Source organism: Narcine bancroftii, chromosome 4 (genome assembly GCF_036971445.1).
Source record: "Narcine bancroftii isolate sNarBan1 chromosome 4, sNarBan1.hap1, whole genome shotgun sequence".
Lineage (NCBI taxonomy): Eukaryota > Metazoa > Chordata > Chondrichthyes > Torpediniformes > Narcinidae > Narcine > Narcine bancroftii.
Genome location: NC_091472.1, coordinates 87,932,144 through 88,076,322, shown reverse-complemented (window position 1 = coordinate 88,076,322; position 144,179 = coordinate 87,932,144). Strand labels below are relative to the sequence as shown.

Below are 144,179 nucleotides of genomic sequence, written 5' to 3'. Positions count from 1 at the left end.
TTAATCCGTTTTAATATAGGCACATAATTTAATTGATATAATGATTGATAATTAGTATCCATAGACACACCTAAATATTTAATTTTACTTGTCCACCTTAATTTTGTAATAGTTTTAAATTCAGAATAATCTCCCACTCCAACTGGTAAAATTTCACTTTTATCCCAATGAACTTTATATACCGATAATTCTCCAAATTTCAACAAACACTCTTGCAATTGTTTCAATGATCGTTCCAGTTCCGTCAAGTATACCAACACATCGTCTGCAAATAAGTTAATTTTATATTCTTCATTCTTAATTCTCATCCCTCTAATTTCTTCATTTTGTCTAATAGCCTGAGCTAATGGGTCAATAGCCAATGCAAATAGGGCTGGTGATAATGGGCAGCCCTGCTGAGTTGAATGAGTCAGTTTAAATGGTAAAGAAATCTGTCCATTTGTCACCACCCTAGCAATCGGGTTTGTATATAAAGCCTTAACCCAACCAATAAAAAAAGGGCTGAATTTAAATTTCTCTAACACTTTAAATAAAAAATCCCACTCAACCCTATCAAAAACTTTTTCTGCATCTAATGCATCTAATGGTTAGGTTGCTTTCAGTATGCGTTGACCTAAGTTATTAATCAAAATCTATTGTCTGATGCATTTCTATTCTTAATAAAACCTTTTTGATCAATAAGTACCAATTTGGGTAAATATTTAGCAAGTCTATTAGCTAATACTTTCACTATAATTTTATAATCTACATTTAATAAAGAAATAGGTCTATATGAAGACACTTTTAATGCATCTCTATCTTTTTTTGGAATACCAGTTATTAAAGCACTTGAACATGATTCTGGTAACTTATGATCTTCAGTAACTTGATTCAATATTTCTCCAAAAACATGAGAGAAATCATCATAAAAATGTTTATAAAATTCCACAGGGAATCCATCATCCCCTGGGGACTTTCCATTAGGCATTTCCTGAATAGCTTCCTTAATTTCAAAATCCGAAAATGGAGATTCCAATTCCTGAACATCATTCCTATCTAATACTGGTAACTTTAATTTAGATAAGTAAAAGTCAATAGAACCATTATCCTGCTTCCCCTCAGAAGTATATAATTTTAGATAAAATGAATAAAACTGGTCGTTAATTTCCTGAGGTTTATAAGTAACTTTTGAATTCTTCTTAACAGCATTAATAGTCTGAGATGCCTGTTCGGCTTTCAATTGCCAAGCAAGTACATTATGAGCTCTTTCCCCCAACTCATAATAACATTGTTTAGATCGATTAATTAAGTGCTCAAACTGATAAGTTTGTAAAGTATTATAACGTAATTTCAACCTTGCTAATGCGGGATTTTTATCTTCTGTTACACCTTTCTGAAAATATTTCTCTAATTCAGCAATCTGATTTTCTAACTCTAAACTTTCTGCCATATATTGTTTCTTAACTTTCGTAGAATAACTAATAATCTGCTCCCTCAAATAAGCTTTTAAAGCATCCCATATTACAAAATGACCATCCAAAGAATTAACATTCTCGGTCAAAATTAAAGAGATATGCTCTTTAACAAAAGTAACAAACTCTGGTTTTTTCAATAACATTGCATCTAAATGAACTTTCACAAGAAAAAAAGTAATAATGAATGACCTGATATAACTCTACTTTTATATTCAGCTCATAATACTCTACCTTGTAAATGTGCTGATACCAAAAATAAATCAATTCTAGAAAACAAATCATGTCGTGAAGAGTAAAAAGAAAAATCTTTCTCTGTAGGATTAACTTTTCTCCAAATATCCATCAAATTTAAATCTTTCATTAATGCATTAATTTGTGTTGCCATCTTTGATTTCCTTATACTTTTTGGATTTCTGTCCAATAAAGGGTCCAGAACACAATTAAAATCACCACCAACTAAGACATTTTCATTAACTTGAGTTAACAGTAAAAAAGCTTCTGAAATAAACCACTCATTTTCTATATTAGGGGCATAAAGATTCAGCAAAGTCCAAGATTCAGCGAAAACTTTACAGTTCACTCTTAATACTCTGCCAGCATACCCCTCTGAAGATTCCAATTCAAATGGTAAATTTTTATGAATCAAAATCGCTACACCTATTGCTTTAGAATTAAAAGAAGAAGAAAAAAGATGACCAACCCAATCTCTTTTACATTTCAAATGTTCTTTTTCAGTCAGATGTGTTTCTTGTAAAATTGCAATATCAATTTTCATTTTTTTAATATAAGCCAATATTCTCTTTCTCTTAATTGGATTATTTAATCCCTGAACATTAAAAGTTGCAAAATTCAATTTAGACATCTTTTTAACTACTAATATATTTACACACTATAAAATAATGCTACGCTCTATAATTCTTCAAACAAAAGGGAAAGAAACCCACCCCTCAAAAAAAATTAAAAAAATCACAGAAACACAAAAAAATCCACCCAAAGGTAGTAATACCCTAAAAATCTGGGTGTGGTAAACCCACTAGCAGCAGATGACTATTAAACTTTTCAGAGTCATCCACCACACCTCCCCCCCCCCAGCCAGATACATATTTATTATTTAATTAAACACAATCAAATATAGTCCATATATTCCAAACCCAACGACTGCTCCGGATCTTCAACATCAAGAAGACTTTGCATCAACTCTTCTTTCTTTCCTTTCTTTCCATACTTTCCATTCTTTCCATACCCATTTCCATTTCCATTTACCCTCCTCTTAGGAGACAATGGGGGAGAATGCCCATTTCTTCACAGTTCTGGCAAAGAATTAGCAAAAACCAAAGCATCATGATCATTCTCAAAGAATTGAGATTGAAAATTTCCATAAAAAACCTTCAAAATTGCAGGATAAAGAAAAGCAAACTTGAAGCCTTTTCACCACAAAACATCTTTAGCCGTATTAAATTCTTGTCGTCTTCTAATAACCTCTTGGCTCAAATCAGCATTAAAAAAACACTCTGTTATTTTGAACCATTAATGGAGACTGACTCTGCCGTGCTTTTTGTACCACCATACGTAGAATCATTTCTCTGTCTTGGTATTTTAAACAACGAACCAAGACTGCCCTTGGTGTTTGTCCTGGAAGTGGTTTTCTACTCAGAGCTCTATGAGCCCGATCCAATTCCAAGCCTTCAGGAAAAAGCTTTTTACCCAGCACCTCTGGGATCCAATGCTTAAAATTTTTTATAGGATCGGAACCTTCAATGTCTTCTGGAAGACCAACTATTTTCACATTATTCCTTCGGCTTTGATTTTCCAATGAATCAATCTTCTTCAATAAGTCTCCCCAATCTACAAAAGAACCTTCCACTTTTTCCATTTTTTCTCTATTATGTTCCACCTGATTTTGACACTCAGAAAAGGCTGTTTCAATTTTCTTAAAATTATCTTACACAGTATCGACTGATTTTATACATCTATTAATATTACTCTTAACTACAGTCATTTCCTGTTTCATAGTTGACATTTCATCACACAAGGTATTCATTTTTATTTTCATCTCCATAAATCCTTGATTCATCTAAGTTGATATTTGTTTTGACATATTGTCCATTTGACAAGCCATCCCTTCCAAAACAGTGAACACTGAATCCATTCCAGATTCCACCTCCATTTTTTGAGGTCTACCCCCTTTAACTGCAGGCTCCTCCTCCTAGACAAATTCCAATAAGGTAAGTTCCTCTTCTTCCTCAGTCATCGTAAATCCTTTAGCTGAACGGCTGTGGGTCTGGACACCCGACACCAGCACTCCGACCTCTTCGGGATGTCGGCATTCAGGCTCCCCCACAGCCCATACTTTGTTCAGCAATTCTCGGACCCGGGATGCCCCACGCAAGCCTGGCAAAGCTGCCATACGCGCAGGAGCATCCTCTGATGCTACACTGCGCATCCCCAGGGCACCCAGCAAGGTCGCGGGTTCATGGGTCCCCTTGTCGGCCATGCCGCCCACGCACACAGCTTCACGTGAATGCGGGTCGGCAACAGCCGAACTCACCAAAGTGTTGGCGTCATCTTGCAGAAGCAGGATTGGCGCCAAGGTCAAACTCGAATGGGCTGGAGTCCTCTGAGGCTTGGAGGCTCCCAACGACGATTCCGTGGATTCAACTATGCAAGTAGGCCTCAGTTCTTCCGCACTTTTGTATGGTAATTATTTCTGAAGTTGAGGTTTAGATTTTTTCACATTAGTTGCCATAATAAATCCCTCTTATTTAAACAACTGTAAATATTGTTTTTAACCACTTTTATGCTTTTTAAAAACCGGGTATTTAGTAACCAGCTGGGGAAAGGTGGAATACACATCTTTCTTCTACACTATCTTGCCACGCCCCCTCCCTCTGAACACCTTTGAGGATAAAGAATACTTTGATGTTCTCCTTGACTGCTTCCCACCCAGTTTCACAGAGAAGGGTTTCACAATTCTCCAACCAGCATACTCCTTCTTTAGTTCCTCTATGTTCTCTGGGGTCAGCTACTTCACATTCAGCTTCCATATTCCCCTTCCTACCTTATGGTCTTCCTGTAGGTGACAGGAGGAATGAAGGAGGCAGTGGTCAGAGAACACTGGTGTAATGTTGATAGTTCTGACCATGACAGCCTTCAACACGAAGACAAAGTCTATCCAGAACCGGGTTGAGCCATCTGATCCCAACCAGATGCTCTCCACCTGCAAGGTTGATGAAGACATTACACAGCTGTGCCTCCTTTACCATCACCATCGGAAGTCTGGAGGAGCTGTCCAGTCTGCTATTGGCACTGTCATCTCTGGGAGTTTCCCAGAGGGAAGTTGAGGATGGTGGGAGAACTATCCCATTTGGAATGTAGGAGGTGCCAGCCAAGTCATAGAATGTTACAGTACAGGCACTTTAGCCCACAATGTTGAGTCTACCATTGGGGCCTTATCAAATGCCTTACTAAATACATATACATCACATCTACCACCCTACCTTTATCAATTTCATTTATTGCTTCCTCAATTAGGCTTGTAAGGGATTTCTTTCCCATCACAAAGCCATGTTGACTATCCCTGAGAAGACTATATTTCTCAAAATACTTGTACATCCTGTCCTTAAGAGTCCTCTCCAATAGGTGCCAAAAATTGGCATAAGACTCACTGGTTTATTTCCAGGATTCTTTGTATTACATTTTTTAAACAAGGGGACAACATATGCCATTTTCCAATCCTCTGGCACCTCCCCTATGGCCAGGGAGGACACAAAGATCATTGACAAAGCCCTGGCAATTTCTTTCTTCACTTGCTGTTGTAACCTGGGGTGCATCTTGCCTGATCCTGGGGATTTAGCAATCCTAATGTTTTTAAGAAGATCCAACACTACCTCTTTCTTAACCTCAACTTGCTCCAGCACATAAGCCTGTTCTATATTGACCTCACATTGACCAAGCCCCCTCTCTCTAGTGAACACTGAAGCAAGGTATTTATTTAGGACTTCCCCAACTCCTCTGTGTCCATATTGTCTCCTTTTAATTCAGCGGCCCTTCCTTCATTCTTGTCATCCTTCTGTTCTTCACGCATGCTTAGAACATCTTGGGGTTCTTATGACTTTGCTCCCCTAAGTCCTTCCTTAATTTCCTTCCTAACTACCACTTAATTCTCATAAGCTCTTCCTTTTGCTTTCTAAACCTGTATGCTTCCTTCTTCCTCTTAACTACTTGTCTCCCCTCTTTTGTCAACCATGATTCCCTGATCCTATTATCTTTTCCCTGCCTCATTGGGAAAAACCTAAACATAACTCTGTACAAGTGGTTCCTTAACATCTTCCACATTACTTTTGTGGTTTTCCCTGACAAAATCTGTTCCAAATTTATTCTCCGCAGTTCCTGCCTCATCTCATCATAATTAGCCCTTCCCCAATTAAACCTTCCTGCAAGGATATTAGTCCCTCTCCAGTTCAAAAGCAAACGAAATCCACTGGCACAGTTCCCACCTTCCCTGGAAGAGAGCCCAATGATTCAGAAATCGGAAGCCCTCCCTCCTACCCCATCTCTTTAGCCACTTATTTAAGTTGCATTATCCTTCCATTTCTAAGCTCATTAGCATGTGACACGGGTAGCATTCCTGAGGTCACAATCATAGAGGTCTTATCCTTAAATTTAGCGCCTAACTCTGTGAACTCTCTTTGCAGTACCTCGTCATCCTTCCAACCCATGCCATTGGTCCCTACATGGACCACTACATCTGGCTGCTCACCCTCCTTCTTAAGAAGTCAGTCTGACTTCTTGCACGTCAAGGTTTAAGGGAGACATGAAGTCATTGAGGGTGAACATAACTTTCATATGAATTACAAAGCTATTGAATGGCTTGACATAGTTCAGGAACCATGTGCCTTATTTCTATATCCCAATGGTTAGTTGTCGTAATTAGCCAATCATGTTGCAGGACAATTTTTATTGAAGTCTCAATGTTCTTTTCATCAATAAGCATATTATGAGATACTGGTTATAAAGGCATACAAATAAGTATGTGCTTTCAAGAATTAATGGATGAGAATTGACACGTATTGCTGGTAACAGAGAGGCAGAACTGTCCATACAAAAGGATTAGCACTCTATATGTTTGCCTTTGGCTACACCAACTAAATGTTATAGTATTCACAATGCCTGCTGCAAGTCTCAGATAAGCATTGCTCAGCAACATGGCTAGTAAAGACAATTCCCAGATATTTGGCAAAATACTGCTAGAATCTAGAGAACTAAAGGCTGTAATATTGACTGGCACTTCCTGATTGCTAGAGGGATTTTCTTCTTTGGCTTGGCTTCGCGGACAAGATTTATGGAGGGGGTAAAAAGTCCACGTCAGCTGCAGGCTCGTTTGTGGCTGACAAGTCCGATGCGGGACAGGCAGACACGATTGCAGCGGTTGCAGGGGAAAATTGGTTGGTTGGGGTTGCTAGAGGGATAGATGTGATTGAATTGGTCAGGCGTGATCAAGAATGATTCCAGCTGACGAGAGGAGAGGCCATACTGAATCTAATACTGGCTAATGAACCTGGTCATGTGGCGGACCTCTCAGTGGGGAGCATTTTTGTGAGAGTGACCACAACTCCTGAGCTTTAGCATAACTATGGAAAAGGATAAAAGCAGACAAAATGGAAAAGTGTTTAATTAGTGAAGGGCTAATTATGATGGGATGAGACAGGAACTAGAGACAGAAAGTTGGAAACAAATGTTCAAGGGTGAAAGTATAGAACTAATGTGGAGGAAGTTTAGGGACCACTTGTGCGAGATCAGGATAGGTTTGTCCCACTGGGACAGGTAAGATGGTAGGAAAAGGGAAGCATAGTTGATGAAACAGGAGAGGCAGCTAGTGAAGAGGAAGAAGGAAGCAAACATTAGATACAGGAAGCAGGAAACAGGAAGGGTTGAGAAGTATACGTTAGCCAGGAAGAGCTTAGGAGAGCCCAAAGGGGGCATAAGAAGGCCTTAGTATGTTGGATTAAGGAGAACCCCAAGGCATTTTATGATAATGTGAAGAACAGAAAAGTGATGATAATGAAGGTGGGGCCACTAAAGGATAAAGGAGGCAACATGTGCCTGGGAGCAGAGGAGATTGGGGAGGTCCTAATGAATACTTTGCTCCAGTATTCACAAGAAAAAAGGACCGTGATCACGATGAGGTCAGGATAGGACAGATTTGTGTCTGGACAATGTGGATATTAAGGAAGAGGAAGCGTTGAATCTTCTTAAAAACATCAGGATTAATAAGTCCTCGGGCTGGATGTGATATATCCCAGGTTGCTGTGGGAGGTGAGGGAAGAGATAGCTGGAGCAGTAGCTATGTTCTTTGAGTCCTCTTCGGCTTCAGGGAAGTGCAGGATGATTGGAGATTGGCATTAAAAAAATTAGATATACAGCATGCTCACAGGTCATTTTGGCCCACAAGTCTTTGCCCCCCAATTTACACCTAATTAACCTACATACCCTGGTATATTTCAAATGGTGGGAGGGAACTGGAGCCCCTGGGGAAAACCCATACAGACAGGAAGAGAACATACAAACTCTTTGCAGATAGTGCGGGATTTGAACCTCAGTCCCAATCACTGGCACTATAAAGGCATTGCATTAACTGCTACACCAACCATGCTGCCATGTAGTCCCTTTGTTTAAAAAAGGTAATAGGGAGAATCTGGGAAATTACAGACCAGTGAGTCTTAGGTCAGTGGTGTGCAAACTATTGGAGAGGATTCTTAAGGATAGGATCTTATGAGCATTTGGAGAAGGACAATCTACTCAAAGATAGTCAGCATGGCTTTGTGAAGGAAAGGTTGTGCCTCACGAGCCTAATTACATTTTTTTTTGATGAGGTAACAAAAGAAATTGATATGAGTCGGGTGGTAGATGTGGTCTATATGGATTTTACTAAGGCTTTTGACAAGGTCTCCCATGAGAGACTATATCAGAACGTCATGAGGCATGGGATCCATGGAACCTTGGCTGTGTGGATAAAAAATTGGCTTGCAGGTAGAAAGCAGAGAGTAGTAGTGGAAGTATTCTGCCTGGAGGTCAGTGACTAGTGGAGTACCACAGAGATCTATTCTGGGACCCCTGCTCTTTGAGATTTTTATAGATGTCTTGGATGAAGAGGCAAAAGGATGGGTCAATAAGTTTGCAGATGATATGAAGGTTGCAGGAGTTGAGGATGGAGTTGAAGTTTGTTTAAGGTTACAAAAGGATATAGACAAGTTGCAGAGTTGAGTGGAAAAGTGGCAGATGGAGTTCAATCCAGATAAATGTGAGGTGATGCATTTTGATAAATGTGAGGCTGAGTACATGGTTAATGGTCAGTTACTTAAGAGTGTGGATGAAGAGAGGGGTCTTGGGCTCCAAATCCATACATCCCTCGAGGTCGCCACACAGGTTGATATGCTAGTTAAGAAGGCCTATCGGATGTTGAACTTCATTAATAGGGGGATTAACTTCAAGAGTAGAGAGGTCACGTTGCAATTCTATAAATCCCTGGTAAGACCACTCTTAGAGAATTGTGTTCAGTTCTAGTCACCTCATTATAGGAAAGATATGGAAGCTACCTGGATTGGAAAATAAGTCATGAGGCAAGGTTAGCAGACTGGGACTTTTCTCTTTGGAGCCTAGAAGGATGGGAAGAGACTTTATAGAGGTCTGCAAGATTATGAGAGTCATAGATAGGGTGGACAGCCAGCACCTTTTTCCCAGGGCATAAATAGCAAACACCAGAGGACATATGTACAAAGTGGAGAGAGGGATGTTTAGGGGAGACCAGAGATAAGTTTTTTAAAAAGAGAGAGTTGTGGGTGCCTGGAATGCCTTGCCAGGGATGATGGTGTAGGCTGAAACATTAGGGGCATTTAAGAGACAGGCACATGGACAAAAGAAAAATAGAGGGTTAAAGGGCCTGTACTGTGCGGTAGTGTTCTATGTTCTAGCTGCATTGTTTGGAAAGTCAGCATTCCTTTTCTCCAAACACTCTGGATATGTGTCCTCAGTGTGGTTTATTCTACTCAGCAATCACAGCTATTCTAAAGTTAGTAAAATCTCCCTGTTGTAACCATTGCAGATCACTAGGTGTCTATGGCTGTCTCATTAAATATATTTAAAATACAGATACGTCATTTTTGCACAGTGGAAGAATTAAATGTTATGGATTAATATTATTTCCCCAGGATGGAATAGTCCAGAAGAAGAGGTAAAGCTACACCCAGGACATCAGACATCCCATTTACATAAAAATTGGTTGCTGAATCTTTAACCCTTTTGTAAAATCACAGAAGGGCTCAGGTCCGAAACGTTGGTTAAATATCAAGATCTCCTATGGACACTGCAAGCCCTGCTGCGTTCCTCCAGCATTTCCGTGTTTTTAGTACAATCACAACATGTTTCACTTCTTTGACCCTTTAGACCTCAAAGGCTGAGCTACTGGGAGTCCACTGATTTTTGAAGCCAACTTTTGATGCTTTTGATTTGTTCAGTGAGAGGCACATTACAGGTCACAGATGGATACTTGGACAGAACTATGCGATGGATGCAAAGTGCCCAACAAACTGATAGGCCCACTCAAGTTTCAAGTTTATTATCATCTGATTGTATCATCTGATTCTCCATATCCAATCGGACGAAGCAGTATTTATCTGGTCCTCGGTGTACACACACACACACACACACACACACACACACACACACACACACTCACACACACACACACACACACACACACACACTCACACACACACACACACACACACACACACACACACACACACACACACACACACACACACACATTGTGTAGATAAAAATATAAAATAGATATGTGTGTATATATATATTTTTTTTCAGAATAATTTACTAGGCATCAAGATACTGTTTATCAATCTCTCAGCCTGTGGGAAGAAGCTAGTTCCCAGCCTGGCAATCCTGATTTTGCAATTCCTCACCCTATTTATGAAGAAAAATAACCTTGGGAGTTATGTCCAAATGAGAACACAGTTGATATATGGCACCAGAGTCAGAAAGTATAGAAAATTGATGAAGGAGCCTAGAAAAATATGGGGGTGAAGTCTGTAATGAAATTTCTTTGAGTGTATGCTGATACATTTTGTGTGGGATAGTGCAGCTTGTAATACTCTGTCCCACGGAAATCCACTGTTTGCTATCCTCTGCATTCTGATTCATAGCCAGTTACATTAAAAACATCAAAAACTTCATCAGAGTGCTGAGAGGATTTTTATTTCTGTGATTTTTGGATGTTTTTGGAATTGCAGTCATTCACTGCTCTTGCCTTAGCTCTTTCTATTGCCTAATGTCTCCGTGCCACCACCTGACCTCCTGGCATATCAGATTCAATTTGCAGATCCAACAAGGTACTGATCCCCTCACACTCTGCCGATTCTGACCTACTGGTTATTTTCATTAGAAATTGGATCATGAGTTGGCCACCTAGCCTGTCGAGCCTTCTCTGTCATTTAATAAGATCACAGCTGATCAGGCTGTGGACTCAGCTCCACCTAGCTGATTTTTCTCCATAACCCTTAATTCTCCCACTGTGCAAAAACGACCTGTCTGTGTTTTAAATACATTTAATGAGGCCGCCTTTGCTGCTTCCTTTGGCAGAGAATTCCATAGATTCACTACTTTCTGGGAGAAGAAGTTCCTTCTCATCTGTCTTAAATCTACTCTCCAAAATCTTATGGCTATGTCCCATGATTCTAGTATCATCTTCTGATGGAAACAATCTACCTGCTTCAACCTTATCTATTCCTATCATAATTTAGTATGTTTTCATAAGACCCCCACTGTATCCTTCTGAACTCCAATGAGAATAATCCCAGGCTACTCAATCTCTCCTCATGGGCTCACCCTTCATTTTCAGAATCTCCTCAAACACCTTACAAAGTATAGCCGCTGGTGAGCCTTCATGATTGCATCAACATAGAGGCTCCAGGACAGATTATCGGAGATGTTGACACCCAAGAATTTGAAGTTCTTGACCCTCTCCACTACTGAGACCTCGATGGGGACTGTGTCGTGTTCTCCTGACTTCCTCCTGAAATCCACAACCATCTCCTTGGTTTTGCTAATGTTGAGTGCAAGGTTGTTGGCATGTCATCACTCAACGAGCTCATCTAGGTTCCCCTTCCAAAGAATCAGCATAAGATGGGTTGAATGGCCTCTTTGAGTTGAGAGGCATAGATAGGGTGGACAGCCAGCACTTTTTTTTTCCCAGGGCAAGAGCAGCAAACACCAGAGGATATCTGTACAAGATAAGGGGATTAAAATTATGTGGAGACATCAGGGCTGTTTATTATGCAGCGAGCAGGGGTGCCTGGAATTCATTTCCAAGGGTGGTGGTGGAGGCTGGTACAATAGGAGCATCTGCAAGATTCTTATCTTGTACAGATATCCTCTGCTGCCACTGTAGTTGAAGTAAAAACACAATGCAGGAGAAACTCAGCTGGTCAAACAGTGTCCTTTATGTGCTTCAGGTTTAGGCACCTGCTAAAATTTGTTCATATCTTAATGAAGGACTCAAGCCTGAAACGTTGATTATGTATCTTTATCTTTGCTACCTAAAGCGCACTCTTTGACCAGCTGGGTTTCTCCAGCATTGTGTTTTTACTTTAAAAGAATCTTAGACAGGCACATGGATGTAAGAAAAATAGAGGGTTATGTGTAGGGAAGGTTTAGTTTGTTGAGTAGATTTAAAAATAGAGGATAGCACAACATCATGGGCTGAAGGGCCTGTACTGTACTGCAATGTTCTTTGTTTTGGCACTGTGATTTGATGATTCACCAAACAGTCAATCCAGGAAAAAAATATTCATGTGGGTGAATTGGCAGTTTATCATCTGTTTCTGCTTTATTGATTGGCCGGTTTTAGTGTCAGTCACACTTCACTGTTGGATGTGGTTAGACTTAGTCTGTCATATTCACAAAACACAAGAAACAATTGATGAGTGTCTTTGATGTTAAAGGAACTGTTTCAATCACTGAACGTTTATTGAAATGTTTTAGTTACTCAGTGACTAACATATGAAGCCAGTGGATCATATTGCTAGTGTGCTGTTTGCCTGCCTTTGAATGGACCCATGATTAGTACAATTTGCAATGAATACTCATAATAGGTTAATTTCCCAAAATATTGTTTCCTTTTGAAAAAAATTTGCAAGATGTGACATCACTGACAATTATTTATGCTTTGCGATCGTTGCCACATTTATCATCTGCTCCACATTTTGCTCAAGGTTAAAGACAGATGTGAATAAGTGGGCAAAAAAAAGCAAGACTGAGCAAGGTGGTGGCATGGGAATAGCTACTGCATTGTCAGATCCAGCTCCAAAAGAGTCATTAAGTTTGAAAATGACACAACAGTAGTTGGCCTCATCAACAATGAGTCGCACTAAAGAGAAGAGGTGGAACATCTCATGCTATGGAGCGAGAATAACAACCTGAGGTGGATGAGACAAAGGAGATAATTGTGGATTTCAGGAGGACTACCCTCCACTACACATCAATAACTCTGTTGTGGAGAGAGCAGAGAGCACCAAGTTCCTGGAGTCCACTTAAGTAGTGAACTATTCTGGACACACATCTCACTTGTCAGGAAGGTACAACAGTGACTGTACTTCCTGAGAAGGCTGAAGTAGGTAAGGCTACTGGTCGCCATCCTGTCGTCTTTCTACAGGAGCTCTATTGAGAGCATCCTGGCCGGCTACATCACAGTGTGGTACGGTTGCTGTAGAGCAGGGATGTCAAACTCAAATTCACGGAGGGCCAAAATTAAAAACTTGGACTAAGTCGAGGGCCGAACTAAATATTTATTGAAAATTTTCAACAACATCTGCATGTTTTCTCTTCTTTCAACAAATGTAATGTTAAACTTTTTCTTATTAAAATAAATGTTTAATAATAGTTTTGGATAAACTCTTTCATTGTCATTGTCATTGGCCCATTTCCTTTAGCATCTGAAACCGTGCACATGACGAGTCAATGAGGGATGATTAAAGCAGTGGTCTTCAAACTTTTTTTTCCCACCCACAGACCACCTTAAGCAATCCCTTACTAATCACAGAGCACCAATGGCACAGGGACGTGAGTGGAAAGAAAAAGGTTGAGAACTGTTGTATTGTGGTAACTCCACATCTGATTAGGTTAATTGTTAGGCAAGTGGTCAGAGAAGGACACCCCCCCCACCCCAAGAAAGGCTTAAATCACAGGAACAAAATAAGCTTCCGTCTCACTGCTCCCAATCTTACACACAGTCCTGATGTGGAATGTGGGGTCGCAGCTCCACATTCACCCGAGTTCAGGTGCTGTCTGTGTGCAGTTTGTACGCTCTCCCCTTGTCTTGGACCAACAGGTCGGTCGCCTGACGAAGGCACCCGAACCCCCCGTTGAAACGCCGGCGTCCGGGGCGGTGGAGGAATTGGCTGAGAAGAGCGCGTTGCTCCCACCCCCCTCCCATGGTTGGAGAGGGATTAAACTGCGATCTCACGGTGCCGGGCTCGTCTCCAACAAAAGGAGCGGGAGGCAGTGTCCGCTGCGCACGGAGCGAGGGGGAAGGCATCGCCAACGAGACGTTCGGTCCGGCGTCGCCGCTGAAGCGCAGACCCAGCGAGGATGGTCCCCAACTCCAGCCGCGTCTGTGTGTCCAGGAGCCGGGCGGGCTGAGTGCGGCACTCCGATCCCCGGGATTTGGGACTCTGAGATCCCTCCACACCTCCGGCGTCTTCATTTTCACCTTCAGTGTGCATGCGCTATACTGGCGCGGCGGCCAGTGGGCCAACTCTAATATATATTTAATATGATCTTGCGGGCCAAATATAATTATATCGCAGGCCAAATTTGGCCCGCGGGCCAGAGTTTGACATGTGTGCTGTAGAGCATTGGATTGGAGGTCAATCCACAGGGCCATGATAGTGGCAGAGAGGATCACTAGGATCTCCCACCCCTACATTCCGCGCCCCCCCCCCCCCATCGACGTGATCTACCAGAATTGTTTTCTGAAGAGGGCTCACAAAATCGTTATGGACCCCTACCGCCCCACACATAGCATCTTCCAGCCATTTCATCGGGAAAGAAATACAGACGTATCAGAGCTAAAACCACCAGGCTGAGAAACAGCTTCTTCCCATGGGCTGAATGACAATCCCTCCAAGAATCCACAATTATTTAACAATATTTATTTATTTTTATATTCTGTATAATATTGCATAAAAATTGCTTGTAAATATACATGCTGTGTCTCTATATGTGTTTGCATGTTTTTACCCTGAGGAATGACGTTTCATCCAGTTCTACTTTACAATCGTCTATCTTCTTCAATAAATCTTTCTTCTGAATCTCCCATCCAATGAAAAAATCTTCCACTTTCTCTATTTTTTGTTTATTACATTCTACTTAGTCCTTACAAACTTGAAAGGCACCTTCCATTTTCTTAAAATTATCTTGAACTGTGTCCACCAAATTCAAACATTTATTGACATTACCTTTAACAGCAAAAATGTCCTTTTTAAGAGAAGAAACTTCATCAGAAATATTATTCATTTTTTTCAGTTATATTCATAAATCCATGTTCCATCTGAGTAGATATTTGCATTGACATATTGCCCATTTGATGTGCCATTGATTCCAAAACAGTAAAAACAGATTCAAAGTTAGTGTCCTGTCCTTGAGGCCTACGTTGTTTCTCTTCAACAACAATCAACGATTCTTCTTCCAATTCTTTTAATTCAGCCTTAGATTTAACCTTGCTTCTAGTCTGGACCCCTACAGGTCTAGACCCAATTTGTTCAGAACGCCATTGACCCTCAGCGACAGCCCAGACCTTTTCCAGTAACTCCCGGATCTGCGACGCACCGCGCATGCCCAGCAACACAGAGGTCCACGCATGCACATCTTCTGACATCCTGCCCTGAATCTCCGCACCTCCGGGACCCGCAGCAGCGCTGTGCATCAGGACCGTTGTGGATTCCAGTGATTCTGCAGCGCTCCCGACATATGAAGAAAAAATTGGTAGCCCGGTGCCATCTTGTGGTGGCGCCGGGGTAATACTCAGCCAGGCTGGAGTCCTTTGCTTGAATGGCCATCCAGTCGACTCCGAGGATTCCATTTGATAAGTAGGGCCTCACTTCTTCTAAACTTTTAAAGTGAAGTTTCTTCTGAATCTGTGTCTTTAAACATTCAGATAACTTCAAAACAAACTTTTAAAACTTTTCCAAGTATTTAAATTCAGGTATTTTTTAGTCCAACTGGGGAACACTTTTTCCTCCTTCACCATCAGGTCACACCCCTGTATTTTACAATCGTATAATAATAATAAACTGAACTGAACTGGGTAACAGGGACAATTTGCAAAGCACAAGTAGGACCAAGAGTAGGTCACTCAGACTCTTTATTATGATCAGCCCATGGTTCAACACTTCTTCTGTGCTAGCTCCAGATAGCCCGCAATTCCCCAAATTAAAAAAAAAGCCCTTCCTCCTCTTTAAATACTCCCAGTGATATATTCTCTAATCCCCACAAACCTCCTGGGTAAAGAATTCCAGACATTTATCAGCCTTTGTGAAAAGAAGTTTTTAAGCATTCAGTTTTAGTACCTCTTGTAGCTATGTCCCCTTGTTTCAGAATTTACTTGTGTTTGAAACATATTGACATATACCCTGCCAACCCATTCACAGTTTTCAGAGTACATACATGACATCATGCACAACCATGAGATTCATTTTTTTCTGCGGGTGAGGCAGAATTACCACTTATTGGTAGTACAAAAATACTGTACACAATGTATGCAATAAAGACTTATAAACAGATAATGAATGTAAACAAATTGTGCAATACTGAGAGAATGAAAAAAATCAATGAAATGCATAATTAAGAGTCCTTAAATGAGTCCCTGATTGAATTTATCGTTGAGGAGTCTAATGGTGGAGGGGTAGCAGCTGTTCCCGAACCTGGTGGTGTGAATCATGTGGCACCTAGACCTCTTTCCTGATGGCAGCAGGGAGAACAGAGTGTGTGCTGGGTGGTGTGGATCCTTGATGATTGTTCATGTTCTTCGATGATATTTTGATGATATCCCTGTAGATATTCTCACTCGTGGGGAGGATTTTGCCTGTGGTATCCTGGGCTGTATCCACTACCTTTTGGAAGGCTTAATGCTCAGGGATATTGGTATCCCCTACCAGTCCATGATGCACACTCTCCACCACACCTCTGTAGAAATTTGCCAGGGTTTCTGGTGTCATATCAAACCTCCGCAAACTCCTGAGGAAGTAGAGGCGCTGACGTGCTTTCTTAATGATGTCATTAGTGTATTGGGTCCAGGAAAGATCCTCTGACATAGTGACTCCCAGGAACTTCAATTTGCTCACCCTCTTCACCTCTGATTCCCCCATTGATCACTAGATTGTATACCTCTGGATTTCCCGTCCTGAAATCAACAATCAGCTCCTCAGTTTTGGTGACATTGAGTCCAAGGTGGTTGTTGTTTCATTCAGCCAAGTTTTCAATCTCCATTCTGTTTACTGACTCATCCCCTTCCATTATACAACCCACTACTCTGGTATCATCAGCAAGTTTGTAGAAGGTCTTATTGTCAAACCGAGCCACACAGTCATAGGTGTCAAGTGAGTAGAGTAGGGGGCTAAGAACGCAGCTCTGTGCTGCTCCAATACTGATGGAGATTATAGAGGAAATGTTCTTACCAATTCTCACTGATTGTGGTCAAGAGGGGTGGAAATCCATGATCCAATTACACAGTGGGGGTTTTGAATGAATAAGGACACCCATCCTCAGGTCATTGACTTTAGGAAACAGAGGGATGCACATGTACCTGTATATATATTAACAATGCTGAGGTGGAGTGCTTCCAGTGTTAGGAATATCACCTACCTGATCATCCTGATCTGACCCTGTCTATATTACAATCGAGAATCCAAACCGATGATCCTGCTTCCTCAGAAGCCTGAAGAGATTCAGCATGCCACTGAGGCCTCTTTTCAATTTTCACAGAGGCACATAGAAAGTATTCTGCATGATACATCAGAACTCGACATGGCAACTACTCTTGCCCCACTGCCTTGGGGAAGATGTAAACATATGAAAGGACCCCTCCCACCCTGGGTCACTCTCTCTTTTCCTTCTTCCATTGGGCAGAACCTACAAGAGTTTAAAAACAGAAACCTCCAGATTTAAGTACTATTTTTTTTCCTGCTGTCACCAGACTTAAATGGACCTCACCGATAAACAACGATGCCCTTCCACTTTTTAACTGTACTTTTTTTACACGCTGCACTTTATCTTTGTAACACTATATTCTGCACTCTTTGACTTACCATAACACTATTCCCTGCACTTTTGTATATTTATTTGTTTATTTGCTCTACCTGCTACATGAATTGACTTGAATGGATAGCACACAAAACACCACTGTATTTTGGTGCATGTAACATTGAACAATTCTAATCATTTTTCAAAATGCCAAAGTTGCTAATGGATTGGTGCAGAGCCAACAACCTGTATCTGCACATTAATAAAACAAAAGAGATGGTTGACAACTTCAGGACCACACTCTGCTGATCATTGACGGCTCATCCATTGAGGTCGTAAAGAGTATCAAGTTTCTTTGAGTGTACTTAGTGGAGAATCTTACCTGCTCCCCTAACACCAGCTCCAAGGCCAAGAAAGCCCAGCAGTGCCTCTACTTTCTGCAAACCCTGAGGAAAGTTCATCCCTTACCCTCCATCCTCACTACATTCTACAAAGGATATATTGAGAGCATTCTGGGCAACTGCATCACTGTCTGGTTTGGAAGCTGTACCACCTTGGACTGCAAGACCCTGCAGAGGATAGTGAAGTCAGTGGAAAATATTATTGGGGGCTTTCTTCCTACCATGAAGGATATCTACTACACTCAATGCAAGTGAAAGGTAATAAATGTTGTGAAGGACTCCCCACACCCCTCATGTAAACTGTTCTCCCTTCTGCCATCTGGTAGGAGGTACTGTAGCACCTGGGCCCTTACGTCTAGTTTGAGCAACAACTTTATCCCCCAAGCCATCAGGCTCCTGAATTCCCAGAATATTCATGGATGGTGTACCGTGGACTTTTACCATATATGTCTTAATATTTTAATATTTCAATGTGTTTAACTTCTATTCTAACTTATATTTATGTAAATATGCTCTGTGGTCTTTTCATCCCAAAGCTTAGTCTGGTAAACAAACTGTAATGAGCATATGTTACTCTTGTTGAACCTACATTTCTTCCCTTTCTGCTCATTGCAACTCATGGTAGATGGTACATACAGATTGTTGTTATTGTAGGTTAGTTATCCTAGGAATGAATGACATATAAAACTCCCTCAAGGCAGTGTTCGAATTCCAACCATCTTTTGCAGCTTCATCAGTGATCTTGACAATCACAAATTACTGGCCTGGGGAATCTGAAATAAAAACTGAAAAGGCTGGAAACACTCAACACATCAGGCAGAGAGAGAGAAAAAAACAGGGCTAATGTTTCAGGTTGATGGAGGCATTTCCTTTTGGTGGAGTGGTTGATGACTGGAGGTCATAGACACAAAGTAAAGGTAAAGTTTCCATTATTGTTACATACGTGAAATTCTTTAACTCTTGTCTCCCATAAGGCAGACATAGAGTAATCACCTTTGTCCAGCATCCCTTCCAGAAACCTATAGCACCTAGGAAGTCTCCCCTCCAAGTACTGACCAGTCCTGTTCCTGCTTAGCTTCCAAGATCAGACAATCCCAGGGATATTCAGGCTATTAGGTGCTGTTGGGGAATTGGAATGGGGAAAGGAATTTAGATGAGATGATGAGAATTTATTGTTGTACAGGCAGTGCCTGGGTTACAAACGTCTGATTACGGACAACTCGTACTTATGAATGGACTATGCATTGCTTCCGGTGCATGAGCTCGAGTAAGGAGAATGCTGTCAGCCATTTTAAATCAGATCACGTTGCCATTAACACTATGTTCAGTGTGTCTAATTCAAGAAATTGACTCCAGTAGTTTTTTATGCATTTTCAGGTAAAATATATACTATATACTAAGACAAACATTTGACTAAATGATACGAAATAAGAACCATATGTACTTGTTCTGACTTACCTACAAATTCAACTTAAAGACAGACTTAGGAACGGATTGCGTTCATAACCTGAGGATGGCCTGTACACATATAGTCGGTGCAGTGTACAGATCCATTAAAATTCTTACTGGTTGTAGCCACATGAATACATAAGATACACCAACCACAATAATATATGTTAAATTACCTCAATATGCCAAAACAGACAAAGATAATAAATATAAAAGAATAGATAAATACATATTCATTGTTAGTGAAAAAAAGTGACATTTCAATAGTTTAAACTGATCCTTTGATGTACCACAGCAGTTATGATCAGGGTAGCACAGAAATTTTCAAGAGCACTGGTGATGAATCCAGAGGTGCCAGACGTTTGGCTTCTGTACCTTCTGCCGAAAGATAGCAATAAGAAGAGATTGTGACCAGGGTGATGGGGGTCCTTTATGATGTAGGTTCACTTCCTGACACAGTATCTCACATAGATGTCTTCACTTGAAGGGAGTTTGGTGCCTGTGATGGATTTGGCTGGGTTAGCCACCTTCTGCAGCCTTCTATGTTCCTGAGCCCTTGAGTTAATAAAACCAGTCCGTGGTGTCAGCATATCTTGGACAGTATAGACATTTTATGGAGCATTTGACGACATACCAAATATCCCCAGACTTCTTACAAAATAAAGGCGTTGGTGTGCCTTCACTGGTTGGCTCAATGTGCTGGCTCCAGGAGAGGTCCTCTAATATGCGAATGCCCAGGAACATGAAGATATTACCCCATTCCACTGCTGTCCTGTCAATGAAGGCAGATGAGTATTGTCTCAGCCTCCTCTTCCTGAAGTCCATAGTAACTCCTTGGTCTTGAAGGCAAGTTTGTAGTTCTGGCACTGCATGACCAGATTCTTAATCTCTATCTAATTAAAAGTGACCTGAGGAAAAATCTTTTTTTGCATTGTGCATTTGGAATCTGGAATACTTTACCTGCAGATGTAGTGGAGATAGGTTCAATTGTGACGCACAAGAGAAAAATGGTTGAGCATGTGGTGTAAAGCTCGGAGACAGAGCTGGGTGGTGGGACTAACGAGTTGCTCTGGTGGAGAGTCGTCCCAGACAAAGAGTCAAAAGGGCTAGGACCATTCTCCCTTTCATCAGACCCAGAAAATGGTGAAAACAAATGGTAGAGAGGGTGGTGGAGGGTAGGTGAGGAATGATCCTCTGAGAATTTCAGACAAAGCCAAGGGTTTCTCTGCCATCGACACTGCCTGCTGAGTGAAGCTATATTCCACATGGAGATATAGGCTTCTATTTGCTATAGAACAAAGTCATGTCCATTCTGCTCAACTGTCCTGCACTGGAGAGGAGGCTCTGGAACAGTCACCTTTATTCAGGAACCTGTGGGAGGGGCCACAGGTAAAGTCAGCCAATGGGTGCGCCCAAACAGTTAAATATATACATAGAGTGGTTTACCATATTCACCCCTTGTTTTTTTTAAGAGTCCAGAGAGGTGAAATGGTGATGCTACAGGTATAAATTAAGTCTATCAGGTGGTCTGGTTTTACGCTGTGATTGTTGTAATACCAGCTGTGATTGCAGTGCAGTGGCACGGTCCTGGACAGTCTGGGGCACCTATCTGTAAATGTCAATGTTGGACTGGTGGGTAGGTAGCAACGAGTCTGGCGTACACTCTGTTGGGGGTGAGGTAATGTGCCATGGCCCTGGTGCATCATGGGTGGTGAGGGGCAAGGGGGTTATGGAGCGATCAATGGAGGTCTCCAGAGCCCCTGAGGGTGCCAGATCTCTTATGGTGACAATGTCCTCATGCCTTTCAGAGTATGCCACATAGACGAATTGGGGGTGGACCTTTCAATCAGAGGGTCGGACATGGCTCCTCACATGCTTGTGGAGTAGGACAGCTGTGGAAACATCAACCGCGCCAGTAGCGTGGTCCCTGTTGTAGATTTCCTGGGAAAGGAAAACATATATTCATGTGATGTGGCATTCGTGGCCATACACAGAAGGGACCTGATGGAATGGAGCGCCTCTGGGAGACCGCTTGCCAGTGGAGGACTGGAAGGCCTTTAGACCATAGGGCTGGAAGGACGGCTTTCCAGACTATGGCATTCTCCTTTTTCACCTGCCCGTTCCCCTGGGAGTTGTAGCTGGTGCTCCTGCTCATGGCAATGCCTCTGGCCAGCAGGGACTGGTGTAGCTCATCACTCATAAAAGAGGATCCCCAGCAACTATGAATATAGCTGGGGAAGCCGAACTGCACAGGGCATTGATGGCTATGGCAGCTGTCATGTCAAACCAGGGGATAGCAATTGGAAAACAGGAGTACTCATCAATAACATTGAGGAAGTCCACATTGCAGTCCGTGGAGGGCAGGGGTCCTTTGAAGTCAACACATCGGCATTCAAAGGGTGGATGGCCTTTATCAACTGCGCTCCAACTGGCCAGTAGAAGTGTGGTTTGCACTCCGCACAGACCAGGCAATTTTTGTTCATTGACCTAATTTCTTCAATGGAGTATGGCAGGTTGCAGCTTTGACGAAGTGGAAGAACCTGGTAAGAGATCATTGTGAAGGGCATATGTGGTCAGTCTGTGTGCTGGCACAGGTCCTGTGGGATAGGGCATCAGGTGGCTCTTTGAGTTTCCTGGACCAGTACAGGATATCGTAATTATAGGTTGACAGTTCGATTCTCCACCTCAGTATCTTGATTTTACCCCACTGCTGATTATTGAACAAGAAACAGGCCATTGGTCAGTTAGCAGGGTGACTCATTTACTAGCCAGGTAGTGTCTCCAGTGCAGCACTGCCTTGACAATGCCTTGGGCCTCCTTATCGACAGAGGAGTGTTGAATTTTGGGGCCCTGGAGGGTATGGGAAAAGAAAGTAATGGGTCTGCCCACCTGGTTAAGGGTAGCAGCCAGAGTGAAATCTGATGCATCACTTTCCACCTGGAACGGGATGGATTCCTCCACCGCGTGCATTGTGGCCTTGGCAATATCTGCCTTGATGCGCTGAAAGCAGCTCAGGCCTCTGGTGTCAGAGGGAAAGAGGTGGATTTCACAATGGGGTGGGTCTTGTCTGCATAGTTAGGGACTCTCTGGGTATAGTAAAAGAAAAAGCCCAGGCACTTTTTCAGGCCCTTAAGGCTTTGGGGGAAGGAAAGTTCCAGGAGTGGGTGCATGCGGTCAGGGTCTGGACCAATGACTCCATTCTCAACAACACAGCCAAGTATGGCAACGCGGGTTGTGCAAAATACGCACTTGGCCTTATTGTATGTGAGGTTGAGGATCTTGGCTGTTTGGAGGAATTTTTGAAGGTTGGCATCATCATGGGCTCAGATGGTGACATTATTGAGATACGGGAATGTGGCCTGCAGCTCGTACTAATCCACCATGCGGTCCATTTCCTACTGGAAGACCAAGACTCCATTGGTGACACTGGTAGAGGTGGCCATCCGCCTCAAACCCAATGTATTGACTGTCCTCTGGATGGATAGGGAGCTGATGATGTGCAGATTTCAAGGTAATGTAGAGAAGATCCAATACTGTGCAATTTGGTTCACCATATCGGATATACGGGGGAGGGGGTAAGCGCTTAGTTGTGTGTACCTATTAATAGTCTGACTGTAGTTTTGACCATCCTGTTCTTCTCCCCATTCCTCACTACCACCACATGCTCAATGATCCCCACATTTAGTAGCCACTGCACCTCCGCCTGAATAAAGGCCCTATCTAGGGCACTGTATCTCCAACTTTGGGGGGGGGGGGGTCGACAGGTTTATAGTCGTGGGTGAGATTGGCGAACAATGGTGGAGGGGTGATTTTGAGCATGGAGAGTCCACAGATCATGCACAATGAGTGACTGGGTTGCTGGTTGTGTGCGATGTGGTGGGAGGGACTGGAGTGCAGCACTGATTTGAGAACTGCTAGTTACAGACAGTGAGGGGCAGATGGGGCCCGTCGAACTCCATCATTGTGCTTTTAAGGTGATATTAAAAATCAAGTTCCAGTATCACGGCAGTGCAGAGCTGTGGCATCACCAAAAGTTTAAAGTCTTTAAGTCTGCTCCCCGCATGGTCAGAGTCACTACACAGTAGTCACAGACATTCGCCGAATGTGGTTTTTGGCCTTACCACAAGGGAGCAGCGTGTGGATTGGCACCATGTCGAGATGAATGAAGCTCTCCATGCTCCCACTATCGAACAGGCAACTTTTCACATGGCCGTTTACCTGAATGTCCATCATTGACCTGATGCAGGCTGTTCTGGTTGAGAGTGATGGAGGCCAGTGTCTGTGGTGGTACACCACCGGCCTACTGCAGGGGGAAACACCTGTACCTGCAGGAGTGTACCGCTGGCCTACTGCAGGGGGCAACCTCTGTACCTGCAGGAGTGTAAGGGGACAGGACAACACCTGGCCGGCTGTCAATCAGTCGGCCTGAAGGGATCAAGCCCCACCCGGTTGGGTGTCAATCACCCTATGTGATATAAGCCTGCGCCAGCCTCCCGAAACTCACTCAGAGTTACTACAGCTACAGCCAGCCTGGCTCTGTGGAAGTCTTTCTGGATTAAAGCCTGTTGTACAGTCTTTACCTTGTGTGTGTCTGATTCTGGCTAACAACGCACCACAATTTAATTCACAAAATTTTCCCACGGCTGCCATGGAAAAATCCTGAGCGTGGCGAGCCTCAAAGTGGACCCTCACCACCCGGAAGCCCAGACACGCTTCGTGATCTGGCAGCACGTGGTCAAGGCAATCATCGAGGCACACGAAGGTGGCATCCTGGACTCAGATCAGAAAAGGTTGGTCCTACTCCGGTGAAAGCTGGGTCCCCACGCCTTCCAGGCAACCAAAGGCTGCTCTATGTACAAGAATGCAATGGAAAGTCTCGAGAACTTGTACATACCACCTATGAATGCAGTCTGTGCAAGGTACCTCTTCAACATCCAAGCCCAGCAACCCGGGGAGACGGCTGAGTCTTAACTGGGACACATGCGAAAGTTGGGCCAACTGTGTCTGACTGAACCCGGGGCAGGTGCAGAGGAGGTCGAGAGGCTGATCTGGGCACCTTCGTCCGAGGGCTACGCTCGAGGGCCATCAGGCAGAAGCTGCTGGGACAATATCTACACCCTAACCAAGACAGTGGAGATGGTCCAAACCCTGGAAGCGACAGACCTGCAGATCGAAGCCTTCGATTCCAGGTTCCCCCAGGCTCCCTAAGGGCCCTCTCATGCTCCAGCTGCAGCCCCAGACCGAGCTGGTGAGGAAAACATCACTGCGGCAGGCGCTCTGCACCCCTTTGTGAGTCAGACCGATGATCGTGCCAAAACTGCCCGGCTAGGAACCAGTACTGTTCCCGATGTGGCAAGAAAGGCCTCTTCACTAAAGTGTGCATCTCAAAACCTGCCGGCAGCTCAGTGGCCCTCTATGACCCCCCCCACCCCACCCCGGGAACCCCTCCACGTGCACATGCCAGGTGGCACCATTGTCCCCCCTATGACTTTCGTCTGCCCCGACTCGACAGTGCAACATCTGGCCCCCCCAGCGACTGTCGCAGTGTATTCCCCGAGCATGTGGACCAGCCCTGCCCTCACCAGCGCCGCTTGCCGAGAACTACAGCGATGCCACTTCTGGCCCATGGCATGATGTCACTTCTGGCTGACGTAATGACCGTCACTGCCGCCAGCCGCGATGACAGCATTTTCCCGGCGCAAAGAACATGGCTGGGGAAGGATGCCAGCCTCGCAACAGGCCCCCACGTGCTGCCGCCATCTTGGGCCAGGCAGCGGCCGACACGGAGGGCCCCCGATGACATTGAGAACGACGTGGTCAAAACAGGCAGTGACCAGGCCGCCCTACCGACACTCCCCATGCCTCCGGGTGCAAATGGCTGCTGCACGCCGCACCCCACAACCGTCGTCAACGTGGTCAACATGGGCGATGACCAGGCTGCTCTACCGACACTCCCCATGCCTCCGGATGCCATCGGCTACAGCACGCCGCACCCCACGACCGATGTCAATGTGGTCAACACGGGCGATGACCAGGCCGCCCTATCGACGCTCCCCATGCCTCCGGTCGCCATAAATCGGTGCGCACAACTGGAGAGTGACGACTCCGACACCGAGACGGTCCTGGCTGCCACCACGCTGACCACGGACATCCCTCATGAACTCAGGCGCTCAATGATGGATGTACAAGTCAATGAGCAAGTAACTGTTCGACAGGGGCAGCACCGAGAGCTTCATTCACCCGAGCGTGGCCCACTCCCTGAGATTAAAAGTCCACCCCACCACCTGCTCGATCGCCCTCGCCACCAAGGATAAGACTGTTGGTATCCTCTGGTGCTGCTCAGCCGATATAACTGTGGGAGGGGAGACTTACACAGGGTTCAGGCTCTTGGTCATGCCCAAACTCTACACCCCAGTCCTTCTGGGCCTAGATTTCCAGTGCCACCTGCAGAGTGTCACCCTTGCCTTCGGGGGGCCCCAACCTCCACTCACATTACACAGCATGCCAACCTACCCGCCCCGGCCAACCTGCAGCCTTTCCATACTGCGCATCACCCCACCGGCGCTCTTCCCAAATCTTGCGCTAGGCCTCAAGCTGATCGCCACCAGAAGTAGGCACAATTGCGCTGCAGACAGAGACTTCATCAAGGTGGAGGTGCAGCGACTCCTGGTGGAAGGTGTCATAGAGCCCAGTAACAGCCCTTGGAGATCCCAAGTCCTGGTGGTCAAAGGGGGATGGTCGTGGATTACAGCCAGACCATTAACCGGTACAAACCCAACTAGATGTCTACCCTCTGCCGAGGATCGTCGACATGGTCAATGAGATAGCCCACTACCAGGTTTTCTCCAAGGTTGACCTGAAGTCGGAGTATCACCAAATCCTCATCCACCCGAAGGACAACCCCTACACTGCCTTTGAGGTGGACGGGCGCCTGTACCAGTTCCTCCGAGTTCCCTTTGGGGTCACGAACAGGGTCTCCATCTTCCAGCGGGAGATGGATCGCATGGTAGACCGGCACAAGCTGAAGGCGACCTTCCCATATCTGGATAACGTCACTACCTGCAGCTGTGACCAGCAGGACCACGATGCTAACCTGGAAAAATTCCTCCAGACGGCCGTGGAGCTGAACCTCACTTACATCAAGGAGAAGTGTGTGTTCAGCACCACCCGCCTCGCCATCCTGGGGTACATTGTGGCCCATGGAGTCATCGGCCCAGATCCGGAAAGGATGTGCCCATTAATGGAGTTACCCCACCCCCCACCACGCTAAAGGTCCTCCACAGGTGCCTTGGCCTTTTCTCTTATTACTCGCAGTGGGTCCCTCGCTTCTTGGACAAGGTCCGCCCACTGATTCAAGCTACAACTTTTCCCCTCCCACCCAAGGCGCAGGCAGTTTTCATCCCCATCAGGCAAGACATCGCGGATGCCATGATGCAGGCCGTGGATGAGGACTCCCCCTTCCAGGTGGAGAGTGATGCTTCCAAGGTAGCCCTCGCCACTACCCTCAACCAAGAGGGGTCCCCTGTCGCTTTCTTCTCCAGGACCCTCCATGGCTCCGAGCTAAGGCATTCTGCTATTGAAAAGGAGGCCCAGGCAATTGAGGAAGCGGTCCGCCACTGGCACCACTACCTGGCCGGCAGCAGATTCACCCTCCTCACGGACCAGCGGGCCATGGCATTCATGTTTAACACTACCCACAAAAGCAAGATCAAGAATGACAAGATCCTGCGCTGGAGAGTCGAGCTGGCAACCTACAGCTACAACATCCAGTATTGCCCCAGGAAGTTTAATGACTCCCTCGATGCCCTCTCTCGCACCTGCGCGTCTATGCACGATGACAGGCTGCAGGCATTGCATGAGTCCCTCTGCCATCCAGGTGTCACCAGGTTGTACCACTTCATTAAGTCCCAGAACCTGCCGTATACTATCAGGGACAGACCGAGGCCTGCCGGGTCTGCGCAGAGTGTAAACCCCATTTTTTCTGCCTGCCCCAGGCCCATATTGTAAAGGCTACTCAGCCTTTCGAGCATCTCGGCATGGACTTCATAGGGCCCCTGCCTTCCACGAACCGAAACGTATACTTCCTCACGCTAGTGGACGAGTACTCATGCTTCCATTTCTATATCCCTTGCCCAGACACCTCCACAGCCACCGTCATCAGGGCCCTGGGGCAAATCTTCACCATGTTCGGCTATCCCGCCTTCATCCACAGCGACCGGGGGGGCCTAGTTTCATGTGACGAGCTGCGCCAGAACCTGACGGCGAGGGGCATCGCGACCAGTCGCACAACAAGCTATAACCCGAGAGCCAATGGGCAAGTGGAACTACTTGGTTTGGCTGGGAGTCAGAGGAGGAGCTTGGAGAGAGTCGGGCTATGAATCAGAGGAGGAGGAGCTTGCTGAAAGTGAGTCAGAGGAGGAGGAGCTTGCTGAAAGTGAGTCGGAGGAGGAGGAGGAGCTTGCTGAAAGTGAGTCAGAGGAGGAGGAGCTTGCAGAAAGTGAGTCGGAGGAGGAGGAGCTTGCTGAAAGTGAGTCAGAGGAGGAGGAGCTTGCTGAAAGTGAGTCAGAGGAGGAGGAGCTTGCTGAAAGTGAGTCGGAGGAGGAGGAGGAGCTTGCTGAAAGTGAGTCAGAGGAGGAGGAGCTTGCTGAAAGTGAGTCAGAGGAGGAGGAGCTTGCTGAAAGTGAGTCAGAGGAGGAGGAGCTTGCTGAAAGTGAGTCAGAGGAGGAGGAGCTTGCTGAAAGTGAGTCGGAGGAGGAGGAGCTTACTGAAAGTGAGTCAGAGGAGGAGGAGCTTGCTGAAAGTGAGTCAGAGGAGGAGGAGCTTGCTGAAAGTGAGTCAGAGGAGGAGAAGCTTGCTGAAAGTGAGTCGGAGGAGGAGGAGCTTGCTGAAAGTGAGTCGGAGGAGGAGGAGCTTGCTGAAAGTGAGTCGGAGGAGGAGGAGCTTGCTGAAAGTGAGTCGGAGGAGGAGCTTGCTGAAAGTGAGGAGAAGGTAAGCTATTAAAGTCGGGGGCTTACCGGGGCTTGGGCCTACTTGGTTCAGCTGGGAGTCGGAGGAGGAGCTTGGAGAGAGTCGGGCTGTGAATCAGAGGAGGAGGAGCTTGCTGAAAGTGACAGGGTTAATTGGTCAAAGGGCCAATAAAAGGAGTGAAAGGGGAGGGAGCAGCCAGTGAGGAGTGGCTCAGTGAGTGAGTGGAGCAGTGAAGGAGTGAGACTTCCTGGCTTTGGCTTATCAGGCTTCGGCGAAAGCAGGCAAGGAGCAAAGGTAAGCTGAGTTATTTGCCTTCGTATTCAGAGTCATGCCAATAGGGTTAGTGCTCTGTACTGGGTGTCAGATGTGGGAACAATGGGAGACCTGCACCCTCCCAAATGGTCATATCTGCACCAGGTGTACCGAGAAGCAGTTACTAAGGGAGCGAATTAGGGATATGGAGTTGCAGAATGATGACCTGTGGCTTGTAAGGGAGAGTGAGGAGTTAATCGACTCAACTTTCAGGCCGATAAATACTCCAGAACCCATGTCAGGTAAGTGGGAAACTGTCAGTGGGGGGGGGAAGAAAAAAGCGAGAAAAATGGAGAGCACACCAGTGACTATCCCACTCAGCAACAGTTATGTTATGTTGGATTCTGTTGAGGGAGATGACCGGACAGAAAATGGCCACGGGCACCAGGTCAATGGCAATGAGCCTGGCAGAGTGGTGCAAAAGAAAAGGAAAAGGAGAAATGCAGTACGTATTGGGGACTCCATTGTCAGGGGTACAGACAGGAGGTTCTGTGAGCCAGATAAGTATACCCGCATGGTGTGCTGCCTTCCTGGTGCAAGGGTACGAGATATCACAAATCGGGTCCAAAATATTCTGAGAGGAGAGGGAGAGCAGCCTGATATCTTGGTACATGTGGGTACAAATGACAGTGACAAGAAAAGGGAGGTGGTAATGAAAAGGGATTACAGTGAGCTGGGACGAAAGCTGAAAGACAGGAACGCTAGGGTGGTGATCTCGGGATTACTACCTGTTCCAAATGCAAGTGATGAAAAGAATGTAAGGATAAGGAAAATGAACGTGTGGCTGAGGTGCTGGTGTACAAGGCAAGGATTTGGCTTCTTGGATCATTGGGATCTCTTTTGGGGAAGGCATGATCTTTACAAGAGGGACGGGTTGCACCTAAATCCAAAAGGTGTCAACATTTTGGCAAGTATGTTTGGTACAGCAGTGGGGCAAGGTTTAAACTAATTTGGCAGGGGTATGGGAACCAGAGTGATAGGGAAAAGGGTAGGGAAGATAAAGTAATGGCCAGGAAAAGTAAAATAGGAAAAGTAATGTTGGGAGGAGAAAGTAAAAAATCAGATGGTGCAGTGAGTTTTCAGGTCAATGATAGTGTTAAGAAAATTACAAAGAAAAATAGTGGGCAGAAAAATCAAAAGAAAAGGTTACAGAAGTCACTAGATATTAAAAGGACAAAGAGCATAAGGGCACATTATCTGAATGCCCGCAGTATTAGAAATAAGTATTAGAGAACTTGAGGCGCAAATCGGTACCCATGCCTATGAATTGGTAGCCATCACGGAAACATGGCTACAAGGTGACCCTAAATGGGAATTAAACTTTCAAGGGTATCAGGTGGTGCAAAGAGATAGACAGGATGGTAAGGGAGGTGGAGTTGCACTCTTAATCAAAGATGAGCTCCAGGCAGTAGTGAGGAATGATATAAGATCTAAAGAGCATAATGTTGAGTCCATTTGGGTAGAGATAAAGAATAACAAAGGGAAAAAATTATTGGTGGGTGTTATCTATCGCCCACCAAATAACAATAGTTTAGTGGCACAGGAAATAAATAGAGAGATATGTGAGGCATGTAATAATGATACAGCAGTAGTCATGGGGGACTTTAACTTCCACATAGATTGGGAAAATCAAGTTGGTCGTGGGAGACTGGAAGAGGACTTCATAGAATGTATCCGCGAAAGCTTTCTTGAGCAGCATGTTATGGAACCCACAAGAGAAAATGCTCTCCTGGATCTAGTGTTGTGCAATGAGATAGGTAGAGTAAATGATGTAATAGTCAGAGACCATCTGGGAAATAGCGATCATAGTATGATTGAATTTCTCATTCAGATGGAAGGGGAAATAGTTAGATCTAAAACTAATATATTATGCTTAAACAGGGGACTACCATAGGATGAAGGAGGAATTGGGCAGAGTGGACTGGGAGTACAGACTAATTGATGAAACAACAATTGAGGAACAGTGGAAGATTTTCAAAGAAATATTTTGTAATGCTCAACAAAAATATATTCCGGTCAGGAAAAAGGGCAGCAAAAGAGGGAAAAATCAACCGTGGTTAACAAAGGAAATAAAGGAGAGTATAAAATTGAAGGCGCAGGTGTACAAAGCTGCAAAGAGCAGTGAGTTACTAGAAGATTGGGAAAACTTTAAGAGACGACAAGGGGTTACAAAGCGGGTAATAAGAAATGGGAAAAAGGATTATGAAAGTAAATTGGCACAAAATATAAAAACAGAAAGCAAAAAATTTTATAAATATATAAAACGGAAGAGGATGGCCAGAGTTAACATAGGACCCTTGGAGGATGAGAAAGGAAAACTGGTAGCAAAAAATGAGGAAATGGCCGAGGCATTAAACAAATATTTTGTGTCAGTCTTCACGGTGGAAGACACGTCCAGCATGCCCAAGTGCAGAGTTAAGGCAGCGAATGTTGGGGAGGGCCTTGATAAAATAGTTGTTACAAAGGAAGTAGTGATGGAGAAACTAATGGGACTAAAGCCATCAAATCACCTGATCCTGATGATATGCATCCAAGGGTTCTGATGGAAATGGCAGAAGTTATAGTTGATGCATTGGTGGTCATATACCAAAATTCCTTGGATTCTGGGCAGGTCCCGGCAGACTGGAAGACAGCAAATGTTACGCCACTTTTTAAGAAGGGATGTAGGCAGAAGACTGGAAATTATCGGCCAATTAGCTTGACGTCTGTAGTTGGAAAAATGCTTGAAGCCATCATTAAAGATGAAATAGTGAAACTTTTGGAACATAAGGGTTCAATCAGGCAGACGCAGCATGGTTTTAGAAAGGGAAGATCTTGTTTGACAAACTTGTTAGGATTCTTTGAGGATATAATGGGTGTGGTGGATAGAGGAGAACAGGTTGATGTTGTATATTTGGATTTCCAGAAAGTGTTTGATAAGGTGCTGCACAAGAGACTTCTCAGTAAGTTACAGGAAAGTGGAGTCCGGGGAATTATATTGGCCTGGATTGAAAATTGGTTGTCTGACAGGAGGCAGAGAGTCAGGATAAATGGGAGTTTTTCAGGTTGGCAGTGAGTGGTAAGTGGGGTGCCACAGAGGTCATTGTTAGGCCCACAACTGTTCATCATTTACATTGATGACTTGGAGGAGGGGACAAAATGTGGTGTAGCCAAGTTTGCGGATGACACTAAATTGAGTGGAAGAGCAAATTGTAATGAGGATGTGGAGAGTCTGCAGAGGGATATAGTTAAGCTGGATGAGTGGGCAAAGGTCTGGCAGATGGAGTACAATGTTAGTAAGTGTGAGGTTATCCACTTTGGCAAGAAAAATAAAAGAGCTGAATATTATTTAAAGGGTGAAAAACTACAGCATGCTGTTGTGCAGAGGGACTTGGGAGTGCTTGTGCATGAATCGCAAAAAGTTAGGTTGCAGGTGCAGCAGGTTATTAAGAAGGCAAATGGAATGTTGGCCTTCATCGCTAGAGGAATTGAATTCAGGAGTAGGTAGGTAATGTTGCAACTGTATAAGGTACTGGTGAGACTGCACCTGGAGTACTGTGTCCAGTTCTGGTCTCCATATTTGAGGAAGGATATGCTGGCTTTGGAGATGGTCCAGAAGAAGTTTGTTAGGTTGATCCCTGGGATGAAGGGGTTGACTTATGATGAAAGATTAAATCATCTAGGATTGTATTCGCTCGAGTTCAGAAGAATGAGAGGAGATCTTGTAGAAACATATAGGATTATAAAGGGTATGGATAGGATAGATGTAGGAAGGTTTTTTGAGCTGACCGGGGAAACTAAAATGAGAGGACACATGCTCATGATTCGGGGGAATAGATTTAGGACAGAGATAAGGAAAAATAGTTTTTCCCAGAGAGTAGTGAATGTTTGGAATTCTCTTACCAGGGAAGTGGTTGAGGCTGCCTCATTAAACATATTTAAAATTCGGTTAGATAAATTTTTACATGATAGAGGAATTAGGGGATATGGGGAGAAGGCAGGTAGGTGGAGTTAGGTCATAAATTAGATCAGCCATGATCGTATTGAATGGCGGAGCAGGCTCGATGGGCCATTTTTGGCCTACGCCTATTCCTACTTCCTATGAAAACGGGGTGGTCTGGAAGGCAGTCCTCCTGGCTCTCAGGTCAAAAGGGTGGGCCATTGAGTACTGGCAGGACGCCCTGCTCGAGGTGCCCCATGCCGTTCGGTCGCTGCTGTGCACGGCTACCAACGAGACCCCTCACGAATGTCTGTTCTCATTCCCCAGGAAGTCCGTGACTAGAACATCCCTCTCAGCATGGCTCACGTTCACAGGACCGGTGTTCCTGCGTAAGCACGTACGGACACACAAGGCCAAAGCCCTGGTTGAGCAGGTCTTCCTCCTATATGCAAACCACAACTACGCCTATGTTAGGTTCAGCAGTGGCAGGGAGGACACCGTCTCAACCAGGGACCTGGCACCATCAGGAGCACCCACCACACCATGCCATCATCCAGCCCAGGATGACGCTGACTGGGCATACATTCCCATCCCCAGGCAGCTATGGGGCATGCAGGACCTCCTTGACCACCAGAGGCCTGCTTCAGCCCTGGGAAACTAACCTGCCCCCTCACCCATCCAATTCGACCCTCATACGTCGATCCCGGCCCCCCTGGCCACCCCTCCGCACGGCACCTCACCAGTAACACAGACACCTGCTGTCAGCCCCCCCCCCACTTCCTCTCTGACCAATGATCAGGAGCCAGTCCTACAACGGTCACAGAGACCCCGTCAGCCACCAGACCGTCTCAACCTGTAAATATTGTATGTGTATAGTGGGTATGATTCTTTGTAACTGCCCCCCTGGGACAATTTCAAAGAAGGGGGTGAATGTGATTGTACACCACCGGCCTACTGCAGGGGGCAACACCTGTACCTGCAGGAATGTACCGTCGGCCTACTGCAGGGGGCAACCTCTGTACCTGCAGGAGTGTAAGGGGACAGGACAACACCTGGCCGGCTGTCAATCAGTTGGCTTGAAGGGATCAAGCCCCACCCAGTCGGATGTCAATCACCCTCCGAGATATAAGCCTGCACTGGCCTCCCGAAGCTCACTCAGAGTTACTGCAGCTACAGCCAGCCTGGCTCTGTGGAAGTCTTTGTGGATTAAAGCCTGTTGTATAGTCTTTACATTGTGTGTGTCTGATTCTGGCTAACTGCGCACCACAGTGTCAGAGTGCTGCTTGTTGCTGCGGCGGAGAGGTCGTGTGCTGATTCGGAAGATGCTGGTGTCCAAAATGGCGGCCCTCACAGCCTGCACGTGGCACTGCTGAGACCCAAAGATGGTGCCCAAGATGGCAGCCCAATTACTTGCTTGTGGCACTGCTAGGAAGGGGTTTGAAACTACACACCTTAGCATAGTCTCCTTTTTTCCTGCAGCTGGAGCGGACCGTGCCTTTTGCTGGGCAGCATTTCATCGGGTGCTTGCAAAAGTAACTCTTTGGGTCCTCGCAGTGTACAGTGGCGATAGTTGGGTCGTTGACTGCACGTGGCCATGGTGTTTGAAGGCATTCATGAGATACTGCTGGCATGGTCAAATCGTTAATGGGGCGAGGGGGTGACAGCATTTCCAAAGATGGTGTTGCGCAGGGCAACATTGTTGGTTGAGTAGGCCTCCATATTCTGAAGGGCCATTTCCAGCGTACCTGCCCGCTGGACTGCTTTCTGCAGGCTAAGCTCACCTTTCTCCAATAGTCTTTGGCAGATGTAATTCGCCCTGATAGGCATCTTTTATCAGGTCCATGTACTCCGCAGCCATCACAGCCTTACATTCACAAGTCCTTCTGAGAGTTCACAGGGCCTGGAGGTACTCAGCATTTGACTCCCTAGGTCACTGTTTTCGGGTCTCCAGGAGGTGCCTGGTGTCGACTTCGTCAATCTTTCATAGGTACTGGCCCTTTAGAATGTCCATGGGCTCCTGATATGATTTGGCCTCCCTGATCATTGAGTGCCAACTTGGGAGAGCAGTACCTGTAATTTATTGGTCTCTGACCACACAGTGGCTGAAGGTGCCTGCAGAAATCCCTCAAAACAGCGTAACCAGAGTTCGAATTTGGTTGATGCCTCAGGTAATTGAGGGTCGATTTCCAGCTTCTCTGGCTACAGGATCTGCTCCCTTATAAGCTTAAAGCTCATGAAATTGATGTATCATCAATGACTCCAAAAGAGTGAAGTTGAACAAACTGATAGGCTTTGATTTGCTATCAAATAAAGGCACGTCCATCCTGCTCGACTGTCCTGCACTGGGGAGGGGGCTGTGGAACAATCACCTTTATTCAGGAGCCAGTGGGTGTGTCCAAACAGATAACTATATACATTCAGTGGTTTACCACAAAGTAATAAGGAGAAATGAACAGGGCTTGGTTATCAAATGATACAAATTTCAAGTGTTTGGAATTCGAAGGAGAAATGAAATGTGGAGAAGTAATTTCACATGCCAAGTTTTATGATTGAAAATTCTCTCTGGGAAAAGATGCTGGAGGCAGATTCAATAATAGCATAAAAGCAAATTAAATAAATAATTCAAGGGGTAAATATTGCAAAGCTGTGGGAAAGGGGCTACGGAGTCAGAATATTAGCACTGATACAGAGACGTGATGCACTCAATGTCTATCAATGCCTCACTCTTTTTATTCCATGCCAAGAGGGATATGTCTCTAACCTCTGTAAAACAGGGGTACTTTATTTCAATCTTTATCTTGTTAATCCTTAGAAGTGCATTTTGCTTAAATCATGACCTAGTTAGGATTGAAGAGGATACTGTATCTGGATCCTCATCTACTTATCACCAAAGAGAATACTTTGCTTGAATCTTGAAATCGAAGTGAGTACTTTATTTAAATCTTCATCAAATTAATATCGATAAGAAGACTGGTACTAAACCAGTCTGGCTTCTGTTACAAGGGCTATCTTATCTAATCATAACTAATTAATATTGAAGAGTATTTTATTTTAATCTTTATTTTGTTAATTTCAAAGAGGAAATCTATACTTGCATTTGCTTCAAGGTTCTAGTGGAAACTATATTATGTATTTATAATAAGATGATACTAAAAATAGTATTCCATTTGAAGCTTTATTTATTAATATTGAAGAAGATTTCTTCACAATGTCTCCTGGTCTCTATCAATTATGCAGTAACTTGTTTGAATATAACTAATATCTTGGAGGATATTTCACTTGAACTTTAATTTAAATATTATTTTAGGAGGGATATTTTAAATTATTTTGTATTATTAGTGTAGAAGAGACATGCTTTTTTGAATGGAGTGTGGGATGCCTTTGACGTTGCTGTTAATAGCTACAAGGCATCTATTCCTGTCGCAATAATGGCAACACTTCAATTCCAATGTTCCTTTTTCAATTTTTAATTAAAAAAAAATGGCTCCCACCACTAGTGCATGCTCTTTATTTGTTGCCACATTTGGAGCACCTACCGCTTTTAGTTAATATGTTGAATCAACTTTGGTTGATTCAAACCACTCAGAATAAAACAATGCCTAATTTTATTTTAGCTAAGCAATCGTGTGATTGAAGTGCACATATATGTAAACTCCCCATTTTCAAACAAATAAATTTCCTGTGGGGGGGAAAAAAACTCGATTCAAATACAACATTAAATGATAGGAAAAGCAATTAAATTTTACTGAAATATTAGTCGGCTCTTATTCAGTTATCTGTTTTGATATTTTCTTGAGCAACAACCTGCTGGAGGAACTCAACAGATCAAATGGCATCAGAGGGTGAAAAAGAATAGTCGAAGTTTCAGGTCAGACCCTACCTCAAAACAGCTTAATCAAGTGAAGGGTTCCTATGAGCATGCTTTTCGACCCATTGAGTTCCTACAGCAGATTGTTTACAGAATCTGCAGTCACCTGTCACCAGTGTTTACTACTTTGTTTGCAACACAATCCTGAAAGATCTCCAGGCTCAGCAGAATCTTGTTTCAGCCTTTACTGCGGAATCAAGTCCACACAGCGTTAATGCTGGAGCTCATAATTCAGATATTGGAAGAGACCCTCTATGTTCTATTTTCTGATGTTCAAATTAGTTTTTGATGTGCATTTGTCTTCAGTTAGGACATGTTTCATAGGGTTTTTAATATCACAACAGATCCCACAGAAGTCTAGGAGCAAACATCATCCATATCCCAAGTCAAGTTGAAAACCTGACAACATGAGCCAGGCAGCAGATTGGGGTGTGAAGGGGTGCTTGGTGATCTGGTGCTGAAGAGGTCACCAAGTCACAACAGGCTACAAAGATCGGAGCCGTTCCCAGGAGTACATGGCTCAAGAACCAGGAGGCTCAGACTGAGCACTTTGGGGGAAAGCATTTACCCCCCCCCCCCACCCCCTCCTGAGCATCTATGATCTGGAATTGGATTAGACGCAGGAGAGAATAGTTTGCAGGATTGTGGGGTACAAGCAGGAGATTGAAGGGATTGCTTGACTGGGTGCCAGCATAGACTCGATGGACCAAATGGCTTTAGCCAATGTGTGATCCAATTATTTTTTTTCTCAATCTTCGAAACAGAATTAGCCTGTGTTCAATTTTACCAGTCCTCTTTCTTCCATGGCTTTGATTTGAATGGATCATTATTGAACTGGCAGCCTCACTTGCGGGTAAAAGAATTTCATTTCTTATCTCCAATCTCTGCATCAAAGACTCCCTTCACTTAAATCACTGCCACTCTCATCACTTTTAAGAATCAATCCCTCTTTATGAAAATAATTTGTAAGATGCCTCAGACGTGACACACATAATAATGATCATCAATATCCTCTCCAAGAAAGATAGATTTAAATAAAAACACAGAAATGCTGGAGGAACTCGGCTAGTCTTTCAGTGTCCATAGGAGACAAAGATCCATTGCCAGTGTTTCAGGCCTGAGCCTTTCATCAAGGAATAATATTTAAACCCAGCCATGATTGGCAGTATTGAAGGGTTGATGAGTACATTTATAAATAAATGCAGGGTGTTAACAAATGCAGTCGGAAGGCTGATTTCTTATATTACAGGAATGTTTCTCATGGCCACCATACTGTTCTTGTACTATAATACAAATAAAATGGTCCACGACTTCCTGTATTCTCGAGGTCATGGCCCACGGGGCGGAGCCAATGCAAGATTATCAGACCAATTGGAGAGCGACCACCACGGAGGCATGAATCGTGATGGCAGCGCGGAGCCCAGTTTCTCCTGACTGTGCCGTCGCATGGTCTTTCCCAGCCTGCCATGGCATGAGGGAAAGAAAGACTGGGGGAAAGGAGCTGGGCGGGGGGGGGAAGAGGTGTCCCACTTCTCATACACTTCCTGGAAATTAACATTTGACGATTAGAGGAAGGGTCACAATAAGTGAAGATGTAAATTAACCACCTTTGCTCTCACTCCACACCTGCTCTTAAAAAAAATAAAAATAAAAAAAAGTTTAAAAAAAAAACCCAAATAATATTAGCTTTCTCTGGAAAGTTTACAAGTAACTAAGATCCTAAATTAAATCATGGGACCACAGATCCTAAATTAAATCATGGGACCAACATTCCCTTCTATGTACTCCAAACTGCACACTGATGCTAATGACCTCACACCCTCAACATGAAGCTGACACTTGGGATGTATGTACAATGCTAGAGAACATGAATAAGTTTATGGTTATATCCTATCCAATTAATTTATGCTTATAATGCATTGACTGCAAGTGTAGAAGACGAATAAATCCTATGGCAATGATCAACATATGTTCAGGAAACGTGGATTAGAATAGTAGCCAGAGCAAGATTAACCATCAGCTACAATAACATCACAGACCCATTCAATATATGGAGATGTGTTTATTTTTAAATATTTCTTAGAGGCCATAAATCTACAAATTGTGATACTGATTTGCCCATCATAATAAATGACTTTGGGCTTTAGTTCCCATGGTTCTTGTGGAGTGTTCAGTCTTTGTTGAGAATTCTTCTTCCTGTCCTTGATGGACATGAGTTGCAATGTTCCTGTACTCATCATGAAATGTGTTTGATGGACACCTTTCACAATGCGCATGCCCTGCCTAAAATGGCTTAATAGATAATAGCCATGGTTCCTCTCTATCTTTTGTAAATATTCCTTCCTCATGAAAAAAAAGCATATAAAAAAGGTTCAATTTAAGTAATGAAGCAAATTCCTATCCAGAAACAGTTAGAAGATATATATACAGCAATTTTGCCAATGACACTATTTACATACATATGTATACAAATGGGAAATTCCAGTGTGGAAGTTAATTAATAGACATCTAATTTTACATGCAAACAAAACTTAAACCATTGTTTCAGGGCATTCATTAATTGTAAAATTTGAACGAAAAGACATTTGGCATTTTTTTCACCTTCTGCATGCTTGACTTTCAGAAGTGAGAGCAGTGGCTTAATTCACCTGTTGGAGTTGCACTTCTATCAGGTTTTACCTTCCCTCACTTCTTGAGGGTAAGTTGTCTTTCCCGCCTTTGTCCGGATTTCACACTTGGTGGATGGTTATCTGCGTACATCTGGAAATGGAGGTTCATTCTGACCCATCAACAGAGCCAGCACTGGGAGCCACCCCTCCCGTGCCCTGGGGGAAGAGCAAATGAGCATGAATGCACTTTGAGGAACTCGAGAGATTGCAATGTCGAACTTTTGTTGTAAATCAACCACTTTAATGCAAATCAGTGCAGTGAGGCTTTGTAAAGAAGAAGCTGCCATTTTCTTCAGCCAATAATGAGCTGCTGGAGGAACTCAGAGGGCTGGGCAGCTGAAATGTCCTGTCTTTTCCAACATTCTCTTGACTGCTAGCTCAACGTTCCCAGGAAAGCATGAATGGGCAAGGCATTAAATCAGCTGGATGTGAGTGGTGTCCCACCAGAGGCAGTTATTACTCAACATATTTAGATGTTGGGACTGAAAGTCACCCATCCTACTGTTCTGATGGTGTGACATTTGGTTGAATTCTGAAGGGTCAAGTGCATGCATCAAACAAGAGAGGTCCTAATGGATTAAGCAAGCAAGGATGTGACAAATGGGTTTCAGCAAAGGCCAAATGTGAGGCCTGAGAGGTAGGCGAAGAAGAGCATTTTTTAATTGGAGGCTGAGGAGTCCATGCACATTGGCAGGTCCAGAAAATCATCAAAAAGTCCGATGGAATGCTATCCATATTTCCAGGGAACTAGGGGATAGAAGTGATTTGTATTGTATTTCTTATAAAAAGAATACCAAAGATTAAAAGGGAGAGAAGTGATGTCCAACCAAAGCAGATCACTTTATACCACAGCAGAAGTACCATGAGAAGCTGTTGCAGTGCAGAGAAAGTTTATGAGAAAGATTCCTGAATTCAATGTGAGGTTATACCTCCAGGAATTTACTTGAGGGTCAATGTTTGAAGGAACTATTTTCATGGTTTAGGGACCTGAAAGACCCTGAAATGTGGAGCCTTGTCCTTCAGGTACAAATGTTGAAAACTATTAATTTTCATGGTAGATTTTGTTTTCAATCAAAGATGTGAAGAACTGAAGAGTTATGGAGCTGGGATTGGGCAGGAGGATGGTCAAAGGTCATCTGTGACCTCACTGACAGTGGAACAGACCTAAGGGTCTCAGTGCTCTCTCGTCTTCACTCATGGCTGGAACCTCAAACCCCACAAATGTATATGTCATGCTCCAGATGAACTGCAACCTCAGGAGTCTCTCAAGAGAGAAGATTCGGTTAACAAAGAAATAATTTCCTGACTTCATCCAATGCCAATTCAAAAATGATTTGCATTGACATGAAGAAAAATGGATTTGAAAGTCACTAATTGGATTCATTCAATGATCAGCTGCTTTAGATGAAGGTTAAGTGGGAGACTGCCAGAGGACTTTGGGCCAAAGAAAACAACTCCCTGATGAGTTTCCTGGGAATCCATAAATTCCTGACATTTTCCAAGTACGTCTGCGACGTCACCATCCGACTTACCATTAGTCTGATGCAGACATTTATGGACTGACAGGCCAACTGGCCCCAACCAGTCCCTATGTAGGTAGGGACCCATTGAATTGTGTCTACATGAGACATGAAACCACGAAAAGGAGACGTGGACATACCCCTCCATAAATCTTCGTCCGCGAAGCCAAGCCAAAGAAAGAAAAAGTGGGGGATGTCATGTTTGGGCACTCAAGGTCATCTGCCTCTTCAGAAACATACTCTCCTAATTTCTTCTGAAGACCATGCCTATTCTATGAGGTCAGGTGAGGCTTGGGCCTGTAGGTGGCAGTTCAATTCCATGGACTTGGCAGTTCTGCCTGTCTTGAAGGCATCACTTGGTACATGTTCCAATCAATAAGAGTTGAATCCCCTCATGCTGTTCTCAGACCGCAGGCCAGTGGCTGCAGAGTCCATCTGGATTTTGGTGATCGCAGAGAATCGGCAGTATTCTGTTACGTGTTCCAATGGAAGAGGTTCCTTAAGGATGGGAAACATCTCTTTTGACCATTGTGGTTGGTGGATTTTCATCATGGGGTGGGGGTGGGAGTTTGGAATCTGAAGCCCACGTGTGTGTTGTTAATAAGTGTGGGAGTCCACTGACACAGGCAGTGGCAGACAGGAGGGGTTTCTTTGCCCACAACCCAACTGGTGGTCAGTTTCAGACTGACATTAACAATGTGAACTGGCCATGAGGCAGTCAATAATAAGAGAGAAGGGAAAAGTAGGTTCAATGATGAGAAGCAAAAGGAAAAAAAAACAGATCCTGAAAAACCAAAATAAAAACAGCAAATGCTGGAAATACTCAGCAGTTCAGACAGCGGGTGTGGAGAGAGAAATTAGCTTAACAGTTCTGTTCCAATGGAATGTCATGGACTTTGAATGTGGAGGTGGAGTTTCTCTCCACAGTAAGCAATGAGCTGCTGGAGAAAGTCAGGAGGATAGGCAGCATCCATTGGGTAGAAATGGCCAGTCAGTCGACATTCCAGGTCAGAGTCTTTTATCGAGACTCGATAATCGTTAATTGACCTTCTTTGGCCATGGATGCTGCCCAACCCGATGAGTTCCTCCAACAGCTCATTGTTTGCTGATGGTTCCAGCTTCTGCACACTTTGTGTTTATGTCTCTACACTTGTTGATTAGTCAGCATTTTCTGCTTCTATTTAAGTGGCATTAAGTGGCTGCGTAGTGAGTTGGTTCCAGAGTTACAGTAATAGCTGTGAATGCTGTGGCGGGATCATTTGATTCTCTTCTATTATCTTGCAGTTGCTACCGAGCGGACATCGGAGACATAACCCTTATCCTTCCGTTGGTGAGATGATTGAGCAGTTAGTGCCCGTGCCAGGCCTCCAAGACGTGGGCAGGGGATGGGCTCAGCCCCTGGTGAGGAAAGCATTCTCCTCTCTGATGTGACTAATCATGATGATGAACACTGATGAGGCTTTGTTTGGAATCGGTTGTTCCATCTGCCATGTTGGCCCACCTGACTTTGCACCAATAATGGTGCATTCTTCCCCCACTGTCACCCACCTCCCCAATCTGCTGATACATTGGAGAGCTTTGCCGGACAGAGTCCTACACGTGGTTGTTCTTGGACAGGTAGGCAATCAGCGCCACAGCCACTCCCACGTAGATTCCAGTCCCGATGGTGATGGAGAGCACAGCCAGGAAGAGGGCCCGCCTGGAACTGGAGCTTGCATGGTGATAGTCACCCTTTGCCACCCCCTTGTTGGTCTGTGGACAACCAAGAGAGAAGAGAACAAATGAGTCGATGAAAGACTTCTAATGAGAAAGCTGCCTCTCCTGAGCTGTCCCTTGGAGGTGAACTGTGAGTGATGGGATTCTTCAACTGACCTCATCATGCTGGTAAAAGATGAACTGTTTTATCTGCACTTTTTGCTAAATCATGCACTTTATCCACATATCACCATATCCTGCACTTTTTGCCTCACTGTAAGACAGTGACAGGTGAAAATACAGGGAGCAGAAGGACCTGGAATACATATTAGCAGAGATATTTAGTTTTATGTGGCATCATGTTTAACATAGACATTGTGGGCCTAAGAGCCTGTTCTGCTGTAATAATCTATGGTCTATTCCCTGCGCTTTGTTTATTTATTGTTCTACCGGCTGTACTTAAGTATGGGTTGACTTGCCTGGATAGCATGCAAAACCAAGCTCTTCACAGTATCCCGGTTAATGTGGTAATAAATAATTCAATTTAGTTCAGTCAACAGGGGTTCCTTGCTTTGATTCAGAAAAGTGACATCTCCAAAGACTTGTCCTCTTGTTGACACAGAGCACAGGACATGGAACCACATGTACATCTGCCTGCTGGGGGAACATCAGGAGGTGGGGAACGGCAGAAAATGGGGGAATGTCAGGAGCTTGGGAATTTCAAGAAATTGGGGAATGTCGGGAAATGTGAAAATAGGATCTGGAGAATGACGGGAGTAGAGAAACCCCATGAGATGGGGTATATCAGGAACTGGGGAATGTCATATGCTGGGGAACACTGGGAACTGGTGAATGTTGGGAGCTGGGGAACACTGGGAGTTATGGGAATGTTGAGAATTAGGGAATGTTTGGAATTGGGGGAATCATTGGGAGTTGTGGAATGTTGAGAGTTGGGGTCATTGGAGTTAAGATCGATGGGAGAGGATCGTTGGTGGAGGATTATTGGGAGTTGGGATTGTTGGGAGTTGAGGGATCATTGGGAGTTGGGGAATTGTTGTGAGTTGGAGAATCGTTGGGAGTTGGGGGAACTATGGGTGTTGGGGGAAGGGTGGGAATTGGGGAATGGCAGGAGTTGGGGGAATGGTGGGGAGCTGGGGAACATTGGCAATTAGAAGAATGGCAAGAGCTGCCAAACCAGAAAGGCTTTGATTGCTGGCAACAAAATATAAAAATGGACAGGATGTGCTATCAGCTGGAGGTGACTATGATTCAAAGGAGAAAAACATAGTTCATGATCTTGAACTCTGCCAGTCTCGGCTTGGATTCAGTCTCCCATGACTCTCTGTGGCCGAGGCAACTTCGCACAGATTCTTTCTGGAATCTGCAGCAGCTGATGGGATGGTTGGTCTGATGGGGCAGTAGGCTCTTGGGTTAAAATGAGCTAGCTATATCACTGGCTCAGAGCAAATGATTTCACAATTTAGTTTATCATTTACTTGATTTGAGAAAATTGAGGATCTCATACTTCTGTTTTTCTGTGCAGGGAGATATTTCATTTCTTTGCAATTTTCTTTTGGGTCTACCAAAGGTACAAGGTGCTCCAGTTTCAAAGTCCAGAGCACCATTCCAAGGACTTCTAAAAAGCCCCTCATCCACGTGTCACTGGCAACTTTTCAGGCTACGCAAGGCTTCTCAATGGGAGTTGTAAGGCTCGTGGCCTGAGACATTCATTCTCCAAACAGGTAGGAACCCTCAAGGTCTGTTCACAAATGTACTATTCTTCATGGAGACTGGATGAGCTGTTGACAAGCTCTCCTGAAGATTTGCAGCATTGCCCCTCCCCTCTCCTCCCCTCCCTCCCTCCTTCCCTCCCCCCACTGCTTGATTTCCTCCCTCTCCCTTTGTTGGTCCCTCTCCCTCTCCCACTCCCTTCCTTCCTCTCTCTTTCTCTTTCCCTCTCTCTCTCAGCCCCATCCCCACCCTTGTCCCCGTCCCTCCTCTGCCACTTCCTGTCCCCTTTCACTTCCTCTCCTTATGTCACTCCAGCCCTCCTTCTCCGCCCTTGACCATTCCCTCACTTCCCACAGCCCCACATCATACTCCCACCCCCATGACAAGCAGGAGGTGAATTTCTTCCCTTCACAGAAGCTGAAATAGATCAAACATCTGGCAACACCAAACGTGTCCCGTGACCCCCATACTATCTCACTGACCTTCCTTACGCCAGGAATTTGATGAATTCATATGCAAGGCAGGTGGAGAAAGCCTGCATGAATAATTAAATCCTGCTGTCCCACATGTTAGCAGCCAGGAGGAAACTCTTACGTCCTGCAAACATTTCGAACAAGCGGGTACCTTGAAAACTTAAAGAGTTGCCGATGGACGCATGATCTTTCAAACCTGCTCTGCTATTCCCACTGAGGTCTCAATTTCCTATTTCTATCTTGTAGGAACAAAGTTTTTTTCAACCTTTCTGTCCCTCACAAGAGTTCTACTTTCTGATTTATCGCACAAATGACAAGCATCCCTTAAACTAACTGTTTAATGCAGGTACAAGGGGAGAGAGAAGTAGAGGCTCATTCCATTTCCATATCAAATAAGGGTTTTGAGAAGCTGGAGAGACTTAGCAGGCCAGGCAGCATCCACGGAGAGAAACAGACAGTCATTGTTTGAGTGGGAACCATTTATTGAATTCCTCCAGATTTTCATTGCTTGGTGAAGATTCCAGCATCCAGTCCTTGCAGTTCTCAGAAGTGAACAATTTGTAGCGGGCCGGGTCAACCCCGCACACAATGGGCTGAATCGCCATAGCAAACAGCCAGCACAGCAGGGCACAGGGCACAGGGGCTCCCCCCCCCCCCAAACCATGCAGAAGTTCCAGGCTGCAGGAGTGCGTTCCCAGGGGAATGGCCAGGCCTCACAGCAGCATTATGACATCATTCCCATGAGCCTGTTGCCTCCCCTAAAAAGGAACACGTGTGGTTCCTGGCTTGGTGTGGACAGCATTTATTTCACCAGCTCTGCCTTTAGCAGTGCTACAAATTCCTAATAATTGAAAATTTAAAAAAAGCAGATTGTTAGAAAAAAAAGTGAACGTTTCAGGCTGAAGAGGTTGTGACAAAGAGTCACTGACCTGAACAGTTAACTGCTTCCCTTTCCACAGAGGCTGCGTGACCTGCTGAGTGTTTCCAGCATTTTTGGTTTTCTCTTCAGGACCTCTTAGAGCAGGGGTGTCAAACTCAAATTCACGGAGGACCAAAATTAAAAACTTGGACTAAGTCGAGGGCCGAACTAAATATTTATTGAAAATTTTCAACAACATCTGCATGTTTTCTCTTCTTTCAACATATGTAATGTTAAACTTTAGGATATAACTTTAGGAGGATAATGTTACAGGTCAGGAGTAGGCAGCTCAAGTTCACCCTTTGCTTGACCTGAGGGAAACATATTTGGTCCCTGTGGAGATGTAGTCAGCATTCACAGGCTGTGTCGATTTTGGCCTGCATCAGGACTCAGTATTTCCTGCTCACTCCTCAGGCTCTAGGCCTCTATTCACCCTCGACCCACCATCCCTCTACCTGACCAGTCCTTTACCCAACCTCTACTCACCCCTCACTCCACTCGATCTGCCTCTACCCACCCCATCCTATACACGCCCCTCTACTGCCTCTCCCCTCAACCTGTTCCTCCCTCTACCCGTCTCTCACCATCTAATCACCCCTCCCCTACTCGCCCTGCCCCTCCCCTTTTACCTCTTCCCTATCCACCCCTCCTTCTACTCATCCCTCCCTCTAACTGCCCCTCGCACCACCATAACTTCCCCTGCCCATTACTCCTCATCTACACCCTCTGCCCACCCCTGCTTACCCACCCACTCAGGCCCAGCGCGCTGCCGATCAGCCTTTGCGGACAGCCACCATCTCTCTCTTCACGTGCAGGGCCGAACCAGCCGTCCCTGGGGTTCGCGCGGGTGCAAGCGCTGAAGGCCGTGGCGACCGGGAGAAGTGCGCTCGCGCTGTGGAAGGGCCATCTGGTGCCAGTCGCGCGGGGCTCGCGCTGCCCGGGGGCCGTACGCAGCCTGCCATGTCCATCGCGCCGACAGGAAATCACAGGCGCTCGCCAATCCACCGCACCGCTCGACAGGTGGGAGAAGTGACTGGTTGTGCGGGGAGCCTTCCAACTGGCTTGCCGGCTGATGACATCGACAGACTTCTCGTGTTACAATTTCTCGTGTTACAATGGGGAAGGATGTGCAATGAAGGGGGAGGATGGTGGGGGTGACATTACCAAAAAACAGCATCGGCTCTCGCTGCAGGGCGGGCCACCTCTAATACATTTTTGAAATGATCTTGCGGGCCAAATATAATTATATCGGGCCAGAGTTTGACATGTGTGTCTTAGAGGATTGAAATGGCCAGGAAGATTGCAATTCTTCAGAATCAGAATTTATTGTGATGAACAAGTCGTGAAATTTGGTGTGTTGGAGCAGCATCATGGTGCAAACATTTATATTATAAACCATCTTAAAACGTTACTATAAAAAATAAAATTGCGCAAAAAGTAAGGCAGTGTCTTTGGTTCACTGATTATTCAGGAATCTGATGGCAGCGGGAGAGAGAAGCTGTCCTTGTGCCGTTGAGTGCTCGTCTTTAGGCTCCTGTACTTTTTTCCCGATGGTAGCAGAGTGAAGAGGACATGATCTGAGTGGTGGGGGTCTTTGAAGATAGAGGCTGCTTTTTTAAGACACCACTTCGTGTAGATGTCCTCAATGGAGTGAAGTCTGGTGCCTGTGAAGTCACAGGTCGAGTTAACAACCCTCTGGCGCTTATTCTTGTCCTGACAGTTGCCGCCTCCATACCAGACAGTGATGCAACCAGCCAAAATGCTCTTCACGTACACCTGTAGAAGTTTATGAGAATCTTTGGTGACATACCGAATCTCCTCAAATACTTCACAAAGTATAGGCACTGGCGAGACTTCTTTGTGATTTTATCGTGATTGATTCTTAGGGGTCTTGCTTCATGTTTCATTTGAATGTTTCATCTAGGAGGGGAGACTAGGACTAGTGGCCATTGTTTAAAATTAAGTGGTCGCCCATCTAAGACAATTTTTTCCCTCTTAATGGGCATAGAATTATACAGCACAAACAACTCCTTACGACCCACCTTGAACATGTTAACAATGATGCCTATCTATCTAACTCCATTTGGTCTCATTAGATTGTACCCCTCCAAACTGTCCCCATTCAAGTACCTGTCCAAATGCATTGTGCTACATCTGCCTACACCACATCCTCCTGCAGCTCATTCCAGATATTCACCATCATCTGTACAGAAAAAAACTTACTCTTCAAATCTCCTTTCAATTTGTCCATGAACCCATGATTCTGGACTCCACTGCCCTGGGGAAAGAGATTCTGACGACTTATCCTATCTATGCCCCTCAGAATGTTGCAAACTTCTGTAAACTGCAGGCACATAGTTCTTTAAAGATGGTGACATAAGCAGACAGAGTAATGAAGAGACAGCTTGGGACTCTTGCTTTCATTGGTCAGGGCATTGAATACAAGTGATGGAATGCCATGTTGAAGCTATACAAGATTTTGGTGAGGCTATACTTAGAATATTGTGTGTAGTTTTGGTTGCCTTGTTATAGGAACGATACTCAAGTTGGAAAGGGTTTCAAAGGGGATTACAAGGTTGTTGTCTCAATGGCTATTAAATAATGAGGATCACTGATAATGTGAATAATAACAGTCTGTTACGTAGAGTGGGAGAATCTAAGACAAGAGAGAATAATTATAAGGTGAAGTGAGTGGGATTTTTAAGGGATGTTAGTGGACAGTTGAGGGTGGTGGTATATGGGACAAGCAGCTAGCCAAAGTGATGGAGGCAAGTACATTAGCTTCCTATAAAAAACATGGATAATTACATGTATAGGAGGGGCTTTGAGTGACATGGGCCTAATGTGGAACAAAAGCAGGAGGGCACATTGTTTGGCACAAAGAAGCTTGCCCTGCAGTACTGTTTGCATGCTGAAGGACTCAAAAGTCACTTCTTAGCTTCCTTTGTTCCAGTGAAAATAAACCCACTCTCCTTATAACTACAGCCCTCCATTCCCAATGAATCTATCTCTTCTGCACACTCTCTTGTTGCTACCACATCCTTCCTGTGGTGTGGTGACCAGATCTGTACAGAATATTTTCAGTGTTTCGGACCAGTGCTTTGTACAGCCGCAACATGATGCCCTGACTCTTATTCTCAATTCCTTGGCCTCTGGAGTCAAGCACACCAAAAGGCTTTTTACCAGCTTACTCGCCTGCTCAAAGGGTGGTGGAAGCAGAGACAGAATATTTTTAAGGAAGAATGAGATAGATATTTGATAAGTAAGGGAGTAAAAGATTATCACAGGTAGCCAGGAATGCAGAGCTGAGGTTACAACCAGATCTCATTAAAGTAGTGTCTGGATTTTGCTTATACCTTGATGAAGATCTCAGGCCCAATACATTGGTTAATCATCTTTGCTACATAAAGAACACTGCTTGATCTGCTGAGTTTCTCCAGCACTTTTGTGTTTTGAACTACAATCACAGCATCTGCAGGCTTTCTTGTTTACCCCTTAGGGACAAATGGCTTACTCCTGCTTCTAATTTGAAAGGTTTGTATCCCTGTAAGACCATAAAGCCCATTTTGAAGCCAGTTCAGTCACTGAAAATGATCCATCAATCAATCTTTCACTGATTTATATTTTGCAGAGAAATTTGATACATCTTTGAGACATGCAAGCCAATGCAGACATTGGAATCTGAAGCCAAATGCAATCTGCTAGAGGAACTCAGTGGATTGAGCAGTGCCAGTGGGAGAAAAAGAAAGGTCAACATTATGGGCTGAACCCTTCATCAAGACTGAGAGTCCAGAGGCTGTAGTGGAGGCCTCAGAGGACAGACTAAAGAAAACAATGAAAGACTTGTTGATGGAAATGGGAGAAATCAGGAAAGCCATGGGGGAATTATGTGCAGTGGAAAGGGTGGAAGGTAGTATAGAAAGATTAGAAAACAATAGAGATTGCTGGGCAAAGGACTGAGAAAAGATATGGAAAACACTAGACATACTAGAAAACTTCAATAGAAGAAATAATATAAAAATTGTAGGAGTAAAGGAGGGGGTTGAAGGGAAACAGCTGGTGGCATTTTTCAGGGAATAGATCCCTGAGATAATGGGAAAAGAAAGAGTGGGGTGGGGGGAGCTCCAAATATAAAGGGCCCATTGGTCTCTCTTCCCAAAGCCAGGTCTGGGACAGAGGCCTCGCTCTGTCTTGTTTTAACACCTGAAGTAGCAGGATATGGAATGAATTTTACACGTGGCAGCTGTGGGTGCGAGAGAGAGAGAGAGGTGGCCCAGTAGAGTTCAAATGGAGTAAAGTCCTCTGAGGGAGAGAGATTATTCCTTCTCTTTGAAATAACAATTCTTACACCAGAATTGATTTGTTTCTGGCCTCGGCCCAGTTAGAGGGTAGGATTGTGGAAACAGAGTACACAGCAAGGTTATTAGCAGATCATTTACCTTTGACTTTAACTCTTGTCATGCCAGACAAACAAGCTACAGCATACAGGTGGTGCCTTAACCCCTTGCTATTAAGAAAACCAGAATTTTGTAGTTACATTAGAGCTCAAATAGAAATATACTGTACTTCTACTGTTGACAAATTTCCGATATGGGATTACATTTAAAGCCTACTTAAGAGGTTAAATAATTGAATATACTAAAGGCATTAAGAAAAAATATAAGGGAGGTTAATGAATTGCAACAAGAGATAACTCAATTGGAAAAGGACTACCAAAAAATCAGGCTCTGAGGAAAAATATAGAATGTTAACAAATAAAAAGTTCAAGTACAACACAATGCAAACATACAAGATGGAAAAGCAATATTAAGATCTAAGCGAAGCTACTACGAGCTGGGGGAAAGAGCCCATAAGGTACTGTCTTGGCAGTTGAGGGCAGAGGAAACCACAAGGAAAATTAATGTGATTCAAAAAGAGACAGGATTTCATACAAACTGAAGGAAATAAACAAAACATTTAGGCAGTTTTACATGCAATTGTATAAATCTGAGGTAACAGGTGACTGAAAAAATGGAGGAATTTTTGTCTAATTTGGAATTAACAAATTTAGAGCCCAAGGAGCAGGGAGGATTGGGCAATCCCTTCTCCAAGGAAGAAATAATAAAAGCATTGAGCTTGCTAGAAACTAATACATCTCCTGAAATTTACAGAGTTCAAGGACCTTTTGATGCCACTGTTGTTGGACGTGGTGGAACAGGCGGCTGAGACCCACATTCTCCTGGAAATCTTCTTGATGGCAATAATTATGATGATCCCCAAAAAGGATAAGGATCCATCAAAACCGTCTTCTTATAAAGCAATATCACTTTTGAATAAGGACTATAAAATAATAGCCAAAGCTCTGGCAAACAGATTTGCTTGATTTTACCAAAGTTAACAAACCCAGATCAGGTAGGGTTCATGCAGAAAAGACAAGTGGCAGACAGTATAAGTAGACAAATTAATATAATACTTTTTGGCGCAGTCAAGGGTGGATCCAAGCACAACCGTGGCCTTAGATGCACAAAAAGCCTTTGATAGGCTGGAGTGGGACTTCTTCATTAAAGTGCTAGAAAAATTTGGGCTGGGACAATCGTTCATAATACCATATTATACCATAAATCCAGGGCCAAAGTTGGTACTAATAGGCAAATATCTCCAGCCTTCCCACTGACCAGATCTAATAGACAGGGTTGTCTGCTGTCCTCGGCTCTATTCATATTAGCTATTGAACCTCTGGCAAAAGCCATTTGCCAGGATCGAGGTATTAAAGGATTTCGAATGGGTGAGGAAGAAAATAAAATTAACTTATTTGCAGATGATGTTTTGATATATTTGACAGAACCAACAGGGTCATTGGCCAGGCTACAGACTATATTGGAAGATTACGGTAAAATCTCAAGAAACAAAATCAATGATAAGAATGAAATAATGCCACTTACAAAAGGGGGGTGAGTTCAAGTGTCCACAAAAGAAGATTAAGTATCTAGGGATAAGGGTGGGCAATAACCTACAAAATTTAAATGAATTGTATAATCTCCCTCTGCCTGGAAAGATCAAGGAGGATTTGCATAGATGGATAAATCTGCCTATAACATTGGTGGGCAGGGTTAGCTGCATTAAAATGAATGTGATGCTAAGGCTACAATAACTTTTTCAATCTTTGCTTGTGCCATTGCCCCAGAGTTTCTTTAAGACTCTCAATGGACATGTTAGGTAGTTTCTTTGGAGGGGTAAGGTGGCTAGAGTCTCCATGGAGAAATTGACTTGGGATTATAGTCTGGGAAGAATGAGACTCCAAAAAATATTATTGGGCAGCCCAATTGAGGTTTATCGCCTCGCCCTTTGAGGGGACAGCATACTGTCTTGGACACAAATTGGTCTACACATGGTTAGGGAGAACTAGCAGGAGAGAATATATATAAATGGGATACTAAATTAATAATGGGAAAAATGGACAACCCCATATTAAAACATATAATTCCAATATGGCTAAAGATAAATCAGATTATTGGGTTTAAAGTGGGGTTGCCCTCAAAAACACCCCTAACCCAGAATAAATTGATATCTATGACCATGGGTAACAAGATCCTGGACGCCTGGTGCCAGAAGGGGATTAGAGTATCGTGGCCTGTTATGAGAGGGGGGAGCTCATGTCATTTGAGCAATTAAAAAATAAATTTGATCTGTCAAATAGGACCTTCTTTTGCTACCTTCAATTAAGATCTTTTTTGAGGGGCAGTTTAGGCCCATTTATGGGCCTGCCATTGTGTAGTGACACCGAGGCTCTAATTCGATAGGGGATCACACACAGATTCATTTCTGCTAAGTATGTTCTGTTCCAAAATGAGGGCCCGAAACAGGATCTCCATGAATCAAGGCAAAGATGGGAGTCAGATTTAGAAACAACAATCCAGGAGCAGCACTGGTTAACTTGTGTTTGGACAGCATGGCAGTCTATATATGGACTGGTGCAATTTAGTTTCCTGCATCAGTTATAGCTCACGCCACAAAATTTGCATAAGGTAAAGTCAGAAATTTCAGAATTCTGCTTTAGATGCATCTGAAGACAGGAACCTTTGTATGTTCAACCTGGCAATGCACTAAGATGAGACCTTTTCGGGTAAAACTAGAAGGCAGATCTGAAGAAAATTACAGGGGGGGAATATCCACAGGACCCAGCATTGTTCCTGTTGAGGGATATTATGGACGTGAATCTGAGACTGTCCAAATACCAAATTCAATTTTTAAAAGTTTCCTTGGCAGTGACCAGGAAATATATAGTGATTACCTGGAAATATGACTCCCATCTGAGCACCGCATGATGGAACATGGAGATGCAGAGCTATATTCCCTTGGAGACAATCACCTATAATCTGTGGAGGAAGTACCACATGTTCATTGAGGAGTGGCAACCACACTTGTAGTACCTGGGAACGTGGGTGTGATTAACCCTCCCAATGGCTTTGCTTAAAAGGAACAGTGGACAGTCGGCTCACACTAGCCCTCAAATGTCAAGATTGAGGAAATAACTTTGAGGCCCGGTTAGCACCACCCCTTCAAATATTATTTCTGTCTCTTTTTGTTTTGTTGTTTTAATGTATCTGTATTGTTATTTTCAGTAATTAATGTAGGTTTGTTTTTGTTAATTTGGGGTGGGAGGGAGGATGGTAGGTGGGGGGAGGGAAGAAGGAGGAAAAAGAAGAAGGTACAAAGTGCTCTGTAAAAGGGGAAGATTGATCTCCTATATTGTTCATAAAGCATGAGTTGAAAATAAAAAATAAAATGTTCAAAAATAAAGATTAGGTGACAATAGTGGTATCATGAGAGGCCAGATGGAATTGCGGTGGGGGGGGGGGGGGGGGCAGGGGAAAGCACCGAAAGGGAAATTCGGGTGCAAGAGGAAGGATCCAAAGAGAGATGGGGATGGAAAAGGGGGAGGGGTGAATGGTGGTGGGTGGGAAAGGGGACAGAAATGGAGGAAGAGGAAGGAAAAGAGAAAGAGGGAGACTGGAAGTAATTCAGAAGGTTGACAGTGGTTTCAACAATCTTGCCCTTTCATCTTGCCGGATGCCCTTAGGATGTTCATCTCTAATGGACTACAAGGTACCTCAGTTTTACAATTTTTCAACTCTTCAGAGCCCTGCCATTGATAGGTAAAATATGGAAGGATTCTTAGCAACCATGTTGGTTACTAAGCAATAGATATGTAAAAATAATTCAACAGATAATGAAGGAGTGTAAATTTAGATGATTGTAGTCTTTTCCAAGGCCTTTGCTTTGTCATGCTGATTAAGAAATTTGTCGCAGACATATTTTATGCACGGAATTCTTTTGAATTACATTGCCAATTAAGTCTACAAGATAAATGATACAAATCTACAAAATAAAATTACCTCATGAATATCCACCATCTTCAACTAATGGCAACTGGGGATCGTTGGGAGCGCTCTTGTCTCCAACTGAGGAGATGGGTTCAGGAATCAACCCAGGGAGCTGAGTACAAGAGATTTTTAAATCAAAATCCCCCAGCTTTTGCATGAGGGTACAGAGAGTTGCTGTTCAGAGAATCATCATCCCTTGATCTGCCTAAGCTTCTATCTCCACTTCCTTTTTAATGGGCAGTGACCAGATCCAGTTACCACATGCAAATCCAAAAAAAAACTGTTAGAAATCTGAAAGAAGGACAGAGAATGCTGGATCACTCTTAGAAGGCAGGCAGCATTGGTGGAAAGAGAAACTGGGTTAATGATTTAGGTTGAATGTCCTTCTGATGAAAGTTTTATGATTAGCAATGTTGCCTGTGCTTTTCTCTCTCCACCAATGGTGCCTGACCCATTGAAAGTTTCCAACTTTTTCTGCTTCAAATATTGGTGACATTATGTCTGTGGGAGCTGCATGAGTGTTTTAATGTTGACTAAGCATGCCTTCGAATCTTATACTCTACATGTTATACTCTATACTCTATACTCTACATGTTATAATCTTATACTCTACAAGTCTTGCATTTCAAACTGCACCTCAGCCTGTTTATATGATGTTTGAAGGTATTGCTTCTTATTTGGATGTTATTACTGGACAAAATCTTGTGCTTTATTATTGCTCTGTTAGATCATAGATAGCAGGGTAGAGAATGGGGAGCCAGTGATACAATTGATCATCAATTTCATAAGACCTTCGATAAGGTACCACAAGAGGGGCATTCAATAGGATGGGACTGAGAATGGATAATAGTTCAGAAACCAGAGAGTAGGGGGGCGTGGCAAGATGGCGTAGAGACTAGACGTATAATTCCTGACCTCTCTGGTCAGACTTTTAAGTACCCGTTTTTTAACCCTTTATTTTTAATTTTAACATTTTAATTTTAATTTGATATTTTGGTGAGCCATTATGGCTGCTAATGTAAAAAAAACTAAGTCTCAGTTGCAAAAGAAAATACAGTTTCGAAGTGCAGAAGAATTGGGGCCTAAACAACTTGAAACAGCCTCGGATCCATTTTCAGCGATCCCCAAGCTTCAACAATTGCTGGTGGGGACAAAAGTTAAGGTAACAGCTACTCACCATTTTCAAGATGGCACTGGTTCGACCCATTCTGCGGAGGAAGTAATGCGCTCCCGAGAAGTCAGGCATGGAGGCTTGTTACAAAGAACACCTCCGTTGGAAGAGATGGGAGCGCAGAGGAAGAGGACTGTGATGGTAGACACGCAATCTATAGCGACTGTGGGCTTGGGTAGCGCCATTAATTACGGAGAACTCTGTAATTTTATGAAAAAATGGTCTGCGGGGGTCGGCAGCAATGACCCCACTGAGGAAGTCGAGGGATCATCGTTGGGTGTCCAAACTCGCAGTAAAACAACTAGAATGCCACCTTTTGAAGAACAATTAGAAGAGGACTTACCTTACTCTACCACTGAACAGGAAATGGAAGAAGAACTGGAAGAAAGTGAGTTACAACTTATGGAATCGGATCCTGCATTTCAAACTGCACCTCAGCCTGTTTATATGATGTTTGAAGGTATTGCTTCTTATTTGGATGTTATTACTGGTCAATTGAACCAGCTGGTTCAAATGAATACTGATATAAGTTCAGACCTAACTGTGGTTAAGGCAGAAGCTAAAGAAAATTGGGAAAACTTTAAAAAATTTGAAGCTTCCTTTTCTGAATGGAAACAACAGGTACAATCCAATACAGAAACAATAATAAAGGTGGAAAAATCAGTTAAAGATTTAGGAGCCCGGGAAAAAGAGTTAACAAAAAAAAATAGACTATTTGGAAAATCAAAGCAGAAGAAATAATGTGAAAATTGTGGGTTTGCCAGAAGGTATAGAGGGTCAAGATTCTGTCAAATTTTTAAAAAATTGGATTCCCCAGGTGTTGGGGGAAGAGTCTTTTCCTGATGAATTGGTATTGGAAAGAGCACATAGAGCTTTAAGAAGAACACCCCTACCTGGTCAACCTCCAAGAGTTGTGATAGTTCATTGTTTGAACTGTTTGGACAGAGAGACAATTCTTCGACTTGCAGTTCAAAATGCAAGACAAAGGCAAGCTCCAGTGATGGTTCAGAATAGTAGAGTTTTCTTTGAGAGTAAGCATGAAGCAATGGTTTTTGCTAATTTGTTACCAGATGTCAGAGGACAAAGAAGAAGTCCACCATTATCTCCTAAAAGAAAATCTGATGGACTTGAAAATGGGAAAAATGGCAGAAGTGGAAAGCGCTTACCTACTCTTGAAATGAGTTCACCATCTGGACTGGAATCTCAAGGCTGATTTTTTTTGTAATATGTTAATATTTTTGATTGGCTGGCTGGGGAGGAGGGGATTGCACTAACTTCTTTGTTAGTCATCAGTCACTAGTGGGTGTGATAGTATAGATCTATCACCAATGTACATAGTGTATATAGTTACTGTATCTAGACTGTGCTTACAGCAATTGGCTGAGAGCTAAGCCACGCCTATTGTCTGGGCCTTAAAGGGTTGTGTTCCTAGCCAGGTCGGATCATTCCGGACTGGTCGGCCACCTGTGAAGAGCTCCTGTCTTTTGCTAATAAAAGCCTTGGTTTGGATCAACAAGTCTTTGGTTCTTTCGACGAGCTCTACAATTTTATTAGCAAAAAGAATGTTTTTTGAAAGGGATGGAGCGTTTAACTCGGCCAGAAAAACTTGATATCGACCCACAGTCAGCTACAGCCTTCAAAGCCTTTAACTTCTGGCTGCTGAACTTTGAAAACTTCCTGAGATTCATTGAGGTGGAGGAGGATAACCAGCGTCTAACAGCATTGCTGTCTATGGTGTCCTTGAGAGTCTACGAGAACATCCAGGATGAGACCACTTACACCGCAGCCATAAAGGTACTGAAAGAACTGTATAATCATCCGGTGAACAGAGTTCATGCCCGGCTCGTGCTTGCTTCGAGGAAGCAACAGCCCGGCAAGTTCAGCAGGGCATATTTATAAGTATTAAAGGCATTGGGCAAGGACTGAAACTGTGTGGACAAAACTGCTGCCGAGATCACAAACGATCTCGTCCGGGATGCCTATGTGGCCGGGCTCTGATCGAACGAAGTGAGGCTGCGCTTGCTCGAGCAAGGGATAGAAAAACTAGAGGACGTGGCCCGAATTGCAATCACAATGGAGGATGCAGCCTTAAAGTCCACCGAGTTCTCTAAGGACTGGACCCCACGTTCTGATGTGAGTAGAGTGCCCTTCTACCCTACCACTGATGGCCTGTCGGCTGCTGCTACCCTGCCCCCTGCGAACCCAAAATGTTATTTCTGCGGGAGGGACAAACACAGCAGGTCCCAGTGCCCAGCAAGAAAAGCCAGGTGCCAGAAGTGCCTTAAAAAGGGCCACTTTGCTGCAGTCTGTAGGTCTAAAATGGCCACCAGCAAACACAGTGCCTCGTGTGAAGCCCAACCGCCACTATCCCATTCAAACTCTTCTTCCCCAGAGCTCTTGTCCAATGAGAGCGAGAGCTCCCCTGCACGGCAACGCCTGACGTCACGGAGACGCCGAACCCGGAAGGGGCAGCCCACCCTCGCAACCATGCTGTTGGCCCGCCTCTCGCCCCCGTGCGGAACACTCGACGCTACCGCCGCTGCTGCCGCCGCCACAGACATCCCCGGGACCGACGCTACCGCCGCTGCTGCCGCCGCCACAGACACCCCCGGGGCCGACGCTACTGCCGCTGCTGCCACCGCCACAGACACCCACGGGGCCGATGCTACCGCTGCTGCTACCGCTGCCACAGCCACCCCTGCGGCCAACCAGGTACTCACCCTAGCGTCCATCGCTGACGACCGCCAGGGCCTGACCGCCGCGACCAACGACCTACCCACCGCCAATCGCGAGCAACTATAAACCCCACTACTTACCATTCACCCGCCGACGCCGCCACAACAGCACTTCCGGGAGGTCCTCCAACCTGATCCTCGAGCGTTGACTACGTCATCCGGTTGCGTGACGTCATCCCGTTGCGTGACGTCATCGTGCAAAACTCCCCTGTCAACTGCTTCAATAACACTAAACCAGCAATGCTCTCATCCCCTCACCAGAGCAATGGAACTGATTAAAGTGCATGGACACTACACCAATTGCTTATTTGACTCTGGGTCAACTGACAGTTTTATCCAGCCAGATCTGGCCCTCCGTTGGGGACTTGACATTATCCCCACTACCCAGAGGATCTCATTAGCGACGAGGTCGCACTCGACTGGGATAAAGGGGTATTGCATCGCCACGCTGGAAGTACAGGGCGTAACGGTCACTCACTTCAAATTATTCATCCTTCCCCAATTGTGCGCCCCAGTGTTGCTGGGATTAGACTTCCAGTGTCACTTTGGGGGACCCCACGCCCCCCTCTCGGTCTGCCATCGCCCCACCCCCGAAGCACCTGAGCAACCCGCCCCCGTGCCCCGGGGCCAATCCTGCAGCCTTTCCACACTCCGGATTGCCCCGCCAGCACTCTTCGCAAACCTCACCCCTGGCTGGAAGCCTGTGGCCACCAAAAGTCGGCAATATAGTTACGAAAACAGGCAATTCATTAGGAGTGAGGGGCGTAGATTGCTGGATGAGGGCATCATCGAACCCAGTTCAAGCCCCTGGAGAGCCCAGGTGGTGGTTGTCAAGAACGGGGAAAAACTAGTGGTCAGACTATAGTCAGACCATTAACCGCTTCACGCTCCTGGATGCGTACCCCCTGCCACGCATCACGGATGTGGTGAACCAGATCGCCCAATACCGCATTTTCTCCACCATTGACCTACGTTCGGCCTACCACCAGCTCCCGGTCCGCTGCGAGGACCGACCATTCACGGCTTTTGAAGCGAATGGGCGGCGATATCAATTTCTCAGGGTACCATTCGGGGTCACGAATGGTGTCGCGGCCTTCCAACGGGAAATGGACAGGATGGTGGACTAGAACGGGCTAACTGCTACCTTCCCATATCTGGACAATATCACCATCTGCGGCCACGACACGCAGGGCCACGACGCCAACCTAGACAAATTTCTTCAAACTGCCCGTTGGCTGAACCTGACTTACAACTTGGACAAGTGTGTCTTCCGGACCACACGACTTGCTATTCTAGGTTGCGTGGTGGAGAACGGGATAGTCATTCCAGATCCTGACCGCATGCGTCCCCTAATGGACTTAACCACCCCCCCATACCCAGAAAGCTCTCAAACGCTGCCTGGGCCTTTTCTTGTATTACGCCCAATGGGTTCCACACTACGCCGACAAGGCACGTCCTCTTATCAAGACCACCTCCTTTCCCCTCTCGACCGAAACCACAGCGGCTTTTGATCGAATCAAATCTGACATCGCTGCTGCGACGCTGCACGCGATCGATGAGTCTGTCCTGTTTCAAGTCGAGAGCGATGCATCCGACTTCGCCCTGGCAGCCACCTTGAACCAGGCCGGTCGGCCTGTAGCCTTCTTCTCCAGAACCCTCCAGGGTCCAGAGAGTAGACACTCCTCGATCAAGGAGGCCCAGGCCATAGTTGAAGCGGTGCGTCGTTGGAGACATTACCTCGCTGGGAGGCACTTTACACTGTTGACTGATCAACGCGCGGTCTCCTTCATGTTTAGCAACACCCAGCGTGGTAAGATAAAAAATGACAAAATTGCCAGATGGAGAATCGAACTCTCCACCTTTAACTATGACATCCTGTACCGGCCTGGTAAGCTCAACGACCCGCCTGACGCGCTCTCCAGGGGGATGTGCGCCAGCATACAGATGGACAGACTACAGAAACTCCATGAGGCGCTCTGTCATCCAGGGGTCACTAGGTTTGCCCACTTTGTCAAGGCGCGCAACCTACCCTACACAGTCGAGGAGATCCGCTCCATGACCCGAGCCTGTTCGGTGTGTGCTGAATGCAAGCCCCACTTCTTCCGTCCGGATAACTCCCATGTTATCAAAGCCACCCGCCCCTTCGAGCGTCTTAGCGTAGACTTTAAGGGGCCCCTACCGTCGACCAACCGTAATACCTACATCCCTACGGCCATCGACGAGTACTCCCGCTTCCCGTTCGCTGTGCCCTGCCCAGACACCACTGCCACCTCAGTGATACAGGCCCTTCACAGTATTTTCACCATTTTCGGATACCCCAATTCCATCCACAGTGACAGGGTGTCCTCATTCATGAGCGCGGAGCTTCAACGGTACCTTCTGGAGTGTGGTATTGCTTCAAGCAGGACCACGAGCTATAACCCACGCGGTAACGGCCAGGTCGAGAGGGAGAATGCCACCATATGGAGAGCAGTTACACTGGTTCTCCAGTCTAAAGGTCTCCCCACCTCTCACTGGCAGGAGGTTCTCACTAGTGCCTTATACTCCATCCACTCCCTCTTATGTACTGCAACAAATGCCACCCCCCATGAAAGGATGTTCCTCTTCCCGAGGAAATCCGAATCAGGAACCACTCTACCGGCATGGCTCACCGTCCCTGGCCCTGTCCTTTTGCGACGCCATATCCGGCACTCAAAGAATGACCCCTTGGTCGACCGAGTGACTCTACTCCACGCGAACCCACATTACGCCTACGTTGAGTTCCCAGACGGGCGGGAGGACACTGTTTCGGTGCGGGACCTAGCTCACCACGCGGTAGACCCAGCAAACCCCCCCAACCCAACCTTCCCCAACTCGTTATTCCCCAGGCCCCGTGCCACAACAGAAGGACCAACAGCACCCCAACGACCTGGGCCACCCTGCCGACAACACGACTGGGGAACTGAGCGATGGAGCAATCGCACCCGACGAGCCCACTGGCGACACCATCCCAGCGACCCCAATCCCGGCACCACGGCGGTCACGCCAGATGGTCAGACCCCCTGACCGCTACAGTCCTTGACTTACCCCTTCCTTTCATTCTCTCCCTCGTTTTTTTTTTCTCCAGGGTCAGTTCTCCAAGAAGGCCTAGCCAGGTCGGATCATTCTGGACTGGTCGGCCACCTGTGAAGAGCTCCTGTCTTTTGCTAATAAAAGCCTTGGTTTGGATCAACAAGTCTTTGGTTCTTTTGACGAGCTCTACAGCGGGTAATCCACACCCAATTTTTTTAGGGAGTTACTACCTTTTGATAGTTTTTTTTGTTGTTTTTCTTTTCTCTTATTAACAAACATTATTTTTATTTGGAGGGCCTATATATTTTAATTTGAGGGTCCTATATAAAATTTTTTTTCTCTTTGTTATTATTATTTTGTGATTATTTTTGGTATTTAGCAATTGTATTAGATATGTCAAATTTGAAATTTGCTACCTTTAATGTTCAGGGATTAAACAACCCAATCAAGCATAAGTGAGTTTTGGATTATATTAAAGAGATGAAAATTGATATTGCTTTTTTACAGGAGACACATTTGAATGAAAAAGAAAGTATGAAATTGAAGAGGGACTGGGTTGGACATGTTTTCTTTCTTCATTTAACTCCAAAGCTATGAGAGTAGCAATTTTGATACATAAAAATTTATCTTTTGAATTACAATCAATGGAAATGAATGCAGGACGTATTCTTAAATTGAATTGTAAGATTTTTAATGAATTTTGGACTTTACTTAAGATTTATGCACCGAATGTGGATGATGAAGTATTTATTTCGGATGCATTTTTGCTTCTGGGACAAGCTAATGAAAATGTTCTTGTTGGAGGAGATTTTAACTGTGTTTTGGAACCTTTATTAGATAAATCTCCAAAAAATGTTAAAATATCTAAAATGGCAATTCAAATTCGAGCTTTGATGAAAGATTTTAATTTAGTGGACATTTGGTGATGTCTTAACCCAACAGAGAAGGATTTCTCTTTTTATTCATTTAGACATGAATCTTTTTCTAGAATTGATTTTTTTTTAGTATCGGCACATTTACAGGGGAAAATATTGCAAGCAGAATATAAAAGTAGGGTAATTTCAGATCGTTCTTTGTTGTATTTTACTTATGAGAGTTCTGAAAAAATTTGTGCAGCTTCTCGTTGGAGATTCAATACAATGTTAAAAAAAGTGGAATTTATTGAATTTTTTAAAAAGCAAATTAATCTCTTTCTGGAAGAAAATGTTAACTCTGTTCAGAGTAAATTTATATTGTGGGACGTTATGAAAGCTTACTTGAGAGGTCAAATACCTTTAAGGTTAAAAATAATTATTTGACCAAGAGTCTAGAATTAGAGAAATGGATTGATGAATTAGAAAAGGAATTTCAGAGAGATGTGACAGAAAATCAGAAGATAGAATTGTCTAGATTGAAATTGAAATACAATACGTTGCAATCTTATCAATTTGAATGCTTGATTAATAGATCTAAACAACGATATTATGAATGGGATGTGAAAGCGCATAAGGTACTTGCATGGCAGTTAAAGAAAGAACAGGTGTCAAGGGTTATTAATGCAGTCAGACGAAATTCGACTGTTACTTACAAACCTCGTGAGATTAATTATGAGTTTCATTCATTTTATAAGAAATTATATACTTCTGAGGAAAAACAGGAGAGTGGATTGATTGATTCCTTTTTATTGGTGTTGAAATTACTGGTACTAGGAGAAGAAGACATATTGGAGCTGGAGGCTCCTTTTACTGATTTAGAAATTAAATTTGCTATGTTGGAAATGCTGAATGGAAAATCACCTGGTGATGACAGGTTTTCGGCTGAATTTTATAAGGTATTTTATGATGATTTATCTACAGTGTTTGGAGATGTGTTACGACAGATTAATGAACATTATGATTTACCTGAATCATGCTCTAGTGCCTTAATTACTGTAATTCCTAAGAAAGATGGAAATTCGTTAAAAGTGTCTTCAAATAGACCAATTTCTTTGTTAAATGTAGACTATAAAATAATAGCTAAAGTATTAGCGAATCAATTGGCTAAATTTTTACCTAAGTTGATACATGTTGATCAAACAGGTTTTATAAAGAATAGATATGCTTCAGATAATATTCTTTGAGTGATTAGTTTGATTAATAAATATTGACAGTACCCTGACCATTCAATGGTGATACCTCTCGATGCAGAAAAGGCTTTTGATAGAGTTGAGTGGAACTTTTTATTTAAAGTCTTAGAGAAATTTAAGTTTGGTCCTTTTATTGGTTGAATTAAAGCTTTATACAATAAACCAATCGCCAGGGTATTGACAAATGGTCAGATCTCGGAACCTTTAAAATTAACTCGTTCAACTTGACAAGGTTGTCCTTTGTCTCCAGCTTTGTTTGCGTTAGTAATTGAACCTTTAGCACAGTTGATACGACAAAATATACAGCTACAAGGTATGAGAGTTTTAGATGAGGAGTATAAAATTAATCTATTTGCTGACGATGTACTGGTGTATTTAACAAACCCAGCTCAGTCACTTTTACACTTGAAGGAATGTTTAACACAATATGGATCTTTGTCTGGATATAAAGTTAACTGGGAAAAAAGTGAAATTTTTCTGATAGGTGAAGGAGATTATTCAGTTTATAAGAATATTATTAATTTGAAGTGGACTGATCGAATTAAATATTTGGGTATAAATGTGGATGTTGATTATCAATCTTTATATAAATTAAATTATGTACCATTAATGAAAAAGATCAAAGCTGATTTGATTAAGTGGAAGGATCTTCCTATAAATTTAATTGGAAGAATAAATACAATTAAAATGAATATCTTTCCACGTATACAATATTTGTTTCAGTCAATTCCGTGTTAACTTAATAAGAATTTTTTTGGAGATTTAAATAAAATGGTTAGGGGAATTTTTATGGAAGGGTAAATTTTCGAGAGTAGCTTTGAATAAGTTAACTTGGAAATATGCATTAGGGGGATTACATTTACCACATTTTCAAAATTATTATGAGGCAGCTCAATTTAAATTTATTAGTTCATTAATGGATTTGGAATGGCCCCCTAGTTGGGCTAAAATTGAGATGGCGAATATTTCTGAATTTGAAATATATCAATTTTTGTTTCGGTGGAATTTAAATTTATTACAACAATATAATGTGCCTATACTAAAACATTTAATTAAGTTATGGATGAGGAAAAATAGAACAATAGGTTCTAAGGGTAAATTATTGACTTTAACACCGTTATATAATAACCAACTTATTCCTTTTTCAATGTATAATCAATGTTTATTACATTGGAAATCTAAAGGTATAAAAAAAACTTGGGGGATTGTTTTAAAGAAGGTAAATTTTTATCCTTTAATCAAATGAGGGAAGATTTTGGTATTAATAAGAATTCTTTATTCATTTATTATCAACTTCGATCCTTTGTAAAACAAATATTTGGTAGAGATATGATTTTACCTAAATTGACTAAATTTGAATCTTTTCTTGTGATTGTACCAAAGAAGGGATATATTTCATTGATGTACCAAATATTACAGGAGAATATGGAAAAAAAGGGATGTGATAGATATAAGATTAAATGGGAAAAGGATATTAATTTTACTTTTTCCGAGGATGACTGGTTAGATATCTGTCATGATCATGTTACTAGATTGATAAATGTTTGTTATGCAATGGTTAATTACAATTTTTTACATCAATTGTATTTAACACCTGAAAAGTCTAAAAAAATATGGTTTTAGTGAATCAGACTCTTGTTTTAGATGTGGTAATTCGGTTGGAATTTTTTTTCATGCTGTTTGGTTATGTGTACATATACAATCTTTTTGGAAAGCAATTCAATTGTTTTTGAAATATTTGCATAAGATCAAAATACTTCTAGACCTGACAATATTTTTGTTGGGTGAGTTGAAGCCTTTGAAAGATTTGGGATTAGACAAATTTCAGATTGCTTTTGTATATTTAGCTTTATCTGTAGCAAAAAAATGTATAGCAAGTACATGGAAAAATGCTAATGTGATTGATATTAATAGATGGCGTAATGAGATGAAAACTTGTTTGGTAATGGAAAAAATTATGTATGTTTTACATGATAATTATTCTTTTTTTTCTAAATAAGTGGTCTTTATATTCAGAATATTTACATTTAAATTTACCTTGATTAGATTTTAGTAAATATATTTCAGTGTTTTTTTTTCTCTTTGGCTCTCCTAAAGAGAGCTGGCTGAGAGGGGGAGGGGGGGTTCTTTCTTTTTTTTCTCTTCTTTTGTATATATAATTTTTTTTATTGTTTATAATATGCACTTTTTTAAACTGTATGTAATAACCTTGTTGAACGAATAAATAAAGTTGGGGAAAAAAAAAGAAACCAGAGAGTAATCATTTTTTACAAATAATGAGAAGCTGGAAGAAATCAACATCCAAGGAGGGAAATGATCAGTCAACGTTTCAGGCCAGGACTCTTTCTTGAGTAATCTTTTCTATGTTGGCAATCTTTCACAAGGATCTTGTTTTTTTTATATAGTTGAGCTAAAAAGTTACACAAGAATCTAAGTTTGCTTAAATACAGTAGATAGGGAAGCAGTATTGTAGAATGGTTTCAGTAAAGAAGATGGCCATTTGGCTCATCACATTTATACTGAGTCGTTCAAGAGCAATGCTGCTAGCCCCACTATCCCATTCTCTCCTGCACATTCCTACCAATCAGTCATTTATCTAGCTCCCTTTGGAACACCACAATACCTCCTCCATGCAATCTTGATCCCAACAACCTACTGTGAGTTTTATCAGAAAGAATTTAAAAAATAGAAAGACAGAGTTTGTAGGAATTGTGCTTCTAGAAATCGTAAGAGATTGAAAGATGCTTGATGTCAGAGGGACCTGGGGGTTCCTGAAAACAAACCACTAGAAGTTAATGTGTATTTTCACAAGTAAATCGAAAACCAAGACGAATATTGGCTTTACAGCAAAGAATTTATACAAGAGGATGGCTTACTCGACTTGCATGGTGCTTCAGTGAAAATACACCAGAATTCTACTGAAGGAAGGATATATCTGCAATAAAAGGAGTGAAGCAAAGGTTCAACAGATTGATAGTTGGGACAGTGGGAGGAAGCAAAATTAAGAAAACTGGGCCTATATGTTGAAACGACAACTGGATATGTTGGAAACATTTAGCAGGTCAGGCAGCATTTGTGGAGAGAAAATATCTCAAGTTCAAAAGAATGAAATTCTGAAGGGGCATGAAGAGTGGATGCAGAGATGCTCTAAGACAGGGGTCACAACCTTGACATAGTGGTCACCTGTTCAGGAATTTCTCCACCCACAGAGCATTGAGAACAGTGGAGACTCAATTGTTGAGTGTCTTTGAGATAAAAGACCTCTAGGTGTTTAGCTATTAAGGGAATCATGGAATATGGTGTTAGTGCAGGAAAGTGGTGCTGAGGTAAAAGATCGGCCGTGACCTTATTGAATGATGGAGCAGCCACAGGTGTGGGGGGCAGATAGTGTTTCTCTGTGTCTCCTCATTCTTGACCTCACCAGTAATGGGAGTTCCTTCATTTCCATTGGGTCCATTTCCTGGCACTCTCTCCCTAACAGGATAGTGGGTACACCTGCACCTCAGAGATTGCAGTGGTTCAAAAAGTCATGCTCCCCATCAACTTCTAGGGAGGGGTAATTAAACACTGAAGCCCACAGCCCTGGATTGACTGAAAAAACCAATTCCTCTCTCGGCTCTTTCTTGATCCTTCGTTATTTCAGTTCAGAAAACTGCCTGACAGCCTTGTTCCAAGAACAACCCTGTCTTTCCAAACGATCCTTTCCCAGAGGCTTGCAAATGAATAGGAAGAGTGCGCAAGGAGTCTGCAACAATGTCATCAGAATAAAGAAATGAACAAGAAGTTGGCAGATGGAGTGTGATACTGAAAAATGCGGGCTTATTCAGTCATGGAGTGTTATAAGCATGGACATTTGCCTTCTGTCCATCATGTATGCTTCAATTGTCAAAGCTCCATTCATAATAACCCTACCCAACACCTTTTTTATTCTGCTTACACTTCCTACCAAGATCTACACACCTGCCTACATCTTAGAGCAATTTACAGTGGCCATTTATCTCACCAAACTGCACACCTCTGGGATGCAGGAGGAAACAGCAGCACCCAGAGGGAACCGCCATGGGTACAGAAAGAGCATGCTAATTTGACACAGTCAGTGTCGGAGGTTAAGGTGGAGCTCACAGGTCTGTAGCCATGAGACAGTGGCCCCACTTGCTGTGCTACCCATTGGTAGGATGTGCAGAAAGCATAGAACAACTTCTGGACGAGAGGAGGAGCTTCGGATTCAGGAGAGCAGTGAGTGTTGGGAATAAGCTTTGGTGAGTGTGTTTAAAAAGGGAGTGGAGGGCAATTTGAGGGTTAAACAGAACAATGATTGGTGGGAGTGAGTACTACTGATAAGATAAGGGCAGTGACAAATAAAAAGAGGGAGCGCTCAAGCGAAGTGGCCAGTGTGTGAGTGACGCAGTGTAGGAGTGGGACTTTGAGGCTTTGGCTTGTGAGGCTTCAACGAGCTTGTTTCCAGTGAGGTAAGGTCAGGTAAGACCTTTGTATTTAAACTAGGAGTAGATAACAGAGAAATTAGCTAGGGCAGTAGAGCCCTGTGGAGCTCTGAGCTTCAACTCACTGCAACTTCGGAGATGAGGCAACACCTTTGAAGCACATTAAGTTGTGAGCGTATATAAGAGGTGAAGGTTGAAGAGCTCTGGTCCCAGGTGGTTAATCCATAATGAAGGCAAGAGGTCACCCAAAACACCAAGGTGAAAAGATATTTCTTCAATCACAAGACTGCAGTGTTTTGGAATCCAATCCCTCCAGTGTCAGAGTTTCCTGGGCTGCTGCTGGGAATATTCAAGGATGTGATTGTGAAATAATTTGACACCATGAGTGTAAAGGGGACAAGGAGGGAAAGTGGTTAACCATGGTCTTACTGACATATAACATGCCCTTGAGGGGATGAAAATATGACTCATTCCGGCATCTATGGATAAATAAATGCTAGCCAGAATGATAACTCTCTTCAGACAATGGCAACGAGTATACTGTCATACAAATAAGTACGATGTATATATGCACAGAGATTCTTACTTGCTGAAGAGACAAGCGGGTCCATCAACTGCATGAGGATACATTAAACTAGGCCAGTGTGGAAAATAGGTAATAAATATAAAAGACAGACAGATAAACAAGTAGGTCATAGTTACAGTTACTGCAGGAAAAAGGTGGCACTTGAATAGCACACAGGTTTTTTGTGGGGTCAGAGTAGTTTATGATAAAGAAAGTAAAGGGAGGTTCACGAGCCTCTGGAGTGTCAAAAGCTGAGTGATAGCATAGAGAGACGTTGTTTGGGAGGGCAGAATCTTTTCCCAAGGTAAAAATGTGACACACTTGAGGACATGTATTTAAGGTGGGGGGGTGGGTGCAAAGGGAGATGCAGGGGGTAAATCTTTTTCCCCACAATGAGTGCCTGGAACAAGCTGCCAGGAGTAGTGATGGAAGCAGATGCACAAGTAGCATTTACGAGGCTTTTAGAAATGAATGCACAGAGAATAGAGGGCTATATATCAGGAAGACATTATGGGCTGTAAGGCCCCCTTCTGTACAGTTTTGTTTCATAACAGAAGCGAACTGCAGCAAGATGATGAAACTATATTTGCACACCATTGTATGTGTGGTCCTCAGGGAAGCATGAGTTTGAGAGAAAAGATGCATCAAAATCAAGGTTTGGTGGGAAAAAGATGCTCTTATGAAACATAATTCACAGCCTTAGTAATGCCTAAACAATGAAGGATTCTTCAATCGCTTCTGAAGCTAGAGATTTAACAAAGAAAGGAGATTTCATCAGTGGGCTAATGGTGTGCTTACAGATGGCACATTGTATGTGCACAGTCTTCCAAGTACTGTTCCCGGGTGCTATAGATGGTCTATTGGAAGATGAGAAGGCTAAAACCCAAAATCCAGCAGCAACTTCCATCAACACCCTCTACGTGAATCGAGACTTGACTCGTTTCCATTCGACCCCAGACTGGGAGGGGGCAAGATGGAAATATCACCTCCATGGGTGAATTGGGGGGGGTGGGAGGGGGAGGGGGAGAGGAGCTAATACTACAGATGCCAAATACTTCTATGCAAGAACTTGAGTTATTTTGCAAAACCATAGCAGGACCACCTCAGGGTCTGAGTGTAAACATTAACCTTTCTCATCCAAGGCCTTCAACTGAAAGGTAATATCTGTCTGATTTGTATAGCGCCTCCTACCACAGTTACATTGCAGTCTCAGGAGCTGGATAAAACAACAAAGAAGGTATCAGACTCTACATCAATCCACCCTGCATGCATTCAACTCAAACCCAATATAATGAGAGTCTCTGAAATTTGACCACTCACTACACTACACTACCCTCATGTTGAGCAGATTAAAATGCAATGTGGAGATATATGGCTGTTGGAACACACCCTGTAAACAGGTGCTGGAGATGAAAAATTCTGCAGTGTCAGAGGGCATGAGCTCGGGTTGTGTCTGAAGTGCATTATTATGTTGCCATGTGGTTGTCTTTAGACGTAGAGTCAAAATGGAAACAAGCCCTATGGCCCAACTTGCCCACGCCAACTAAAGTGTCCCACCTACACTGGTTCCACATGCCTGCATTTGGGCCATATCCCTCCAAACCCATCCTATCCATGTATCTGTCCAATATTTTCTTAAACATTGCAATTCTTCTTTTCTTCTTTCTTTGGCTTGGTTTCGTGGACGAAGATTTATGGAGGGGGTAAATGTCCACATCAGCTGCAGGCTCGTTTGTGGCTGACAAGTCCGATGCGGGACAGGCAGACACGGTTGCAGCGGTTGCAGGGGAAAATTGGTTGGTTGGGGTTGGGTGTTGGGTTTTCCTCCTTTGTCTTTTGTCAGTGAGGTGGGCTCTGCAGTCTTCTTCAAAGGAGGTTGCTGCCCGCCAAACTGTGAGGCGCCAAGATGCACGGTTTGAGGCGATATCAGCCCACTGGCGGTGGTCAATGTGGCAGGCACCAAGAGATTTCTTTAGGCAGTCCTTGTACCTCTTCTTTGGTGCACCTCTGTCATGGTGGCCAGTGGAGAGCTCGCCATATAATACGATCATGGGTAGGCGATGGTCCTCCATTCTGGAGACGTGACCTACCCAGCGCAGTTGGATCTTCAGCAGCGTGGATTCGATGCTGTCGGCCTCTGCCATCTCGAGTACTTCAATGTTAGGGATGAAGTCGCTCCAATGAATGTTGAGGATGGAGTGGAGACAACGCTGGTGGAAGCGTTCTAGGAGCCGTAGGTGATGCCGGTAGAGGACCCATGATTCGGAGCCGAACAGGAGTGTGGGTATGACAACGGCTCTGTATACGCTTATCTTTGTGAGGTTTTTCAGTTGGTTGTTTTTCCAGAGACTTTTGTGTAGTCTTCCAAAGGCGCTATTTGCCTTGGCGAGTCTGTTGTCTATCTCGTTGTCGATCCTTGCATCTGATGAGATGGTGCAGCCGAGATAGGTAAACTGGTTGACTGTTTTGAGTTTTGTGTGCCCGATGGAGATGTGGGGGTGCTGGTAGTCCTGGTGGGGAGCTGGCTGATGGAGGACCTCAGTTTTCTTCAGGCTGACTTCCAGGCCAAACATTTTGGAAGTTTCCGCAAAACAGGATGTCAAGCGCTGAAGAGCTGGCTCTGAATGGGCAACTAAAGCGGCATCGTCTGCAAAGAGTAGTTCACGGACAAGTTGCTCTTGTGTCTTGGTGTGAGCTTGCAGGCGCCTCAGACTGAAGAGACTGCCATCCGTGCGGTACCGGATGTAAACAGCGTCTTCATTGTTGATCTCTTTCATGGCTTGGTTCAGCATCATGCTGAAGAAGATTGAAAAGAGGGTTGGTGCAAGAACGCAGCCTTGCTTCACGCCATTGTTAATGGAGAAGGGTTCAGAGAGCTCATTGCTGTATCTGACCCGACCTTGTTGATTTTCGTGCAGTTGGATAACCATGTTGAGGAACTTTGGGGGGCATCCGATACGCTCTAGTATTTGCCAAAGCCCTTTCCTGCTCATGGCGTCGAAGGCTTTGGTGAGGTCAACAAAGGTATTTAGAGTCCTTTGTTTTGTTCTCTGCACTTTTCTTGGAGCTGTCTGAGGGCAAAGACCATGTCAGTAGTTCCTCTGTTTGCGCGAAAGCCGCACTGTGATTCTGGGAGAACATTCTCGGCGACACTAGGTATTATTCTATTTAGGAGAATCCTAGTGAAGATTTTGCCTGCAATGGAGAGCAGCGTGATTCCCCTGTAGTTTGAGCAGTCTGATTTCTCGCCTTTGTTTTTGTACAGGGTGATGATGATGGCATCACGAAGGTCCTGAGGCAGTTTTCCTTGGTCCCAACAAAGCTTGAAAAACTCACGCTTATACTTGTCTTAACTACCAGCAGCCCATTCCGTATACTCACCACCTTTTGTGTAAAAAGTCACCCCTCAGGCTCCTGTTAAATGTCTCTCCACCTCACAAACCTAAGCCCTCTAGTTAATGATTCCCTGACTTTGGGCAAAAGGCTCTTTGGAGTCACTGATACATCCCTCTCAGGATTTTGTGTACCTCTATGAGATCACCCTGATGCTCCAATGTATAAAGCCCTGGCCTGATCAACCTTTCCCTATAGCTCAGGTCCATGAGTTCTGATAACATCCTTGAAAGTCATCTCTGCACCACCTCCAGCCATATGACATCTCTCCTGTATAGTGACTTGAACTGAACACAATACTCCAAATGTGGCCTCACCAATCTCTTATAAAATGGCTGCACTGCTGCTGTCGTGAACCCAGGAGAGCTGGAAGAGGAGACACAACACTGCTCTGAAGAGTTTAACTGCCTTGTCCTGCTCTGTACAGGCATTGAATGGCATGTTAGAAGAGCCAACGGTGAGAAGAAGCAGAGATGATCCTACAGGACACTGTCCATGGTGGCAGACCAGCAAGGAGCTCAGCGGCTGAGGGACCCATACAGCTGTGGGCAACAAGTGGTCTGAGACCCACACATGTTGCGGGCTGCGGACACTGGCTCATGGGAACCAGGTATCAGAGCCAGGATTAAAGATGATCCTGAGGGCGAGAAGAGCCTTGGGTGCTGAAGTCTTCTTGATCATGTCGGAGTTTGGATCTGGAACTTGGGCTGCTGATGGATTGAACAGGAGTCTGTGTGGCTACAGAGGCTGCGGGATTGCTGGAGGGAAATCCACGGACACTCAGAGACTCTGAAGGGATTGTAAGGAGTGCCAGGTGACACTATTGGTGGCTATTTGTCTGCCTTACAGTGGGCACAAGGTAATTTTGTGTTATATTACATGTTCTGTACTATTGCATGAGAGTAAAGGAATCTTGATCTTGACCTCCCAATTTTGATACTCAATACTTTGACTGATTAAGATCAATGGTCAGAGTCTTTTTGACCATCTTTTTGACCATCTAGTTGTGACACCATTTTCAAGGACATTTATACCTCTGATATAGATCCCGTGGCTCTACAATATGCCTCAGAATGGTACTATTAACTGTGTAGGTCCTGCCTATATTAGTCTTCCCAAAATGCAACACCTCACATTTCTCTATTAAATTCCATCAGCTAATCTCCCCAACCACTGAAGATCCTGCTGCAACCTTTGGCAATTGTCTTCACAATCTACAGAACTAGATACTTGAATGTCATCTCCAGGCATGATTATCATGTCGCGGTCACATATTTATGTGGGTCAGGAGTAGAGCCAGTCGCTGGTGGTGACGTGTCTGGGGCAACATGCCAGAGTAGTAACGCACATGTGCAGATCAGAATGGGGGAGTGCAAACAGCACAATAGACAATGCGCATGTGCAGGGCCACAGGAGGAGATTAGGAGGGCTGTTGCACTTGTATGGTGGAGAGCCAATGAAAAGGGCGGGGTGATTTGGTGAGAGGTGTTTTATGGGATGAAGAGTTGTGTTTTGGAGGAGAATAAAGAAGGTCAATGCCATTTTTGTGCTGAAGAACGAGTATGTTCTTTTCACTGCAAGTCTCCACAATTGGTGATACCGTGGGTTCACAGCACCTTCTCAGAATGGAAAGTTATGAGGATAAACCTGTTACGGGGCAGATGGGGAGGTCAAAGTTGAGATTCCCTCCCTTTTTAACACAACGTGCAGGCATGGTTCATGGTTCTTGATCCTCTTCGCTAAATGTAATGAGTCAGAAGACAAAATTCAGTTTGCTTGTGGTGCATCTTCCAGGAAGACATTCTACTTAATCCAATCAAAAACTTCCCATACAACATCCTTAAGGATGCTATTTTGAAGTGAACTCAGCCATCCCAAGAGTCTTGCATTGCTGAACTGCCAGGAGACAACAGTCTAGGCTGTCACAAATTCTGAGAAGAAGACACAAGCCTTGCTGGAGAAGAGCCTATTGAAGGGGATGTATGAAAGCAGAGATTCCTCCGCTGTTTGCCTCCTCAAATTCAAGGGCACCTGATCTTTTGGGTGTCCACTCTCAATGAATTAGTGAGACACACTAATCTTGTTATGTCCATGACTTCTGCAATGAAGCTAGAGACATCAACAACTGTCCCCAGTCAGCTGGAGAAAACCGAGCTGGAACAACAAGCTATAGCAGCAGAAGACAACTGAACTAAACCAAATGACAGCAGTCAGTGCACAAGTCCAGGCTTTAACCACCCAATGGCATTACCCCCATTTTCAGCTTAGTTGGGACCCTGCAGTAGAGGCAACAGCTGCTCAGGTGTAATTCAGCCACTGTCTTTTTCTCAAAGACCATCTCTTGGAGGTTCAATTTCTTGCAGAAATTTCTGTGGTCCTCCAGCTTTTCAAGAGTGCAGACACCCTAACATGTCATATGTTCTGTCTGCCACAAACGACTTTAATATTCAGACATATGGCCAGAGGTCAATCACGCTGGATTTTGGTCTCAATAAGCCGTTGCAGTGGGTTTTCACAGTTGAAAATAAATTTCGTCATAGGGAGTGGATTTCCGGTCACATATTTCCCTGCTGGTGGACTTGAAGAATCACTGTGTTGTGGACTGCAACACTTGTATGCAATTTAGTTGCATTTGTTATCCCTCATAGGTCACCACCCGCTGATGAGTCTCCAACTTAGCTCCTGCCCATTCCATGGATTTCTCAAGTGCTTTTCTCACTTGGTAACCCCCATTATTCGATATTGGGACATCAAACATGTAGAACTCACTACATAGTGGTCTTCCAGTTGCAGCACATGCTCATAGATTGCCCTCGGTTTGCCCCTGAATCATTGTGGGTTGAGTTAAGAAATGCCACGGGTAAAAAGTACTTTAGCAGTTATATACAGACCTTCAAATAGTAGCCGGGTTGTGGACAACCAATTACAACAGCAAATAGAAAAGGTGTGTCAGAAGGGCAATTTATCGGTAGTCATGAGGCCAGTAGATTGGTAGAACGAGTTTGAGACTGGATCTCAAGAGAATTTGTAGAATTCCTATGAGACAGCTTCTTAAAACAGCTTGTAGCTAAGCCAACCAGGGAAATGCAATTATGTATTGGTTATTGTTTAAAGAACCAGAGTTCATAAGGGAACCCATAGGAGTCAATGATCATAACATGATAGAATTTTCCCTGCAGTTTGAGAGGAAGAAACTAAAATCAGAGGTTTAATATACCAGAGGAATAAAAGGGACTACAGAGGTATGAAAGGAACTGGCAAAAGTTCATTAAAAAGGCACACGAGCAGGGATGACAGCAGAGCAGCAACGTCTGTAGCTTTTGAGAGAAATAAGAAAGTGCAGGACAAGTATATACCAAAAAAGAAATATTTGAATGGAAAAATTACACAACTATGGCTGACAAAAGAAGTTAAAGCCAAAATAAAAGACATAAATGAAAGCAAAACTTGGTGGGAGAATAGAGGACTGGGGTGGCACGGTTGGAGCAGTGATCGGGACCGGACCTGGCGTTGAATGCTGCACTGTCTGTGAGAAGCTTGTACATTCTACCTGTGTGTGCATGGGTTTTCTCCGGGGGCTCAGGTTTCCTCCCACCCTTCAAATACAGAGGTGTAGGTAAATGAGGTGTAAATTGGGCGGCGCGGACTTGTAGGGCCGAATTGGCCTGTTACAGCATTGTATGTCTAAATTTAAAAATTTTTAAAAAGCTTACAGAAAGCAACCAAGAAGGTCATTAGGAAGGAAAGGATGAAATGTGAAAGGAGTCTTGCAATTAATATCAAAAAGGACACTAAAAGCTTTTTTTAAAAACTATATTAATAGTGAAAAGGGAATAAGAGTAAATATAGGACCAATAGAAAATGTCCCTGGAGAGATTATAATGGGAGACAAGGAGATGGCAGAGGAATTGAATGAGCATTTTGCATCAGTCTTCACTGTGAAAGACATTAACAGCTTAATGGGCTTTCAAGAATGTCAAAGAAGAGAGGTGAGTACAGCCACAATCACCAGAGAGAAGGTGCTTCGGAAGCTGAAAGGTCTGAGGGTAGATAAGTCTCCTGGACCAAATGGAATTCACCTTTGGGTTCTGAAAGAAGTATCTATAGAGATTGTGGATTCCAAGAATCGATAGATTCAATAGGACTGGAAAATTAAAAAGATCATTCTGCTATTCAAAATGGGAGGAAGGCAGCAGAAAGGAAATTAACAACCTCTTAGTTTAATATTGGTGGTGGAAGCTGTTGGAGACGATTGTCAAGGATGAGATTATGGAGTACCTGAAGGAGCACAACAAGATAGGCCAAAGTCAGCATGGTTTTCTTAATGAAAAATTTTGCCTGACAAACTTACTGCAATTTTTTGAGGAAACCACAAGCAGGCTCGACAAAGGACAAAGTGGATGTTATCTATTTGGAATTTCAAAAGGCCATGAGGTTAATTCACAAAATGAAATCCCATGGAATTATAGGAAATATACTAGCATGCGTCGAGCATTGACTGATCAGCAGAAAACAGTGAGTGGGAATAAAAGGATCCTTTTCTGGTTAGTTACTGGTTACCAGTGGTGTATTGCAGGGGTCAGTGTTCAGGCCACTTCTTTTTATGTTCTATATTAATGATTTGGATTACAGAAAAACTGGCTTTGTGGCTGAGTTTGCAAATAATATAAAGATAGGTGGTGGGGTGGGTAGTGAGTAGGAAATGGAGAGGATGCAGAGAAACCTGCATCGATTAGGAGAATGGGCAAAGAAGTGGGAAATGAAATACAATGTTGGAAGGTGTACGGTCATGCACTTTGGTAGAAGGAATAAAAGGGCAGACTATTATTTGGAAGGGGAAAAAATTCAAAATTCAGAGGTGCAAAGGGAGTTCTCATGCAGGATACCCTGAACCTTAAATTCCAGATTGAATCAGTGAAGAAGGTGAATACAACAGTGGCATTCATATCTAGAGGAATATGATACATGAGCAAGGACATGATGTTGAAGCTTTATAAGGGACTTCTTTGTAACATCTTCAAAACACTCAATTCAATTAGAGAAAGAGATATAGGAGGATCACAGCCAGCACCACCATGCTGAGCAACAACTTCTTCCCACAGGCAGTGAAAATGTTGATTGATCAAAGGAACTGCTCACATTAATCATCTGAGACTCTCATATTCACAAAACAATATTTTTCTTATTTATTTGTGTGTATGAATACTTGGCCTGAATGTGTATGTCTGTATGTATATTATGTCAAGTTGTATGCCTGTGTGTTTTGCATTGAGGATCGGTGAACACTTTTGTTGGGTTGTACAATCAGATGACAATAAAGTTAACTTAACGAGACAAGTAACCTCTAGTTACAAACCCATGCTGACTAATCAGCCCTTTTCCATCCAAATGCATGTATATTCTCTCTCAGAACACTAATAATTACTAAACACAGAGGTTTCTCTCATTTCAGTCATAAATCCAATGACTGGATCTTGCTCAAAACTAGAATATCATTAAAAGCACTCCCAATGGACACTGTCCTTGTTCATCAATACACCCAGTGGATACTATCTTTTCTCAGTAATACTACCTGTGGACACCAACCCTTCTCATCATCACACCCAGAAGACATTGTCCCCTCTCATCAACATACCCAGTGACACTGGCCTTTGTCAGCAACACTTCCATTGGACACTGGCCTTTTTCAGCAACACTCCCAGTGGACACTGTCCCTTCTCATCAACATGTCCAGTGACACTGGCCTTTTTTAGTAACACCCAATGGAAATTGGCCTTTCTGAGCAGTACCACATGTGGACAAGATAAGTCAGGTGAGAGTGAAGATGCAGACAATGATCAGGCACAATACAACCCTTGGGACTCAGTGTTTCAAGAAACCACCCTTCCTGTCTTGGATTCTGCAGTGTTATCTCTTCTGACTTGACACCTCCTTCAGACCTTTTTGTCTTGCACATCCTCTCAGCCAGTGCCAGCCACAACTGGTGTCACTTATTTTCCCTGATCTCTGCTCCATCAAAAATAATTGTTTTTTTAATTTACTTCAAGATTCCTTTATTGTCATAAAATATACAGAACATGTAATATGGCACCAAAGTGCCTTCCGTCTGCCGTAAAACAGACAAAAGTCGCATTAGTGTTGTCTGGTGCCCCTTATAGTATGATAGAAAGATAAGCAAAAGAGAGTCCCTTCAGAGTCACTGCATGTCCATGGATTCGTCACACAGACGAATTCATTGACAACCCGAGCTCCAGATCCAAACCTTCAACACGATCAGTATGCCTTCTTTGCTGAGGTCCCTCAGTAGCCCTTCTTGCCCTTAGCATCCTCTTGAATCCTGGCTCTGATACCTGGTTGCCATGAGCCAATCTCCAGCAGCCTATGTGGGTCTCTCATCTGCAAGTTGCCCGCAGCCTGTGTGGGTCCCTCAGCTGCTGAATCTTTTGCTGTTCTGTCATAGTGGTCACAGACCTGCAGGGTCGACTCTTCCGATTCTCCTTCTCAACTAGTGGGGGGGGGGGGGGGGGGCGGGGGGAGGGGTGGTGTGTTCTTCTCATTTCTGGTGCCTTACACCATTTTGCTCCTCTCCGCAGCCTGCAACCCCTCACGGCTGCTGGGAGTTGTCATCTTGGGCATAGATCCCGCAGTTGCAGGATTTTAGTTTTAAAAAACTGTTGGCTCCTTTAAAAGGCTGTTTAATCCCTATTTGGAGACACTGGTATTTGGTTGAACCCTTCAGGACAGTGCTGTGTTTCCGTTCTCCTGGATCCACACCAGTGGCAGTGCTGCCGTTAGAACCGCTCTGCCATTTGAAAAGTCCTCTCTCCTCTCTTCTCCTCTGCAACTTAAACCTTCTTCATTTTCATGTTTACCAGTTCTGATGTTTCTCTCCACAGATGTTACCCGATCTATTGAGTATTTCCAACATTTTCACTTTTTATTTCAGACTTCTGACATCTGCAACATTTTGATCATGTTCGATCTTTCTCTCTTGCCTTACTTGAAAATGTGGAAATTATTGGAAATGTGCTCCTCTGGAACCCAGCATACCCTGCCCCAAACTCCCTCTTGGATATAACAAAAATATTTAATTATCATTCATTTGACCAGATCCATGAAAGAAGGAAGAATTTTGGTGTTGTCTGAACCTTAATAGGTTTCATCAACATTAAAGGGGCAAACATTATTAATGAATCCATTGGGCTTAGTGAGGAGGGGTGTGAATAAGTTGAAGGATCTCTGAGTTGGTTTGTTCATGGTCCCTGGCCAAGTTGGCCATTTTCATGGGTCTAGGCAGTGGGCAGTCAAGGGTTCAGCCCAAGTTGTCTGCCTACCCATCTTGGGGTTACATCTGTGCCCGTTTATCCCTAGGGAAAGAACATGCTGTGTCCAAGGGTACGGTGGGGGCTTTCTGGGACTCAAGTGCATTCTGGATAGTGATGACGTGTTAGAATTGTGTCTGGTGAAGTCCTCTAGCACCATATTAATATGATTTCCTGTTAAAGAGAGAAAAAATAGTCTATTGGACACCTGGAATTTTTTAAAGTAATGAGGCATTAATGGAAGATGCTCATTTGTGTTCCAGAAGCAATGAATTGTTTCTCATTACCTAACCCTTGTTGGCTCTGGTGTGAGATCCTGCTATTGTGACCTTCACAGTTGTAACATTTTCCTTTGGGAACTTTATGAAGGTAGTGGGTACTGTTAGGTCTGCTTTGTTCATGAATGAGTGAGACAAACACCAGGCTGAGTCGAAATCAGGGTTCTTTGTTCTTTATTACCGGATTGTAACACTTGCGACTAACCATGTTAGTCGGAGAATGCATTCTGCCGTTATCAGCAAAATGGTGATTTTTTATACCCTTGGATATGTGCTTAGAACATCATCATATCATTACTTGTCCAATGACTAAAACTGTTGCTATCCTTTCCCTGCTAGCTTCCTGCCTCTCAATCCATCAATGTCTCTCTTATCTTGTAAGTACAAGGATGCATTCACATCTTGTTACAGCCCTGTACATTCCCATCTCATGATGTTTTACCTAACAGGAGTACAAGGACACCTCCCCTTCTTGTTACAGCCCTGTACAGGGTAACTCCCTACACATTCCCATCTCATGATGTTTTACCTTACAGTACCTAGAGGGAAGGGATTAACGAATGTAAGATGATAACATTCATTGTGCAGTGCACATTGTGAAAGGACTTCAGATATGTTCAAAACACGACCATTGCTAGGTTAATCAGCTGCCGTTCAGAAAGTTATTTCTCTCTCCATATCCATGGCTCCCTGCTCTTCATCCCTGTTACAAATCCTTGCATCTACCCTATGTACAGTCATAAGGAAATAGTCCTTCAGATGCAATTCTAACATGTACTCATTTCCATGCATATACAGGACAAGGATACTTAGAACCATAGTCATGCAACATGGAACAGGCCTTTCAGCCCAACTCACTGACTAAGTTGGCATTTTTGTCTGGATTTATATATGCACAAATGTCTTGAATGTCAGAATTGTACCCTCTTCTACAGTTTCCTCTGGGAAGCTTGTTCTAAATATGAACATCCCTCTGTGAAAATGTTGCCCCTGGGTCCCTCCTAAATCTTTTTCCTCTCACGTTAAACCATGCCCTCTAGTTCTAGAATCATCCACCATGAGAAAAAGACTGTGAGCATTCACTTTATACATACTCATTTATACACCTCTATAAGATGATCCCTTAGCTCTCTACATTCGAAGGAATAAAGACCCAGGCTAGCTAACATCTCCATATAACTCCATATGCATCCTCCTGTCCTGACTAAGTCCTGATGAATCTCCTCAGCACCCCTTCCAATTTGCTGATCTTCATTCTTGAGCTGCAAACAGTATTCTATGTATGGTCTCACCAGTGATTGGTACAGCTGGATCATGAGGTCCAATCTTTTGCATTCAATACCTTGCTCAATGAAGACAAGCCTTCTTCATCACCTTGTCACATAAGTCTCCACTTGCAAGGTACTATGCACCTGTACCCCTTGGTCCCACAGTTCTACAACAGTTTTCAGGGCCTTTTCATTAATCATGTAGGTCCTACTCTGGTTCAATTTACCAAATGGCAGCATCTCACACTTGCCTAAGTTAAATTTCATTTGCCACTCCTTGGCCCACTTTCCCAACTAATCTAGATCCTGTTGTAAACTTAACTATTCTTCCTCATTATCTTCATCTGCAAATTTTCTAATCTTGGTAACTACATAGCAATCCCCAAATCATTCATATTGATTAAAAAAAACACAGTGGCCTCCCAAGGCACGCCACTGGTCACAGGCCTTCAATTAGAAAAAAATGATGGTAGTCCATCCATTACTACCCCCTGACTCCTTCTATGAAGCTAATTTTGCATCCAGTGAGCCAGCTCCCCTTGGATCTCCAGTGATCCATCCTTCCAGACTAACCTCTCATGTGCGAAGATATCAATGATCTTGCTAAAATCCAGATATATATGTAAATTTAGCAACCATTACCTTGGCCTTTTCAATTCTCTTTGTCACCTCTTCAGTAAAATTCTAACAGACTCATGTGACACCATCTTCCTGGCAGAATACACTGCCCGAAAATAGACCATTTAGGCCATTGAAGCTTCATTCAACACGAGTTCTAATTTCTTTCCCATTTTTAGATCCATCTGGTCTGTCTCTTGGCTAAATACTGAACTAATGAAAATACTCAGAATTTCACCCAGCTTTGCTTCTTCTATCTGTGGTTTGATCTGTCAATTGACGATTAATGCTGTTTCAAACCCAATTTTCCTTCATTATATTTTCATGAGTATTTCACTATTTTGGTTTAGGTTTTGCGACCTTCTCTTCGCACTGTGTCTGCTCATGGAACTGCCTCTGCCTATGGTCTAAACAGGGCAGGGGAAAGACTGTGTATAATGATCTCAGTGATGAGGGACTCCATTTCTTTGGATAACACGGGGAAACTGAACATGTTTGCTCTAGAGCAGAAATGATGGAGAGATGGTTTGGCAGAGCTGCTCAAAATCATCGATGGACTCGACAGAGCAGAGAAAATGAAACTGTCCTCAAGACAGGAGGGTCAAGAACTAAGAAATGGAAGATGGAAACTAAGTGGCAAAAGACATGGTGCAATGTATAGTCACAGGGCAAACAAAGGCACAATTCGAATGCCATCTACAAATTTGCCGATGACACCACAATTGTTGGCAGAATCATAGATGGCAATGAGGAAACGTACAGGAGGGAGATAGATCAGCTTGTGAATGGTGTAACAACAGCAAAACTGAGGTGATTGTGGACTTCAGGAGGAAGTCATGGAACATGACCCAGTCTTCATTGAAGGCTCAGTAGAGGAGAGGGTCAAGAACTTCAAATTCATAGGTGTCAAGAGTCCTGGAGCCTCCACATTGAGGCAATCACAAAGAAGGCTCGCCAGCCATCTATACTTTGTGAGGTGTCTGAGACGGTTCGGTATGTAACTGAAAATCTCATAAACTTCTATAGGTGTACTGTGAAGAGCATTCTGGCTGGTTGCATCACTGCCTGGTATGGAGATGCCAATTCTCAGGACAAGAATAAACACCAGAGGGTTGTTAACTTGGCCTGCAACATCACAGGCCATCGAGGACATCTACGAGGTGGTGTCTTAAAAAAAGCAGCCTCTATCCTCAAAGTCCCCCACCACCCAGGCCACACTCCCTTCACTCTGCTACCATTGGAAAAAGGTACAGGAGTCTAAAGACAAGCACTTAACGGCACAAGGACAGCTTCTTCCCTGCTGCCATCAGATTCCTGAATAATCAATGAACCAAAGACACGGCCTTACTTTTCGTGCACTATTATTTTTAATTTTTATAGTAATGTCATAAGATGGTTTTAATATGAATATTTGCTCTGTGAAGGCTGCTGCAAAGCAACGAATTCTATGACTTGTTCATGACCATCAATCCTGATTCTGATTGTTTCGTGCATTTTGTGCCCCTGACAATCAATGGTATCTTGAATCTTGATGTTCAAAGTTTTGAGGTTGAAATGATGGATGCTTAGTTCTTGCTCCAAATGGGATCTGTGATGACACTTGAGGCAGGAGGGAATAGTAGACCAATAGAATGCACAAAGGAATGAAACCAAATTGAATGTTTAATTGTCACGCATTCTGCCATACAGAGAAAAACTTTGCTTTGTGTGGTATCCAGGCATATCAACCCATACAGCAGAAAATGAAAATAAAAATGTAGAGTTTAGGACGACAGAGAGAATATTCAGCTCAAATAATTGGAAGGGCAACTTCAGTTATGAATGAGAGGTTCATTCGGTGATCTGATAAGAGCAGAAAATAAACAAAGAGCTCTCAGCTAGCCTTCTTCCAATCTATGTTTGTCCCTTCTGTTTTTCGTTGTCCATAGTGTCTCACTCATGTTTATTCTTGTTATGTGAAAAAGCATTTTGTGGATTTTTTTTGTCATTGATTTCAACTGTTTTCAATCACTGTCCTACATCATTGCCAATGCATAGTCCATTTTATTTTTACCAAGTTGTGTGCTAAGCCCTGAAAATACCCATTGATAATGCTGGAAACACCCAGCAGGTCAGGGTAGGAGTCCTGTATACATTATAGGAATTTGTCTGCTAATCCTCTTCAACTGACTCTTGAGGTCAATTAATTCAGTGGCACTTAAAAATTCCCTATAATTATCATTCCTTTAGTTTTACCTATCTCACTAATTTGTTTGAAAATTTCTTCCTTCAGCTCCCTTCTAATAAACTTCCCATTAGTAAAAGATGCTCCCTTGCACTCTCTAAAATAATATACTGCACTTTGTTTTTTTATTATTGTGCTATCTTCTCAACTATTGGTTGTCTTGCCTGGATTGCACACAAAACAAAGTTTTTCCACAGCATCTCGGTGTGCACAACAATAAATAATTCAATTCAAATCCAATCTTATTAATACAATTACTCCTTCACTGACCTGTTATCTCTGGATTTCATTATTTTTGCTGATGCCTGTCTCAAAGTTTTCTCTTCCCATTATTTCTTTTCTGCCCCCCCTCCTTTTTGCAATCTGCTTTATTCTGCAACATTTTTTCCCAGTTCCAATCCATTTATAATTGCATCTCCGTAATTGCAACTGAGACTGAGAGTTTGAAATATTTAAAATTTTCTTCAGTTTGACTCTTATTTTACACACTGCATGCAATTGCACAGGCAGTGTAACAATTTAATAGCATCTTCTCACATTTTATTTTAAATCATCTTTTTAGTTTCCCCTAGAGCTTGAACTCATATTGTCCAGAAGTTCAGTTAGAGACACAGAAACAATCCCACAGGCCCAGCCGTCTGCGGCAAGCATGTCCTCTTGCTTTAGTCCCACTTCCAATCACCTCCATCACATTGTCTGACAGCTTGTTCCATATGCCCACTGAGTGATCCCCTCACATTCCTTCTAAATCCCACCCCATCATCTTAAAGTTATACCCTCTTGTCTTAGATTCTCCTTTTCCCCCACAATACTTTTTTTGTCAACGTTATAAAAGAAAGTACTAACATCCATTCTCACTCGAAACATTTGAATAGGCTCTTCCTGGAGTGAGTCACCTTCTCAGATGGAATGAATTTAAGGGCAAGAGCTTGCTCCCTGAGCAGTGTTGCTTGCTTGCACTCTGTGGCCCAGCACTATCTGATTCTACCACCATTGAACTGTTCACTCCCCTTCCTCCCCAATCAGGTCCTACTCTTCCCCACCCCTCAATACAAGTGTAACTTTTTACTCCTCCCCCACCCTCCCACACAGAACCCCCTCCACAAAATTCCACTCTTGTTCTTCACTGAACTTGGTCCCTAACCCCCATGACCAAATGCTGGGGCCTACTTCATTTCCCGGCCCCACACCGATTCCAGCAAGACTTGACCCGTGGTTTCCTCCTCCCCCCCCCCCCCCCGCTCCAGAACCTGGGACAGAACAATTGCCATGCCCCACACTAAGCATTTGGTGTGTGGCTGTTTGCAATGGGTGGGAAGGGTTAAGTGTTCCATTGCTGAACCATCCTAAGCTGCCCCCTCCTGGGTGTATTTATTTCCTGGCTATTTATGTTCCCTCCTTCCCCACCAGCCTTAGTTTGGACTGCCCCTTCCCTGCTCATGTTTTCTCATGCTTCCTACCCAATTTAACTAGTTGAAAGCCTTTGCTGCTTCCCCTCTAGTTCAGATGTCATTAGTGTCAGTCCTGCCCAGATACCAGTGCCAATGACCTGCAAAGGGAAATGGATGTTTTCCTGATCTGTCCGGTTTTTCCCAGTCCACACCCGGCCAGGTAAATCATCCTCAGACATCACCCATAACCCAGCCCTCATGATTCTGAGATTTATTACAAGGACTAATTCCTGAAATTCCCTCTGGGCTACCCTGTAGTAAGCTTTCTCTGACAGAGACCATTGCAACAGAACTTTCCCCCTCCCTTTCTAAATTTCCCTCCTGAAATTGATACTTCTCTACAAAAACTCAATAGTTAGTACACAGGAACATTAGAAATTGAAGCAGGGGAGGCAATTCCACCCTTCCCACCGTTGAATATCTTGACTGATCCATCATATTAGTGTCACTTTAATCCCATATCCTTCGTTTCTCTTAATGCCCAAAAAGCTTAACGAAATCAGAATATATGTTAAATACACGAATAGGCCCTTCAGTTATTGAGGGCTGCAATGAACATGATGCCAAATTAAACTAAATTTCTTCTTCTTGCACTTGATCCATATCCCTTCATCCCCTTCATATTCATATGTCAATCTAGAAGCCTCCCAAATGCTACTATTGTATCTATTTCCACCACTACTCTCTACAGCCTGTTCCAAGCACCTACCATTCTCTGTGTGGAGAAAAAAATACTCGCCACACATCACCTTTAATTTTTCTCCCTCTCAACATAAATGCTTGTTTTCTGTGATGAATCCTGTTGGACAGAAAGTTCCAGAAACTGCCTGGATGAATCAAACCAATCTGGAATTGATTCATGAGCTTTGATCTAACTAAATACGCTGACCTGTGAGCAAAGACACTCCCACACCAGCTGCTGTTTGACAATGAGTTGTGAAGTTCCATTGATCAGTGGTCCTCGTAACCCTTCACCTGGAACCTACCTCATGCGAAAGGTAGAAGGCAGCGATTCCCAAAGGCCAGAAGCAGCACAGCATAGAGAAGACGCTAAGACCCAGATGGTCCTTGGGGGGAAGCATGAGGAAATTGTCCTCGCTTTCTGTGTCACTTGAGTAATCGCTCTGCACAAGATCAAAGTGGAAGGCAGGTTAACAATGCACTGTTTACTTGCATAACTCATGCTTCATTATAGCAACACAACAGAATCCTTGTAAGCAACTAACAGAGTTAAAAACATGGGTTTTCATCACAGAATGTTATAACAACTGTTTTACCGTCAGTGGATTTCATATGAAGAACCTCCCAATAATGTGTAGCCATTGCTAATTATAAAATAAATAAAACAGAATGAATCATACAACTTCCTTCCCAACAACTATCAGGGTCTTGAACCTTCTCCTGTTACACTAATCAGGGAATGCTCCAAATCCACAAAAAGACTGTCTACACTATTGCTAAGTCACTTTTATTGCACTAGGATAACTGTGAGTATTTATTTTCTATTTTTTAAATTTATTTTCTCTGTTTAATTAGAGTTATGTTATAGTCATTTTCCCTCCCCTCAAAGGACCTGTTCAATTGCAGCAAGTAAGAATTTCAGTGCATTGTACAATGTATGTGACAAAAAACTCATTCTTCATTTTGTAATTCCAAAGGTGTCTTCTAGTTTGATGGGCCTGTCACTTCAATGGTGTACAGGTGATCCATAAGGTCATATCTGCTAATCTCAGGTTGGTTCTTTAGATGCAAACACTGACTAGCTTGGGACTGACTAGCTCAGTTCTTGAGCAATAAACAGCAGGAACACTGTTGACATTGTGGACGGAGAAAGCATTCGCTGAGGAAAGGTTTTTGACCTGAAAAATTGACTCTGTTTCTCTCTACACAGATGCTGCCTGACCTGCTGAGGTTTTTTTTTAGTTTTTCAGCTGAATTTCAGATTTCCATCATCTTCTCTGGATTTTAATTTTCAACAATGACCTCATTTCTGAGGATACTTGCATTATGGACAGTCAAATGACATTGCCAGAAACTGGCTGGTTATTTTTATGATGTGCCTCCCACACACACAGGAGAAAAATCATGCAGTTCCAATGACAATCAATCAATTTACACTTTTATTTGTTATTTTCCATCAGTTCACTCACTTTGTTCAGCTGGTGGATGCCTGATGACTGGAAATTTGAGGAGCTCATTATAGAGAGAAAAGCTTCCCTCTGAGTGAAGGGACAAGGCTGGAGGGTTAGAAGGCTCCAAATCAACAAGGCAGTCAAGAGGATGAGAAAAGAGAGGGAAATGACAAAGGTAAAAAACTGCAGTCAGTAGTAATTAATCTGACTTTAGAATTGCCCTGAATATTAAGAACCTTTTGCGAGGTTTAAAAGGCCAGAACACCCAGTGATCCCAGGGAACAGAACTGAAGGTGTGTCCCACATTGGATAACACCCCCTAACATCCTCATCATTACAACTGAGGCAAACAACTCTGCTACCTCTATAAGAGATTGTTTTTGCATCTGTGGCTGGACACATTGGAGAAGGGTCTTAAGATCCATCAAAGAAAGAAAAAGTGCTTGAGAAAGCTTGATGAGGGGCCTCACATTGAACACTTCTTTTTAAGAAGTAAGGAGAACCCCCACAGCCCACTGGTTATCAATATCCCAACCACAATTGAAACTCAAACAACTGCAGACCCAGCACCGAGGTGCCCTGAGCCCAACCAGCCAAAACTCGCAAAAGAAAGGAAGATCAGTGGGCACAAGCTAGAGATATTATGGCCCAAATCCTCCCAGAGACAAGAATGGAAGTCTATCAACACAGACCTTGTTCACCTCCTGGAGGGGACTAAGGGATCTGTGGAAAGGAAACTGGAAAAGATGGAAAACATCATGAATAACTATGGAGTGGTGATCTTTGGAGTGATGGAAAAGAGACAGAGGATGCAGAATGAACCACCAGGTTGGTCCAAACCAAAAAGACAACAGGAAATCGAAAGACTCGTAAGAGAAAGATGACAACTGAGGTAACAGTAGAGGAAGGCATCAGAAGAGGAAGACCCTGTGAAGAGCAGAGTGCCTGAGAATGCAGCTTAGAGAAAAGATTCGACAAGGGCAGACTTCTACAAAGATCCTTGCATTCATCAAACGCCTTTTCACTGCAGAAAAGAGCAGGACACTCACAGTGCCATGGAGGAAACATGAGGAACACTTGAGGAAAACTCATGCAGACAGCCTGAAGAATAACATCCCCCATGACATGCCACCGCTTCACCAACCAGAACATCAGCTGAACAAGAGGCCTCTTACATGGAAAGAGGTGAAGATCTTGATACAGTGGGTGAGAACAGTATCAGTCCAAGGGCCAGTGGAATTACATATAGGGTCTATCAGAACATCCCTGGCATTATGAAGTCCCTCTGGACCTTGATGAAAGTGATATGGGGGAAAGGAATCATACCCAGAGAGCAGGAGGGTATCTTGATTCCTAAAGAAAACTCCTCAGCCATCAGCTGATTCCGACAGATCAGACTTCTGAATGTGGAAGGAAAGATTTTCTTCAATGTCGTGACTCAGCAACTCTCTACGTACCTGGTGAACAACATTCAATTATACATTAGTACAGAAGGCAGGAATACGGGGATGTTCAGGATGCTTAGAACACATCAGCATCATCTGGCACCAGATACAAATGGCCAAGATAGAAAACAAAGGGTTGACCGTAGTATTCTTAGATCTAGACAATGCCTTTGGATCAGTCCCTCATAAGATATTCTGGACAGCCTTTAACTTCCTCAAGGTTCCAGAGACCATCACACATCTCATCCAAGCACATTTTCAGCATCTCCATTTCTCCATTACAACAGAGGAAAACACCACTGCTTGGCAGTACCTGGAAATAGGAATAACAGAAGATTGCACCATCTCTCCCCTTGCTTTTACCATGGTAATTAAGTTCACAATTTGTGCATCACATTGGGTGGCAGGAGAGGAGTGCCTGAAGAGTGGGGTATGTCTTCCTCCAATTAGAGTGTACATGGATGACATGACCACATTAACAACAAAGGCCTACATCAAGCACCTTCTTGATAAGTTTTGTAGTGACATCAAATGAGCATGAATAGAAATCAAACCAAGCAAATCTCGCAGTATTTCCATTGTCAAGGGCAGGCTTGCAGACAAGAGTATTTTTTAAATATTTTATTTTTCCATTTTCCATATAATCATATAATCGTTAAAGTTTTATACACATCAAATATATTAAATGTTTACAAAACCAAAAAATCCCCTTTTTCCCTCCCCCTCCCACAAATACAAAAATATAACCACGTACCATCAAAGCTTTCATTTTTTTCATGATTCTCTTTCTGGGATATCACATACATTGGTATATTGAAGGACCAAATTTAAAACTGGATCCCTACATAATCCAAGTATGGTTCCATATCTTAATGAATATATCATATTTATTTTGCAAGTTATAAGGAATTTTCTCCATGGGTATACAGCTATGTGTCTCTCCGGACAATTGAGCACTAAGAAGGGGAGAGTCGGACTTCCAAGTGATTGCCATGCACTTTTTGGCCACAGCGCGGGATACTTAAACAAAACAAATTTGAAATTTAGTCAGTTTATTGCTCAATTCCATAAAGTTGCCCAGACGGTACAGCTCTGTGTCATAGGTTAAGATCACTCCTGTTATTCTTGGTAGTGTTTCAGCGATATCATGCCAGAATGGTCTTATCTTTCCACATAACCATGTAGAATGTAGAAAGGTTCCAATTTCAATGCCACAACTAAAAAACATTTCAGATATTTCAGACTTTGATTTATGTAGTTTTTGAGGTGTGAGATATAGTTGATGTAAGAAATTATATTGTACCAATCTTTATCTTGCATTCATCATTGATGTCATGCTATCCAGACACCAATCAGACCAACATTCCACTGGTATTAGAACACCCATATCTGATTCCCACCTCTCCCTTGACCTTTCTAGCCCAGCTTAGTGCTTTTGCCTTGGAGAACAGAATACATCCTAGTTATAAAGTTAGGCATATTTTCCATTTGAAGCATCCCCTCCACTTCATTGCTTGAGGGTAGGACCGATGTGGGACCCCCACTTCTCACACAGAAAAGGCCTTAATTGAAGAAAGCAGTTGAAGGTTTGATTTGACAAATCACATTTATATTTTAGTTGTTCAAAGGACAACTGTTAAGAAGAACTTTTTAACAGTCTTCAATTTGTCTAATTCCTTTTTCATACCAAATATTTAGAATTCTATTACCCAAGTTCATTTTGTCACTGTCTGCTGATTTATCAAGGATGGGATCCAAACAAAAATTAAAATTTCCCCCAACCAGTATATTTTGTCTTCCCTCTACTGTTTTTAAAAAGATGTTCTGTATAAAGGATTCATCATCAAAATTCAGAGCATAAATATTTATAAGCATCCAGGATTCTGCATATATTCATAATGTGCTATTACAAACCTTCCTGCTGGATCAATGGACATGTCTTCAACCAACACTGGTATATTTTTATTAATTAAAATTGCTACACCCCTCACTTTGGAATTAAAAGAGGAGGATATGATTTGTCCCACCCAATCCCTTTTTCATTCATTATGTTCTAGTTTTGTAAAGCGTGTTTCCTGTAGGAAATCTATATCTGCCTTTCATTTTTCTTAAGTGTTCCAAGACTCTTTTCCTTTTCATGTGTCCGTTTAAACCGTTAATATTATAACTAATAAATGTTAACGTTTTACTCATATATGACCTTTTTGATAATCCATACAGTAGTGGTTTTTCCCTCTTAAAAAAAACATGTGCAATGCCCCTGCTCCGACGATGACATATACTAGAAACCCTGGAAGCCCACAAAAAAAGCCCGCGGTACCATCCGAGAAAAAACCCTTCCCCTTAACTTCAGCACCAGTTTGTAAAAACGCTCCTTCTCCAGTGCCCCCTTACTATTTTCATAAATATTAACTGTCCTTTGAGCTCTCCTATATACATTTCCATTTTCCATATCCCGGTAACTTAAAAATCTAATCAGGACCTGTTGTGGTCTTTGATTCTCCTGTCTTCTGGGACTGAGGGTCTGGTAAGCTCTCTCCACAAGCAGGCTTTCCTTGAATCTTCCTGGTCCCAATATTAGTGGGATCCATTCCTCAAAGAAGCTCACCAGGTCATTCCCCTCAGTCCCTTCTTTTAGTCCGATGATTCGGACATTATTTCATCTACTGAAGTTTTCCATGTGGTTGATATTATCTAGCAACAGTTGTTGATCCAGTTTCCATTTCTTTGCGTTTTCCTCCAGGGTCTTTAGTTTGTCATGGGTCATTATCAGATCATTTTTGACCTGGCCCACGAGAAGAGTGATTAGGTTTTTGATTGTGGTCAACATCACTCCTATTTTTTCTGCTGTTATGAGCCCAAAGGACCCCAAAACACAGCAGCAGTAGACATTCACCAAGCCAAGTGACTTTCAAAACAAAAGTTATTTTTAATCAACTTCAAAAATGAAAATAGAATTAAGCATTAACTTAACTCTATACTTAATTAATCCCCTTCTAATTCTAAGAGCACGTGTATGAAATGTGTATGTAAATTCAAGAAAAGTTCTTTGGTTCACAGTTCAATCTCACTTCTTCTTCTTCCAAGTTCTCTGGTTGCAGGCAATCACCATACTGTGCACAGAATTTAACATGTATAAAGTTCACCAGGCTTGGTGCTTGAAAGGTAAATGTTTACGGCTCAGGAAGGTTCTTGTAGGGTTTGCAGAGAGATATTTGTTGCTCCAGGATTTCCACAACTGAGGTACCACCACTAGTCACTTCTGGGTCTCGCGGATGAAACTTGCCCCATCAGGGTCTTCTAGATAGTAACCTCTTTCTTCAAGCTACCACAGAGTTCCATTCCTTCCTCTATTTCAAGAGAAGCATCAGACAGATAGCACTTCCAGCCACCTACTGATCTTGAACTTGCTTTCATCAGTTTCAAACAGTTTTCCCTGGATTGCACTTTTCAGTTACTTGTCAATGTCCCACACACTGACTGACTGACTGAACTGTTAACTCAACTCTCTCTCTTTTCCAACTGAAACTTCAAAAAGAGCATGTGACTCATGTCTTGCAAAACCCCCACCTTCCTGAGAAAAACAACAGGAGTTCCTTTCTGCATTTTGCAGAAAGGGTATAAGGGTATTGATAGACAGCGTGACTCCAGCAAGACAATGGTCAATTCAATGGTTCAATTAACACCTACTTGTGAAAAAAGATGCTTACATTCTCCAGAGATCCTGCAATGTGAATTCTTCAGTCTTTCAAATAAGATCTGTTTTAAAAGTGTGAATGCATGTGACCTACTCTAAATCTTATAAATTCTCCCCAAATATTAATATTGTTACACTCCCACCCCTCTCAGTACATTTTCCACTTCAGAGAATCATCCGCTCAAAATCTCAATCTTTTCCAGCACTTTTTGAAGATCTTATGTTAATCCCACAACCCCCCATCTATTTGGGTTTCTTCTGACATCATGGTGGCACCTTCTTCATCTCTCCCTTGTGGACTTTCTGTCAACGATCTCAGCAACCTTTGAACTTCCTCAGCTTTATTTTTTGGGTCCTACTTTTCTTAACCGTCATTCTTTTGTTTTTAGCACAATTTTTTTTTATTTGATTATCTTGAATTGTCCTTTAAATCAATCTTCATAGAGAGATCTTCCAACCTACCGTTTGCCTTGGTCCTTTGCATGGCCAAACTCCTCGAAGATTAAAGGTTTGGCATTAATGACTACCCTGGAGAAACCAAATGAAAAGCCTCGGACATTGGCATAATGCAAACCTAAAGGAGTGTGAGCAGGATGAACAACTCAGGCAGGATATACTCGGCAACCTTAAGTAAATCAACAACACTGCTCTCCCAGGGAAGCTAAAGTTGTGGGGCTTACAGTTTGGCCTGCTACCATGACTCATGTGGCCATTAACAATATATGAAGCATTTCTATCAAACATTGAGAAAATTGAGATATTGCTTAGCTTGCAAATGAGGGAATGGCTCAGACTACCCAGATGTTTCAATAGAGATGGGTTTTATGGGGATGGAATCCTGTCATTGCCATTGTCTAGCCTTGTAGAGGAATACAAATGTGCCAAAGTGAAGCTAGAGTTGATGCTCACAGAATCATGGGACCTGTGCATAAGAGGTGCTGCCCCAGCCTTATCAACAGGCAGAAAATGGACACTGGCTGCAGCAGTAAAGAATGCAAAATCTGCGCTCCAGCACTGGGACATAGTGAGTTATGTGCAACAAAGAAGAGGTGGCTTTGGCTTAAAAACAAAAAAAACCCACCTGGCAGAAATTAATTCCACCTAAATGTTGGCAACTGGTGGAGGAGGAAGCGTACTCTCAAGAAGCAGCAGCCAGGTTTGCCAAAGCCATATCTCAACCAAAACAAGGGCTATGGACAAGATGGGAGGTCATTGAGAGGATGAGACTAATTTGGAAGTATCTGTGGAGTCAAATAGAACAAGCTTCATCATCAGAGCCACATATGATGTCCTGCCCTCTCCCACAAACCTAAATTTGTGCTTGGGAGAGGACCCAGCATGTCCTCTCTGTGCAGTTCCTGCTACCCTCAAGCACATTTTGGTTGGGTGGAATGTCAGTCTAACCCAAGATCGAAATACCTGATGTCACAATCAAGTGCTGAGATGCCTAGCAGCTGAACTCCAAGATAAAAGAACATTGAATGCCCTGGCGCCAAACACCCAGATCACCCTACCATGCCTAACACCTTACATCTGGGAGGGAATAAGTTACAGGAATCACTCCTCCTCACTCCCAGACCCACTGTACATGGCCAAAGAGTGGAAATTGCATGTGGACCTTGTCTTAAGAGGTGCTGCCACAGCCTTATCAACATCTTTCCACTGGAAATTACCAACACCAACCTGAGACCAGATTTGGTCCTCTGGTCCAGCTCTTGGCAGAGTGTCTTCATCACTGAGCTGACCGTCTCTTGGGAGGGGGCCATGGATGAGGCATAAGAACGGAAGACACTATGTTAATCTAATCTGGCCACAGAGGCAGAAGAGCAAGGCTGGAAATTGAGGGTGTGCTTGGTTGAAGTCAGTGATAGAGGATTTGTTGCCAACTCCATGATCAAGCTTCTGAGGGAAGTAGGAATCATAGGAAAGGTCCTCAAAAAGGCAATGTAATCACTCTCCGTCTCAGCCAAAACGAGCAGTCACCAACTCTGGCTGAAAAAGAGGGATCCTATCTGGGCTCCAAAATGACCACTAAGAGAAATGGATATGGGACACCCCAAGACTGATCAGCCTTATGGTGGGCCTGCACTGGCAGAGGGTCTCTTGTGTTTAAAAGTCTGAAACACCCAGTGATATGAGGAAACATAACTGAAGGTTATCTCCCACACCAGATAATATCTCCCAGTGGTTATCCTACATCATTGTAACTGAGGCAGCCAACTCTGCTACCTTTATAAGAGAGGATCAATCTAAACAATACTGACACATGAGGGATTATAACACTTAGTCCTTCAAATCAACCTGCAACCTTCAAAATACTTTCTGACTGATGTAGTTAGAGTTCTGATTTAGAAAATCAGGTAACTCCATTTGTAGTTCAACAAGAAAATCTGTAGATGCTGCAGTCTAGTGCAATACACAAACATGCTGGAGAAACTGAGTAGGACATGTAGCATCCAGAGGAAGTAAAAGACAACCAACGTTTTAGGTCTGAACTCTTTGTCGTTTTGGACATACAGTTTTAGACATATAGCACAGAACCGGACCTTGGCCCATGAGGTGGGAGGAAACCCTAGGGAAAATCCATGCAGACACAGAGAGAACCTTCAAACTCCTTGAGGACAGCAATGGGTTTCAAATTCTGGTCCTGATTGCTGGCGCTGTAAAGGTGTTATGCTATCCACTATGCCAACAATGCTGCCCTGTAATCTAATGTAATCTGGAAAAAACAGACAGACAGCTGAATAAAAAGATGGTGGGTTGGGGGGAGGAGGAGAAGAGGGATGAGCCCATGCTAACAGGTAAGCAGTATTAGGTACAGGTGGGAAGGTAGAAGAGAAAAAAAAACAGATAAATGATAGAGGGAGAGGGTCAAGGCTAGCTCTCTGATAGGAGAAAAAAGGGAAGGGGTGGGGAACTGGAGGAAAAGAGATAAAAAGATTGGGAGAGAGACCAGGCGAAGGGATAAAGAAAAATTGGAGAAGTCGATTTTAATGCATCGGGTTGGAGATTGCTGATGTGGAATATAAGGTGCTGTTCCTCCATTATGGGAGTGGCCTTGATTTTTCAGGACGAGACATGTCAGCGAGGGAATAGTGTGTGAAAATAAAACAGTTGGTCACTGGGAGTTCCACTGGTGCTCAACCTTCCAGTCTGTGTCTAGTCTCCCTGATGTAGAGGAGACCACAAGGGGAGCATCAGAAGTAGTAAATTTCCCCCTAGAGATTCACCCACCCTTCTAGATTTTAAATCAACTTTAACTTGGTATTTTGAGGAATTACTTTACAGGTTAACTACCCATGTACAATAATTTGTGTGTGTAGAACACCTCTAAAGTTGTGAGATGTTTGACGCTTCACAGGAATTTATTTTTGAGCTACATGGGATATATTTGGATTAATGGTGGTTAGTAGTTGGTTTTAGGTGTCTGAAAGGAGAAAGGGAGGGAGCTACGGGGGGGTGGGCGGGGGATGAAAGAGGGATCAGAAGAAGGTGTACAAGTAAAGAGGGTCAAGAGATATTTAGAAAGGAGGGATAGGAAGTAGCAAGAGAATGGACCATAAGATATAGCATAGAGGAACAGAAGTAAGCTATTTGGCCTGTCTTGTTTGCCCAACAATAGAGAGGGGAGAGACAGGGGAGATGGAGGGAGAGAGAGGGCAGAGTCAAGGAGAGAGAGGGCAAAGTGAGGCGGAGAGAGGGGCATTGGTGAGGGAGGGAGACATAGAGATGGAAAAACGATTTATCACGGGAATGCATGAGAATAGGGTCTTGGCCACTCATGCTGCCACTTCCCATGGTGAAGGAATTTAATCTTGGGGGGGTGGGAAGAAGGATAATGATAGCAGGAGAAGGGAAGTAAGGGAAACTGGAACAGATTATAAAGCTGAACAGTGACAAGGTCTTGGAGGGATCTAAAAACAAGGGTAAGAATTTTACAATCACACCTTTGGAGCCAGGTAGGTCAGAAGGACAATTATTCACTAGAGTTGGCCCACGATTGTGACAAGCCATCTATTTTCCATTTCCCATTAGTGGAGGCTGGCTTTTCCAGCAAGAATTGTTATGTGTACATTTATCGATAAATCATCTGCCCATACTCTAGCCCTTGCTTGGTAAATATATGCCCTTTACAAGCTTTATCTAGTCATCAGGCATTGAATGGCGGTGACAGAGATCTGGGGAGGTAAGCCTTTTGAGACCATAATTTACACCATACATCATTTTGTGTCCATCAGAAATAAAAAAGTATTGCAAAATAAATGGATATTCACACAAAGAGCTCTATTTGAAGGCTGTCTAAGAACTTCCCACTCAGTTGACTAAATTACAAAACACAAATGGATATATATTTGATCACATTAAATGTTTCAATGTGGTCAAGTGTTCACTTGAAATGGTGGAAAGACATCAGCAATTTCTGACGTTTTCATGGAGACAGTATAGGACCTTCGGCCCACTACGACCATGCCAACCATCAACTACCCATTTATACCAAACTGACACGGACCCCATTTTATTCTTCCCACATTCCCATTAACTACCCCTCTTCAACCCCAGTTAATTTTCGGTGCCCAATGAACTTCTCAGGAATATGGAGGAAATCAGAGCATGGTCACAGGGAAAACACGCAAACTCGACACAGAGAGCTCCAGAGGTCAGGATCATCAGGCCTGTGACTCAATAGCTCCACTAGCGACAGCACTAAGATGCCCCAAGTGCTCCAAGGTCGAAGATGTGGCAGGATCATGCAGAGGGAGCACTATATGGATCTAACCTGTACCCTGGGAGTATGTGTGGGGCAAGCTAGAAGGAGGTTTGCCCTGTATCTAACCCATGTATGATGGAACACACTTAATCTTGGAAAACTTTGAGTAAAAGGTTATAATCTGTGAACTCGTTTTGGACATTCATTCATAAGGAGGAAGTTGATAGGTTATTGGAAGCTTAACTGCTTATGTATCAATGACCAGACGATAAGGTAAGAATGGAGGAAGATGACCACATTCAGCAGAAGGGGATATTTTTTTGATTTTCATGAACAAGTGTTATTTCAACGCCAAGGATTTGTATTGTCCTTTATGACCTCAGGATGCTTCAAATTCCTGTGCAGCCAAATGATATCCATTGAGTAAATTTAGTCACTAATGCAATGTAGTGAATGCAGCTGCCAACTTTCACCCAGTGAGAGCCTCACACTGCACCGTGGATCACAAACAGTTAATTCGTTGGAATGATGTATGATGTTGGCTCGTGGAGAAATAGTCCAGGGATTATTGGGCTTTTTATCCCCAATATGAAGCACATGGGGTCTTAAATGTTGCACAGGAATCCCCTCATTACTGGCTAAGGAAGAGGTGTGGAGTCCCAGTGCACTCAAGATTATGAATCAGGACAGATCAGAAAAGTTCCTGCATGATATTTTCCTCTGGCATCCATGAGGGACTTGGTAACTCGAGTATCTCCAGGGTTTACTGATCTTAAAGGATGCCCCTGCTTGCAAGGGTCCATGGCTTCAGGATATTTGCCTTCATCAGCAATAGCTGGCGTTTGTCAGAGAACTGACAACAGGAGCAGGGAAGAAATTTCTCAGTCATCTCGTATTAGTAGATTGGAGACAGGCAAAGGTCGTATTTACATTGAAATTGATGATCTCAACAGGCACAGATAACCCCAGACCCATTAAATCAATGGAATTGTCCCACAGAAGTGAGAATGTTTCCAACATGTTAATAACCAGTAAACAACCCACACCAGTTTAGAGGGGAAGATTCTAGCTGACTAATTTTACTATTTTCTTTGATGGATGAACCGGACTATGAAACAGGAGCAGGAGTAGGATATTTTGAGACTGCTCCATTGTTCAGAAAGACTGAATCTTGGCCTCAGCATGATGTTCCTGCTCTCTGCCCACACACCTTAACTGCCCTCCGCTTCAAATATCTTCCAGTGTCCACCTCAATGCTTCCAGCTCCACTGCCCATTGGGATCGAGAATTCCAACCGTTGAGAGAAGGCTTCCACTTACACAGCCTGGGTTAGTGGGCTCATTATTGTGAACCAATGACCGACCACCCCCCTCCCCTCCCCCACCACCACCTCACCAACTCTAAAGATAACCATGAGAGGAGACGAACGCAAAGCACCCACCCATTCATTCACATGAAGAGGATGGAGGATCACCTAATCTCTAACCTGGAAAATGTCTACCTCGTCCAGTGCTATGGGAATTCAGGGAGAACCTACAATGAGGTAGACATCTAGTTGATGAGAGATGCTCGGTTTGGAGAACTGGCATGATGCCATGGGAGTAAACAGAGGATGAGATGACGGATTTGCAGATATGGGGAGAGGAGAGAAGGCCGAGGATTAGTGAAGAGATCGGACTCCTTGGGATGCTGATAGGAGAGGAAGATGGAGTTGTTTGTAGAATCATTCTGAAACCTCAGTGATGCGTGGCAGGACAAAAAGCTGACAGGTGGGAGATGTCATGGAAAATGAGAGGTGAATGCTTATAAGAAAAGAAGAAAAGGAAATGAATATCTAATGGAGACACAAGAAGTAGCAGCAATACAATGAAGGAAAGATGACCTTGCAGAAGCACAGGTTCAGGTCACACTGCAGGGGGAGTACAGACTCCAGTTGTAGTCATGCTGCAGGGGGAGTACAGACTCCAGTTGTGGTCGCACTGCAGGGGGAGTACAGACACCAGTTGTGGACATACTGCAGGGGGAGTACAGACTCCAGTTGTTTTCACACTGTAGGGGGAGTACAGACTCCAGTTGTGGTCTCACTGCAGGGGGTGTACAGACTCCAGTTGTGGACACACTGTAGGGCGAGTACAGACTCCAGATGTGGACACATTGTAGGGGGACTACAGACTCCAGTTGTGGACATATTGTAGGGGGACTACAGACTCCAGTTGTGGTCATACTGCAGGAGGAGTACAGACTCCAGTTGTGGACACACTGTAGGCAGAGTAAAGACTCCAGTTGTGGTCGCACTGTAGGGGGTGTACAGACTCCAGTTGTGGACACACTACAGGGGGAGTACAGACTCCAGTTGTGGTCATACTGCAGGGGGAGTACAGACTCCAGTTGTGGACACATTGTAGGGGGAGTACAGTCTCCAGTTGTGGACACACTGTAGGGGGAGTACAGACACCAGTTGTGGACACTCTGCAGGGGGAGTACAGACTCCAGTTGTGGTCATATTGCAGGGGGAGTACAGACCCCAGTTGCGGACACACTGTAGGGCAAGTACAGACTCCAGTTGTGGACACACTGTAGGGGGAATACAGACTCCAGTTGTGGTCATGCTGCAGGAGAAGTACAGACTCCAGTTGTGGACACACTACAGGGGGAGTACAGACTCCAGTTGTGGACACATTGTAGGGGGAGTACAGACTCCAGTTATGGACACACTGTAGGGGGAGTACAGACTCCAGTTATGGACACACTACAGGGGGAGTACAGACTTCAGTTGTTGATACACTGTAGGGGCCCTGTGTTTTCTATTTTATATTCAGATTCTCAGCTGGCCAACATTTACATCCCTGGTTGTTTTACTCCTTGTGCCTGGGCTTCTGGAATTGTGATTGGCACTGCCCTCATCCAGGCAGGTGAAGGGTTCGATATCTTGTCACTGGTCAAGAGGCTTTGGGGTATCAGCAGGTGAGATGTGCCAATTTATAACTGTGCCCTGTTGAGCAATTGCTCTGTGGCAACCTTTAATATCAAGTTCAAGTTTATTATCATCTGACAGTACACTTATAACCAGATGAAACAGGATTGTTGAAACAGCATGTTGATGGTCTGGTGATGTTGATAGAAATGCCACACAAAATCTAAGGGTTAACCAGCAATTAACCTACAGTGAAACCAGATTTTACACACCCCGATTTAATGCAAATTTGGATATAACACAATGAGTCATTGGACTTGGGCATCAGGCTCCTGGCAGGAGTTGGAGCATTGGGCTCCTGGCAGGGATTTATTGAAACTATGATTTAGCACAACCCCGCTTTATTCATGATGAGATTTTATGGACCCCAATGCTTCCATTATTACAGGGCCTCGCTGTATCACCAAACTTGTGATAGCCTCCTCTACATCAGGAAGACCGTGTAGACTAGGCAACCATATTTCAGAGCACCTGTGCTCTGTCCCCAATGGCTATCTTGAGTTTCTGGATGCAGGGCGCATTAACCCTGTGCTGACAGTTAACTGCCTGTCTTCAGCTTTTTCCACTGCCACAAGAAATCCAAATGCAAACTGGAAGAACAGCATTTGGGTAGCTCACAGGCCACTGGTCTGAACAGTGAATATTCCAGTTTTAGATACCTACACCCCCAGTGTTCATCTCCCACTACAACTCACCTTCTCTTTGTGCCCAAGACTCATTATCCTCTCCCACCATCTTCCATTTGCCCATCACCCTCCTACTCCTCTCCCTGGGTTTCTTTCCCCAGTTCACCTTTCCTATCCCTTCCCCCACTTGGTTCCACCTGACCCCACTGGATAAAGTAGTTCTACCCATCACCTCACGGCCTCCCTCTCACTTCCATATACTGGGTACTGTTCCTCTACACTCTATTCTGATGCAGGATCATAACCCAGAAGACTGACCATCCTTTTGCTTCCACTGATGCTGCCTGAACTGCTGAGTTCTTCCAGCACTTTACTCTTCTCTCCAGTTCCAGCAGCCACAGTTTTGTGTATCTCCATAAAAATAGACCTCTTTTCTTTCCATTGGTATGTCAGCAGGAAGGGATTCGTTGGGAAAATGTCATTCCCTTGTAGACAGAGGTGATGAATTTATCATGGGAATAAACAAATGGCAGAGGTGTTACATAAAAAATACATCCTGTTCATGAAAGGAACGGTCAAGACGGGTTTAGTTTATTGTCACCTGATTGCACAAGTACAACCTGACGAAACAGTGTTCTCCGGTTCTCAGTATAAAACACGCAGACACACAAGATTGTGATAAACCACTATGGCATATAATTGTCTGGTCAGTCTCACCTATTGGCCGATTGTACCTTTGATCCCTCCCCACAGGCTCGTGTATAAAAGTTACTGTTCCACAGCCCCCTTCTCAGTGCAGCACCATCAAACAGTATGGATATGCCTTTGTTCTTACGTGAATAAAAGCCTATTGGTTTCTTAACAAGTCTTTTGAGTAATTGATGGTGCATCACAGACACAACACATGCAGACAAACAATATATATGCAGGACAAGTATTTTATCCATACAAATAAATATTGCTTTATAAATATGAGAGTCCCAATGGTGAGTGTGAGCAGTTCCTTTGGTCGTTCAGTATTTTCACTGCCCGTGGGAAGAATCTATTTCTCAGCCTGGTGCTTCTGGCTCTGATACTCCTGTATCTCTTTCCCAATGGGAGCAGCTGAAAGGTGTGTGTGGGGTGGAAGGGGTCCTCAAAGGTTTTGTACACCCTCTTCAGATAGTGTTCCTGGTAGATCACGTTGATGGGAGCAGGAGGGGGGTGGGGTGGGGCGGGGTGTAGGGAAACTCCAGTAATCCTCTCTGCCACTCTTACGGTCCTGTGGATTGACTTCTGATCCATTTTCCTGCACCAACCGTACCACACTGTGATGCAGCTGGCCAGGACGCTCTTGATAGAACTCTTGTAGAAGATTGACATGATAGTGGCCAGTAGCTATGCCCGGTGCAGTCTTCTCAGGAAGTGCAGTCATTGTTGAGCCTTCCTGATAAGTAAAGAGATGTTGTGTGTCCACAATAAGTCACTAGTTAAGTGAACTTCAAGGAACACAGTGTTCACTCTACTCTCTCCACTACAGAGTTATTGATATGTAGTGGAGGGTCTTGGTCCTCCTGACAACGTTGACTCTCAGGTTGTTACTCACACCATATCACAAGATTTTTCACCTCTTCGCTGCAGTGCAACTTCATTGTTGTTGCTGATGAGACCAAGTACTATTTGGTCATCTACAAACTTGAAGACTGTTGGAGCTGAATCTGGCGATGCAGTTGTGGCAGAAGTGTGAATAGGAGTGGGCTGAGAACACAACCCTGAGGTGTGCCAGTGCTCAGTGTGATGGTGCTTGATGTTCAACCCCGAAGAAAAACAAGGTCCTGAAAAAACTGGGAAGCCGAGATTTCATTCCAAATGAGGAAGTAAATTGTTAGTAAAGACATGAGCCTTAAAGGTGGCAAATCTCAAGGACCCAAAATGTGGCAAAGGTGATTGTGAACACTCTGGTTACCATTTTCCAAAATTCCATGGACTCTGAAATGGTTCATGGAGATTGGTGCGTAGAAAATGGGACTCACAACTTAAGAACAGTGAACTTTGGACCTGTTAAACTGATGTTAGATATTGAGAAAATGTCTGTATCTATAATATGATGAATGAATAGTCTAGAGTTTATTGTCACCTACGTAGGTTCAAAGTGGATATCCAATGAGAATTTTACTTGCTGCAGCTTCCTAGGTACATCAAGCACACTAACAACAATTTAAGTGATTAACAAATACAATGCCACAAATAGAAAACAAGATAATGAATATAATGGATAAAAGAAAATAAATAATATCAAGGTACTTAAAAAAAATAATATAATGGAGAGGAATTAACATTGATTTATGAACAGGAAATCATGTTTATGGAGGATAGCTCAGTGGAATGGAGGGGAAACCAATGGATTGGTGCATTTGGTTTTTCGGAGGGTTTTGAACAGGACACTGGTGAACAAAGCTCGACTACGGTTTATCAGTGTCAACAGAGGAAAAAAAAACATACAACATTACAGGACAGTGCAGGGTCTTCAGCCCAAGATGTATGTAAACCTAATCCACAACAATCCAGTCCTTCCCTGCCTCACACCCATAATCCTTTATTCTTCTTACATCCACGTGGTTATCTAAGAATGGTTGGAGGGCTGAGACCAATGGGCTTCCACCTAAATTGTGCTTTAACGCCCCAGAATTTCACAACCCCATCAACCCTACGGCTGAGGGGCCAGATTTCCTTGTTTGCTGATGATGTAAAATGAGGTAGGATTGTGAGTTGGCAGAAAGAAAATAAAAAGGCTTCAAGAGAATAAATGAGTGGGCAAGAACTCGATCGATGTGGAAAGACAGGAGGTCATTCATTTCTGTTTTTCCCATTCTTCTGCCAACTCGCAACCAGAAAAGCTGAGTGTTTTTAAACGGTGACTTGTTTTACGTTCACAGGGATCTGGATATCCTTGTTATAAGTCACTCAATGCAACCATGTTAATGCAACAGTCTGTAAGAAGGCACACAGTTTTTCAATTTTCATTGGCCTGAGAAGAGTAGCATAGATCTCTGAGCTGCAGACTTCAGGAGAAGATGGCTGGTTTGTTAGAAAAATCAACAGGATAAATGCAGGGAAGATGTCTGCCCTGGCTGAGGAGGCTAAAGTAGGGGATCACAGTCTCAGCAGGATCTGTCACTCGGGATGGAGATGAGGAGAAATTTCTTCATTCAGAGGCTCGTGAATCTTTGGAATTGTTCTGTCCTGGAGAGCTGTGGAAACTCAGTCATTGTTTGGATTCAGACTGGAGATTGATAGATTAAAGGATGTTGGAACAATACAGGAAAATGTCACTGTTGCAGAACATCAGCCATGATCTTGTTGAATGGCAGCGAGAACTCAAAGGGCTGGGGACTCCTTCTGCTCCTAACTGTTAGGAATGTCAAGTGCAAATAGTTAGACTCTGACTTGCTGGAGAAGGTGCGTTTGGCGCCTAGCAACCCATGCCCCAATATTGTCGTGACCTTTCTGCACGCAAGTATGGGTCACTCTGTTGAGGAATTGCTAAAGGAATTGAACATCGTCCCATCTTCAGCAAACATCCTCACTTCCAACCTTGCGATGGAAGGGAGGTCATTGATGAAATGTCTCCACATCTAGTCAAGTCAATCATTTTGTCTCGAGAGACTGGAAGGTAATGGCTTGTGAGCCCTGAAAGGCATCTTGGAGGAGCAGTTGAGAGTGACGGGAAAAGGTCAATCCTGAGAACTCTTTTAAAGTTGTGGGTGTAGTCATAATCTGGTTTGAAGTTATTATTAATATATTTTATGCATAAAATGATATAATTATCAAGGTACAGCACACAAAAATGCTGGAGAAACTCAGCAGATCACGCAGCTGCCACAGGGAGTAAAAGACAACCAACATTTCGGGCCTGAGCCCTTCAGTGTTGAATGCCTTTTACTTCTATGGATGCTGTGTGACCTGCTGAGTTTAGAACTACAGAACCAGAGAACACTACAGCACAGAAATAGGTTCTTCGGCCTATCTAGTCTGTGCCAAACTATTATTCTGTGAAGTCCGAATGACCAGCACCTGGACCCTCCCATACGTGTACCTATCTATTTTATTTTCACCAGCACTTTTGTGTACTGCACTAGACCCCAGTATCCACAGATATTCTTGTTTACCTCATTACCAAAATGTGTTTCCAAGGACAAGAGAGGACAGTAATGTTCTGGCATTATTTAAACAAATATTGAGTGCTAATTTTCTAGCTGGTATAATCAGAATGCCCACTTAAGCAATTTCAGTGTTAATTTCATTTTTCTATTTTGTTCAGCATATTGACTGTGCAGTTCCCCAATGCAGTGGTGTAGCTAGAGGGCTACAGGGGGAGCCACCATTCTTCAGAGATGGCACCTTTTTCAGCTGTACAGTGTGCTCACTGCTTGGTCTCCTGTGGTGAGGTGCTGGGCCAACAGCATGTCACGGGACTCCTGTGGTGCACTTGCGCTGGTGGCCCACCAATGTGTCATGGGGGGCTGGGCAGTGAGCACACAGTTTGGGGGGTGGGATGCCACTTTTGGGGAATGTGCTCAGCGAGAATGGTCTGGCCGCTGGCATCTGGGAAGGAATAGCTCAAAAGGTATTTATTTCTCTTTGACTTTCAAAATTATAATGTTAGTGATAAAAGGTATCAGTGCGATAAAATAATATAATGTTGGAAGAGTGGAGTGAAAATCAAATTACAGGCTACCTGCAAATTTTGTACTGTTTACAAGCCAAAACACTTTGGCACAAGGTAACACATTTAGTTAAGATTTTATTCTATACTTTGAAATATATTATTTTAGGTAACTAACCTTTTGTGCAAATATTAATTTCCTTTGTGCTCTGGTTTCAAAACGTGTACGCAGGGAACAGTGGTCGTGGAGCCTTTTTTTGTGTGCTCCCTCCCCCTAATGTAAGAACCTGACCCAATGATATAATTTGTGCAGGACACATGCTGAATTTAGAATGTAGACAATATATGATAGCTCTGTTCAATTGATGGACACACTCACCCACTGACATTTCAGGGAGCTATATACACCAACACACAAGAAAAGCCTACACACACAACAAAAGGCACATTAAAGTAAGAAGCAATATCCACACCTAGTGATCTGTGCAGGTGCTTGTGGCTGTGTTGAGCTCTTGCGGAAAGTTAATTGCGATTTGCCCGGGGTAACATCAGAATATATTGAGCAGGCAGTTTTGAGGAACAGTAAAAATAAACAGCATTGGTGAACTCTAACAGTGCAGAGAGAGAGACTGGCCCATTGTGTCAGGGCCAACCCTATGAAGGCAATATCCAATTAGCCTGTCCCAGTTGACCGCCACCCTGCCACTGCTCCCCCCCCTGCCAAGATTTGAAAGCTGAATTATTTTCCCTCTCAGCCTGTGCATTGCAGATCACAATTCTTTGTGCAGTGAACATTCTCCTCATCTCCCTTCCAATTATCCTGAAGCTGTGTCCTCATTAAATTGCTTGACAGTGAAATCAAGATGGTTGGAGACGTTTTCAGGTAATGACTTACGCAACACGGCTCCTTCCTGCAATGCCTCCCACACAGTAATTACTGGCTAGTTCAGAGAAATGTGCTTACTTACATTTTTACATATTTAGCCAAGGGAAACAATTAAAGCCAGGAACTGAAAGGTGATCCAACGACCTACTAATTAACTCAACAGTTCACCAGCCCCCAGAGTGGATTAACAGTTGTCACAGGTTGATGAGCTCAATGTAGCACAGCACAGTTTGGGACAGCTGCTGGTTTTAGCTTTTGCCGGCCACAGGTGTGGAACAGTAGGATTCTGGCCAGATGCTTGTAGGTGATGCATCATCAATAACTCCAAAAGGCTAGAAGTTATGTAAAACTGATAGGCTTTTATTAGTAAAAGAATGGAGATACATCCATGCTGGTTGACAGTCCTGAATTGGGGAGGGGGCTGTGGGACAAATTATTCAGGAGTCTGTGGGAGGAGCCACAGTCAGCCAACAGGGTGTGTCCAGATAGCTAAACATACATACAGAGGTTTACCACAGTAGGTTCAAGCCATCTGTAAATGTTGGAGAGTGCAATGGGGTATTGGCCATAAAGGAATTCAAAGCAGTGAACTGAAGTAAGCTAAAGACAGCGGAACCGATTTGTTCTTTGCCACGTGCTTGAAGGAATGGAAGCAGAGATTTTGTGAGATTGTTCTTACCACCAGCATTTTGTGAAATGTTCAGGCTCAGGACAATTGGATGTGCTCAGGTAAAATAATTAAGCCTTGTAGCCTTGGGCCAGAGCGAATGAAATGTGATGCAGTTATGGCCAGGTAACCCAGCCAATTAAATCAAACCACAGCAGTTGAGGTGATGAGAAGTATAAGAATGAAGAATTTGGGCGAAGAAGCAATGAAAACTCTAGAGACCAACCACCATGGAAATTATTTGCCCCACATTGGAAATATGGAGACTTTAATCAGGATTAAGAGAAGTGCCTTGCCAGCAAAGACCCCTATTCCCTTTTCTATTCTTTGATTGTTTTGGGGAAAGTCAGAGAAACTAAAGTGAGTATGTGAACTGAAACTCAGTTTTGTATGACATGAATGCTTTCTGTTGTTGTTAAATGCAATCATAAAGGTTTTTGTTAGATTAATATGGATTCTCTCTGTGCTAAATCAATCATTATTGTTGACAGCAAAAAAACAAGGGGTTCACGGGAGGACTGTAGACACTGTCAAAGGTATAGTCCATCTGATCAGGTATTAACCTGGGACCCTGCAACACTTGGAGATTCACACAAAGGATTTTATGGAGAGGCAGCCTCATTGGCTCGTGTTTAATCCACTATTTGCACCATTACAACACATACGGCATGGTTAGTGCAGTGGTTCGCACAACAAATCTGGGCTTGAATCTGGCACAGTTTGTAAAGAATTTGTCTGTCTGCGTGGGTTATCTCCAGGTGCTTCAGTTTCCTCCCACCCTTCAAAACATACAGGGGTTGTTAGTTAATCGGGATATTTGGATTGCATTGATTTGTGGGGTGGAAGGGGTTGTTACCTTGCTGTAAGACTAAATTTAAAAAATATGAGCTGTGCAGTTTGGGGGAAATTGCTGCATGCAAAGCAGTTTCTGTGTTTTCATATATGGCAGCAGAACTGAATCATAGCATCATACAGCAGGGAAACAGGCTCTTCAGCCCACTGAGTTAGCCTTGACCATTTACACCAATATTATACCAACATCGGGCACACAAAACTCAAAACGGTCAACCAGTTTACCTATCTCGGCTGCACCATTTCATCAGATGCAAGGATCGACAATGAGATAGACAACAGACTCGCCAAGGCAAATAGCGCCTTTGGAAGACTACACAAAAGAGTCTGGAAAAACAACCAACTGAAAAACCTCACAAAGATAAGCGTATACAGAGCCGTCGTCATACCCACACTCCTGTTCGGCTCCGAATCATGGGTCCTCTACCGGCATCACCTACGGCTCCTAGAACGCTTCCACCAGCGTTGTCTCCGCTCCATCCTCAACATTCATTGGAGCGCTTTCATCCCTAACGTCGAAGTACTCGAGATGGCAGAGGTCGACAGCATCGAGTCCACGCTGCTGAAGATCCAGCTGCGCTGGGTGGGTCACGTCTCCAGAATGGAGGACCATCGCCTTCCCAAGATCGTGTTATATGGCGAGCTCTCCACTGGCCACCGTGACAGAGGTGCACCAAAGAAAAGGTACAAGGACTGCCTAAAGAAATCTCTTGGTGCCTGCCACATTGACCACCACCAGTGGGCTGATATCGCCTCAAACCGTGCATCTTGGCGCCTCACAGTTTGGCGGGCAGCAACCTCCTTTGAAGAAGACCGCAGAGCCCACCTCACTGACAAAAGGCAAAGGAGGAAAAACCCAACACCCAACCAACCAATTTTCCCCTGCAACCGCTGCAACCGTGTCTGCCTGTCCCGCATCGGCCTTGTCAGCCACAAACGAGCCTGCAGCTGACGTGGACATTTACCCCCTCCATAAATCTTCGTCCGCGAAGCCAAGCCAAAGAAAGAAATCTTCGTCCGCGAAGCCAAGCCAAAGAGAAGAGATACCAACTCCATTTTATTCTCCCCACATTCCCATCAACTCTCCAGATTCTACGACTCGCCTACACACAAGGGACAATTTCCAGTGGCAAACTAATGTGGCATCTTGCACGCCTTTGAGATATGGGAAGAAAGATGTGAGCATCCAGGGTCACAGGGTGAACACGCAAACGCCACACAGGCAGCTCCGGAGGTCAGGAACGAACCAGGGTTACTGGAGCTGTGAGGGACAGCTGCGACATTGTGCTATCCGGAGAGATTATGAAAAGCATTCCATATATATTATTCCACTGATAAAAGAGGGGTTTATTTTGGTGCCTACTTGGTTAATATAATGTGAGGGGAAGAGGGGAAGCTGACAATCTCGAAGTCCGTCTGTCAGCCCCCTGCTAGTTTGTGGCCACCACAGCCTCCCACATCACTGCTCCCACCACACCTTCTGGAATGAGATGGGGGCGGAGGGGGTGGGGGTAGGGGGTGGGAATCGAGGCAGGTTAGGTAACTGGATGTCACCTACTTTGTCCCATGGCAGGTGCTAGTGCAGTTTATTGGTGATGGGCCTATGCATGGCTGCCGACTAATGGGTGTGGCTGACAAACATCAACTGAGATTTCCTCGTGTATCATATAACAAGAAATGGACCCCCAGCCCATGCTGTTTGAGTCAAACATGATGCCCAAATTAAAGTAAATTCTGCTGCTTGCACATGACATGCATCCCTTTATTCCCTGCATATTCACGTGTCTATCTAGAAGCCTCTTAAACACTACTATCTAGGTCATATGAGATGCAGGAAATTAAAAATATAGAGAGAGCTAGGACTTTTCTCTTTGGAGCGATGAAGGATGAAAGGTGACTTAACAAAGGTATACGAGATTATGAGGGGCTTAGACAGGGTGGACAGCCAGCACCTTTTACCCAGGGCAGCAATGGCCAATACCAGAGGACATCTGTTTAAGGTGAGAGGAGGAAAGTATAGGGGAGATGTCAGAGGCAAGTTTATATATATATATATATATATATATACACACACAGACAGCACATGTATGTAAGAAAAATAGATGTTTATGAATGTAAGATAGGGAAGGATTAGATTATTGTGGGGTACATTTACATAGTTGGCACATCATGGGCCGAAGGGCCTGCACTGTGCTCTGTGCACTGTTCTTAAAAAGTGAAGTAAAACATCAGGATCAGTTTCTGCCTTTGCAAATTGTTGTACACAGTGCTTCATCTATATCGGCCAGCAATTACATGGGCCACATCCAAACATCTCCTAGCCCTCGGGTCCCAGGATGAGGGAAGCATGGCTCAACCCCCAGTCCGAGGTCTCACAACAATGCGCTAAAATATCCTGACCTCCGGTTCAAGGCTCCACAAAGCTTTTTGTGACTTTCTGCTGTGTTAAGATTTCCATATAAACATATGAAAGTGATGCTTTCACTGTCTATGCTACCAAGCACCAAATTGAGTGGAAGTGAAAAATGGACTGCAGGCCCAATGGATCACATGCACCCCTCATCCAGAACTGGCTTCAAACATACCTACCTCCAGCTCTTGGAACTCATCATCATCATCAACATCATATGAGAGGGTGTGGAGTTTGGCCTCAGCTGCCGCCAGACCTATAAACTGGCCCTCTCCATAATCCAGACCATCCTTTATGGGTGACTTGCTCTCAATAAAAGTTGTTTCACAGCAGTCTGAGTTGCTGTTCTCACCCCAGGGTCTCAGCATGCTATCCGAGTACATAAAGATGTTGGGTTGGTATTGGGTCTGAACAGTGTGTTGCAGCGTGCGAGCGTTCAGGACCTGTGGCTGCTCAGAGTCACTGCTGCTCTGCTCTTCCATGTGCTTTGGAGTTGGATAAGTCCCCAGCCCGTGGCCCTGGTATCGAGGAGCTGAATAGAGAGACACCACACCGTCTGTTTTCAGGTTCTTGGTGTTGATCAGCCCATTCCTTTTCCCAGCGTTGGGACTTGAACTCTTGCATTGATCCATTTCGCCCTCCATTTTTGTTCCAATCCCCTCCAGCTGCTTCCCTCAGAATTCCCAATGCTGCTCTGGGGGGAAATGTCAGCCAAGTGGAGCATACATTTGATCTCTGGGCCTTCCTCCTGTTGACAAACAAAAGTATATAACCATTACCAGAGTTCCCACTCATAACTTCACTAAGGAATAGAGGGGGGCGGAGACAGTTGTACCATATAAAAGACATTTGGACAGGGACATGGGCAGAAAAGGTTTCAAGGGGTGAGGGTTGAATGCAAAGAGACTAGTGTGGTTGGTATGGACAAAATGGGCCAAAGGGTCTGATTTTGTGCTGTAGAACCCTATGCTTCATATTCTGTGGACTGTCCATGTTTGGAATTGGCAATGGATGCACTTATTGGAGGAACATTTCTGCACAAGATCTTTTCCTTAATCTCCTGTCTCCTCTATCCTGGGCATCAATGCACAAGAGGGGTGGGGGGGGGGGAGGAACTCAGCTGGTCATAAGGCTTCCAATGAAAGCAATAGGTAGTTGGGGGGGAGGAAGAAGAGGGGGGGGGAGGAAGAGGGGGGGAGGAAGAGGGGGGGGAGGAAGAGGGGGGGAGGAAGAGGGGGGGAGGAAGAGGGGGGGAGGAAGGGGGGGAGGAAGGGGGGGAGGAAGGGGGGGAGGAAGGGGGGGAGGAAGAAGGGGGGGAGGAAGAAGGGGGGGAGGAAGAAGGGGGGGAGGAAGAAGGGGGGGAGGAAGAAGGGGGGGAGGAAGAAGGGGGGGAGGAAGAAGGGGGGGAGGAAGAAGGGGGGGAGGAAGAAGGGGGGGAGGAAGAAGGGGGGGAGGAAGAAGGGGGGGAGGAAGAAGGGGGGGAGGAAGAAGGGGGGGAGGAAGAAGGGGGGGAGGAAGAAGGGGGGGAGGAAGAAGGGGGGGAGGAAGAAGGGGGGGAGGAAGAAGGGGGGGAGGAAGAAGGGGGGGAGGAAGAAGGGGGGGAGGAAGAAGGGGGGGAGGAAGAAGGGGGGGAGGAAGAAGGGGGGGAGGAAGAAGGGGGGGAGGAAGAAGGGGGGGAGGAAGAAGGGGGGGAGGAAGAAGGGGGGGAGGAAGAAGGGGGGAGGAAGAAGGGGGGGAGGAAGAAGGGGGGGGGAAGAAGGGGGGGGGAAGAAGGGGGGGAGGAAGAAGGGGGGGAGGAAGAAGGGGGGAGGAAGAAGGGGGGGAGGAAGAAGGGGGGGAGGAAGAAGGGGGGGGGAAGAAGGGGGGGAGGAAGAAGAGGGGGAGGAAGAAGGGGGGGGGAAACTGAATATTGAAGAAGGTGATATTGTGACTGCCAAGACAGGATATAAGGCGTCGATCCTCCCAATTTACAAATGGTCTCAACTTGGTAATACATGAGGCCATTGGTAGATATGTCAGTCATACAGAAAGTCATACACCATGGAAGCAGACCCTGCAGCCCGATTATTTTTCACCAATTAAAATGTACTACCTGCTTGCCTCGTGGCAGTGGGGTGTGGAATTGAAGTGGGAGACCCCTGTTGAATTTGTTCTCTCGATAGATGCCTGTCATTTGGTATCCTCACTTCTGGAGCTGGACAGCTTTTGCTCAGCACCTCATGAAAATATGGCACTTTTTCAATCCTGTAAACTAATGAAATATAGACCACTGTAGTGGAGGTCAACAAATTTATCTGTGTATTTGCTACAGTGTTCATATCTCGTTTGGCTTTGCAGCTGTTCAGGATATACATTAATGATCTGGAAGAGGGGGGGGGAAGAGTGTAGTGTATCTAAGTTTAGCTGATGACACTAAATTGAGTGGAAAAGCAAATTATGCAAAGGATATGGAGAGTCTGCAGAGAGATATAGAGAGGTTAAGTGAGTGGGCAAGGGTCTGGCAGATGGAGTACAATGTTGACAAATGTGAGGTTATCCACTTTGGAAGAAAACATGGAAAATTAGAATATTATTTGGCAAGCGATGATAGCATGCTGCCATGCAGAAGGACTTGGGAGTACTTGTGCAGGAATCACAAAGGGTTGGTTTGCAGTTGCAGCAGGCTATCAAGAAGGTAAATGGAATGTTGGCCTTCATTGCTAGAGGGATTGAATTTAGGGGCAGGGAGGTTATACAAGGTACGAGTGAGGCTGCATCTGGAGTTCTGTGCGCAGTTCTGGTCTCCTTACTTGAGGAAAGATGTACTGGCTTTGGAGGCAGTCCAGAGGAGGTTCACCAGGTTGATTTCAGGGACGAAGAGGTTAGCCTATGAGGAGAGATTGAGTCATCTAGAGCTGTACTCACTTGAATTTAGAAGAATGAAAGGATATCTTAGAAATGTATAAAATTATGAAAGGCATAGATAAAATAGAGGTAGGTAGGTTGTTCCCATTGGTGTGGGAGACTAGAATTAGGGGACATAGCCTCAAGATTTTGGGTAGTAGATTTAGGATGGAGCTGAGGAGGAACCGCTTTTCCCAGAGGGTGGTGAATCCATGGAATTCATTGCCATTGAAGCAGAGGAACGTACCTCAGTAAATATATTTAAGGCAAGGTTGAATAGATTTTTACAAAGTAGGGTAATTAAAGAATATGGGGGAAAGACAGGTAGTTGGGGATGAGCCTATCATCAGATCAGCCATGATCGCATTGAATGGCAGAGCAGACTAGATGGGCTGGATGACCTACTCCTGCTCCTATTCCTTGTGTTCTTATGTTCTTATAATATAGATTAGGTTCAGATTTGCATTGCTGTGGCAGAGAGCCATTAATGCATTGATAAGCTAAATAGGTAGTGGTGTCTAAAACAAGAGGGCATAGACTTAAAATGAGAGGGGAGAGATTTAAAAGGGATGCAAGGGAGCACCTTTCTCCACACAGAGGGTGGTGGATATATGGAACAAGTTCCCAGAGAAGTGATGGAGGCAATTACAATTACGGCATTTAAAAGACATTTAGATATCCCTGTATTCATGGATAGGAAAGATTTAGAGGGATGTGGGCCAAACATAAACAAATGAGAGTGGCTTGGTTAGCATGGAAAAGATGGGTCAAAGGGCCTGTTTCCTTGCTGTAACAGTCAGTGATCATTGGCATTATCCTGATTCACAAACCAGTTGTTGAATTGGCCATATAGAGAGGGAGGGGTGGGAAAGCCCTAAATCCAGGCAGTTTCAAGGTAAGTGTTCCAGTGAAGGACCAAGTTATGTTCAGCTGCACCACTCTTTACCCTCCTCAACCCAAGAGAGCAGCCAGCGTGAAATTTCCCAGTAAATTCCTTCATCCTGGAGCCGAGTGCAATTTGTTGATTGCGGCCTCTAAATAGCTGCTGACTTAGAATTCATTTTAATGAACAACCTCAAAGGACCTCAGAAAAAGTAGCTAATTTCAGTTTGTTTTGCATTCTCACAGTTCTTCTCCAGCCAGGGTCAGAGTGTTCTGTTCACTGTGGACCACAGCCAGGGCTCATTGATGGGAACATAAGAATCATGGATTCAAGGCCCACTTCAGATCTTGAGCTGATCATCTGTCCTGACAACCCCACCGGTCTATATCTTTCTATTATTTCCTCAGAGGGGGAGATATTACGAGATGGTTGCAAATGGTTTCGTCCCATTTTATTTCCAACTGGATGACAGCTAAAGACTACCTGTAGTACAGCGATGCAGCTTGTAGATCCACTGTGACTTTGATATGGGTTTCATCCTGATCTTGGCTGCTATCCGTGTGATCTATGCACCTTTTCTCTGTGATTGCATGGGTTTCCTACCTCATCCCAGATTATGCTGATTGCTCACTGCAATTTGCCACTAGTAGAGGTTGAAGCTGAGGAAAGTTGATGGGAATGTGGGTGGGGGAATAAACTGGGATTAATGCAAGATTAGAGTAAAAGTGTAGTTGAAATGGAAGATAGGCTAAAGGGCCTGGTTCTGATACTATTGAGGATGAATAAGAAGCAAATTGCAGGTCTAGGGTTACCTGTGGCCCATCCATGAAAAATACTACTACAAACCTGTTTTTCCAATGAAAATCCACAAACTTTCAAGGATAGGTCAGCTGGCTCAACACATCATTAATTAAGGGTGAAAATGTGCCTTCTGTCATTTCCCTCAGCATCTAAGTCATGACATTTACTACTTTCCTATCATCCAGGATGTGATTACCTCTGCTTGTTGGTTTGAACGGCTCCAGTGATTCCCAGGGAAGAATCAACATCCTTCTAACTATGAGCAGCACTGAGAGCAATTCAGGTAAAAAGTGGTGCCGGTAAAGGGGGAATTCAAGAGAGACCACACAAAGCAGTTTCCAAAGCAGCAATGAGGAATCAATTCATGTTTGCCATGTGCATGAACATCATCCAGTTACTTGAACATAAATGCAAGAGGTGAGTATTGTTACTCAGGTGCTTTGGGTTCCTCTTTCTCCCAAAATGCTTGTTTCCTTGTCATTTATAATCAAGAAGCAAGGTCATGGGAGCACACACCCATTTTGCAGTGGGCAGTTCCTCTGGATCCAACCACACAAGGCAACCACCCACTCCTGATAATCAGCCAAGGAGTGGCCAGAAATTAGACTGTCTAGTGACATTGCTGACATGGGTGAACAAATCTTGGTGCTGGTCACAAAGTGTGAAGCATACATGGAAAGCTTTGGGATAAACATCAGAGTGAAGGGGGCAGAGTTCAATAGTAGAATAGCTACCTGTTCAGGACCTTGCCTCTCCCTATCTCTGGAATTTCTAGAGTTCAGGAGATATACTGGTCCAATTTGGTCATGTGAGCAACTCCATTGCCATGTCTTTCACACTCAAGCCAATAATCTCAGAAATGGTCCCCAAAATTTTCTGTCTTCCCCTCCACCTTTGAAACCTTTTCTAAACAAGCTTTGGATGGCTGTTCAAATATCTTCTCCCTTCGTCATGACAATATTTTCCTATAAAGGGCCTTGTAGCGATTTGCTATGTTGAAGGTGCCACATAAGCATGGTGGAGAATTTCTGTTATCTCTCAGGTAGGAAAGTTATCTTCCAAATATTTTAAAAGTGTCTTAAAGGGATAGATTATCATGTCAGGAATGAATGTTGTATGAATGACTGAGGGAAATTCCACATAGCCAAAAGAAGTTGGTTCTCAAATAGCACAAAAGTTCTCAACACAGATGTAGAGGCTTGCAAGGAAGGTTCATGCAGACACATATAGACACGTGCAAAGATACAAAGACATATTGTCTTTCTCATGTGCTCACATACAAACATAAATCACAGATTTAGGGTCGAAAGACACACGCACTATCCCACGCACATGCACACAAGTTCCTCTGGGGATCAAACACAAGAGGGCATAGGATTCATACACAAACGTGCTGGAGAAACTCAGCAGGTCATGCAGCATCCACAAGAAGTAAAAGGTAGCTAATGTTTTGAGCCAGGGTACTTTGTCAAGATATGAATAAAAAGAGGCAGGTGCCCAGCGTTGTCTGTAAGGAGTTTGTACGTTCTCGCGGAGCCTGCGTGGGTTTTCTCCAGGTGCTCCTGTTTCCTCTCACCCTCCAAAAATGAACAGTTTGTAGATTAATTTGTGTATTTGGTTGACATAGGCTTGTGGGCCAGAAGGGCTTTTACTGTGCTGTGTAAATTAAAATTTAAAAATATAAAAAGGTGGGGGGAAGGAAGGGGCGGGGGAGGAGCACAGGCTAACTGGACATAGGTGGAGGCAGGTGGGAGGGTAGAAGAGAAAAAAAATCTGAGAAGTGATGGGGAGGGAGTAGCTCCCTGCATAAAGAGAAGGTGATAGGGAGTTGGAGGAAAGGAGACAGGTATAGGGAAAGAGGGAGAGAGAGAAGTTGATAGGGAGTTGGAGGAATGGAGATAGAGGTATAGGGAAAGAGAGAGAGAGCGAGAGAGACTCAGAGGAGGATTTAACAGGTTGAAGAAGTCGATGTTAATACATATCTTAATGAAGGGCCCAGGTCTGAAATGTTGGTTACTCTTTACTTTGTATGGATGCTGCGTGACCTGCTGTGTTTCTCTAGCACATTTGTGTATTGCATTCAACCCCAACATTTGCAGATGATCTTGTTTAATGGGCATTAGTTTAAGGTGAGAGGAAGGAGCTTTAAAGGAGGCCCGAGAAACTTTTTTTTTAAAACACAGAGAGCGGTTGATATCTGGAACTGACTCTCAGAGGATGTGCTGGAATCAAGTACAATCTACATGACAAGAGGCATTCAGTCAGACATTTGAAATGACAAGGCATGGAAGTAGGCAAATGGGCAAAAAGGTCGACGTGGGCAAAAATGGGCATTTTTTAAATTCTGCAATTCCTTAACTCATCAACATGTCATGTAGAACCAATGTTTAATGCTCACACAAATCTTTGCATTCTATGTTATACGCCTCTTATTCTGTGCATAACAATTGATACCAATGATCTGGGTGATAATGTGGTAAAAATTGGATCATGAAATTTACAGATGACACTTAAAATTGGAGGAACCCTTTCAAAGCTTGCAGTGGGACGTGGATCACTTTGAGAGGGCTAACCAAGGTAGGACTTAACCAGTAAATGGTAGGGCACTGAGGAGGGCCAAAGGGCAGAGGGATCTGGGAATACAGACACATAATTCCTTGCAAGTGGTGTCACAGTTAGATAGGGTTTTAAAGAGAGATTTTTGCACATTGACCTTCATAAATCAAAGTATGAAGAGTACAGGATAATGAACTTTTATATGACATTAGTGAGGTCAGATTTGGAGTACTGTGAGCAGTTTGGTCACCTAACTACAGGAAAGATATCAATTAAGATTGAAAGAGTGCAGAGAAGATTGACAAGAATACTCCTGGAACTTAAAGAGCGGAGTTAAAGGGAAAAGTTAAATAGATTAGGGCTTCATTCCTTGGAGTGTCAAAGAATGAAGGGATATTTGACAGAGGTGCTCAAAATTATGAGGGATATAGACAGGGTAAATACAAGCAGGCTTTTCCCACTGAGGTTGGGTGAGACAAGGTCAAGAGAACATGGGTTAAGGGTGAAATGTTTAAGGGAAACCTCTTCACTCAGACTGTGGTGAGACAAGCTGTCAGTAGTTTGATTTTAAAATGTAATAGAAATTACCATAGATACATAGATGGGATGGGTAGGGAGGACCATGGTCCAGGTGCAGGTTAATGGGATTAGGCAGGAAAATGGTTTGGCAAGGACTAGATGGGCCAAAGAGCCTGTTCTTGTGCTGTAGTGGTCTATGAATACAATGACAGGACAATTTGAGAAGGATTGTTCACCCAATGCCCTTGTATTGACTCCTAATCTTGTACTCAAAGCACATGGTGGAGACCTCACTACATGAAACAGGTTGGTACTCAGAGTGGCACCGAGCACACACTGTTCTTTCAGAGGAGATCTTAAGTAGAGAACCACCATGGAAAAGCTTCTCTAAAGGAGGGGAATTGTCTCCAGGGTATGAAGTAGCATCATTGGCCTGTTCCTCATAGATAGTCAGAATTGGGGGGTTAATGGAAAAAGAGCCAAGAAAAAGGCCTATTAAGGTATTTTTTGGCAATTTAGCCAAGTTTGTGAAAAGGATGTTTGGAAGTTTATCAGAAATAAGTTGATATTTAGTCAGATAAGGAACCATATATTTAGGACAAGTTCAAATAGCAATACTGTACATGTAAAGGAGGGATGAAGGGGTGAGGGTAAAGTTTGTGGAGAAAACCACAGGCTACAGAGAGCAGGTGAAGGCATTGCTTTTCATGATGGAGCCATGGTAATGGGGCTGCATGTGGGGCCAGCTTCAGAAGAGCATAGACATGGCAGAGAGTTGGAAGGGGATGAAGGAGGTTACTAAGTAAAGGAGTGTGGGGGGTGAGGCCAGTGAAGGATTTGACAACCTGACTTGCCCATCTGAGATGTTGATGAACCAGGAGTAAATGCAGGTGAGTGTCTACTTCTGATAAACATTCATTGATGTACTCAGCAAGCACAAGGAAAAGTGAGTTAGGAATGCAGTTTCAGATGGAAGTGCAACTGTACATTCCCATGATTGGTTTTGATCCGACTTCCAGAGCTGGTTGTATGTTGTTTGTGTACTTTCCCTGTGACCCCAAGGCTTCACCACAACTCTTCTGCTTCCCTCAGATGGCATGCTGCGAGATTAACTGGTGACTGTGTCTTGGCCCCATTGTGGGGAGTACTAGGTGAATCAAGCCTAGCTGACGGGTAGGTGAGAGGAAGCATATGACAGGGACATGTGGGTAATGTTTCTGTTCTGAGAGCTGACATAGGCTCTGTAGGCTGAATAGTCTCCTATGTCACATACAAATGAGAGAAAGATTAGACCGGGAAGGAAGCATTCTTGGTGCTTCTGTTTGTGTGTTAAATTATTTGATGTGTTTCTTCATGTGTTCTTAGATCTAATAACTGTCCTCATCTTCCAGGCCCTTAAGCTAACTCACCATCTAGAAAGCCATTGATAATTCACCCTAATTAATGCAGAAAGATCATAATGAGTCATTTCAGAGGTAGAAGTGATAGGAAAGAATTAATTACAGCCTTTTTGCCAAAGGATAGTGTGACCATATCAAAGAATAGTCTCTTTTATAATTAAACGCTTCTCTAATTCTTGTTACTCAGTTTGAATAAGGGGTACATTTAACTAATCCAGTCCTCCACTTGATGTTTAGCCTGCCTTACACGAATATTCCATGTACAAGTTATTAGTGGTTGATCCAGTTGGGAAGAGGGGTGGAGAGGAGTTTGCTATGAAATCTTGAGATGAAACAGAGGGCTACTCGTAGAAATACTTTTGTCAGGACAAAGATGCCCCTGGAGTTGGTCTTCACTACTCTTCCTTGTAGAGTGTGTAGCCCTTCCCACGCTGACTCTGAAGTCACCCGAGTCATTTGTTTGTTCATCTCTAGGGTGCAAAGCAACATGAAAGTTAATGGATGGAGACCAAAGTTCCTCTACATGTTGCTTTTCTGCATTGCTTGGACACCCTCAATATGATTGACAACTATTATGAGCTTTCATTGGCTGACCAATTATAATGATACTCCCAGGAGAGAGGAACAAGCAGGCAGGATTATTTGATCAGGGTTAATTGATCTCAGAACCTATCAGTCAGTCCAATCCTATGCCATTTGAGTTAAAAACAACTGATTCAGTTGTCCTACAAAAGGCAGGCACTTATGGTTTTTAGACTGCAATGTCAGGAAAATCACAGAAAAAATTAACATAATTACTGCCCATGTGATCACTCACACTGGGCGTCTTTTTAGACTGCAAGTACCTGAATGCAACAGTCATGTTGGTTGGACCTGGATGAGACATATAAGGCAATCGAACAACTGAAAAGTGGCAAAGCAGCAGGTATGGATGGAATCCCCCCAGAAGTCTGGAAGGCTGGCGGCAAAACTCTGCATGCCAAACTGCATGAGTTTTTCCAAGCTTTGTTGGGACCAAGGTAAACTGCCTCAGGATCTTCGTGATGCCACCATCATCACCCTGTACAAAAACAAAGGCGAGAAATCAGACTGCTCAAACTACAGGGGAATCACGTTGCTCTCCATTGCAGGCAAAATCTTCGCTAGGATTCTACTAAATAGAATAATACCTAGTGTCGCCGAGAATATTCTCCCAGAATCACAGTGCGGCTTTCGCGCAAACAGAGGAACCACTGACATGGTCTTTGCCCTCAGACAGCTCCAAGAAAAGTGCAGAGAACAAAACAAAGGACTCTACATCACCTTTGTTGACCTCACCAAAGCCTTCGACACCGTGAGCAGGAAAGGGCTTTGGCAAATACTAGAGCGCATCGGATGTCCCCCAAAGTTCCTCAACATGATTATCCAACTGCACGAAAACCAACAAGGTCGGGTCAGATACAGCAATGAGCTCTCTGAACCCTTCTCCATTAACAATGGCGTGAAGCAAGGCTGTGTTCTCGCACCAACCCTCTTTTCAATCTTCTTCAGCATGATGCTGAACCAAGCCATGAAAGACCCCAACAATGAAGACGCTGTTTACATCCGGTACCGCACGAATGGCAGTCTCTTCAATCTGAGGCGCCTGCAAGCTCACACCAAGACACAAGAGAAACTTGTCCGTGAACTACTCTTTGCAGATGATGCCGCTTTAGTTGCCCATTCAGAGCCAGCTCTTCAGCGCTTGACGTCCTGCTTTGCGGAAACTGCCAAAATGTTTGGCCTGGAAGTCAGCCTGAAGAAAACTGAGGTCCTCCATCAGCCAGCTCCCCACCATGACTACCAGCCCCCCCACATCTCCATCGGGCACACAAAACTCAAAACGGTCAACCAGTTTACCTATCTCGGCTGCACCATTTCATCAGATGCAAGGATCGACATTGAGATAGACAACAGACTCGCCAAGGCAAATAGCGCCTTTGGAAGACTACACAAAAGAGTCTGGAAAAACAACCAACTGAAAAACCTCACAAAGATAAGCGTATACAGAGCCATTGTCATACCCACACTCCTGTTCGGCTCCGAATCATGGGTCCTCTACCGGCACCACCTACGGCTCCTAGAACGCTTCCACCAGCGTTGTCTCCGCTGCATCCTCAACATCCATTGGAGCGCTTACACCCCTAACGTCGAAGTACTCGAGATGGCAGAGGTCGACAGCATCAAGTCCACGCTGCTGAAGATCCAGCTGCGCTGGATGGGTCACGTCTCCAGAATGGAGGACCATCGCCTTCCCAAGATCGTGTTATATGGCAAGCTCTCCACTGGCCACCGTGACAGAGGTGCACCAAAGAAAAGGTACAAGGACTGCCTAAAGAAATCTCTTGGTGCCTGCCACATTGACCACCGCCAGTGGGCTGATAACGCCTCAAACCGTGCATCTTGGCGCCTCACAGTTTGGCGGGCAGCAACCTCCTTTGAAGAAGACCGCAGAGCCCACCTCACTGACAAAAGGCAAAGGAGGAAAAACCCAACACCCAACCCCAACCAACCAATTTTCCCTTGCAACCGCTGCAATCGTGTCTACCTGTCCCGCATCGGACTTGTCAGCCACAAACGAGCCTGCAGCTGACGTGGACTTTTTACCCCCTCCATAAATCTTCGTCCGCGAAGCCAAGCCAAAAGAAGAGAGTGGATGACTGACTGTCAATCAATTTTTTCGGTACAATTTACATTGTAGACTTCCTACAAAAGGTTGTAGGAGTACTGCAGGATAAATTGCAGTGCAAGAATTGACTCCAAATTCCTGCACATTCGTTTTTAGACTGCCCGTGTACCAGAAAAATTCCTTGATAGTGCCGTTACATGCCTGCAGTCTAAAAACCATAGTAGACACAGTGGGTTGAGTAGCTTCCGTCTGTACTGTCACCATTCTGTGATTCTGGGACCACTTTGTCCTGAATAATCTCCATTCAGCAGAAGAAACACTGGCAACAAAAGTGAGGAGTGAATGTGTTTTAAAATGGAAGACTGTGTGGGGAATGGAGAGGGTGAAGAAAAGAGGATGGAGTGAGAGAGAGAAAGGGAGAAGGACAGATGGCTGGGCAATTGTATTCAACTATTCAAGCAGCATTGCAGCCATTGATCTACTTTGACAGAAAAGATGAATGTCATGCAAGGGGAAGGAGGGGAGAGAGAGAGAGTGACAAAGTGAGATGGACAGAAAGAGGACGGAAAGAGAAAAGAGAGAGAAAGAGGAATTGAGAGAGACAAGATGATGGAGCGAGGGAGGGGATGGAAAGCACAAAGGAAATGTAAATTGGGAAAAAGGGATTGAGAAAGAGTGAGGGAAGAGCAAAATGAAAGGAGAACAGGGGAGGAAGATTGAAAAGGGGAAGTAGAGAGTGTGGGAGAAGAAAGGACCATGTCTCCACATGACCTGGGTTCCTCTTTCACCACCCCTTATCCATTTCCCATTCGCCTTCTCCCCAGACTAAGTCAGTGAATCCACTATGGCATCTCCCCTTTGCTTTAAATTGGATCTCAGAGAGTTAACCTCGATTTCATAATTTTCTTTTGCTGCACCCACACTAATGAAACAGAATCAGCAGTAGATTTTTCCCAATGCTTGTTCAGTTCAAGTTCCTGCCTGGCATTCTCCCTCAGCACGTCCCAATCATTTGTCAGGGTTATTCTGCACTGGCTTTGCTTCTCCCTTGGAGTGCTGCTGTATAAATGATTCCTACTGCCTTCACCAGTGCTGCTGCAATTTGACTTGGTAGGTAGTGTGATACAGAGAATACCATCCCCATCCCCCCCACCTCCCCAACCAGTGCACCAGAACAACATCTTGGCGTTAAACAGTTAAAACAGTTTATTTTGTGCTCTTTTTATAGTTTAAGAAATGTTTACTTTTTTTTAAAAAACCAGAACAATCTCAATTTGGAACACATGATACAAGGATCAATCATACAGCAGCATTATAAAATAGGAATTTTATAGATCAGCAGGATTTGGGAGCTATCTGGTGAAGAGACTGCAAAAACAGCCCTGTACCGAATACAGATATACAAAGTCAGTTGGCTTCTTGCCTGCAGTTGATCAAATCAACAAGAACTCAAGCAACAACCCACAAACTGCAGGCCTTTAACAATGTGGCTTATTGAAGAACATCTGAAAATGGAACTTTGATCTTTTCCATCTTTATACGAGCTCCTAACCCACTCACACAGCACCCCCACCCCCCAACACACAATCACACACAGGCACAAACACACACAAATTGACAAAGACATGCAGGTTCAGGCACTCACCAACAACTTTCGAGGCATGCAGACCTTTGCTCATGAGCACAGTTACAAAGAAGACACAAGAGATTGCAAATGCTGGAATCTGCTGTTGAAGAAACTCAGTGAACCATTCGGCATCTGTGGATGAAAGAGGATGTATCAAAACTGACTATTAAAGGGGAGATAGCCAGTAAGGAAAGGGTTGTGAAGCAGTTGCAGTTAGATGGGTGGAAAAAGGGAGGGGATTGCGCACTGGGGAGGGTTGAGTGTGTGAGCGATAACCAGAAAAATGCCAGGTGAGGAGGACTAGATGAAATTGGTCAACCTTGGGATAAGAGGCTGTGAGAGGACCCAGGTGGCTCAGACAGGAGTGAAGATAACGTGAAACTGTAGAGTCATTGCTTATGCAGACTGGTCAGACAGAATATGAGATGCAGTTCTTGTTATAGTCAGTCCCATCCTGGCAGTGGATAGATGAGGCAAGAGTGGGAAGGGAAGTTAAAATGGCTTGCAACCGGAAGCTTGGGATGATGATTGAGGAGGGAGCAAGGTGCTTGGTAAAGGAGTGACCTAGTCTACTCTTGATCTCACCGATGCCAAAATAAAAGCATGAGAAAACGCTCACTCATGCACACACATAGGTCATAGGGTGGCCATTACAAAAGGAGGACATGGTCATGGGTTACTATACACACAAAGTGTGTTTGCATTTGTTGTTTTTTCAATATCGTTTAAATCTTATAACCAATTTTTTGGGAAACACATAGTAACCTATGACTATGCCCTCCTTTTAGAAAGGCCACCCTCACGCAGAAGCATAAAAGCGCGCACAAAACACGCAGGTTTAAAGGACACACACACACACACACACACAGCAGATCTGGAGGGGTGCAGGCACACAAATTCGCACATACATCCACAGGCACACAGGTCTGGACGTGTACATGCTCTCTGTCTCACACACACACACATCAACACACAGGCGTAGACAGATAGGCACAGCGGCAGAAAGTCTCTCTCGCTCGCACATTCATCCACAGGGAGACCCAGAGATAGTAGAGCAGGCACACACACCATCCATCGCAAGATGATCAGAGCAGCATGGGTTTTTAAATCTCCGCACGCACTCCATCAGCTCTTGGCGGGGCTTTGGTTACAAATTGCCGGGGCTCCTGTTCGAGAAACAAAACTCAACCCTGTGCTCTGCAGCATTTTTTTTTCTGATCAGGTGGAGGGGAAGCGATAGTGTGTGGCCATGAGTTTGCGTGTGGATGTCGTTATCTAAACGAGCCTTTTTTTTTTGCATCCTCTCTGACAACATATTTCTCGGTGCACCGTAGCGTTCTGTTCCGCCTACCTCGTCTTCCTTGCTTATTAACCCGACCCGTCCCGGGTGACTCTCTCAAGCGTGCAGAGGTACTGGTGGAACCTTCTCACCCGCCGGGGGTGGGTTCCGCATGAGAGGCGACCGGACTGCAGCAGTCACATCCTCCCGGCCCTGGCACGGCTCCCTCCCCACGTCATGCAGCTCCACCGCCCGGTATATCCTTAGCTCGTGTCCCGTTAACACAGCGCACTCCCACGGGAGGCGTGGACACGCGTCCAGACGTGGAAATGTGCGGTACCCAGAAAGAGCGAGACATCGTGCAGGTTTGGAAACAGCCGTATTTGCATGTCCGTTAAATGAGTGTAAATGCAGACACATACATTGTACACACATTATTGGCAATACATAGGGTTAGAAATCTGTGTTCACGTTAGAATGAATAGACTCGCTTAATGTTTCACTAACCATAAAGAAAATAACGTGCATGTGTGTTCAAGATATTCTGGAGTATAGGTACACTTAAGTGAACAGTGAGAATCTCTAAACACTCAGCATCCAGAGAGAGAAGCGGTCAGTCAACGCTTCGGGTCAGGACCTTTTTGGAGACAGAGCTGGGACCCGTGTCTGTGAAGGTGTGTGTGCGAGAGAGAGGTCCTGGTGAGAAGCACTCACGTTGGCAGGGGTTGAGTACAGTTTGGGGGCTTTCGCTATTCTCCTCTCTTGGTTATGCTGGAGTGTTTCACCGTCACCTCCAGCCCAGACACCTTGATGTCAAAGTTGCCCCATCTCGCCTACCTGGCGGTGCGGCCGCACTCCAACCCCGTCCGGCGCTTCCAGCGATGCACGGTTCTGCTGCTTCCCGGGCAGACGGTCGGTCCGCACTCCGGATACAAAGCCACCACACAAACCTGTCGAACAGCTACCGAGGGGTTCCTCCTGACCCAGGCTCCTCCCGGTTGCCATGTAATTGTTTCTGCTCACGTCGCCTATTGATTTGGGACCGGCATCCTCGGTGCAGATCTCCGCGCCCGGGTTCTCTCGCCGCCTTTAAGCAAGCGAATCCACGGTGTTATTTTACCAACAACGCCGAGATAAGGTGCCAATTCCCCCACCACCCCATCCCCTTTTAACGCTGCAGTGTTTTATTTCAGCCGCTGAAGCCAGCACAACTGGAAAAGCGGCTTCGCCCAAAATTCTGAGCGGATTCCGCATTGCCAGGCTTGTGTGTACATGGACGGTCACTTCAGCCCCTGCGTCCTTCCCTACGCCTTCCGTTGGGGGGGGGGGGGGGGGGGGGGGAATATTTAAAAAAAAGCTTTCAGTCACCCGGACTTTCCCTGGGAGTAATCAGTGATCAGTTGAAATGGGCTGCAGCTAGCAGAGGACGGAAATTTGGGGAGAATGAGTTACAGGCGTGTGGGTGGGAGAGGTGAAACTCCTGCACAGACTCAATGGGCCGAATGGCATGCTTTGTAAGGAAATATAGAATTACATCATGCTGCAATATAACCTGACTCTCTCCCACTAGCAAAAGCTGAGTTTCTTATTCTATTTTTTTAAATGTACTTTTATTCTCTAGACCCTGGATTTGTTTCATTCAGTAAGTGCAACGGTGAATGTATATTTATTCATCCTTTTATATTTATGGTCTCTTTTTCGGAGTTGGCATATTGTGGTAATTTAAACGATTGTAATTGTGTCCGGCTGCAGCGAGTAGAAATTCCAGTGGATGATTACTGAGGTTTATGATAATAAACGTTCGCTCTGTCGTTCTATTTATTTATTTACCTGCACTACTTGCTGAAATGAGTCGATTTGTCTGGATAGCATAGAAAATGAAGCTTTCTACTATATCTCAAAAGTCGTGGAAATAAAGCAATGCAAATGAAAGCTTCATTCAAACAGGAAATAATAATTAATGTTAACTTGCCACAGATTCATTGTAATTTCAAGTCTGTTTCAGTGGGAACATTAACACAGCTCCACAGTGACAAACGGGGATACCTCCGACTCTGACTTGGTGTTAGTATTTGGGTCACATTCATCCACTTCCCCCAACTTGCCTGACATTCACTTTGATTGCCATTTTGTCATGAAGCAGGGGAACAGGCCCTTCAGCCCACCAAGTCTGTGCTGGCCATCAATGATATCTCCAAGCCAGGCAGCGGGAGCCCAGTGAAATCCAGCATAAAAACACCCAGAAGGAACAGGTTGTCCCCCTGTTCAGATTTAATCACATTCTCCTTGGGAGTTTCCTTCCCCCCTCCCAAATTGATCCGGTTTGTTGGGTTAATTGGCTATGTAAAATACCCCTCCCACTTGGCAGAGTGGTAGGATCTTTTTAGGAATGTGGGGAGAATAAAATAGGTGCAGTGTAGGACTGGTATAAATGGGCGACTGACACCCAGCATAGGAGTTCTGAGCCGAAGGATCCACTTCCATGCTATATAAATCTATGTACCACATCACCCATCCATGGATGAGCTGACAGTTCAAACAATGGTCTCACGAGTTACCTCAGCATACCTATGTCTAGAATGGATGCACATCATCCTCGATCCTGATAGACTTCCAAAAAGGAAGATTTGATGAACAAATCTGTTTTGGTCTAAAAATCAGATTTGTGACATTTGCAGGCTTTTAAAGTTTTTAGCATTAATCTGAGGCGAAAAACCAACAAACATAACTCCCCTTTTCTGTCTATGGGAACTGGCTGTGCATTCTACTTTGTAACAGTAAATATAAATCCAGTCACGTTCTGTATTAATAGAGTGGATCTGTAGCGGGCTGGGTCAACCCTGCACACGACGGGCTGAATCGCCATAATGAACAGCCAGTGGAGCAGGGCACAGGGGCTTTCCCCCGCTGCACAGAATTCTAGGCTGCAGGAGTGCATTGCCAGGGGAATGGCCAGGCCTCAGAGCAGCATTATTACATCACTCCCAAGAGCCTGTCGCCTCCCTTAAAAAGGAACATGCGTGCTTTGAATGAACGGCAGTTACTGGTTTATTTGCTTGGTGTGGGCAGCATTTATTTCAGCAACTTTGCCTTTAGCAGTGCTACTGATCCTAATTTCCTCAATATTGCTCTTGACAAGCCTGTGGCAAATTAAGATGATTTCTTAACTTGTTTTTGGAAGCTTACAAATAATTTCAATTGCACTGAGCATTGAAGTTTCGAGTAAATACAGAGAAATGCTAGAGGAACTCAACAGGTCTTGCAGCGTCTATAGGAAATAAAGATATATAACTGACATTTCAGGCCTGAGCCCTTCTTAAAACCAAAATGTTGGTTATATATCTTTACTTTCTATAGATGCTGAGAAACCAGCTAGTTCCTCCAGCATCTCTGTGATTTTACTGTAATTAGTGTCTGCAGATTTGGGTGTTCCACTCCATTGTAGTTTAAAACCACAAATAGGGCACCACCATCCCCACCCCTCCACTCACTTATTTTCTAATGGGCATTTTCTCTTGGTATTGCTTTAAAAATTATGATGCTTTTTAAAAATTGGGATCCAACTCTTTTCTTCAGGAAAAAATGTAGTGGATGGGTTTTCTCAGTTGCTTTGTGCTTTGTGCCACAAGTTCCAACACTGTGAAATTCACTTTGAGTAACTCTCCCTCCATTCTACCCCTCATCTTACATTCTGCTGAACCCATTGAAAGTGATAATTAGCCTTAGCTCCTACATTTTGGCCATTCAGGCCACCATTATACCCTCAGTGTTGGTCAACAAGCTCCAAACCTTGGGCCTCTGCACCCCTCTCTGCAATTGGATCCTTAAGTTCCTCATCGGAAGACCACATTTCAGTACAAATTGGAAAAAAGTCTTCTCCTCACTGAGGATCAACACAGGCACACTTCAAGGATTCGTGCTTAGCCCACTGCTCTACTCACACTACAAACACGACTGTGTGGCTAGGCACAATTCAAATGCTATCTGCAAATTTGCCAATGACACTACAGTTGTTAGTAGAATCACAGACAGCAATGAGGAAGCATACAGGAGGGAGATAGTGTCATGTCATGCTGTCAATGTTAGCAAAACCAAGGATTGTGGATTTTAGGAGGAAATCAGGAGAACACATTGAGGGCACAGCATTGGGGAGGGTCAAGAACTTCAAATTTCTGGGTGTCAACATCTCTGAGAGTCTGTCCTGAGCCTCCATGTCGACGCCACCACGAGGAAGGCTCACAAGCAGCTATACTTTGTGAGGAGTTTGAAGAGATTCGCTATGTCACCAAAGGCTCTCAAAAGCTTAAGGTCTATATGGAGAGCATTCTGGCTGGTTGTGTCACTGTCTGGTACAGAGGTGTCAACATTTAGGACAGAAAAAAAACTCTGGAGGGTTGTTAACTTGGCCAGCAATATCACTGGCACCAGTATTCACTCCATTGAGGACACCTACAAGAGGCGGTGTCTTAAGAAAGACACCTCTATCCTCAAGGAATTGAATTGAACTGTTTATTTTCATATGTACTGAAATAGAGTAAAAAAACTTTGTTTTGTATGCTATCTGGGCAAGTCCACTCATATTTTAGTACAGCATGTAGTCTAAAGATATAAAAGTGTAGGATATAGTGTTATGGTAAGTCAAAGAGGAAGAGATTACTGCCTCAAAGACAAAAAGTAGGGAATAGAGAAAAATACAATTAAAACAGTGCAAGGGCATTGTCTTTTACCAGAGGCCCTTTTAACAGCAGATGTAAACTGTCCTTGAATCTGGAGGTTTGTGTTTTCAAATCACTTCTATCGGGTGGCGGGGGAAGAAGAGAGAATGACCTGGATGGGAAGATTTTTTTTAATATGTTGGTAACTTTCACAAGAGAGCAAGAGTTACATACGGAGTTGATGGAGGAGAAGTTCCTTTGAGTGACAGCCTGAGCTGAGTTCACAGCTCTCTGCAGTTTCTTGTGGTTTTTGGGTAGAGAGTTTTCTGTACAAAGATGTGATTCATCTGGACAGAATGGTTTCTATGAGGCATCTGTAAAATTGGTACAGAAACCTACATATCTAGGAGTTCTGTCTCTACCATTTTAATAATGAACTTGATTATTTGTGAGTAAATGCTGAGGAAAATGCCTGAAGGTTACCAATCGCCTTAATAGGTTCATTCATGTTTTTCAGGGGATGGACCCTGCTAGCTCTCTCCTATTTGTCTCTGGTCTACCTGTGTCCCTGTTCTTGTTCCACACCTTCCCTAGAAACTGCACCTCATTGTGGTATTAAGATTTATGCAGCTCTAATGAGAGTATAACTCCTGTAGGGCTCCCCAAGGCATATGGATTGAAGTGCAGCTGAGCTAAAGGCAATTCTCCTTGTCAGCCAAATTAATGATCTTCCCTTTCATTACAGATGGACTCTTAAAAACAGACATCAAAGTGCAGATAAACAGCGTCCACTGGATGCAAGGTGTGAGTGGATATTGAAGCTTGATGTCTTGCTGTGGTCAGCCCATGCAAGATTCTATCAGTACCTAATGGTTCTATAAGTTCCAATAAATACTTTCTTACACATCCCCAAGAAGAATTCAAAGTAAGGGGAGAATGTTCTCCTCATGAAAAATATGGCAACACTGCTGGAGCTACTGTTACGGCAGCATGGCTGCTGGTGCAGACCTAGGGAGAGCGGGGAGAGGAGATACAGTGCTCCCCTGCAGTATCTTACCACCCAGTCCTACTGCTGATGGCTTTAAACGGCCCGTTAAAGGAGCCAGTGGATGGGTCTAGGCTCCTGATGGCAGCGCCTGTGTTCCGCAGTGGCCACGAGGGGTTGAAGGCTCCAGGGAAGCACCAGACTGGTACAGGGCACCAGTAACAGAGAGAACACCCTCCATAGAGAAGGAGAAGCAGAGGAGACCTAAGGACAGCGAGCACGGCATTGGACCAGCGAGGGGCTCTGTGGCTGAAGGAAGTATACAGTTATTGCAGGTATCATGGACATTGAAGGACTTTGAGACTTTTGCACTAAACAACTGATTCCTTGTCCAGTAGGGATTCGCTGCAAGGGAGCATGACTCGGATATAAAGCAGCCAATGTGCAGTGTTGGGGTGGGGGGAGACAATGCTCTGACTACTGCATTTTTACTGGGAGAGGAACTGTAAGCACTTCATAAAATGTACAGCAACATCCTATCTCCTCTCTATCTCTGATTCAGTCCAAGAAATCCTTTTGGACATTAGGGGGGACATTTTTGAAGTTGTCTCCTGCGCTGAGATTACAGTAAAGGTTCCCGGGGTCTGCAAGGCCCTGACTCTTGAGCTGATTTCTTACATTTTCCAAAGTTAGTTACCTCTAAATTCCTCCAGGTGCCACTCTCACCAGTGAGCATGGAATTGGAAGGAAATGCAGATGAATGTGTTGCTGGAGAGATAGTACAGGAAGGAGGGCTTTAGATTCCCAGTGTATTAGGAGTAGTCCTCGCAAAAGTGAGCCCCCTGCAAAGGAACGTGGGTAATTTTCACATCAGTTTGCATGGCATCTCAACTGAACCAGATTGACAGCTGGCCAGGTGGAGTCAGCCCCTTAGGGGGGGATCTTCCTGCTGGTACAGAGATCGCCCCCTGTAGTAGGCTGGTGGTCATATCACCACAATGCTTTTTGGGGAATATTTAAACCAACTTGACAGATGGACTGGGAGATGAGCAAAGATTCAGGAGGGAGAAAGGCAGAAGGAGAAATGGGAGTCTGAACGTTAGTTAGAGGTTGAAAGGAAAGAAAAAATCAGACAAAATAGGAGTGGGTTGTGCTTTATGGAAACAACTGAAAACAAGAGAATGGGGAAAAGGCAAATTAATAGTTTTAGTATTATAGAAACAACCTGACTCTCAATAAGGAGAAGTCAAAAGAGATGATTTCGGACATCAAGAAGATGAAGGTCAACATTCTCCATTATGCATCAATGGCTCCATTGTGGAGAGAGTGGAAAGCACAAATTTCTTTGGGGTGCATAAAAGGATGACCTATCCACAACATCTCCTCATTAGTCAGGAAGGTGCAGCAGTGCCTATTCTTTCCAAGAAGGTTGAGAAGAGGCATTTTTTTTTTTTTTTTACAGGGACACAATTGAGAGTGTCCTGTTTAGTTGTATTATTGTCTGGCATGGTAGGCGCAAAGGACCAGATGCCAATACAGAGGAACATCAAAATGGCCAAGAAGCTCACTAGTGTCTCCCTAATATATGAGAGAAGGGAACTAATGATAGAAATAAAAACTGAAGATGTTGGAACTATTCAGTAGGTTAGGCAACATCTGTGGAGAAAAGAACAGAGTTACCATTTCAGTTTGATTATTTTTCATCTTTCTCAATAGGTCATGGACCTGACACATCAACTCTGCTTCTCTCTCCTTAGGTGCTACATGACCTCTTGAGTATTTCCTGCATCTTTGGTTTTTGTATCAGGTTCTTAGCTTCTACAAAACTTGTGGTTATATGAGAACTGTATGCAACAGTAGGTGAGACACAGATTGAGCACCCCCTCTAGTTCAGGTCACTACTTTACAGGACACAGGTAATTCACAGGGATGTTCCTGAGTGGGAAACTGAGGAAGGATTAGATAAGTGGGGTTGTGTCCTCAGGAGAATGACAGGAGATTTAATTGAGCTGGACCTGGATAGCGGAGATAGGAAAGCATATTTTCTTTGGTCACAGCATGAAAAACCCAGAGCACAGATTTAAAGTAGTTGGATTAGAATGGAGATGTGGGAAACAAATTTGCCCAGAGGGTGGTAAGGGTCTGGAACTCACAGCCCGAAGGGGAGAATCACAGTAGAAACCTTCATCATATTCATACAATAATTTGATATTCAAGACTGAAAAAAAAACTGCAGAGGGTTTTGAATTTGGCTCAGTCTATCACACAATTCCTCCCCTCCGTCAACTCTATCTGTAACTCCCGCTGCCTTAGAAAAACAGCCAACAGATTAAAAGACTCACCCAACCCCAGCCATACTCTCTTTACCTCCCTCCTATCAGGAAGAAGATGCAAGAATGTGAGATCACATACCACCAGATTCAAGTACAGCTTCTTGCTTGGCGTAATCATACTTCTGAATGAAGTCCAAAACAGTAAAATGATGTTGCCTTTTCTCCGTACCTACTGCTCTCTATCTGTAACTCTGCACCGACTTACTTGTATGACGTTTCCTGGTGTCCTTCCAAAACAACCTCCCTCACAGTATTTTCGATACATATGACAATAAATTTGAATTTGACAAGGTGCCCCGAGGGTATCAAGTGATGGGACGTGGAATTAGTTTTGAAGGTCCTTTTTCAAAGAGATATGTACTTGAGGAGCTAGAAGACCACCTTCCTTGTCACAAGTTTTCTACAATTCAATGATTCCTTTGCATGTCCTTGAGACAGAAATGACTTGATGAATCTTGAGAACGGATGAAAATTGGCAAGGCACTGGGATACTAGAACATTCTCCTGTAAATATCGACTCTGCAATGTTAGCAGATGCAATGATCCAGCTACATTATGATTATGGAGACAGGTGTCTCAGGTTAAGGCATGGCATGTTGTACATAAGTATCCAAATGAGAGGTTGCAGGGAAGTAACCTCCAGTTGATTTTGCCCACATGGCTTTCTGTACACTGTTCCTCTGCCTGAATGCTGCTCTCAATTCTCTAAAGCACTCATTGGCATTGCTCCCATTTTCAGCTGCCTCCTTGCTGTCTCTGCTCAGAATGGCCATCTGTAGTATTTTACCAATCAGAAACAGAAGGTTCCACATTAACCTTGACATCATCTTTCAATTCCCATGTGCCTTTAATGCCAAGCAGGCAGAAGGGTTGATTAGATAGGCATCTGTCAGCATCTGTTCCTGGCCCCATAAGGAAATGTCACCTTGACCTACAGTTTGTTTCACCTACACTCCCTCCTGAAAGACAAAAGCTCAGTAAGAAATCAGACCTCAAACTCATCTTCCCCACTTCAAGGTTCCATCTTCAAAAATCTGCCTGTCCACAGCAGAATTTGGCTACCAATAGTAATCAACAAATAATTATATTTATTTTGCACCTTTACTTCAGGAAATCACCACAATGTTCTCAAAGGAACATTCTCATAGGAAGTTTCTGGTTGTTGTAATCCCACCTTGACCCTGCCCACTCCTTCCTCTGGAGCCCCACAGCCTTCTGAGCCTCTCAGGTTGTTGAACTCCTCTAATTCTGCTCTTTCGGGAATCCATCTTCTCGACTCCACCTTCAGTGTATAACCATCACCTTGAAGCTCCTTCCCTAATCTCAGAAAGTGCACTGAGAACCTTTTAACCAAGCTGTTAGCCACATTTCCTGTCATCCCTTTGTGTCAAATGTTATCGGAGAGGCTAGCCACACTTCCTACATTGAATGCTCTGCTCCTCTGAGGATATCCCAGTAAAATACCAAGGCAGCCTGGTATCTTTGAGTTCCAGTAGCCCACTGACAGATTTGGAAATATGGGTAAAATAAATGAACACTGTAAGAAAATGTTATAATGCTCTGCAGAAAAATGGTTGCTTCTTTGGGTTACAGCTTGATTAATGGGCGGTACGGTTGGCATAGCGGTGAATGGAACCGAGATCGGAACAGAGGTTCAAATCTCGCACTGTCTGTAAGGAGTTTGTACGCTTTCCTGGTGTCTGCGTGGTTTTCTATGGTGGGGGGAGATCTGGTTTCTTCCCACCGTTAATTGGGCAACTTGGATTAGTGGGCCAAAATGGCCTGTTACCAGGCTGTATGTTGAAATTTAAAATTCATTTGATGTAGTTCAGCAACTTGCCAAATTGTTCTTGCTGACCTTTTCCAAATCTGCAGCCTCCACATCCAGATATTAAGGAGATCAACTACACACTGATTTTGACAGAGTTGCCTACTCTGAGGACAACTATGAAGTGAGAGCCTTCTGGGTCCTCATTGTAATGGCACTGGAAATTAGGCTCCAGATATTGATTTAAAAGACCAATGGTTTGGACAGTGCTGGAGCCAGGAAGTTGGCCAGCAATATGAAGTTCCAGTTTGGACTTCCATAGAACCATAGAACATTACAGCACAGAAACAGGTCCCTTCAGCACTTCTGGTCTGTGGTGAACCATTTTATTTGCCCAGACCTACTAATCTGCACCCATACCGCTCCCATCCATGTACCTGTCCAAATTCTTCTTAAATGTTAAAATTGTGCCCGCATTCACCACTTGAGCTGGTAGCTAATTCCACACTCCCACCACTCTCTTTGCAAAGAAGTTTCTCCTAAACTTTTCCCCTTTCACACTTAACCTATGTCCTCTAGTTTGTATCTCACTCACCCTCAGTGGAAAAACCCTAACTACATTTACTCTATCCATCCCCCTCATAATTTTAAATACCTATCAAATTTCCCATCATTCTTCTATGCACCAGGGAATAAAGTCCTAACCTGTTTAACATTTCCCTGTAACTCAGTTCCTGAAGTCCGGGCAACATCCTAGTAAATCTTCTCTGCACTCTTTCTATCCTGTTAGGTGACTAAAACTGCACACAAAGTTATGGGCAGCACAGTTGACGTAGCAGTTAGCGCAACATCTTTACAGTACCAGCGATTGGGTCTGAGGTTCAAATTCTGCGCTGTCTGTAAGTAATTTGTACTTTCTTCCTGTGTCTATGTGGGTTTTCGCTGGGGGCTCCGGTTTCCTCCCAACATTTGAAACGTTACAGGGGTGTAGGTTAATTGGGTGGCATGGAGTCATGGTCCAAAATGGCCTGTTACTGTGCTATATGTCTGAATTTTTAAAAAAAAAACAAGACTCCACATTTGGCCTCATCAATGTCTTATACAACTTTACTATAAAAGTATACTCAATACTTTGATTTATGAAGGCCAATATGTCAAAATCTCTCTTTACAACCCTATCCACCTGTGACGCCACTTTCAGGGAATTGCGTATCTGTATTCCCAGATCCTTCTATTCTACCAAACTTGTCAATGCCCTACCATTCACCATGTATGTCCTTTCTTGGTTTGTCCTTCCAAGATGAAACACATCACACTTGTCTGCATTAAATTGTTTTCTGAATCAATTAGTAGAAGAACCGACTCGGGACAGTGTAATACTGGATCTCCTGTTAGGGAACGAGCTAGGTCATGTATCAGACATTAATGTTGGAGATCCAATTGGGTCTAGTGATCATAATTCTGTTAGTTTGAAGGTAGTTTTAGGGAAGAGCAAGGAGGGGCATAAAGTTGAGGTTCTGGATTGGAGAAGAGCAAATTTCGAAGGAATAAGAAGGGATTTGGGGAGTATTGAGTGGGACAGGATATTTTCAGGTGAGGGTGTAAATGAAAAATGGAGGATATTCAAAAAAGAAATTTTGAGGGTACAGAGTAGTTATGTCCCAGTGAGGATCAAAGGAAAGGCTGGAAGTCATAGGGAGGCTTGGTTTTCGAGGAATATTGGAAATTTGGTTAGGAGAAGAAGGCAGGTGTACAAGAGGTATAAAGAGCAGGGAGCTGAGAATTTGAAGGAGGACTACAAGGAGTGTAGAAGGAATCTTAAGAAAGAAATTAGAAAGGCCAAAAAAAGGCATGAAGAGGCTTTGGCAGACAGAGTAAAAATAAAACCAAAGGATTTCTATAAGTACATTAAAAGTAAAAGATTAGTGAGGGATTAAATTGGACCCCTTGTAGATAGTGAGGGTAGGCTGAGTGAGAAGTCAGAGGAAATGGGGGAAATTAAAAAAAAAAACATAGAAACATAGAAGATAGGAGCAGGAGTAGGTCATTTGACCCTTTGAGCCTGCTCCGCCATTCAACGAGATCATGGCTGATCTTAAAGTCCAGTACCCCATCCCCGCCTTCTCTCCGTATTTTGAATGATTTCTTTACCAGTTGAAAATAGTAAAGAAAAATAGTGGGGAGGTAATGAAGCATATAAGGATAACCGAGGAGGTAGTGATGGCTGTGTTGAAAAAGATAAAGGTGGATAAATCTCCGGGACCGGACAAAATATTCCCAAGGACACTCAGCGAGGCTAGTGGACAGATAGTGGGGCCATTAACAGAGATATTTAGGATGTCACTGGCCACGGGGGTAGTGCCAAAGGATTGGAGGGTGGCGCATGTGGTTCCGCTGTTTAAGAAAGGGTCTAAATGTAAACCTGGGAATTATAGGCCCGTGAGTCTGACGTCTGTGGTGAGCAAGTTGATGGAAAGTGTTCTGAGGGATGGTATTTACAAATCATTGGAGGTACAGGGATTGCGAGGGAGTAATCAGCATGGTTTTGTCAGGGGTAGATCATGCTTGACAAACCTAATTGAGTTTTTCGAGGGGGGTTACAAAAAAAGTTGATGAAGGGAAAGCTGTGGATGTTGTCTATTTAGACCTTAGTAAAGCTTTTGACAAAATTCCCCACAGGAGGTTGGGAAAAAAGGTGGAGGCATTAGGTATCAATGAGGAGGTATTGAAATGGATTCAGCAATGGTTGGATGGGAGGTGTCAGAGAGTAGTGGTAGAAAATTGTTTGTCCAATTGGAGGCCAGTGACTAGTGGAGTTCCTCAGGGATCTGTCCTCGGTCCATTATTGTTTGTTATATATATATTAACGATCTGGAAGTAGGGGTGGAGAATTGGATAAGCAAGTTTGCGGATGATACAAAGATTGGTGGTGTTGTGGACAATGAGGAAGATTACCGGAGATTAAAAGGTGATTTAGGAAGACTGGAGGTGTGGGCTGAGAAATGGCTGATGGAACTTAATACAGATAAGTGTGAGGTGTTACATTTTGGAAAGGCAAATCTAAATAGGTGATATGCATTAAATGGTAGGCTATTGAGATGTGCAGAGCAACAAAGGGATTTAGGAGTTGTGGTAAATAGTACCCTCAAGGCTGATACTCAGGTAGATGGTGTGGTGAAGAAGGCATTTGGAATGTTGGCCTTCATAAATCGGAGTATTGAATTCAAGAGTAGGGAGGTTATGATGAAATTGTACAAGGCATTGGTGAGGCCAAATTTGGAGTACTGTGTACAGTTTTGGTCACCAAATTATAGGAAAGATATAAACAAAATAGAGAGAGTGCAGAGAAGGTTCACGAGAATGTTGACAGGATTTCAAGGTTTGAGTTACAGGGAAAGGTTGTGCAGACTGGGGCTTTTTTCTCTGGAGCGTAGAAGATTGAGAGGGGACTTGATAGAGGTGTTTAAGATTTTAAAAAGGACAGACAGAGTAAACGTGGATAGGCTTTTTCAATTAAGAGTGGGGGAGATTCAAACTAGAGTGCATGGTTTAAGATTGAAGGGGGAAAATTGTAAGGGGAACATGAGGGAAAATTTCTTTACGCAAAGGGTGGTAGGGATGTGGAATGAGCTTCCGACAGACGTGGTCGAGGCGGGATCATTGGTTACATTTAAGGAAAGACTGGATAGTTACATGGATAGGAGAGGACTGGAGGAGTATGGACCGGGTGCTGGTCAGTGGAACTAGGAGGGTGTGGATTTGTTATGGCTTGCACTAGTAGGGCTGAACTGGCCTGTTCTGTGCTGTGTGGTTATATGGTTATATGGTTAAACATTCCATCTGACATTTTTCAGCCCATTTTTCCAGCTGGTCAAGATCCCTTTGCAAGCTTTGAAAACATTCTTTGCCATCCACCACACTTCCACCATTGGGGAGAAGAAAAAAATGGACTAACCTTTTTATGGAGAAGGCCTAAAAGGCTATTCCAACATTGCTTTTATGGAGAGCGGTGCCGGGTTGCGTCCTCCAGGGCTGATGGAGGCAGGGTGACTGGTGCCATAGTGTCATCCATCAACATGAAGTCATGCATATGCGCTGAGAGGGAAAGCAGTTTATACCAGAAAATATCAAACTTAGGTAGTTATGAACAGTGGTTGTGATGTGTGCAAGCAGTCTTAGCGTGCAGGCAAATATTTTGCGCACCTTAACTAGGGCTGTGCAAGGATACAGGGTATTAAAAATCGTACTCCTGGGTCACAGGCTGATGATGTCATCGTGATATCATCAGCCCGGCCCTTTACAGCCACTTGCAGCGGCATTGCCTTTATGGAGAGAGTTGGAGTGAGTAATTCCACCACTGAGACTAACCTCAGGACGGATCAGAGTCCATGTGCTGGATCCACACGTGGAGGTTTTATGTAGGTAGATTAAGCGATGTAAGGGTGGAGAATATCTGCTTTTACACTTGCTTGTTTTTCCACTATTATAAGGCCTTTAGTGTCATCTGCAAACTTGATGATCTAGTTTACTACATTATCATTCAGATCATTGATATAGATGACAATCAGCAATGGTCCCAGCACCGATCACTGAGGCACACCACTCATCACAGGCCTCCAGTCTGAGAAGCAACCATCCACCACTACTCTCTGGCACCTCCCTCCATCGATTGTTGAATTCAGTTCACTACTTCACCACGAATACCTAGTGTCTGAAAACTTGCTGACTAACCTCCCATGTGGGACATTGTCAAACGCCTTACTAAAGTCCATGTAGACAACATTCACAGCCTTTCCTTCATCAACTTTCCTGGTAACCTCCTTGTAAAACCCTATCAGATTGGTTAAACAAAACCTACCATGCACAAAACCATGTTGACTATCCCTAATCTGGTTCTGGCAATCCAAATAATTGTATATCTGATCTCTTAGAACATCTTCCAATAATTTACCTACTACTGACGTCAGGCTCACCAGCCTATAATTTCCATAGTTACTTTTGGGGCCTTTTTAAACATCGGATCAACGTGAGCTACCCTCCGTCCTCTGGCACCACACCCGTGGCTAAGGAAATTATAAATATTTTGGTTGGAGCCCCTGCAATTTCTACACTCGCCTCCTTTAGGATATGAGGGAGTATCTTGTGAGAGTACAGAGTTTGTATGTTCCTGCCAGGATTAAAGGCAAGGTTCACAGGCAGAGAGAACCTTGGTTTTCGAGGGATATTGGGGAACTGGTTTGGAAGAAGAGAGAGAGGTGTATAGCAGGTATAGGTTCTTTTTTCTTTGGCTTGGCTTCGCGGACGAATATTTATGGAGGGGTAATGTCCACGTCAGCTGCAGGCTCGTTTGTAGCTGACAAGATAAAACCTTGGGTTTTATCCACCCTTAATTGCTTTAAGACAGCAAATATTTCCTCCTCTTTAATCGGTATAGGTTCCATGACCTCACTGCTTGTTTCCCTCACTTCTCATGACTCTATGACTATTTCCTGAGTGAATTTTAAAAAATTAAGATCTCCCCGATCTATTTTGGCTCCATACAAAGCCGACCAATCTGATCTTCAAAGGGACCTATCTTGTCCCTTACTATCCTTTTGCTCTTCATATACCTGTAGAAACCCTGAGGATTTTCCTTCACATTGTCTGCCAAAGAAACCTCATATCTTCCTTTAGCCTTTCTGATTTCTGTCTTCAAGTTTTTCTTGCATTTTTTATACTTCTCAAGTACCTCATTTGCTCCATGGCCACCGTGACAGAGGTGCACCAAAGAAGAGGTACAAGGACTGCCTAAAGAAATCTCTTGGTGCCTGCCACATTGACCACCGCCAGTGGGCTGATATTGCCTCAAACCGTGCATCTTGGCGCCTCACAGTTCGGCGGGCAGCAACCTCCTTTGAAGAAGACTGCAGAGCCCACCTCACTGACAAAAGACAAAGGATGAAAAACCCAACACCCAACCCCAACCAACCAACTTTCCCTTGCAACCGCTGCAACCGTGTCTGCCTGACCCGCATCGGACTTGTCAGCCACAAACGAGCCTGCAGCTGACGTGGACATGACACCTCCATAAATCTTCATCCGCGAAGCCAAGCCAAAGAAAAAAGAACCTATACCTGCTATACACCTCTATCTGTTCTTCCAAACCAGTTCCCCAATATCCCTCGAAAACCAAGGTTCTCTCTGCCTGTGAACCTTGCCTTTCTTCTTTGGCTTGGCTTCGCGGACGAAGATTTATGGAGGGGGTAAAAAGTCCACGTCAGCTGCAGGCTCATTTGTGTCTGACAAGTCCGATGCGGGACAGGCAGACACGATTGCAGCGGTTGCAGGGGAAAATTGGTTGGTTGGGGTTGGGTGTTGGGTTTTTCATCCTTTGTCTTTTGTCAGTGAGGCTTTCGCGCAAACAGAGGAACTACTGACATGGTCTTTGCCCTCAGACAGCTCCAAGAACCTTGCCTTTAATCCTGGCAGGAACATACAAACTCTGTACTCTCACAATTTCAGCTTTGAAGTTCCTCCACTTACCTTGCATATCCTTGCCCAAAAACAATTTATCCCAGTCCACACATTCTAGATCCTTTCTCCTTTCCTCAAAATTGGCCTTTCTCCAATTTAGAGTTTCAACCCGAAGCCCAGACCTATCCTTCTCCATAATTAACTTGAAACTAATAGCATAATGATCACTGAACCCAAAATGTTCCCCTACACGTACTCCTATCACCTATCCTGTCTCATTCCCTAATAGGAGATCTACTATTGCCCTCTCTCTAGTTGGTACCTCTATATAGTGATTTAGAAAATGTTCCTGAACACATTTGACAAACTTCAAGCCATCCAGCCCTTTTACAGTATGTGAGTCCTAGTCAATACGTGGAAAATTAAAATCCCCTATTATCATAACCTTATGTTTCCTGCAGCTTTCTACTCTCTCTCTACAGATTTGCTCCTCCAATTCTCATTGACTATTGGATGGTCTATAATACAACCCCATGAGTGTGGTCATACTTTTCCATTCCTCAGCTCCACCCATATAGACTCAGTAGATGAGCCCTCTGGTCTGTCCTGCCTGAGCACAGCTGTGATATTTTCCCTGATGAGCAATGCCATTCCTCCCCATTTCACATTCCCCCCCCACCAACTTCCAGTAACCAAGTGGCACCCACCTGCCTTTCCTACAATATTCCTTGCAATGAGGTAGATTGGGATCTACCTTATGGTGATCAGACAGCAAAGATGGAGAATCTGTGGATGGGATATTGGAGTTTAGAGTTGCATAATTCAAGGAAGTCTAGGAAGGATGTGGGCACTTTGGAGAGGGTGCAGAAGCGACTACAAATGATGAAGCTGAACATGCTCTGCGGGAGGACCTCAGCAGGTCAAGCATGGATAGTGGGAGAGAAAGAATGATCAACATTTTGAGCCAAAACTCTATCTCCCAATAAAACTGCTTGACCCGGTGATTTGTTCCAGCAGAGTTTGTTCAGCTTCATCAGGATATTGCCTGGATTGGAGTATATTATTTATAAGGACAGGTTAGACAAAGTTGGATTGTTTACTCTGGAGCGTCATAGGCTGAGGGGAGTGAGCTGAAAGTAGTATATAAAATTATGAGAGCCACAGTTGGGGTAGATAGTCAGAGTGCTTTTACCTGGATGGAAATGTTAAAAACCACAGGGCACAGTGTGGGGCAAGTTTATTTACAGAGCAGATGGGTTTAGTTGGATTAGTACAGCCGTGGTAGGCTACAGGGCCTGCGTTCTATACAGTACACTAGGATGAAACCCATTGGGAGGTATTGCTGCAAGATCAAGAGGGAAATGATTGGATCAGATAGGTGGAGTATGAGAAAAGGCAACAGCTGCTTCCCTGAGATGTTGCAGCAGTATCAAAGTCCTGGTCCTTTGTGTGATTAAGTAACACCTATGGCATGTTGCCAGCAGCCTGCCATCTGTTTGAAGCTGTGTAATCTGAGCAGGAGAAACATTTAGAAGTTCAAGAACAGAAATCCCTAAAAAAAAGATGAACAATTGCAAAAGAAATGTAAAAGGCTAAACAACCAGTGGCCTTGAAGTCAAGGGATCCAAACTGCCAAGAGGGTTGGTCCCAACACGAGATGTTAACTGAGAATTTCTATTTAAGGACAGTGCCTGAGCTGCGAGTTCCCCTAGTTTCTCACTGTTTGATCAAGGTTCCAGCATCTGCAATGTTTTTGTTTCTCTTTTCTGAAAAGAGGTTTCTATTTGGATTTAGACACCATGTCTTGTACTATTATTGCAAAGGTCATCAATTCATGGGGGATACTGTTGCTACAAGAGTTATAACTCAAGGATAGCCAAGGCTTGATCTTTCATGAGAACCTAAGTTTAATAAGAGTTAAAATCATATTAATACAGAGGAACTGTTAGCTCCAGCTGAGGAGTCAGCCTGAAAACTAGAACTCAGCTGTACAAAGTAACATCAGAAAGCATTTCTTCACCATACAGGAGTGGGTTTTTCTCTGGAAAGAACTGTTGAGGGTAGGGTGGGGGGGAGGTCAACTTAAAAATGTTCAGGATGGATATAGGAGTAAAGGTTCCTAGGGTTATATGTAGCCAAACTGAAATTAAGACCTAGGTCAGCTGTTATCTCATTGTATATTGAAAGATCCAAGGTTGAATGCCTGTTCCAATGTTCCTATATGTACTCAGCCTAACTCCACACCAACCCAGAGGAAATTCCTAGGACCACCTCCCTTCTCCCCCAGATCTTACTTCGCTGACAAAGATGTTCCATCAAGTTGTCAGGTAGTGATGGTGAGGAGAGTGATGGCGTGCAGAGTCATAGAGTCGTTCAGAGCAGGAACATGCCCTTTGGCTCACATGCATCGTATCCTAACTCATTTTATTCTCTCTTCCACCCCTTCTGCTCTCCCAGATTTTATCACTCATCAACACAATAGGGGGCAAGTTAAAGTGGTCAATTTATCTTCTGACACGCAGTAACAGGAAAAACAGCTCTCTCTGCAGGAGCTACATCGTGACATAAATTGTCTCACCGAGTCTTCTTTCTATTTTTGCACTGGAATCTCTTGGGTCTCTCACAGTTCTTCTTCGAGTTCAAATTCAGGTTTATTATCATATATGCCAAGATACAGTGATAGAGGTTGTTTTGCAAGCCAACCAGTAGACATCTCATTAGTAGTACGGCATGTAAGAGAGAGTACAAAGGCACAAAGTTATAGAGAGAGATCAGGCGGTATGGAGCAAAGGCAACATCATTTTACTATTTTTGGGTTCAATCAAGAGTCCGATAATAGCAGGAAAGAAACTGTCTTTGAATCTGATGGTGCAGGATCTTACACTTGTGAATCTTCTTTTTGATGGGTGGGGAGAGTGGTTGACGGGAGTGTGGCTTGGGTGGAGTGAGTCTTTTAGTATGTAGGCTGTTTATCCAAGGCAGCAGATGTTATATAGATGGAATTGATGGAGAGAAGTGGGGGTGATGGTCTAGCCTTGTTCACAACCCTCTGTGGTGTCTTGTGATCTTATGGCAGATGGTTCTCACACCACACAGTGGTGCACTTGTGGAAGTTGTCAGGGGATTTTGAGGAACAGCAAAGAGGTTCTCCTCAATTTTCTGACTCTACGAAACATGTCAGGTTCCCTAACATACATGGGGCTGCTGTGCTTAACAAATATGATTGAACTATTTTCTGGCTTGAAAATATATCATTGATCCTTCATTGACTCTGGGTGTAAATGCTGGAATTCTTCCCAAAATGGCACTGTGGGAGAACCTTCACCAAGCGGACTGCAGTGAGTGAGGAGGGCAGCTCACCAACATTTTTTCAAGGACAATTCGGGATGGGCAACAAGTGCTGGTCTTGCCAGTGATGCTTAGGTCCTGCAAATGAAGAAGTGATATGAAAGACTGATGGCAATGGAACCTCCACATCACTTTCAGTTTTTGTTTCAGTGTCAAAATAGAGAATGAAAGCACAATGGGCCTGTTGGTTTGTGGCATTGTATCTAAATTCTGTTCTTGGTCAACAGCATCACCCACTTTAATAACAGGACACTGGGGTGGACTTATTGCTAGTCTCTTGCTCTCTTTCTCTGTGTATAAATACAGGGCCCTCTCTAATGTTTAGAA

At 43.9% G+C, this 144,179-nt stretch overlaps 1 protein-coding gene across 1 annotated transcript; it reads right to left on the bottom strand.

Annotated features, from left to right (window-relative positions):
• Window positions 1-42,463: 42,463 nt before the first annotated feature.
• Window positions 42,464-110,447, bottom strand: LOC138759892 (synapse differentiation-inducing gene protein 1-like). The gene is made up of 3 exons (XM_069930405.1): window positions 109,895-110,447; window positions 85,660-85,797; window positions 42,464-42,622 (listed from the first exon to the last, which is right to left on the bottom strand). Exons 1-3 carry the CDS (start codon window positions 110,357-110,359, stop codon window positions 42,464-42,466), a joined length of 762 nt encoding a protein of 253 aa, XP_069786506.1. The 5' UTR covers window positions 110,360-110,447.
• Window positions 110,448-144,179: the final 33,732 nt, after the last annotated feature.

What these genes read in the sequence shown, in the direction of transcription:
- LOC138759892 (XM_069930405.1), bottom strand. Translation starts at nt 110,359, where the DNA reads ATGGAGGGCGAAATGGATCAATGCAAGAGTTCAAGTCCCAACGCTGGG. An exon ending in ATGAGTTCCAAGAGCTGGAG is followed by an intron (nt 85,798 to 109,894) that starts GTAGGTATGTTT and finishes GATCTTGTGCAG; the next exon opens with AGCGATTACTCAAGTGACAC. An exon ending in CCTTCTACCTTTCGCATGAG is followed by an intron (nt 42,623 to 85,659) that starts GTAGGTTCCAGG and finishes GGTTGTCCACAG; the next exon opens with ACCAACAAGGGGGTGGCAAA.